Source organism: Chiloscyllium plagiosum, unplaced genomic scaffold (genome assembly GCF_037043375.1).
Source record: "Chiloscyllium plagiosum isolate Xiang-an unplaced genomic scaffold, Cpla_swu_hap1 HiC_scaffold_13, whole genome shotgun sequence".
Lineage (NCBI taxonomy): Eukaryota > Metazoa > Chordata > Chondrichthyes > Orectolobiformes > Hemiscylliidae > Chiloscyllium > Chiloscyllium plagiosum.
In genome coordinates this window covers 1,593,849-1,738,027 of record NW_028270151.1, presented here as the reverse complement: position 1 = coordinate 1,738,027, position 144,179 = coordinate 1,593,849, and the positions used below count along the sequence as shown (strand labels likewise).

The following is a 144,179-nucleotide window of genomic DNA, read 5'->3' as shown; positions in this document are numbered from 1 at the left end:
AAGAGAGATTGAACGGTTTAGGCCTATACTCTCCAGAATTTAAAAGAATGAGGGTAGATCAAATTGACGTGTTCAAGGTGATAAAAGGTGTGGATAAAATAGACATAGAGCAGACGCTTCCTCTTATGAGGTGTTCTAGGATGAGAGATCATAGCCTTACGATAAGGAGTAGTGAATTTAAAAGAGTTGAGGAGAAAGTACTCCCAAAGAGTTGTGAATATGTGGAATTCGCTATACCAAAGTGTGGTGCATGCTGGGACAGTGAGTAAATTTAAGGAGGAGTTAGACAGATTTTTAATCGGTAATGGGTTGAAGGGATATGGGGAGGAGTTAGGAAAATGGAGGAGAGGAGCATATCATGACCGAATGGTGGAGCAGACTCAATGGAAGTATTGTTGCAACTATACAAGGTATTGGTGTGATGGCACCTGGAGTATTGAGCAGAGTGAGAGTTAGGTTCCTTCAGTCAGTTTTGCCCAGAAATAAAAACAATGTACATGTTGAAATATTACATTATAGATGTACAGCACTGTGCATTCCTAGCAGAAATAACTTGCAAAATAGAATACATCAACAAACTAAAATATAAATAAAGCTCTGGGTTCTTGTGGCACAGTGGTAACTTCTGTCAGGAAGCTCAAATTCAAAACCCACCTGCTCCAGGGGTGTGTGATGACAACATTTCTGAGCAGGTTGCTACCCGCTTTACTGATCTGAACACTCCAGAGTTAAGGGGGAGCTGAGTTAGAGGGAGCTGAGTTAAGGGGGAGCTGAGTTAGAGGGAGCTGAGTTAGAGGGAGCTGAGTTAAGGGGGAGCTGAGTTAAGAGGGAGCTGAGTTAAGGTAAGTGTTAGCTGACATGGTTCAGGTGCTTACTGAACTACAGAATATGTTTGATTCATTATTGACATGGGGACATTGTAAAATAAATTGACCATACATTTTGAGATTAAAAATTAAACAATGCAAACAGGACAAAAGCAAGTTTCCTTAAAATCAATGTTTGCCTTCGGCACAGTAACCTGGTCTGCCAGAATATAAAGGTCCCAGACATTATTTGCAGTGGCAATTGATTTTGAAGAGATACGAATATTAACTGCCTCATTCGATCTACAGATCTTAAAAGCACGTATACTTCATATTCCTGAACTTTAAAAAGTGAAATTAACAGATTTAACTTGGCTAACTGCAAGCAAACGTTTTCTAATCAACTCGAAGAGGAATTCTTAAAAGGGATAAACTCATCCCAAACTTTTTCAGGTAAATCTTTAGCATCTCAGTAATTCTGCCTGTCCTCGGATGCTGCCTGAATTGCTGTGCTCTTCCAGCACCACTGATCCAGAATCTGGTTTCCAGCATCTGCAGTCATTGTTTTTACCTCAGTAATTCTGTCGATCATTTTTCATTCCCGTGGGTTTCAGTGTTTTATTACACCAGATAATGAAAGGTGTCACTTTCTGCCAACTTCATGAAGTCTCTGGGATGTTCCCAACCGAGTCTTTTGAGCTATTGTGCTCAAGCTGCAGAGACCCAGGAGCTCTGTAATTATCTTTTGGGGATTAGAAACCAACAGAGCGCCCAGTATTTCAGTGCTGCAGGAGGCCGGCTGGGAGACACGGATCAAACCGAGGGCCCACTTCGGAAAACAATGGGATTATTTTTCTGACAAACACGTTGAAAACGAGTCCGTGAATGGGGCAGTAAAACACTACAGAGCTCACAATGAAATTGTCCCATAGTCACCTGTTTAAAATAATCTGTTAGCCTGTAGCCCGATAAACACTGATGGCATGCTTATATTCATATTTAACACTAATTATTGTTGGTGTGTTGGTTATAGACAAGAATCCTGAGGGGATAGTGTATATGAGAAGATGCTGAGAAACGGGAGGTTCCAGCCCGTGTCTCAGTGAGGATGCTGAGAAACGGGAGGTTCCAGCCCGTGTCTCAGTGAGGATGCTGAGAAACGGGAGGTTCCAGCCCGTGTCTCAGTGAGGATGCTGAGAAACGGGAGGTTCCAGCCCGTGTGTCAGTGAGGATGCTGAGAAATGCTGAGGAAGGAGCTGGGAGCAGTTCCTGTGCCGGGAGAGGGGTGAGGGGAGGTTTTGCAGAGGTTGCTAACTGACGCGGGGCGGCTCAGCAATGATTATTTCCTCATAATACTGACGGATTGTCACAATTGGTTGGGGAGAGACCTCACAGAAACCTCCCAGGAAGGTAAAAGCCATGGGCTGGCACCAGGAAAACCTCATTGGCGTCTGAGCAGCATCTGTTAGAGCACACGGTGGGCGCTGGGTGTCAGTCTGAGCCTGAGGGGAGTGTGTATCTAAGGGAGGGTGTGGTGTGTCTCAGGGAGTGTGAGGGGGTGTGTCAGGGGGAGTGTGTGAGGGTGTGTCAGGGGGAGTGTGAGGGGGTGTGTCAGGGGGAGTGTGTGAGGGGGGGTGTCAGGGGGAGTGTGAGGGGGTGTGTCAGGGGGAGTGTGTGAGGGGGTGTGTCAGGGGAGTGTGTGTGTGAGGGCGTGTCGGGGAGTGTGTGAGGGGAGTGTGTGAGGGGAGTGTGTGTGTGTGGGGGGGGTGAGGGGGTGTGTTTCAGGGAGAGCCTGTGTGTGTATAAAGGAGCTCAGTAAGCCTCTGCTGGATCTAATTCCTTGCTCACCCTCTCTGGGACCATGGGGGACTTACAGCCTGCCATTGTTATCGATAATGGCTCAGGCCTGATCAAGGCGGGTATCTCTGGGGACAAGGAGCCCCATTCCATCTTCACCAATGTGATTGGCAAACCCAGGCAGAAGGCGCTGATCATTGGGGCTGGCCAAAAGGATTTCTACATTGGTGAGGAAGCTCAGGCCAAGAGGGGGGTGCTGAGCATCAAGTACCCAGTAGAGCATGGCATTGTCACCTCCTGGGAGGACATGGATAAGGTCTGGAGGTATATCTATGACAATGACCTGAAGATCAAGGCAAATGAGAGGCCAGCACTGCTGACTGAGGCACCCCTCAACCCACTCGCCAACCGTGAGAAGATGTGCCAGGTGCTGTTTGAGGTCTTTGAGTTGCCCGCTATGTATGTGGCCATTCAGGCAGTACTAGCCCTGTACGCCTCAGGCAGGACCACAGGCTGTGTGATGGACAGTGGTGATGGAGTCAGCCACACGGTGCCCATCTATGAGGGTTATTGCTTGCCCCACGCTGTCCTGAGGCTGGAGCTGGGTGGCAGGGACCTGACTGAGTACCTGGTGAGGATCCTGACCGAGAGTGGGGTCTCGTTTGTCAGCACGGCCGAGAAGGAGATCGTCAGGGACATCAAGGAGAAGCTCTGCTATGTGGCGTTGGATGTACAGGCTGAGATGTGCAAGAAGCCGGCTGACGTGGAGAAAGACTACAAGCTGCCCGATGGCCAGGTCATCAAGATCCAGAACCAGAGGTTCCGCTGTCCCGAGACCCTCTTCATGCCAGCCAACATTGGCATCGAGGCACCTGGCATTGACAAACTCTGCTTCAATACCATCATGAAATGTGACATTGATCTCCGCAGAGACCTATATGCCAACGTGATCCTAGCTGGAGGCTCCAGCCTCTTTCCGGGCATGGACGAGAGAATGCTCAAGGAGATGACCAAGATGGTACCCACGGGCACCCCAGTCAAAGTTTGTGCTCCCGCCGACAGAAAGTACTCGGTGTGGATGGGGGGCTCGATCCTGTCATCTCTGTCTGCCTTCCAGCAGATGTGGGTGCTGGCCTCTGAGTACAAGGAGGTAGGGGCCAACATCGTGCACAGGAAGTGCTTCTGAACCAGTTCCCAGCCCCGTCTCTCTCCAACCCGAGCTTCCCCACATCTGAACAAATCAAATCAAAGTCACTGTATTTTAAAAAGAAAAACAATACTGAAAGAATAAAGGTACAGAATGAAATGTGACAAACTGGCTGCTTTTTATCTTTCATTTCTGTTCTATTGAAAATTACCCTGTTCTTTCCATTTTGGAGCCTGACCCTTTGAATACTGTCGAGAGTGTGGTGCTGGAAATGCACATCAGGTTAGGCAGCATCCAAGGAGCAGGAGAATCGATGTTTCGGGCATAAACCCTTCACCAGGAATGAGGCTGGGAGCCAGAAGGCTGAGAGATAAATGGGAGGAGGGGTGGGGCTGGGGGGAAGACAGTGATTCCATTCCACCCCTGGTCCTCACCTTCCAGAAACCCATTCCTGATGAAGGGCTCCTGCCCAAAATGTCAGTGTTCCTGTTCCTCGGATGCTGCCTGACCTGCTGTGCTTTTCCAGCACCTCTCTAACCTTGACTCTAATCTCCAGCATCTGCAGGTCCTCACTTTCACCTGGGGGAAAGGTAGCTGAGAGTGTGATAGGTGGATGGAGATGGGTAGGAGATGAAAGGTCAGAGGGAAAAGTGGAGCAGATAGGTAGGAAGGAAGATGGACAGGTGGGACAGGTCATGACAACGTTGCTGAGCTGGAAGGTTGGATCTGGGATAAGGTGGGGTGGAGGGGAAATGAGGAAACTGGTGAAGTCCACATTGATGCTCTGCGGTTGAAGTGTTCTGAGGCAGAAGATGAGGCATTCTTCCTCCAGGCATCGGGTGGTGAGGGAGCGGCGGTGGAGGAGGCCCAGGACCTCATATCCTCGGCTGAGTGGGAGGGGGAGTTGAAATGTTGGGCCATAGGGTGGTGGGGTTGATTGGTGCGGGTGTCCCGGAGATGTTCCCTAAAGTGCTCTGCGAGGAGGTGTCCAGTCTCCCCAATGTAGAGGAGACCGCATCGGGAGCAACGGATACAATAAATGATATTGGTGGATGTGCAGGTAAAACTTTGATGGACATGGAAGGCTCCTTTAGGGCCTTGGATGGAGGTGAGGGAGGAGGTGTGGGCGCAGGTTTTACAGTTCCTGCGGTGGCAGGGGAAGGTGCCAGGATGGGAGGGTGGGTTGTTAGGGGGCGTGGGCATGACCAGGTAGTCACGGAGGGAACGGTCTTTGTGGAAAGTGGTTCGGGGTGGGGAGGGAAATATATCCCTGGTTGTGGGGTCTGTTTGTAGGTGGCGGAAATGGCAGAGGATGATGCGATGTATCCAGAGGCCGGTGGGGTGGAAGGTAAGGACCAGAGGCGTTCTGTCCTGGTGGATTGGAGAGCTGGGGTTTGAGGGCAGAAGTGCAGGAAGTGGAGGAGATGAACTGGAGGGCATTATTGATTGGAGGGCAAATCCTCCATCATTTCTGCCACCTACAAACAGACCCCACCACCAGGAATATATTCCCGTCCCCACCCTTATCTGCATTTCAGAGGGACCAATCCCTCTGCGACTCCCTCCTTTGGTGTATGCCCCCTAACAAGTCACCTCCCTCTCCATCCTGGCACCTTCCCCTGCCACCACAGCAATTGCAAAACCTGCGCCCTCACCTCCATCCAAGGCCCTAAAGGATCCTTCCACACCTGACAGAAACTAACCTGCACTTCCACACACATCATCTACTGTGTCCATTGCTCTCGATACGGTCTCCTCTACATCGGAGAGACAGGACACCTACTCATGGTAGGCTTCAGAGAACATCTTCGGGACACCCGCACCAACCAATCCCACCGCCCAGTGGCTGAACAATTCAATTTCCCCTCCCACTTTGCCAAGGACATGCAGGTCCTGGGCCACCTCCATCGCCAAACTCTAGCCACCCGATGCCTGGAGGAAGAATGCCTCATCTTCCACCTTGGGACCCACCAACCACATGGTATCAACATGAGACTTCACCAGTTTCCTCATTGCCCCTCTCCTCACCTCATCCCAGATCCAACCTCCCAACTTGGCACCACCCTCTTGACCTGCCCTACCTGCTCATCTTCCTTACCATCTATTCACTCCACCCTCCTCCTACCTATCACCTTCTCCCCACCTCTGTCTACCTATCACATTCTCAGCGACCTTCCCTCCTCCCATTTATCTCTCCGCCCCATTGGGCCACCCCCTCATTCCTGATGAAGGGCTGATAACTGAAATGTTGATTCTCCTGCTCCTCGGATGCTGCCTGATCTGCTGTGCTTTTCCAGCAACACACTCTTCGACTTTGATCTCCAGCATCTACAGTTCTCACTTTCTCCTTTGAACACAGTGTTCCCCAGGGTCCGGTCTGAGTCTGACCCTCTTTGAACACAGCGTTCCCCAGGGTCCGGTCTGACCCTGACCCTCTGTGAACACAGCGTTCCCCAGGGTCCGGTCTGAGTCTGACCCTCTGTGAACACAGCGTTCCCCAGGGTCCGATCTGACCCTGACCCTGTGTGAACACAGCGTTCCCCAGGGTCCGGTCTGACCCTGACCCTCTGTGAACACAGCGTTCCCCAGGGTCCGGTCTGACCCTGACCCTGTGTGAACACAGCGTTCCCCAGGGTCCGGTCTGACCCTGACCCTGTGTGAACACAGCGTTCCCCAGGGTCCAGTCTGACACTGACCCTCTATGAGCACAGCGTTCCCCAGGGTCCGGTCTGACCCTGACCCTCTGTGAACACAGCATTCCCCAGGGTCCGGTCACAGCCTGACCCTCTGTAAACACAGCATTCCCCAGGGTCCGATCTGACCCTGACCCTCTGTGAACACAGCGTTCCCCAGGGTCCGATCTGACCCTGACCCTCTGTGAACACAGCGTTCCCCAGGGTCCGGTCTGACCCTGACCCTGTGTGAACACAGCGTTCCCCAGGGTCCGGTCTGACCCTGACCCTGTGTGAACACAGCATTCCCCAGGGTCCGGTCTGACCCTGACCCTCTATGAACACAGCGTTCCCAGGGTCCGGTCTGACCCTGACCCTGTGTGTACAGAGCGTTCCTCAGGGTCCGGTCTGACCCTGACCCTGTGTGAACACAGCATTCCCCAGGGTCCGGTCTGACCCTGACCCTCTGTGAACACAGCGTTCCCCAGGGTTTGTTCTGAATCCTCTCCGTCTTTGTCTCTATCTCCAAGCCCTCTCCTTATTCCGGGATTTGCTGCTCTTTTTGAAACTGATGTCAGTCTCCCAAAACCTCAATGCATCTTCCCCTGAATATTCGAAAGCAGTTTCTATGACACCAGTTTACTGTTCAATTGCCGGACACCCAAAGTAGAACATAGAACACAGAACATTACAGCGCAGTACAGGCCCTTCGGCCCTCGATGTTGCGCCGACCTGTCATACCAATCTGAAGCCCATCAAAACTATTCCATGTATGCTTGTCCAATTACGACTTAAATGTACTTAAATTTGGCAAATCTACTACCATTGCAGGCAAAGCATTCCATACCCTTACCCGTGGTTAGCACTGCTGCCTCACAGCACCAGAGACCCGGGTTCAATTCCCACCTCAGGCGACTGACTGTGTGGACTTTGCATATTCTCCCCGTGTCTGCATGGGTTTCCTCCGGGTGCTCCGGTTTCCTCCCACAGTCCAAAAGTGTGCAGGTTAGGTGAATTGGCCATGCTAAATTGCCCCTAGTGTTAGGTGAAGGGGTAAATGTAGGAGGATGGGTCTGGGTGGGTTGCGCTTCGGTGGGTCGGTGTGGACTTGTTGGGCCGAAGGGCCTGTTTCCACACTGTAAGTAATCTAATCTAATCTAATCTACTCTCTGAGTAAAGAAACAACATCTGTCCCATATCTATCACCCCTCAATTTAAAGCTATGCCCCCTCGTGCTCGCCGTCACCATTCTTGGAAAAAGGCTCTCCCTGTCCACCCTATCTAACCCTCTGATTGTCTTATATGTCTCTATTAAGTCACCTCTCAACCTTCTTCTCTCCAATGAAAACAGCCTCAAGTCTCTCAGCCTTTCCTTGTAAGACCTTCCCTCCATACCAGGCAACATCCTAGTAAATCTCCTCTGCACCCTTTCCAAAGCTTCCACATCCTTCTTATAATGTGGTGACCAGAATTGTACACAATACTCCAAGTGCGGCCGCACCACAGGTTTGTACAGCTGTAGCATAACCTCATAGTTCCGTAACTCGATCCCTCTATCAATAAAAGCTAAAGCACTGTATGCCTTCTTAACAACCCTGTCAACCTGGGTGGCAACTTTCAAGGATCTGTGTACATGGACATTGAGATCTCTCTGCTCATCTACACTACCAAGAATCTTACCATTAGCCCAGTACTTTGCATTCTGATTACTCCGACCAAAGTGAATCACCTCACACTTGTCCGCATTAAACTCCATTTGCCATCTTTCAGGCCAGCCCTGCAGCTTATCTATCTCCCTCTGTAACCTACAACATCTTTTGTCACTATCCACAACTCCACTGACCTTAGTGTCGTCCGCAAATTTAAAAACCCACCATTCTACGCCCTCATCCAGGTCATTTATAAAAATGACGAATAGCGGTGGACCCAACACCAACCCTTGCAGTACACCACTGGTAACTGGACTCCAGGATGAACGTTTCCCATCAACCACCACCCTCTGTCTTCTTTCAGCAAGCCAATTACTGACCCAAACTGCTATATCTCCTGCAATCCCATTCCTCCGCATTTTGTACAATAGCCTACTGCGGGGAACCTTATCGATCGCCTTACTGAAATCCATATACACCACATCAACAGGTTTACTCTCATCTATCTGTTTGGTCACCTTCTCAAAGAACTCAATAAGGTTTGTGAGGCAGGATCTACCCTTCACAAAACCGTGCTGACTATCCCTAATCAAATTATTCTTTTCTAGATGATTATAAATCCTATCTCTTATAACCTTTTCCAACACTTTACCAACAACTGAAGTAAGGCTCACTGGTCTATAATTACCAGGGTTGTCTCTACTCCCCTTCATGAACTGGGGAACCACATTTGCTATCCTCCGGTCTTCTGGCACTATTCCTGTAGACAATGATGACTTAAAGATCAATGCCTCCTCCCTGGCTTCCCAGAGGATCCTAGCATAAATCCCGTCTGGCCCAGGGAACTTATTTATTTTCACACTCTGCAGGATTTCTAATACCTCTTCCTTGAGAACCTGAATCCCACCTAGTCTAGTAGCCTGTACCTGTCATTTTCTAGAGTGAATAATGTTGAAAAATCTTCATTAAGTGCTTCCCCTGTCCCTTCTGACTCCACACACAACTTCCCACTACTGTCCTTGATTGGCCCTAATCTTACTCTTGCTGAAAATGTGTTGCTGGAAAAGCGCAGCAGGTCAGGCAGCATCCAGGGAACAGGAGAATCGACGTTTAGGGCATAAGCCCTTCTTCAGGAATGAGGAAAGTGTGTCCAGCAGGCTAAGATAAAAGGTAGGGAGGAGGGACTTGGGGGAGGGGCGTCGGAAATGTGATAGGTGGAAAGAGGTCAAGGTGAGGGTGATAGGTCAGACTGGGGTGGGGGCGGAGAGGTCAGGAAGAAGATTGCAGGTTAGGAAGGCGGTGTTGAATTCGATGGATTTGACTGAGACAAGGTGGGGGGAGAGGAAATGAGGAAACTGGTGAAATCCGAGTTCATCCCTTGTGGTTGGAAGGTTCCTAGGCGGAAAATGAGGCGCTCTTCCTCCAGTCGTCGTGTTGCTATGGTCTGGCGATGGAGGAGTCCAAAGACCTGCATATCCTTGGTGGAGTGGGAGGGGGAGTTGAAGTGTTGAGCCACAGGGTGGTTGGGTTGGTTGGTCCGGGTGTCCCAGAGGTGTTCTCTGAAACGCTCCGCAAGTAGGCGGCCTGTCTCCCCAATATAGAGGAGGCCACATCGGGTGCAGTGGTTGCAATAGATGATGTGTGTGGAGGTGCAGGTGAATCTGTGGCGGATATGGAAGTTTCCTTTGGGGCCTTGGAGGGAGGTGAGGGGGGAGGTGTGGGAGTCGGTCAGTTTGTACATTCCCACAGCTACCTGGACTACACCTCCTCGCACCCTGACCCCTGTAAAAACGCCATCCCATTCTCCCAATTCCTTCGTCTCCACCGTATCTGCTCCCAGGAGGACCAGTTCCAAAAGCGTACAACCCAGATGGCCTCCTTCTTCAAGGACCGCAAATTCCCCCCGACGTGGTCGATGATGCCCTCCACCGCATCTCTTCCACTTCCCGCTCCTCCGCCCTTGAGCCCCGCCCCTCCAACCGCCACCAGAACAGAACCCCACTGGTCCTCACCTACCACCCCACCAATCCCCATGTACAGCGCATCATCCGCCGTCATTTCCTCCACCTCCAAACGGACCCCACCACCAAGGATATATTTCCCTCCCCTCCCCTATCAGCATTCCGTAAAGACCACTCCTCCATGACTCCCTCGTCAGATCCACACCCCCCACCAACCCAACCTCCACTCCCGGCACCTTCCCCTGCAACTGCAGGAGGTGCAAGACTTGCGCCCACACCTCCCCCCTCACCTCCCTCCAAGGCCCCAAAGGAAACTTCCATATCCTCCACAGGTTCATCTGCACCTCCACACACATCACCTATTGCATCCTCTGCACCCGATGTGGCCTCCTCTATATTGGGGAGACAGGCCGCCTACTTGCGGAGCGTTTCAGAGAATACCTCTGGGACACCCGGACCAACCAACCCAACTTCTCTTTAGGTCTTTCCTGGCTACCTTGTAACCCTCAAGTGCCCTAACTGAGCCTTCACATCTCATTCTAACATAAGTCTTCTTCTTCCTCTTGACCAGAGATTTCACATCCTTCATAAACCACGGCTCCCGCACTCTACAGCTTCCTGCCTGACAGGTACATACTTATCTAGCACACTCAGGAACTTTTCCTTGAATAAGCTCCACATTTCTAATGTGCCCATCCCCTGCAGTTTCCTTCCCCATCCTATGCTTCCTAAATCTTGCCTGATCGCATCGTAATTGCCTATCCCCCAGCTGTAACTCTTGCCCAGTGGTATACACCTATCCCTTTCTATCACTAAAGTAAACATAACAGAATTGTGATCGCTATCACCAAAGTGCTCACCTACTTCCAAGTCTGACACTTGGCCGCGCTCATTATCCAGTACCAAATCCAATATGGCTTCGCCCCTTGTTGGCCTGTCTACATACTGTGTCAGGAAGCCCTCCTGCACACACTGGACAAAAACTGGCTCATCTATAGTATTCATACTATAGTGTTCCCAGTCAATATTTGGAAAGTTGAAGTCCCCCATGACAACTACCCTGTCTCTATCACTCCTATCGAGAACCATTTTTGCTATCCTTTCCTCTACATCTCTGGAACTAATCGGAGGCCTATAGAAAACTCCCTACAGGGTGACAACTCCTTTCCTGTTTCTAACTTCAGCCCATACTACCTCAATTGACGAGTCCCCAAACATCCTTTCTACAACTGTAATACTGTCCTTGACCAACAATGCCACACGTCCCCCTCTTTTACCATCTTCTCTGTTCTTACTGAAACATCTAAATCCTGGAACCTGCAACAACCATTCCTGTCCCTGCTCTATCCATGTCTCTGAAATGGCCACAACAACGAAGTCCCAGGTACCAACCCATGCTGCAAGTTCACCCACCTTATTCCGGATGCTCCTGGCATTGAAGTAGACACACTTCAAATCAACTTCTTGCTTGCCGGTGCCATCTTGCGTCCCTGAAACTTGATTTTGGACCTCCCTACTCTCAACCTTTTCTATACTCGAACTACAATTTTGGTTCCCATCCCCCAGCTGGATTAGTTTAAACCCACCCCAATAGCCTTAGCGAATTTCCCCCCCAGGGTATTGGTACCCCTCTGGTTCAGATGAAGACAATCCTGCTTGTAGAGGTCCCACCTACCCCAGAAAGAAGCCCCAATTATCCAAGAATCCAAAACCCTCCCTCCTGTACCATCCCTGTAGCCACGTGTTCAACTCCTCTCTCTCCCTATTCCTTGCCTCACCAGCATGTGGCACGGGCAACAAACCAGAGACAACAACTCTGTTTGTTCTAGCTCCAAGTTTCCATCCTAGCTCCCTGAATTTCTTCCTTAAATCCCCATCTCTCTTCCTACCTATGTCATTTGTGCCTATGTGGACCCCGACTTGGGGCTGCTCCCCCTCCCCCTCCCCCTTAAGGATCCCAAAAATACGATCAGAGACATCATGAACCCTGGCACCTGGGAGGCAACACACCAACTGTGAGTCTCTCTCATCTCCACAGAACCACCTATCTGTCCCCCCAACTATGGAGTCCCCAATGACTACTGCTCTGCTCCTCTTCCCCCTTCCCTTCTGAGCAGCAGGGACTGACTCTGTGCCAAAGCTCTGTGCCCCACTGCTTTCCCCTGGTAAGTCATCCCCCTCAACAGTATCCAAAACGGTATACTTATTGTTGAGGGCTTTTGGCTTTTATGTCCAACGTTGGATTTTGCTGGAAGGTCTTGATGATGTTTAGCTAGCTGAGCTGGGGGGGGGGTCTTGTGTTTCAACGGTAGCCTTAATGATAAATTGGCACCATGTAGCTTGAACTCATCTCTTCTCTGGAGGATCTACAGCAGGAGCAAGCTATTAGCTTGGCTCTGACAGTGGAGGCATCCAGAGCTAGCTGCTTCCAGGGATGGATGGACTGTTTTATGATGATAGGATGAGTAGGTTCGGCCTGTACTCATTGGAATTGAGAAGAATGAGAGATGACCTGATTGAAACCAGAGTTGTCAGGGGACTGACAGGGGAGATGTAGAAGGACTTTCTTTCCCTTGTGGGAGAGTCTAGGATCAGAAGGCATCATCTTCCCAATAATAATCACCCTTTTAAGACAAAGTTGAGGAAGAATTTCTTCTCCCAGAAAGTAGAGAATGTGTCAAATTCTTTACCACAGAGGGCTGTCATTGTTGGGTAAATATACTGCGGCAAGTGACATTTTTATGGGAATCGAGAGTAAGGCGTTCCCCATGGTAGACTGGTGAGCAAGGTTAGATCTCATAGAATACAGGGAGAACTAACCATTTGGATACAGAACTGGCTCAAAGGTAGAAGACAGAGGGTGGTGGTGGAGAGTTGTTTTTCAGACTGGAGGCCTGTGACCAGTGGAGTATCACAAGGATCGGTGGTGGGTTCTCTACTTTTTGTCATTTACGTAAATGATTTGGATGCGAGCATAAGAGGTACAGTTAGTAAGTTTGCAGATGACACCAAAACTGGAGATGTAGTGGACAGCAAAGAGGGTTACCTCAGATTACAACAGGATCTTGACCAGATGGGCCAATAGGCTGAGAAGTGGCAGATGGAGTTTAATTCAGATAAATGCAAGGTGCTACATTTTGGGAAAGCAAATCTTAGCAGGACTTATACACTTAATGGTAAGGTCCTAGGGAGTGTTGCTGAACAAAGAGACCTTGGAGTGCAGGTTCATAGCTCCTTGAAAGTGGAGTCGCAGGTAGATAGGATAGTGAAGAAGGCTTTTGGTATGCTTTCCTTTATTGATCAGAGTATTGAGTACATGAGTTGGGAGGTCATGTTACAGCTGTACAGGACATTGGTTAGGCCACTGTTGGAATATCGTGTGCAATTCTGGGTCTCCTTCCTATCGGAAAGATGTTGTGAAACTTGAAAGGGTTCAGAAAAGATTTATAAGCATGTTGCTCGGGTTTGAGGATTTGAGCTACAGGGAGAGGCTGAACAGGCTGGGGCTGTTTTCCCTGGAGGCTGAAGGGTGACCTTATAGAGGTTTACAAAATCATGAGAAACATGGATAGGATAAATAGACAAAGTCTTTTCCCTGGTGTCGGGGAGTCCAGAACTAGAGGGCATAGGTTTAGGGTGAGAGGGGAAAGATATAAAAGAGACTTTAGGGGCAACGTTTTCACACCAGAGAGTGGTACGTGTATGGAATGAGCTGCCAGAGGAAATGGTGGCGGTTGGTACAATTGCAACATTTAAGAGGCATCTGGATGGGTATATGAATAGGAAGAGTTTGGAGGGATATGGGCCAGGTGCTGGCAGGTGGGACTAGATTGGGATGGGATATCTGGTCGGCATGGACAGGTTGGACCGAAGGGTCTGTTTCCATGCTGTACATCTCTATGACTCTATGACTCTAGTGGGGTCAACATAGGGAATTAGAGTTGAGGATTAATAGATTGGCCATGATCTCAATGAAAGATGATACACCAACTCGATGGAATGAATTACCCAGAATCTTAGAGTCATATAGTACAGAAGAGGCCCTTCAGCCCATTGAGCCTGTACCAGTAAAAATGTCCTGCCACCCACACTAGTCCCGCTTTCCCACTCTAGGCTCATGGCTGACCTCTGCTCCAAAGCCTTATGGTCTTACAGTATGATGGTCAGTGGGACCTGTACTAGCCCTTGGAAAACACTATCTAATTAGATGGACAACCCCAGCCTTTTGCCCCACTACCTTGCATTTCCTTCCCTTTGTAAATATATACCCACTCACTATTTGATCCTTAACAGCTGAGTCTGCTCCCACTAACACTTCAGATTGTACGTTCAGATTTTAACTATTAGCAGAATGTTTCTCTTTTGAATTGTCTCCTCTGAGCTTGTCTTGACAGCTGTTTTAACTCTGAGTGCCCTGGAAACATGGACTCCCTATTCATCCAATCAAAAACCATTTAAATGTATATTTATAGTTCAAAGCACTATGAAGTCACAGATAGAAATTGGGAATCATGGGACAGTATTTCAAAGCACTCTGTAAGTGACCTGGGTCCAGATAATTACCGGATGTTTGGATGGGGTTGGATGGAGATATGGTTTGGAGATTTCTAGTCATAGATTCAAATAGCAGAGAAACAGTTCCTTCAGTCCAACCCTTATCGCCAACCAGACATCTTAATTTGACCTAATCCCATTTGCCAGCATTTGGCCCATATCCCTATTACCCTGTATGTGGAAAAGTTACCCCTCAGGTCCTTATTAACTCTTTCCCCTCTTTTCGTACATCCTCTAGGTTTGGACTTCCCCACACTAGGAAAAAGACCATGGCTATTCACCCTGTCTCTGCCCCTCATAATTATATAAACCTCTGTGATGTCACCCTCAGCCTCCGACACTCCAGGGAAAACAGCCCCAGCCTATTCAACCTCTCCCTATAGCTTAAACCCTCCAGTCCCAGCAACATCCTTGTAAATCTTTCTGCACCCTATTATCTCTTAAAAAAACTTCAGCAAGTCAGTTGGACATAATTTTCCTTGAACACGCTAATGCTGGCTCTTCCGATTTTAAGTCATGTTGTTCCATGTGACTATCAATCCTATCTGGAATAATTGTTTCTGGAATTATCCCCATGGCTGACTTTAAGCTGACTGATTTGGAGAAAGGAACCTGATGTCTGGCTCCTCCCAGATAGCTGTGGATGGAGAGCCTGCGTGTGATCTTGGGGGTATCTGATGTCAGGGTAGCTGACTGCTGGGATGAAGCAATAATCAGAGCTGTGAAGACACCTGCCTTTTTCCCCAGAGATATCCTCAACTCACTGCAATGGAAAAGACCTGAGAAAATCTCTGCCCATTGGTCAACCACAAAGCAGGTTAAATCAGAGCCAGTCAAATGCAGTAACATTTTGAAGATGCCAATCTGCTTCCTGGGAATAAATTGGTGACCTGCCCATTGACCTGCCTCAGCCAAACCCAAATTCGAAATCTTTAATATCAATACCCAGCCCAAACCCCAAACATGTCCAACTCCACTTACTCACACCAATTAAAACGCACCCTACAGAGGCTATGTCTTCACTTACACATCAAAGTTATGGTTTCACCACAGTGGAAAAACCCCAAAGACAGTTCCGTTATTGATAACCTATCAACATTCTTTTTCTCTCATGATTCGGGCTGAACTGGGAGATGTTCACAGAAATATGTCATCTTTTGTTTCTCTTTGTGGAACAGGGATCTGTCATTTTCAACAACAACAAACCTCTGCCTATTTTTAAAAGATCTGTATCTGACTGGTTTTGAAAGGTTACCCCAAAGTAGATAACCCCTGTTTCAAAAGATGGTAGCCAGGGAACATATGAGGATGAATTGTTCGCCTTGTGAGAATCACATTTATATAAACAGCTGTTGGGATGAAGCTCTGCCTGTCCTCAGAAAATATTTTCAGTCCATATTCATAAAGAGGGACCCAAAGAGTTTAAAACATAGAACATGGAACAGTACAGCACAGTACAGGCCCTTTGAGTCTCGATGTTGTGCCAGCCTTTTATCCTTTTATAAAGCCCTGGTTAGGTCACACATGGAATATTGTATTCAGTCCTGGTCACCTACTCTAAGATCAGACAAACTGGCATACCCTTCATTACACTATCTCCTATTTGCCTATCTAAGAGTCGCTTTAATGTCCCTGATGTATCTGACTCTGCTACAGCTGCCAGCAATGTATTCCACACACCCAGCACTCTCTGGGTAAAGAACCGACCTCTGACACCTTCCCTAAACCTTCCTCCAATTACCTTAAAATTATCCCCCCACAGCCCCCCCACACCTCCACAATCCCCACTCCCGTGATAGACATTTCCACTCTGGGAAAATGTCTCTGGTTATCCACCCTATCTCTGTCTCTCAACATCTTGTGCACCTCTATCAAGTCACCTCTCATCCTTCTTCGCTCCAATGAGAAAAGCTCTAGCTTCCTCAACCTTCCTTCATAAGACATACCCTCCAGTCCAGGCAGCATCCTGGGAAATCTCCTCTGTACCATCTCTAAAGTTTCCACATCCTTCCTATAATGAGGTGACCAGGACTGAATACAATATTCCATGTGTGACCTAACCAGGGCTTTATAAAGCTGCAGCATAACCTCGTGGCTCTTAAACTCAATACCCCTGTTAATGAAAGCCATGACACCATACACCTTCTTAACAACCTTATCAACTTGGGTGGCAACTTTGAGGGATCCATGACCCTCGACCCCAAGATCCCTCTGTTCCTTCACACTGCCAAGAATCTTGTCTTTAACCCTATATTCTGCATTCAAATTCGACCTTCCAAAATGAATCATTTCACACTTTTCCAGATTGAACTCCATCTGCCACTTCTCAGCCCAGCTCTGCATCCCATCAATGTCTGGTTGTAACCAAAACAGCTCTCTACACTATCCACCACTCCACCAACCTTCATGTCATCAGCAAACTTACCAACCCACCCTTTCACTTCCTTATCCAAGTCATTTATAAAAATCACAAAGAACAGAGGTGCCAAAACTGATCCCTGCAGAAGACCACTGGTCACCGAGCCCCAGGCTGAATACTTTCTATCTACTACCACACTGTCTTCTATGGGCCAGCCAATTCTGTATCCAGACAGACAGGTTTCCCTGTATCCCATCTGAATGAGCTTACCATGGGGAACCTTAGCAAATACCTTGCTGAAATCCATGTAAACCACATCCAATACTTTGCCTTCATCGATGTATTTTGTCACATCCTCAAAGAATTCATTAAGGTTTGTGAGGAATGACCTGCCTCTCACAAAGCCATGCTGACTATCTCTAATCAAACTATGGTTTTCCAAGTAATTATAAACCTAGTCTCTCAGAATCCTCTCCAATACTTTGCACACCATTGGCATAAGACTGTTTGGTCTGTAATTCCCAGGGTTATCCCTATTCCCTTCCTTGAACAAGGGAATAACATTTTCCAACCCCCAATCATCTGGCACAACTCCAGTGGACAGTGAAGATGCAAAGGTTATTGCCAAAGGCACAGCAATCTCTTCCCTCGCTTCCTGGAGTAACTTTGGGTATATTCCCTCTGGCCCTGGGGATTTATCGATCCTTATGTTTTTCAAAGTTTTCAGCACATCCTCCTTCCTAACATCAACCTGTTCAAGCATATCAGTCTGTTTCACGCTGTCCTCAGAAACGTCAAGGTTCTTCTCAGTAGTGAATATTGAAGCAAAGTATTCATTAAGGACTTCCCCGACTTTCTCTAAATCCAGGTGCAAGTTCCCTCCATTATTCCTGATTGGCCCCACCCTCACTCTGGTCATCCTCTTGTTCCTCACGTAAGTGTAGAATGCCTTAGGGTTTTCCTTAATCCTACTCTCCAAGGCATTTTCATGCTCCCTTCTAACTCTTCTAAGTCCATTCTTCAGTTCATTCCTGGCTACCTTGTAACCCTCTCGAGTCCTGTTTGATCGTTGCCTCCTCAACCTTAAGTGTGCTTCCCGCTTCCTCTTGACTAGATGTTCCACATCCCTTGTCACCCAAGGTTCTTTCACACTGCCAAACCTGTCCAACATTATCAGCAATTGCCCCTGAAAGAATCTCCACATTTCTGTCGTGCTTTTCCATGAGAACGTCTGTTCCCAATTTAGGTGCCCCAGTTCTTGCCTAATAGCTTTGTAATTCCGCCTCCCCCAATTCAATACTTGCCCATACCATCTGCTCCTATCTCTCTCCATGAGTAGAGTAAATGTCAGGGAGTTGTGATCACTGTCACCGAAATGCTCTCCCAATGAGAGATGTGACATCTGGCATAGTTTGCTGCCAAGCACCAAATCCAGTATGGCCTCCCTTCTTATCTACATATTGCGTTTGGAACCCTTCCTGGATACACCTGACAAAAACTGCTCCAAACAAACTATTTGAATAAACAAGGTTCCAATCAATATTAGGGAAGTTAAAGTCACACATGACAACAATCCTGATACTTCTGCACCTTTCCAAAATCCGTCTCCCAGTCTGCTCCTTTGTGTCCCTGGGGGTCTGTAGAAAACTCCCAATAAAGTGATTGCTCCTTTCCTGTTTCTGCCTTCCACTCATACTGACTCTGTAGACAAACCCTCCTTGACGACCTCCCTTTCTGCAGCTGTGATACTATCCCTGATTAGCAAGGCCACTCCTCCACCTCTTTTACCTTCCCCCATTCCTTTTGAAACATCTAAACCTTGGAACATCCAACAACCATTCCTGCTCCTGTGACATCCGAGTCTCTGTAATGGCCACAATATCATAGTTCCAAATACTGATGCATGTTCTGAGTTCATCATTCTTCTTCCTGACACTTTTGCGTTAAAATAGACTCACTTCAACCCATCACATTGACTGCATCTTTGCCCTATCAAGAGCTTCTCCCCCCTTACAGACTCTATGCACACTGTGTCTGACTGTTCGTGGCTGACTCCATCCTCTGATCCATAGCTCCACTTTCCACCCCCCGCCAATCTAGTTTAAACATTCCTGAAGAGCTCAAGCAAACCTCCTGCCCAGGATATCGGTGCCCCTCCGGTTCAGGTGCAACCCATCCTTCTTGTACAGGTCCCACCTTCCCAAAATTGTATCCCATGATCCACATATCTGAAGTCCTCTCTCCGATACCAGTTCTGCAGCCACCTGTTCATCTACACTCACTCTCTGACCCTCATCTTACTAGCCTGTGGCACCTGTAACAATCCTGAGATTACTACTTTGCTCCTCCTGCCTTCTAGCTTCCAATCTAACTCCCTATATTCTCTTTTCAGGTCCTCCTCCCTTTCCATTCCTATATCATTATCAATGTGTACCACAACTTCTAGCTGCTCATCCTCCCCCTTAAGAATCATGTAGACTCGATCCAAGACATCCCTGAACTTGGAACCCGGAAGGCAACATACCATCTGGGAGTATCTCTCGCGACCACAGGATCTCCTGTCTGTTCCTCTCACCATTGAATCTCCTATCACTATCACTCTCCAATCTTCCCCCTTCCCTCCTGAGCCACAGAAACCTGGCCGCTGAGGCTTTCCCCTGTAGGCACCACCCTCCCCCTGCCCCCCCTCAACAGTACTCCAAGTGGTTTACTTATTATTACCGGAACATCCACAGGGGATCACTGCACTGTATGCCTAATCACTTTCCCTCTCCTGATGGTCACTCAGCTACTTCCCTATAACTCCTCTCTATCACCCCCTCCACCTCCTGAATGATCTGAAGTCCGTCCAGCTCCAGCTCCAGTTCCCTAACGCAGTCTGGGAGGTGCTGGAGTTGGGTCCACTTCTTGAAGGTAAAGTCAGCAGAGACACGAGTAGCGACCTTTACCTCCTACATCTTGCAACAGGTTTTAGAGGGATATGAGGCCAAGTACTGGCAAATGGGACAAGTGTGGACTTGTTGGGCTGAAGGGCCTGTTTCCACACTGTAAGTAATCTAATCTAATTAATTTCGGACATCTGGTTAGCATGGATGAGTTGGACTGTAGGGTCTGTTTCTGTGCTGTACACCTCTCTGACTCTATGTCATGGTACATGTGTGGAGGTGCCAGTGTTGGATTGGGGTAGATAAAGTCAAAAATGACACGGCACTGTGTTATACTCCAACAGGTTTATTTGAAAACACAAGCTTTTGGAGCATTGTTCCTTCTTCAGATGTTTGTGCTTTCAAATAAACCTGTTGGACTATAACAGGGTATTGTATGATTTTTGACATGTTACATGTGATACTCTTGTCATTGGTCTGTACAGTAAGATCTCTTCTAATCTCTGACCCACTTATCGATGCACTAGATAAGCACCCAGATCAAAGGAGATGTGAAGTTCGCCAATAGGAGTGACTGGAGACACTAAACCCAAGAGAATATAGGTATTTGAAAACTTGAAAAGTTTGACAATCACATAGCCAAGACCTGATTTAAGACAAAAGCATGGGCATGATTAAATGAAACAGGGTTGGGCTATGAACAAATTATTGTAACAGCACCAACTTCTGTTTTGCATTCTGTGAAAATAATTAAAATTCAAAATTACAAGTAAAGTCATCTGTCTTGATAATTATAGTCTTACAAGTTGTCACATCATTTGGAGAAAACATTTGCCCATTTATGTAAAACACATCTCACAGCCATATACAGAAGCTGTGAATATAACATTTGAATTTTGATTCTAACAATGAGCTACTGGAAAGAAGAAATACTTACATTTAGAGTGCATTTTTCACAACTTCAGACAATCACAAAGCATTAATGAAATACAAGTGGAACAGATTAGGAAAGAAGTACACAGCTTGGTCACAGAAACAGCAATATGCCAATATCTGAATAATTCATTGATTATTAAATATCAGCTAGGATAATTACCCCCTATTCAACATGGTGTGCCGTAATCCTTGCCATCTAAATGAGGTGGAATATGGGACCTTGCCTTAATATCTCAATTTTAAAGCAATGTCTTTCCAAGTACAGCACTCCTTCTTGGTTTGCTCTGAAGTGTCATCTCATCACGTCTCTTGGGAGGAGGTAAATCCCCAACCTGTTCCCATTTATGGAGGTGTTACCCAGTGTAACATAACTTTCAACTGGTAAAGGCAATAGAGAAATCCATGTCCTCGATTGTCCCTGAAAACCCTCACAGCTAACAGCCCATTCTGTTAAACTCTGAATGAAGACAATTCCAAAAAGACATGATAAATATGAGGCTTTTGGCAATTTTTCAGCCAACCATCACACAAAGGAGGAACTGGGAACCAAGCAGAGATAGCTTGGAAGCCAATTAGCAAAGTTGCTGCTGAGAAATAAATAAAACAAATAAAGTTTAAGTTTACTTTAAGAATGGTATTGATGAGACCAGTTATCAAGTTTCAATAAAGGGTCATAAAGCCGATAGATTATCTTTGCTTCCCTTTCCCTGCCAGTACAATCTGACTTTCTGTGTATTTCCATTAGCTGTTTTTATTCCCAAACTACAGTATCGGCGATATTTGGCTTCAGCCTATTCTTTTGTCCAATTCAATGTGACAGACTCAGTGAAGCATATTCATCCTGTTAACTGATACAGGGGTGCATTTCAATTAATGGTTCATTGGATGAAGATGTTGCTGGCAAGTCTATCATTATTGCCCATCCCTAATTGCCCTTCAGAAGGAGATGGTAGGCTCATTTTGTTTGTATTTATATCAGCCACCCCTCAGCCTCTGATGCTCGAGTGAAAACAATCCAAGTTTGTCCAAATAAAAAGCAAAAGAACTGCAAATGCTGTGGATCAGAAACAAAGGGAGATGTTGCTGGAAAAGCTCAGTAGGTCCGGCAGCATCTGTGAAGAGAAATCAAAGTTAACATTTCAGGTCCAGTGACCCTTCCTCAGAATAGTTCCCAACAGGACCCAAAATGTTAACTCTGATTTCTCCTCACAGATGCTGCCAGACGTACTGAGCTTTTCCAGTAACTTCTGTATTTGTTTCAAGTTTGTTCAGTCTAATACACTCAAATCGGATCACATCCTGGTATACCTCTATGCCCCCTCTCCAAAGCTTCCACATCCTTCCTATTAGTGTGGGAACAGAACTGAACACTAATCCAAACATGGCCTAAATAAAGGTTTATACAGCTGCAACATGACTTACCAACTTTTATACTCACTATCCCAAAAGGTGAAGGTAAGCATGCCATACATCTTCTTTACCACCTTATTCACTTGTATTACCACTTCCAGGGTAACTCTGGACTTGCACCCCAAAATCCCTCATTATATCAATGCTCCTAAGGGTCCTGCCATTTACTTTCTCTAGCACTTGACCTCCCAAAATGCATCACTTCAGATTGTCCGGATTGAACTCCATCTGCCATTTCTCTCCCCAACTCTCCAACTGCTCTATGTTCTGCTGTATCTTTTAAGAACCTCCTCACTGTCGACAGCTTCACCAATTTTCATGTTGTTTGCAAGCGTACTAATCAGACCACCTGCATTTTTGTCCAACTCATTCACATATATTACAAGCACCTGAGGTCTCAGCACTTATCCTTGTGAAACATCACTGATTACAGACCTCCAGTCAGAAAATCATCCCTCCACAATTACCCTAAATCTTCTATGACCATGCCAATTTTATATCCAACTTACCAACTCACCACTGATCCCATGTGACTTAATCTTCTGAACCAACCTACCATGAGGGACTTTGTCAAATGCTTTAGTAAAATCCATATAATCAACATCTATTGTCCTACCCTCATCAATCATCTTTGTCCCTTCTTTAAAAAGTCCATCAAATTTGTGTGACAGGATCTCCCGCACACAAAGCCATGTTGACTATCCCTAATAACTCTATTATTTTCCAAAATCTAGAGTGTTTTTGGAGCTGTGCCCATCCAGGCAAGTTGGATACTCCATTGCACTTGTGCCTTGTAGATTAGATTACTTACAGTGTGGAAACAGGCCCTTCAGCCCAACATGTCCATACCCAATACTATGGGCAATTTAGCATGGCCAATTCACTTAACCTGCACATGTTTGGATTGTGGGAGGAAACCCATGCAGACACGGGGAGAATGTGCAAACTCCGCACAGTCACTTGATGCGAGAATTGAACCTGGGTCTACTGGGACTGTGAGGCAGCAGTGCTAACCACTGTGCCACCGTGTTGTCCACATGGTGGATAGGTTTTGGGGAGTCAGGAAGTGAGTTACTCAAAATAGAATGTATAGCTTCTGACCTGCTGTTGTAACCGCAGTATTTATGTCATGAGTTCAGTTTGATTTCTGGTCAATGGTAACCCCTAGGGCATAGTGAGTGATTCAATGATGCAATGCTATTGAGCATCAAGTAACACTAATCAGACTCTCTTTTATTGGAGATTGTCATTGTCTGGCACTAGTGAAAAATATACCTGCCACCTTGTCCGAGTCTTGGTGTATTTGAACATTGACATACAGGGGTAATTTTCCATATTGTTGCATAGATGCTAATATTGCAACTGTGCTGAAACAGCTTGGCCAGGACCACAGCTCAGTCTATAATATACATCTTCATTACTATTGCCAGAATATTATCAGGAGCCAAAGCCTTTGAGCATCCTTCACCTGTCCACTGGTATCAAATGGAGTGAATTCAATTGGCGGAAGACTGCTATCTTTAATGCTGGGATCTCTGAGGAGGCTGAGATGAATCATTCACTCAACATTTCTGGCTGAAAATGGATGCAAATAATTCAGTGTTATCTTTTACATTGACATTGTGCTCTTCCTTCATTGAGGATGGGGATATTTGTGGAGCCTTTTCCACCACTGAGTTGTTTAATTGTCCACCACCATTCGCAGCCCGATAAAGCTGGACTGCAGAGCTTAGGTCTGGGATCGCTTAGCCCAAACAGTTGCTGTGGATGTATGTATTGCTGTATGTATGCTGTGTGGATGTATGCTGTGGAACGATACATGTAATATCGTTTGGTAGCTTCACCATGGTGACATCTCATTTTCAGGTATGGCTGGTGCTGCTCCTGGCATGCCCTCCTGCGCTCTGCATTACACCAGGGTTGATCCCCTGGCTTAATGGTAATGGTTGAGTTGGGGATATGCTGGGCCATGAGGTTACAGATTGTGCTGAAGTACAGCTCTGCTGCTGTTGATGGCCCACAATGCCTCAATTGATGTCTAGTCTTGAGCTGATCGATCTGTTCAAATTAATGTGGCGATACTGATACACAACACGATTGAGAGCAACCTCATTTTGATGGTGGGACTTTGTCTCCACAAGGAATGTGTTGTAGTCACTCTTTCTGATACTGTCATGGACAAGATGAATATGTGACATGTAGATCCATCGTTATTTCCACCTCCTGCAAACCCAGCCTAGCAGCAATGTTCTTTCAGACTCAATCAGCTAAGTCTATCATGGTGTTACAGAGCTACTCTTGGTGATGGACGTTGGTGATGGGCATTGAAATTTCTCACCCAGAATCCATTCTGGCTACCCTCAGCACTTTCTCTCAGTGATGTCAAATGTACAAACAGAGAGAAGGACTGATTCATTAGCTGAAAACAGGGTTGGGCGTAGAAAATGCTAATCAGCAGGAGGTTTCCTCATCCATGCTTCACCTAATGCCATGAGACTTCATGGCGTCCTGAGTCAATGTTGAAGCCTCTTACAAACTCCCTTCTAAATTGAATATATTTCGACTGCTACCAGATAGAATCATAGAGCTGTACAGCATGGAAACAGACCCATTGGTCCAACCAGATATCCTAAATTAATCTCGTTCCATTTGCCAGCATTTGGACAATATCCCCTAAACCCTTCCTATTCATATACTCAACCAAACGTCTTTTAAATGTTGTAATTGTACCAGTTCCTCAATCAGCTCATTCCATACATGTACCACCCTCTGCGTGAAGAAGTTACCCTTTAGGTCCCTTTCAAATCTTTCCCCTCTCACCCTAAACTTATGCCCTCTAGTTTTGGTATCTCCCACCCCTGGTGTTATGAAGATGTGAGTGTACTGTACCGTTAAGAGAGTTTGAGGCTGGTCGAGATACCTGACACAGCACCAAGTGTTCTGAACAAGATATAATGTAACATTTGGTCAAACAACATGATTAGTTGGTTGCCTGGAGATGACAAAACAAATTTGAATTAGGCCAATCAGTAAATTACCAAACTCCAATCCAGTTTGAATTGAGTATTTTGACAATATTAAAAGCCAATGATACAATCCAATGTTCTTGGGTGTAAGACTGGGGAAATTGAACACTTGGGAGGAGAGTTTATCCCATATCATAACACAAGGAAAGGACATTGTCTATTTACCCTATCCATGCCCCTCATGATTTTATATACCTCTGTGAGGTCACCACTCAGCCTTTGACAGTTAGGTAGGACAGGACATATCCAGGGATGGTGATGGCAGTGTCTGGGATATTGTGCATAAGGTATGATTCTGTGTGTATAACTATATCAAGCTGCTGAGTCAAACAGTGTGGTGCTGGAAAAGCACAGCCGGTCAGGCAGCATCCCAGGAGCAGGAGAGTTGAGGTTTTGAGCATAAGCCCCTCATCAGGAATGTGGGGGACCCAAGGGGGCTGATAGATAAACGGGAGTGGGTGGGTGGGACTGGGGGGAAGGTAGCTGGGAGTACAATAGGTAGATGAAGATGGGGGTGAAGATGATAGTTTGGAGAGGAGGGTGGAGCAGAAGGACGTTGGAGAGGGAGCACAGTTCAAGAAGGTGGTGTCAAGTTGATGGGGTTGGATGCTGTTTGAGCTGCTGTTTGACTAGTCTGTGAGACAGCTCTCCTGATTTTGGCACTAGCAGCCAGTTTATTATTTTAATCAGTGAGATTGTTCCATTTGTGTACATTTACACATCTCTAAAATAAAGCAGTTTTAAATAAATAAATATTTCACCAAGGTGCTAATTAGACTGCTTACATGGCAGAGTATGTGCAAAGGACACTCCATCCATTTGTTTATTTAATATAATAAACTGACATCTAAATACTCCTCCAGCATTTAGTTTTGGTTAAAGCCAATGAAACATATTCTTTGATAACCTTACTGCTAGTGTTTCCTACCGTTTGAAAATGAATCTTTCCTGGAGTGCTGTCTCGTCTCGATTTTACAGATCCCGGTTTCTTACAGAGTGGGTATCACAGATTTTCTAACCAAGTTTCTTTTATTCATCATTAATCTGGGTTAATAAATTATTGATTTGCAATCTGTAGGGAAACACATTCAAAGCTAACTAATCAGCATCTCAATTGCTACCAGCCTAGCTTTTCAGAAAACTTGCTGAATAACTTATGATTTTAAAACTTCAGAACTAAAGGTAAATCCTTGTCAAGGAAAATGATTTGAAAGATTCAGGGTGTCCCACACTACTTCATATCTAATGAACCTTTTCTAAGGGTATTCAATCATTCCGTACACATGCGAGCTGTTGTGTCTTTCTCATGGTCATCTGAACAGCAAATGGCCATTGAAAGTTTTACTCATGTTGAACTCTATAGATATCCAAACAATGCCAGTTTGTTGCATTGAATAGACAGATGGGTTTGCAGTTTAACATCTTATCCAACAGGGAGAATTTCCATTTTCTCAACAATGAAGTGTCAGCCCGGATGATGTGCTTAAAAAGTTTCAAGCTGCCATGCCTGCTGTCCTGCCACTGATCTTCAGAATCTTCATCCATCTGCCAATATCATCTTCCTGTTGCCTCTCAGCAATCTCTGTTGTAGTGTAACATTGGACTCAATAACTGTTTAACTTGTGCTTATTTCAGTCCAATAGCAAACACTCCACCCTCAGTCAGGGATCTTCAGGATCCACATGAGGCTGGTTTGCTCACTTACTCAGAAATGTTAACTTCATGGCTGACTTTATTATTGCGATTTCAAATGTATGCCAATTTGAAAAAATAAATTGACTGATCTTACTTAAATATTACATCCATTACAAAAACAGAAATTGCTGGTAAAGCTCAGAAGGGTCACTTGACCTGAAACTTTAATTCTGATTTCTCTCCACAGGTGCTGCCAGACCTGCTGAGCTTTTCCAGCAAGTTCTGATTTACAGTATCTGCAGGGTTTTTTTGTTTTTTATTACATCCATTACATTTGACAATAGATCTATTTACCTTCACTTTCACTGAAGTTGTCAGGTCTGAATTGGCATGTATTGAAATTATAATCCAGGTTTAATTTATTGAATAAATTAGAATATTATATTTTATGTTCTAAACTTTGTGAAAACCTTCATTAACCTTCTTCCTCAACTAGGAAGTTTGAATCTGTCCTTTTGCTCCAGGATCTGTCCTCTTCTTCTGGACTTTGAAAAATGAGCATCTATTGATCCAACTGTCCTTACAATTTCTAACTCTACCTCCATCTCTTCCTTCTCAAAAGGCCTTGAATACATTTTTACCTCCCAAATTCATGCTTATGTTTCAAAAAAATCAATTTTTGAATTCCTTCAATCAAGTCTCACTTACTCTCATCAAACAAATGCAAGCCCTCCTCTTTGGCTGGGACACAGGTAACTTATTCCTCTCATCCTTCTCAACCTCTTTGAAACCTTTGATTCGGTTCTGTACATGACTATTTCTCATTCAACAGATTCCCACGATCATCGAGCCTGGATCTGTAATCCTCAGATTTTATTTTTATCTATTTAGAGCATTTTTAGCCATGGTTCCTCCTCCCACTCGAAGACTAATATCTCTGATGATTCCTAAGGACATCTTCCTGCGCTGTTCTGATCACTCATCTGCTCCTTTACAATGTTATCCCAAAATATATCATCTGTATTTATGATCTCTCATCCAGCTTGACCTGACCACCACCTCCTTAAACATCTCCACAATCTATAATTTGTCAGATTATTTGTCCAGTATCCTTAGGGGTTTTCTACAGACCCCCTAATAGCAGTAGAGAGATTGAAGATCTCATTGGGGGGCAGATTCTGGAAAAATACAGATGTAGCAGGGTTGTTGTTTTGGGTGATTTCAACTTTCCTAATATCGACTGGAACCTCCCAAGTGCAGATGGTTTGGATGGAGTCGTTTTTGTCAGGCGTTTTCAGGAGGGTTTCCTTACTCAGTATGTAGACAGACCGACGAGGGGAGAGGCCATTTTGGATTTGGTGCTCAGCAACGAGCCAGGACAGGTGTCGCAGTGGGAGAACACTTTGGTGACAGTGACCACAACTACCTCACATTTAGCATCGCCTTGGAGAGGGAAAGGAGCAATTACCAAGGGAGGATATTTAAATAGGGAAAAGGAAATTATGACACTATCAGACAGGAGTTGGGAAGTACAGACTGGATCCAATTGTTCCACAGAAAGGGCACAGCAGACATGTGGAGACTGTTTAAGGAGCAGTTGTTGTGAGTGATGCACAAATTTGTTCCTCTGAGACAGGTAAGAAGGGGTAAGATTAAGGAACCTTGGATGACGAGATTAGAGGAGCTTCTCATCAAAAGGAAGAAGGCAGCTTATGTAAGGTGGAGGAAGTAAGGATCTAGCACAGCTTTAGACGATTACAGGCTTGCGAGAAAGGTGCTCAGAAATGGACTGAGGAGAGCCAGGAGGGGGCACAAAAAAGGCTTGGCAGGAAGGATTAGGGAGAATCCAAAGGCATTTTACTCATACGTGAAGAATAAGAGAATGATCAGGGAGAAGATAGGGCTGATCAGGGATAGCAGAGGGAACTTGTGCATGGAGTCTGAGCAGATAGGGGAAGCCCTAAATGAATATTTTGCTTCAGTTTTCACGAAGGAAAGGGACCTCATTGTGAATGAGAACTTTGAGGACCTGGGATACAGGCTTAGCCAGATCAAGATTGATGAAGTTGATGTGCTGGAAATTTTGGAAAACATTAAGATTGATAAGGGCCAGACCAGATTTATTCCAGACTGCTCCGGGAAGCGAGAAAGGAGGTTGCTAAGCCACTGGCTAGGATATTTGCCTCCTCACTCTCCACGAGGGTCATACCAGAGGATTGGAAGGAGGCAAACGTTGTTCCTCTTTTCACGAAGGGTAATAGGGAAATCCCTGGCAATTACGTCTGTGGTCAGCAAAGTTTTGGAAAGAATTCCGAGGGATGGGATTTATGACTATTTGGAAAAGCATAGCGTGATTAAAGGCAGTCAGCTTGACTTTGTGAGGGGCAGGTCATGCCTCACAAATCTTACTGAGTTCTTTGAGGAGGTGACAAGACAGGTCGACGAAGGTCGAGCAGTGGATGTGGTGTATATGGACTTCAGCAAGGCATTTAATAAGGTTCCCCATGGTAGGCTCATTCATAAAGTCAGGAAGTATGGGATACAGGGAGATTTGGCTATCTGAATTCAGAATTGGCTGGCTGACAGAAGGCAGAGAGTGGTTGTAGATGGAAAGTATTCTGCCTGGAGGTCAGTGTTGAGTGGGGTCCCACAGGGCTCTGTTCTTGGGCCTCTGCTCTTTGTAATTTTTATAAATGACTTGGATGAGGAGGTTGAGGGGTGCGTTAGTAAATTTGTAGATGACATAAAGGTTAGAGGTGTCGTTGATAGTATCGAAGGCTACTGCAGGCTGCAGCGCGACATAGACAGGATGCAGAGCTGGGCTGAGAAATGGCAGATGTAGTTCAAACTGGATAAATGCGAAGTGATGCATTTTGGAAGATCGAACTCGAATGCTGAATATAGGATTAAAGACAGGATTCTTGGCAGTGTGGAGGAACAGAGGGATCTGAGTGTGCAAGTACATAGATCCCTCAAAGTTGCTACCCAAGTGGATAGGGTTGTTAAGAAAGCAGATGCTGTTTTGACTTTCATTAAAGGGGGATAGAGTTTAAAAGCCGTGCGGTTTTGCTACAGCTCTACAAGTCCCTGGTGAAACCACACTTGGAATATTGTGTCCAGTTCTGGTCACCCTACTATAGGAAAGATACAGAGGCTTTGGAGAGGGTGCAAAGAAGGTTTACCAGGATGCTGCCTGGACTGGAGGGCTTGCCTTATGAAGAAAGGTTGAATAAGCTCGGACTTTTCTCTCTGGAGAGAAGGAGGAAGAGAGGAGACCTGATCGAGGTATATGAGATAATGAGATTAAAAATCACAACACCAGGTTATAATCCAGCAGGTTTAATTGGAAGCACACTAGCTTTCGGAGCGACACTCCTTCATCAGATGAAGGAGCGTCGCTCCCAAAGCTAATGCACTTCCAAATAAACCTGTTGGACTATAACCTGATGTTGTGTGATTTTTAACTTTGTACACCCCAGTCCAACACCAGCATCACCAAATCATGAGATAATGAGGAAAATAGATAGAGAATTTGTGTTGCAGACGTTTTGTCCCCTGTCTAGGTGACATCCTCAGTTCTTTGGAGCCTCCTGTGAAGCGCTTCTGTGATGTTTCCTCCGGCATTTATAGTGATTTGTATCTGCCGCTTCCGGTTGTCAGTTCCAGCTGTCCGCTGCAGTGGCCGGTATATTGGGTCCAGGTCGATGTGCTTATGGATTGAATCTGTGGATGAGTGCCATGCCTCTAGGAAGCTCCTTGGATGCTACCTGAACCTCTGTGCTCTTCCAGCACCACTAATCCATAATCCAGAATCTAGGAATTCCCTGGAAGTTCTCTGTTTGGCTTGTCCTATAATAGTAGTGTTGGCTCAGTGGAACTCATGTTGCTTGTCATCTGAGTGTGTGGCTACTAAGGATAGCTGGTCATGTCGTTTCGTGGCTAGTTGGTGTTCATGGTTGCGGACCGTTAGCTGTCTTCCTGTTTGTCCTATGTACACTTCACATTCAACAACCAAATATATGAACAAATCAATGGCACACCCATGGACTCACCCATCTCTGGACTCATAGCAGAAGCGGTAATGCAAAGGTTAGAACAAACAGTCTTACCGCAAATTCAACCCAAACTCTGGGTCAGACATGTGGATGACACCTTTGTAATCATTAAAAACACAGAAATAGAGAACACACACCGGATCATCAACGCCACACTCACAGGAATCCGATTCACTAGAGACGAAGAAAAGAACAACCAACTCCCATTCCTAGACGTGATGGTACAGAGAACACCCAACGGAGAATTCACCACAAAGGTATACAGGAAAGTCACTCACACAGACCAAGTCCTGAACTACGATAGCAACCACCCCAACACACACAAAAGAAGTTGCATCAAGACACTGTTCAAAAGGGCCACAACACACTGCAGTACACCAGACCTGCAAAAAGAGGAAGAAGAACACCTATACAATATATTCACCAAAAACGGATACCCCCGCAATTTCATCAACAGATGCCTAAGGGAAAGACAACAGAATGAGGACATGCCACAACCCAAAGGACTAGCCACACTACCATACATCAAAAACATTTCTGAACTGACAGCCAGACTACTGCGACCACTAGGACTCATAACAGCACACAAACCAACAGCCACTCTCAGACAACAACAAGGACCTGATACCCAGCATGAGCAAAACCAATGTAGTGTACAAAATCCCATGCAAGGACTGCACAAAACACTACATAAGACAAACAGGAAGACAGCTAACGATCCGCATCCATGAACACCAACTAGCCACGAAATGACATGACCAGCTATCCTTCGTAGCCACACACGCAGATGACAAGCAACATGAGTTCAACTGGGACAACTCGGCGAACAGAACCACAACAACAAGGACCCGAGCTATAAATCTTCTCCCAAACTTTGAAGAATAGGTAGAGTCAATAGCCAGAGACTGTTCCCCAGGGCAGGATTGACGGGTATGAGGAGTCAGAGCTTTAAGATACTAGGAGAAAGGTATAAAGGAGACGTCAGAGGTAGGTTCTTTACGCAGAGAGTTGTGAATGCGTGGAATGCATTGCCAGAGATGGTGGTGGAAGCAGAGTCTTTGGGGTCATTTAAGCGACTGCTGGACATGCACATGGAGAGCAGTGAGTTGAGGGGCGCATAGGTTAAGTGACTATATTTTATATTAGAATTAAACCTCAGCACAGCATCGTGGGCCAAAGGGCCTGTACAGTACAATGTGCTGTCCTTTTCTATGTTCTATTAATGCATGTGTAGAAACTGCCTCTAATTAAATATTGGAAAGATTGAAACCATCATGTTTCAGTCTGCGATACAAACTTTATTCTTGAGACAGATACACAAATTGTCGGCCTTGGCAACTAATTGAGTTTGAATTATATTGTTCTCAAACATATTTGACTTGAAATGTAGACATTTTCCCACATATCCACTCCATCACTGACACGACTTATTTCGATTTCTGTAATGTGGCTCATCGTTGCTCACCTGTTGCTGCTTAGTTAAAATGCCTGGGAAATTGGGACCAGTTCTGGGGCTGGTGGGACAATTACAAACAGGATAGATTACATTTCAGGGTGTTGTTTGCTAGTGCTGTTGAGGAGGGTTTAAACTAGACTGGCTGGGGATCGGGTACCTGAGCAGGGAGATAGAGGAGGGAGAAACAGGGGAAAACAAACAACAGAAAGGTGTGAAGCAAAAATAAAAGGCAGCAAAAAACAATGCAAAAAAAATTAATGAGACCACAATATAAAAACAACCACCAACTATTCTAATCCCATTCTCCAGTCCTGTCCCAAACCAGTCACACTGGAGGGGGAGACTCCACCAAAGTAATCAGGAAACTACAGGCCAGTTAGCCTTGGTGATGAGGACAATATTAGAAACAATTCGGGGGAACAGAATTAATCTGTATTTGGAAAGGTAAGGATTAATCAAGAACAGTCAGCATACCTTTGTTATGGGGAGGTCATGCCTGACCAAGTTGATTGAAGTTTTCGAAGGTATCAAATTATACGATTAGGGCAGTGCATTCAGCATTGCACTTCAGTCAGATTTTTGATAAGGTCTCGCATGCAAAGACAAGACCCTATAGATTCAGTTGGCTGAGTGGCAGGAAGCAGATAGGGATGGTTAAAAGGTGTTTTTGTGACTGAGGGTCTGTGTCCAGTGGGTCCCACATAGGTCAGTATTGTTACCCTTGATGTCTGTGGTTTACCTAAATGGTTGAGACTTGAATGTAGGAGGGTTGTTCGGTGAGTCCACAGATGAAAATGTTCGGGTTGGTAAATAGGGAGCAGGTTAGTCCTAGGTTACAGGATAGAGACACTTGATTTGGTTTATTGTTGTCACGTACCTAAGTACAGTGAAACGTTTTGTTTTGCGTACAGTACAGGCAGGTCATAGCAATCAAGCTCATACAGATCACTGGGTGCTTAGATAGAGCAAGGCACACCGGTTACACGGCATAGGAGGGGTACAAAAGCATGATCAACATTAGATTTGAAATTAGTGAGGTCCATTCGGCAGTCTAATAACAGTGAGGAAGAAGCTGTTCTTGAACCTGGTGGTATGTGTTTTTAAACATTTATATCTTCTGCCTGAAGGAAGAGGTTGAAAAAGAGTATAGCCAAGGTGGGAGGGGTGTTTAATGACATTGGCTGCCTTTCCACAACAATGAGAAGTGTAAATGGAGTCAGTGGGTGGGAGGTTGGCTTCTGTAATAGACTAGGCTGTGTTCACGGTTTGTCACGGTCCTAGGCAGAGCATTTACCACACCAAGCCATGATGCATCCAGATATAATGCTTTCCATGGTGCATCAGTAAAGGTTGATGAGGATTGTTATGGACATGCTGAATTTCCATAGACTCCTAAGGAAGAAGAGGCATTGATGCGCCTTCTCGATCATCATATGTAAGTGGGAGGACCAGGACAGACTGTTGGTTATCGTCACTCCGAGGAAATTGTCGCTCTTGACCCTCTCCACCCCAGCTCCATTGATATAGAAGTCAATGATCAAGTTCTTTAATTTTGCTGATGTTGAAGGAGAGATTGTTATCTTTGTACCATGACACCAAGCATTCTATCTCCTTCCTGTATTCTAACTCATCATTGTTTGATATCGAGGTAAAAACAATGACTGCAGATGCTGGAAACCAGATTCTGGATCAGTGGTGCTGGAAGAGCACAGCAATTCAGGCAGCAACCGAGGATAGGCAAAATCGATGTTTCGGGCAAAAGCCCTTCATCAGGAATAAAGGCAGAGAGCCTGAAACGTGGAGAGATAAGCTAGAGGAGGGTGGGGGTGGGGAGAGAGTGGCATAGAGTACAATAGGTCAGTGGGGAAGGAGATGAAGGTGATAGGTCAGGGAGGAGAGGGTGGAGTGGATAGGTGGAAAAGGAGCTGGGCAGGTTCGACAAGTCCGGACAGGTCAAGGGGACAGTGCGGAGCTGCAAGTTTGAAACTAGGATGAGGTGGGGGAAGGGAAATGAGGAAACTGTTGAAGTCCACATTGATGCCCTGGGGTTGAAGTGTTCCGAGGCGGAAGATGAGGCGTTCTTCCTCCAGGCGTCTGGTGGTGAGGGAGCGGCGGTGGAGGAGGCCCAGCACCTCCATATCCTCGGCAGAGTGGGAGGGGGAGTTGAAATGTTGAGCCACTGGGCGATTTGGTTGATTGGTGCGGGTGTCTCGGAGATGTTCCCTAAAGTGCTCTGCTAGGAGGCGCCCAGTCTCCCCAATGTAGAGGAGACCGCATCGGGAGCAACGGATACAATAGATGATATTAGTGGATGTGCAGGTAAAACTTTGATGGATGTGGAAAGCTCCTTTGGGGCCTTGGATAGAGGTGAGGGAGGAGGTGTGGGCGCAGGTTTTACAGTTCCTGCGGTGGCAGGGGAAAGTGCCAGGATGGGAGGGTGGGTCGTGGACCTGACCAGGTAGTCACAGAGGGAACGGTCTTTGCGGAAGGCGGAGAGGGGTGGGGAGGGAAATATATCCCTGGTGGTGGGGTCTGTTTGGATGTGGCGGAAATGTCGGCGGATGATTTGGTTTATGCGAAGGTTGGTAGGGTGGAAGATGAGCACCAGGGGCGTTCTGTCCTTGTTGCGGTTGGAGGGGTTGGGTCTGAGGGCGGAGGTGCGGGATGTGGATGAGATGCGTTGGAGGGCATCTTTAACCACGTGGGAAGGGAAATTGCGGTCTCTAAAGAAGGAGGCCATCTGGTGTGTTCTGTGGTGGAACCGCTCCTCCTGGGAGCAGATACGGCGGAGGCGGAGGAATTGGGAATACGGGATGGCATTTTTGCAAGAGGTAGGGTGGGAAGAGGTGTAATCCAGGTAGCTGTGGGAGTCGGTGGGTTTGTAGAAGATGTCAGTGTCAAGTCGGTCGTCACTGATGGAGATGGAGAGGTCCAGGAAGGGGAGGGAGGTGTCAGAGATGGTCCAGGTAAATATAAGGTCAGGGTGGAATGTGTTGGTGAAGTTGATGAATTGCTCAACCTCCTCGCGGGAGCACGAGGTGGCGCCAATGCAGTCATCAATGTAGCGGAGGAAGAGGTGGGGAGTGGTGCCGGTGTAATTACGGAAGATCAACTGCTCTACGTAGCCAACAAAGAGACAGGCATAGCTGGGGCCCATACGTGTGCCCATGGCTACCCCTTTGGTCTGGAGGAAGTGGGAGGATTCAAAGGAGAAATTGTTAAGGGTGAGGACCAGTTCGGCCAAACGAATGAGAGTGTCGGTGGAGGGGTACTGTTGGGAACGTCTGGAGAGGAAAAAACGGAGGGCTTGGAGGCCCTAGTCATGGCGGATGGAGGTGTAGAGGGATTGGATATCCATGGTGAAGATGAGGCGTTGGGGGCCAGGGAAACGGAAGTCTTGGAGGAGGTGGAGGGCGTGGGTGGTGTCTCGAACGTATGTGGGGAGTTCCTGGACTAGGGGGGATAGGACAGTGTCGAGGTAGTTAGAGATGAGTTCAGTGGGGCAGGAGCATGCTGAGACAATGGGTCGGCCAGGGTGGTCAGGCTTGTGGATCTTGGGAAGGAGGTAGAACCGGGCAGTGCGGGGTTCCCGGACTATGAGGTTGGAAGCTGTGGGTGGGAGATCTCCTGAGGTGATGAGGTTGTGTATGGTCTGGGAGATGATGGTTTGGTGATGGGGGGTGGGGTCATGGTCAAGGGGGCGGTAGGAAGAGGTGTCCTCGAGTTGGCGTTTGGCTTCAGCGATGTAGAGGTCAGTGCGCCAGACTACCACTGCGCCCCCTTTGTCCGCTGGCTTGATGATGAGGTCAGGATTGGAGCAGAGGGATTGGAGGGCTGTGCGTTGTGAGGGTGAGAGGTTGGAGTGGGGGAGGGGGGTCGACAGGTTGAGGCGGTTAATGTCCCGGCGGCAGTTGGAAATGAAGAGGTCGAGGGCAGGTAATAGGCCAGCGCGGGGTGTCCAGGTGGATGGAGTGTGTTGGAGGTGGGTGAAGGGGTCCTCGGAAGGTGGGCGGGAGTCCTGATTGTGAAAGTAAGCTCGGAGGCGGAGGCGACGGAAGAAGTGTTCGATGTCACGGTGTGTATTAAATTCATTGATGCGTGGACGGAGGGGGACGAAGGTGAGTCCTTTGCTGAGGACTGATCGTTCGTCCTCAGTGAGGGGGAGGTCTGGAGGGATGGTGAAAACTCGGCAGGGCTGGGAGCTGGGACCTGGTGTGGGTGTAGAGCTGGGAGTGGGGTCAGAGCCAGTACCTGGAGTGGGTGTGATGGTGGGGGGAATGGGGGTAGAGTCATGAGCAGGGGTAGTGTTCCCCTCGGGGTTCTGGGGGGTGGGAATAGTGACAGTGGGGTCTGTGGGGGGCGTGTCAGCAGAATGCAGGTGAGTGGCGCTGGTGGGGCGGAAGTGGTGGTGACCACGGCAGTAGGGGTGGTGGAAGTCACTGAGCATGTGGCATCGGCGATGATGTGAGGGCCGGAAGTGGCTGTGGGAGTGGCCATGATGGGGGCAGAAGTGACATCATCAATCAGCGTGGGGGTGGTAGCTGCATCAGCCGCATGGCTAATGGTGTTTCCGAGGCCAGGGGAATCTTCTGGAATGTTCAAGGAGCGCTGGTTATGGAGGTGGGTAGATAAAAGTTTGTTGTACTTACAGTTTTTGATGTTTGAGATGGAGTTGAAATACTGTTTGTTGAGAGTATGGATTCTCCTGAGGATGTGGTACAGAGTGGGTCCTTTACAATTCTGAGAGAGTGTGGCCCTCAGCTGAGGCAGGGCAGACTGTAGAGAGGTTAGGTACCGGCGCATTGCTGCAAGCGTGGAGCGGAGGATCTTGAAGGAGAACCGTTGCTGGTGTTTTTGAATCTATAGTCTGTACTGTTTGTCCTGTTCGGGTCCGAACTCTGCTGGTTTAAAGGTGGTCCGGAGTCCGTGTGGGATGAGTTGGTTATGGAGGCAGGCACTGAGGAAGCAAATGTGGCTGTGTAGCGAGTTTGTTTCACGACATGGTTGAAGAGCTTCAGGGCTGAGGAAATGACCTGGGAGTTGCAGTGAGAGAGAGACTCCCTGAGATTCTTCTAGAGAGAGGAGGAAAACTTCTTCAAGGCAGGCATCCTTGCAAGAGGATTCGCAGTAGGGTTAAAATCAACGAGGTAAAAACAATGACTGCAGATGCTGGAAACCAGATTCTGGATTAGTGGTGCTAGAAGAACACAGCAGTTCAGGCAGCATCCGAGGACAGGCAAAATCGATGTTTCGGGCAAAAGCCCTTCATCAGGAATAAAGGCAGAGAGCCTGAAGCGTGGAGAGATAAGCTAGAGGAGGGTGGGGGTGGGGAGAGAGTGGCATAGAGTGCGATAGGTGAGTGGGGGAGGAGATGAAGGTGATAGGTCAGGGAGGAGAGGGTGGAGTGGATAGGTGGAAAAGGAGCTGGGCAGGTCGGACAAGTCCGGACAGGTCAAGGGGACAGTGCGGAGCTGCAAGTTTGAAACTAGGATGAGGTGGGGGAAGGGGAAATGAGGAAACTGTTGAAATCCACATTGATGCCCTGGGGTTGAAGTGTTCCGAGGCGGAAGATGAGGCGTTCTTCCTCCAGGCGTCTGGTGGTGAGGGAGCGGCGGTGGAGGAGGCCCTGCACCTCCATATCCTCGGCAGAGTGGGAGGGGGAGTTGAAATGTTGAGCCACTGGGCGATTTGGTTGATTGATGCGGGTGTCTCGGAGATGTTCCCTAAAGCGCTCTGCTAGGAGACGCCCAGTCTCCCCAATGTAGAGGAGACCGCATCGGGAGCAACGGATACAATAGATGATATTAGTGGATGTGCAGGTAAAACTGTTTGATATCAGTCTTATAATGGTGGTGTCATCAGCTAATTTGTAGATGGAGTTTGGACAGAATTTGGTCACACAGTCATGAGTGTACAGGGAGTACAGTAGGTGGCTGAGTACACATCCTTGCAGGGCACCGGTGTTGAGGATTATCACGGAGGAGGGGCGATTGTCTGTCTTCACTGATTGCGGTCTGTGCGTCAGAAAGCTGGGAATCCATTTGCAGAGGGTGGAGCCAAGATCTAGGTCTCAGAGTTTGGAGATTAGTTTGTCAGCTTGGAGATGGACTGGTCAGATAGACAGATCAGTGTGAAATAGACTTCAATCCAGATAAATTTGAGGAAATGCACTTGGGAGAACAAACAAGGGAGTACACGATGAATGTAGGGACCAGGGGAAGCATTGAGGATCAAAGTATTGTGGGCGGCACGGTGGCACAGTGGTTAGCACTGCTGCCTCACAGCGCCAGAGATCCGGGTTCAATTCCCGCCTCTGGCGACTGACTGTGTGGAGTTTGCACGTTCTCCCCGTGTCTGCGTTGGTTTCCTCCGGGTGCTCCGGTTTCCTCCCACAATCCAAAGATGTGCAGGTAAGGTGAATTGGCCATGCTAAATTGCCCGTAGTGTTAGGTAAGGGGTAAATGTAGGGGTATGGGTGGGTTGCGCTTCGGCGGGTCGGTGTGGACTTGTTGGGCCAAAGGGCCTGTTTCCACACTGTAAGTAATCTAAAAAAAAATCTAATCTAAAAAGGGACTTTGGTGTGCATATACCCTGGTCTCTTAAAGTTCTGGGACAGGAACATTAAGTGATTAAGAATGCATAGGGATATTTATCTTTATTAATCAAGGCATATAGTTTACAAACCTGGAGGTGATGCTGGAACTGTGTAAACTGTTGCTTAGGCAACAACTAGAGAACTGTGTGCAGTTCTGGCATCAACATTATAGAGCTGTGAAACAACTAGAGAGGGTGCGGAGGAGATTTGCCAGGATGTTGTCTGGACTGGAAAGTTCCATGAAGAAAGTTCAGACTGACTGGGGTTGTTTTCCCTGGAGCAGAGGAGATTGAGAGGGGACAGGATTGAGAAGCATAAAATGATGAGGAACATTGACAGGGCAGACAGGAAGAAACTTTTCCCATTGATGGAAGGATCAATGATCAGGGGTGTATATCTAAGGTAAGGGGCAGGAAGTTTAAAAGGGATGTATGGGAAACCTTTTTCACCCAGAGAGTGGTGGAAATCTGGGACTCACTACCTGTAAGGGTGGGAGAGGCAGAAACCCTCATCACATTGAAGAAGTATTTAGATATACACTTGTGATGTCAAGATCAGAGTGGTGCTGGAAAAGCACAGCAGGTTAGGCAGCATCCGAGGAGCAGGAAAATCAATGTTTCAGGCAAAAGCCCTTCATCATCCCGAAACGTCGATTTTCCCGCTCCTCGGATGCTGTCTGACCTCCTGTGCTTTTCCAGCACCACTCTAATCTTGACTCTAATCTCCAGCATCTGCAGTACCCACATCCGCACTTGTGATGGCAAGGCATACAGGGTATGAGCCATGTGCTGGGAAATGGGATTCGAATAGTTAGGTGCTAGTTTCTGACCAGTGCAGACGTGATGGGATGAAAGATTTTTCTTTGTGACGTAGATATCGGTGATTCTCTGACTATGCAATGGATGCAGAATATTAAATAATTTTAAACCAGAGCTAGAGAGAATTCTAACCACCAAGGGGATGAAAGGTTCTGAGGAATATGCAGGAATGTGGAGTTCAGGCAAAAATCAGATTAGTCATGATTTTTCAAATGGGGTAGGAGGCTTGATGGACCAAAGGACAACGTTGTTTGTTGTCATGTGCTCATGTTTGCTCCTCATTCATCACTTTTCAGGAGAAAAGAACACCAGACTTTTCAGTTTCTCTTTCATACCTTTTAATAATCTTTTTATTGGAATCATCTGAGCAAACCTCTTTTACATCTTCATCTGCCTCTTTTCTTTTATGACATGGAGACCAGAAGTTGTTGATTCCTTCACTCTATTTTTAATTAATTAGCTTTAATAATTGCTGCACAGCTTTGTAATAACTGATGCATACAAGTCAATAAACTCCAATTTCAAAGTCAGCAATTAATTAGCTGATCTCCGCCAGAGCAACAGGACTGGATCAGTATTCCTGGTGGAAAAATAAGAATCAGCAAATATTCCCAATAGATTCATATCTTGTGACATCTGACAATGCTGACATAGAATGAGGGCAGTACTAAGTGTGGTTAATTCCCACTCACTCTCACGGCTTAATTCCACACGTGATGAAGGGCCTTTGGTCAGGTAAAGAATCTGAGGAGGGTTGGAAAGTCATCCAAAATACAAACAAGAGAAACAATGGCATAAGACATCAGAACAGTATTTTTTAAGACTGAGCATTCGAGAGATAATGATTGAAAACTATCATCAAGGTCACCAAGAGACACTTTACATAAAATGTACACCTGCCTCTCTGTGTTAACAGCTAATCCCCAGAGCATGGACCTTTTTGGTCACTTTATACACATTGATGTCATTTTCTTCATTTCTGTCAACAATTTGGCAATTAAAATGTTCAGGTAGAATGTCTTCGTAGAATTTGTTAATCTGAAAGTCCTGCCACATTTTTGAAGAAAGATAAATGATGGTTCTTTCACTACTGAGATGTTGTAAAGTCTTTATTAGTAAGGGATAGGTCTTTGGAAAATAGACAATTTCTCCACCAAAGATGAAATCGTAGTCACGAGGAAACTGAATGTGATCATGACCCCAGGATAGGGCACGGATATTTACCCGATCTCTACAGGACGGTGAGATGCTGGCAACAACATTATGTTCAATTTGCTTCAAAACATTTGGTTGGTCTGTAATTGTCACATTTCCTCCTGAAAAATAATTGTATGTCTCAGTTCAGAATTTGATTCACACCACAATCAGATGCAAAATCATGGTCATGGAAAGGAGAGGAAATTAATCTTCTTAAAGATATTTTGAATATATGGGCAAATGCCATTTCAAATATATACTGATCCATGAACTTTACAATAAAAATCATTGAGCATCTTGCATTTAGTTACAAACCCATATATCTAGGTTTTAACCTATACATCTTGTCAGAGACAGATATTGATCTAGTGCTGGCTGGCATGCAGATGTATTGCAGGGGAATGCATTAGCAGAATATCCACTGAATAAAGACTTGCCTATGGGAATGCTGGGGGGAAGGTATGTTTCCAAAACAAATATTTAGTTTGGAAGGAAGCCGCAGGTTAAGCTTTAGTCTGTAATTGTACTTATTTAATCATTTTTCCATATCATCCAATAAGTTATTTTTAAAATTCATTCATGAGTTGCAAGTGTCATTGGCCAAGCCCTGTTCCTAGTTTCTGTGTAAGAGATGGACCAACTGAAAAGAGCAAGGGTGAGCCTAGGAAGAAAGTTTGAAATAAAAATAGTTGTGAGGAAGGATCTTATCTTCAAAAATCAATAAGTACAATCAATTTCAGCAGAGCTGAGAAACAATATGGAGGAAAACCATTGGTGGAAGCTTCTTGTAAGCCCCAAAATATTGTTGAAACAGAGAGTAATTAAGTCAGGAAAGTAAAGGCACATGTAACAAGTAATACTTTTCATATGAACTGGACAAACCAAATTTATAGAATTAGTGTGAAGAACAAGTTTGTGGAATGTGTGCAGGATGCTTCTCTAGATCAGTTAAACAACAACTACAGACAATGTGGAGAAGTAACTATCTTGCATTGAAAGTATTCATCCCTACCTCTAGCCTTTCCTTAAAGCAACTATGTGACAAATGAGTTGTAATATTAAGGTAATATTAAAGTAAACTAGAAGAATTTTAACAGAATGGAAACATACCGATGAAGTGACTCACACTGTTTAGGTATATCCTTTAACCATGAAAAGATCCAAATACACATTGTTCTTCATGCTCATCATTGCTTACATTTCATTTACATTTGCAAAGTTATGCTTCTTGTGGCTTTTGGTTTCCTGTGAACTTTATAACTTACCTAGCAGAACTGCTAAGATTCCTAATATTCCAGTTCCTGCACCCAGTTCGATCACCTTCATGCCATTAAAGATTATCCTCTGTTTTTCAATATACTCACACAGAGCAAGACCCTGAAAAATAAGTCCATGTTTAATTAGAATTGGGTTGAATTCCAAAGCTGAGGTGAAATGTTGTGGAATCAATGTTCAATAGAAGGGAAACATATGAGACTTGTTTCACACCTCAGTACATACAGACAGAATTAGCTGAAATTTTAGCTATTTGGAGTCTACCAAGCCTCTCTTTAGCCAGTTCAAATGGGCAAATACATAGTCTGCCCATTAACACAATCTCAAGTGGTCTATCTTTCATGGAGAATAGATAAATGAACAGATCCCAGTTGACTCTGACCTCTCCAGTACTGCACTTCAGAATCTGCCCCTGCACTATCCACCTCCCAACTAAGGAATTACATTATGTGTTAATGTTGGAGTCTGGAAAAATGTGTTTCTTTTACATTTCCTATCCACCTGGAGCCAGAGAGGCAGGCTGAGAATCCTGACTATGGACAGAATGCAGGGACTTTAACAAATCCAACAGAATCTGATCTAAAAAGTAAATGGACAGTCAGTCACTGGAGGCATTAGTTCTTGATTGGGAAAGAACACTTATTGTTACACTCTATGTTCACAGCATATATGAACATACATAATTATATAGATGTGCTATATATACTGTACATATATTTCCATTGACAAACTCACATTCTTGTTTCCCCAGCCACCATTGGCAATCTCACTTGGTACTTGATGTTGAACATTCAATGCTTGGAGAATAACAGAGAGGTTGGTGTTGGTGTGTTCTACGGTGCACCTTCTTTCTCAATGGGGAACAATTTGTGCTTTTCAGACAGGAATCTGGCTACAGGATTTCCTTCAGTATTGAGGACAAATCTCACCAGAGTATTTATTCAATCCATGATCTTGAACCTTGGTGATCAAGGTCCAAAAGGCAGGAGTTACTTTAGACTCAATGAATGAAAGTCTAATAAAAGCTGAGACATCCTTTCAAAACATGCCATGGCAAAATGCTTCGTGAAAGTGCTGATAATTTTAAGTAGCAGATTTTACAAGCACAAAAAACACTGACTTAAGATCAGCAAGCTGCTGAGCTGGACAGTTTTTAATCCTATCCATATTGTTCAGCTGACACAGAATAATTCAACCAGCTTGGAAAATTCTTGGAAACTGCCTGTTGGCTGCTCCATGTCCAATGCCGAACATCTACTTCCTTTCTTAATTTTCCTTCAATTTTCCAAGCCCTTAAAGACAAGCCCCTCTCGAGTATTCCCATGATTCGAGGTAGTAAATGTAGGCTAGTTATTTAGTGAATGAAGCATCACATTATAAACTGATTCTGACCTTGAAGTCACATGCACTGCAGATTATGTAATGAAATGTAATCAAAGTGTTTACAATTTAGACAGACTGGGATAAGATTGATTTAAACAAACTGTCTTCAGTAGTTCAGAGCTTCAGAATGAGTGACTGATGTCAAACAGAAGGTGGGAGAGACTTCTTCACACAGTGAGGCAGTGGAATTCACTTACAGGATTATAATTAAGACAGAACTTATCAGCATTCAAGCTAATTGCATATGTACATGAAAGAAAAGCAGCTGAAGAGATATACAAACAGAGTAGTCAATGAATCAGAATCAAACTTGTCAAAAGTTAAATGCCAACACGGACTGATTCAATCGGATGACCTGCTCTGTGCTGCCATTCTCTATAATTCCACTTACTGAGCACCACGGTTTAGTAACTAATCAGAAACCCTCACCTGATTTCCCTTTTATTTGTCAGAGGTGTCAATAGCAATCATTTTATCCCAATTAACATTCCAAATGAGATCAATTTACTTCGCATAAAATGGATGTTAAACCTGAATTGAAGAGAAAATGAAGATCTCTGCAATATATTTCATGGTGATGGTTGAAATTTGGTACATGTATAAAATTAGACAACAACCCACACTGCCCTAACTTAGCAAAGCCAACTTACAAAGTCGTTCCATATCAGGACTAGCAGCATTCTGTGAGATAATTCCCTTTCTAACCCAAAATACTAATCTCCTTCTCAGACAGAAAACTTGTTCTACCAGGTAGCCTTAATTGTATGTACCAAAGTTCCGACGAAATACAGCTGCCCTGCTGCTAGTGTGTGGGATACCTGAAAGTTTCTGAAAACACCACAACTCTCTGTGCAATATAACCAAAGGTTACATCAGTCAATATACTTCACTCAACTTTATTCTGAAAGAAGGAAATAAAAGAAGATTGAAATAAAAAGAACTGTCACTAATTTTGTATCACTGTTTAAGGTGCAATGTTCTTTGCAAAATCCTGTAAATATGGATCGCTGTTGTAGAAAGAGTTTCTTGAAGCATACACTGAAGTTGATTGCTGGTTTTGTTTATACACAAACAGCAGGTCACTATACTTACAGCTTCCCATATGAAACCAGATGTCCCAATCTGGGCATTTGAGCTCTGACTGATCCATAAATGTTGTCCACAAAACTCATAGCTTCTCTCCAAAATGTACTCAATCTCAGAATTAGCGTAATTGTTTTGTAGCTTGGTTTCCATTTTCCTAATTGATATCCAACAATGTTTCCTTGATCTCCAGTGGCTTCCTCCTGATCTCTGAACAGATTCCAAATTCTTGGTGTGAGATCTGGATCTTAATAATTTCAGATTCGCGTGGTTAAAGCTTTTCCTTTGTTAAAACAGATGTGTTTTTTGGAAAATCTGCAATATATGTTAGCATGGACATTCAATACAAAGCACAATTATCTAACTTCCAAACAAATGAAATAGGCCAAAGAATTATACAATAATTTAAAATTAGCTTAAATAATTGATCTGATCATAAGGAATAAAGGATTATGGAGATAAGGCAGGAACAGGATACTGATTAAGAACGATCAGCCATGATCATATTGAATGGTGGTGTAGGCTCAAAGGGCAGAATGAGGTAAGCTTTTGCCTGAAACGTCGATGTTGCCTGTCCTCGGATGCTGCCTGAACTGCTGTGCTCTTCCAGCTCCACTAATCCAGAATCAAAGGGCAGAATGGCCTACTCCTGCACCTATTGTCTATTGTCTATTGAACATCAGCAGTGTGTAAAATCTGGCAGCACCATTTTGGTAAGAATGCCTCTTATACGACCTCCCAGAGAAAAGTATGCACCATGTCAAGAAAATTCGACAGAAATATAATCATCTTTCCTGTTAACATTCATACTTCATCCTTTTCAAATACTCTTCAAATCCACTTTTAAATAATAATGCAACTTCACTTGGGACCAACTTTCCTGTCCCCTCTCTCTGCCTTGGCATTGCACAGGAGAAGTACATCCTATCCACACATTTTTGCAAAATAAATACAGAACACACAGGATACATACAAGGTGTGGAATGGGAAAGCTTGAAATATACTCTCCATTTTATTTCTTCCCAAGTTCACATAATGGTCCGTCGTGCTCCATTCCACTCAATTACTTGCTGTAATAAATGCTTATTGTTTCATAGAGTCATAGAGATGTACAGTATGGAAACAGAAGTTTACAGACATTATTCAGTTATCCTAACATTGTTACAAAATGAAATATAATAATTCATAACTTACAGTCAAAGGAGTCACTGTTCCCAACAGTGAATTCTCAAACCCCAGGCATACAAACCTATGAGGAGGCAATCAGTCCAACATGCCTCTCAGCCTCTTTACAACATCAATGTCAGGACATTCCCCTATTTAAAGCATTTGTGTAGCCTTGAGAAAAAGACAATGCTACAAATTATTTTCAATAACTCAAGCTGCAAAATGGAAAATAAATTATTTCCTTACTTTAGCTCAGAACAACAGGACAATTCAGCATTTCTTCCAACTCCCTGATTAAAGCAAAATCCTGTAAATGCACTAAATCTAAAAGAAATCAGAAAAGTTCTGGAGAACCTCAACAGGTCTGGTAGCCTCTGTCAAGAGAGAAATTATTTAACTCAAATATGATCCTTTGTCAGAACCCCCAAAATTAGCTTTATTTTATTCTTTTAGGGCAGCACAATGGCTCAGTGGTTAGTGCTGCTACCTCACAGCACCAGGGAACGAGGTTCAGATTAGATTAGATTCCCTACAGTATGGAAACAGGCCCTTCGGCCCAACAAATCCACACTGACATTCCGAAGAGTAACCCACCCAGACCCATTCTCCTATCCTATATTTACCCCTGAATAATGAACCTAACATTATGGGCAATTTAGCTTGGCCAATTCATCTGACCTGCATATCATTTGGATTAGAACATAGAACATAGAACATAGAACAGTACAGCACAGAACAGGCCCTTCAGCCCACGATGTTGTGCCGACCACTGATCCTCATGTATGCACCCTCAAATTTCTGTGACCATATGCATGTCCAGCAGTCTCCTAAATGTACCCAATGACCTTGCTTCCACAACTGCTGCTGGCAATGCATTCCATGCTCTCACAACTCTCTGTGTAAAGAACCCGCCTCTGACATCCCCTCTATACTTTCCACCAAACAGCTTAAAACTATGACCCCTCGTGTTAACAATTTCTGCCCTGGGAAAAAGTCTCTGGCTATCAACTCTATCTATGCCTCTCATTATCTTGTATACCTCAATTAGGTCCCCTCTCCTCCTCCTTCTTTCCAATGAAAAAGGTCCGAGTTCAGTCAACTTCTCTTCATAAGATAAGCCCTCCAGCCCAGGCAGCATCCTAGTAAACCTCCTCTGAACCTTCTCCAAAGCATCCACATCTTTCCTATAATAGGGCGACCAGAACTGGACACAATATTCCAAGTGCGGTCTAACCAACGTTTTATAGAGCTGCAACAAGATCTCATGGCTCTTAACCTCAATCCCCCTGTTAATGAAAGCCAAAACACCATATGCTTTCTTAACAACCCTGTCCACTTGGGTGGCAATTTTAAGGGAGCTATGTACCTGCACACCAAGATCCCCCTGTTCCTCCACACTGCCAAGAATCCTGTCCTTAATCCTGTACTCAACTTTCAAGTTCGAGCTTCCAAAATGCATCACTTCACATTTATCCAGGTTGAACTCCATCTGCCACCTCTCAGCCCATCTCTGCATCCTGTCAATGTCCCGCTGCAGCCTACAACAGTCCTCTATACTGTCAATGACACCTACAACCTTTGTATCGTCTGCAAACTTGCTAACCCACCCTTCAATCTCCTCATCCAAGTCATTAATAAAAATTACAAACAGTAGAGGCCCATGAACAGAGCCCTGTGGAACACCACTCACCACAGACTTCCAGGCAGAATATTTTCCTTCCACTACCACTCGCTGTCTTCTGTCGACCAGTCAATTCTGTATCCAAACAGCTAAATTTCCCTGCATCCCATTCCTCCTGAACGAGCCTACCATGGGGAACCTTATCAAATGCCTTACTGAAGTCAACTTTGCAACTCACACAGACATGGGGAGAATGTGCAAACTCCACCCATCAGTCACCCGATGCTGGAATCGAACCTGGGTTCCTGATGCTGTGAGGCAGCAATGCTAACCACTGAGCCACTGTGCCACCCACTGATTCAATTCCACCCTTGGGCGACTGTCTTTGTGGAGTTTTCATGTCCTCCCTGTGACTGCATGGATTTCCTCCAGGTGCTCTGGTTTCCTCCCATGGTCCAAAGATGTGCAAGTTAGGTGGATTGGCTATGGGAAATGCAGGGTTATAGGTAGGGTCTGACTGAGATACTTTTAGGGAGTTTGCATGGAGTTGTTGGGCCAAATAGCCTGTTACCACACTGTAGGGATTCTATTCTATTCTTTGATTTTTTTCAGAGGTTTTGACTGACTTCTGTTTTACAGGTCATTACATTGTAAGTTTCAGATCTTAATGTCCTTGCAACATCTGATTCAATAACAGTTGCCCCATAACATGTTGTGCAAGGCATTTAAATCCCTGGAGCAACCTGATGATGATGTCAGAGAGCTAATCCTCACTGGGCATAAATAGCACACTATGGGAGGAGTTGGATAGAATGATAGAAATTGGATAGTCAGATAGTCAGTGAAGCATGTTAGACATAGATTGAAGCATATGCTAACATGCATGGGGAATATAATGACAAGTCTTAGGCAGTATAATTAAAGTAACAGATTGTTTGTGGGCGGCACAGTGGCTCAGTGGTTAGAGACACGGCACAGAGACCCGGGTTCAATTCCCGCCTCAGGTGACTGACTGTGTGGAGTTTGCACATTCTCCCCGTGTCTGCGTGGGTTTCCTCCGGGTGCTCTGGTTTCCTCCCACAGTCCAAAGATGTGCAGGTCAGGTGAATTGGCCATGCTAATTTGCCCGTCGTGTTAGGTAAGGGGTAAATGTAGGGGTATGGGTGGGTTGCGTTTTGGCGGGTCGGTGTGGACTTGTTGGGCCAAAGGGCCTGTTTCCACACTGTAAGTAATCTAATCTAATCAAACTTAGAGCTTAGTATATCACTGATTACCACATAATAACTTTTAGTATTATTTTCCTTTTCGTTCATGGAATGTGGGCATTGCTGGCTGTTCTCATATTTATTGCCCATTTGCAGTTGTTCAGAGGTCAGTTAAAAGTCAGCCATATTGTTGTAGGTTTGGAGTCACTTATAGGACTGACCAGATAAGGACATCAGATTTTCTTCCCTGACAGAGCATTCGTGAACTCAGTGGGTTTCTACCACAGTTGACAGTGGTCTCCATCAGGTTAGCTTTTCAATTTCAGGTTTCATTTTGTAGAACTGAACTCAAGTTCACAATCTGCCGGAATGGAATTTGAACTGAAGCCCCCAGAACATTAGGCTGAGGATTGCTGGCACCACTAGCTCAGTAACATTGCCACTATGCTACCACTTCCCCTGGGTGTGACAACAAACAGTGTTGTGAACAATCCAAGCCTGAAGCTAGTTCCTGACATAGTGTCCTCATCAGTCAGTCTGTCAGGAACCTAAACTCATAGATATACATAGAACATAGAACATTACAGCGCAGAACAGGCCCTTTGGCCCTCGATGTTGTGCCAACCTGTCATACCAATCTGAAGCCCATCTAACCTACATTATTCCATGTATGTCCATATGCTTGTCCAATGAAGATTAAAATGTGGACTTAAATTCATACAGATTAAAAAAACAACAATGTTTTTCAAGCAGAAATGCAAAGCATTTTTCTCAGGCAGCTCTTTGTTGGCTGGCACAGAACAGCCAACTGAAAAGATAGGATTGATCAAATCTAGATTCTCAGCTCATTTCCAACTACTTTAGAATCACAGAATAGCATTTCCACCTAAACTAATTTCATGTTGAAGGACGTTCAATATTTATTTAGGTTATAGTGCAAAATGAAGAAATTCTACTCGAGTGCACATTTTAAACTGAGCATAATTTACTGAAGATTGGTACAACTGCTGTAAGACCATACAATAAGACATAGGAGCAGAAATTAGGCCATTCATCTAACTGAGTCTGCTCCATCATTCAATCATGGCTGATAAATTTCTCACCCCCATTATCCCACTTTCTCCCCGTAACCCTTAATCCCCTTGATACTCGAGAACCTATCGATCTCTGTCTTAAACATACTCAATAACCTGACCTCTACAGCCTTCTGTGGCAATGAATTCCATTGATTCATGACTCACTGGCTGACGAAGTTTCTACCTATCTCCATTCTAAAAGGTCTTCCCTTTACTCTAAGGCTGTTCCCTTGGGTCCGAGTCTCACCTACTAATGGAAACATCTTCCCAACATCCTCTCTGTCCAGGTCATTCAGTATTCTGAAGTTTCAATTAGATACCTCCCTCATTCTTCTAAACTCCATTCAGTATAGACCCAAAGTCCTCAAACATTCCTCATATGTTAAGTTTTTCATTCCTGGGACCTTTCTCATGAACCTCCTCTGAACACGCTCCAGGGCCAGTACATCCTTACTGAGATATGGGTTACAAAACTGGGCACAATATTCCAAATGTGGTCTGACCAAACCCTTCTGGAGCCTCAGAATCACATCCCTGCTTTTATATTCAAGTCCTCTCAAAATAAAGACCATCACTGCATTTGCCTTCCTAACTACTGACTCAACCTGCAAGTTTACCTTGAGAGAATCCTGGACTAGAATTTACAAGTCTCTTTGCACTTCAGACTGCTGAATTTTCTCCACATTTAGAAAATAGTCCATGCCTCTATTCTTCCTACCAAAGTGCATGACCTCACACTTTCCCACATTGTACTCCATCTGCCACTTCTTGGCTCATTCTCCTAACCTGTCCAAATCCTTCTGCAGCCTCCTCGCCCTCTCAATGCTACCTATCCCTTTACCTATCTCTGTATCATCTGCAAACTTAGCCAGAATGCCCCCAGTTCCTTCATCCAGATCATTAATGTATAAGTGAAAAGTTGTGGTCACCATTTGTCACTAGCTGCCATTCTGAGAAGGACCCCTTTATCCCCACTGTTTGCTTTCTGATAGACAGCCAAGTTTCTATCCATACTAGTACCTTGCCTCTGACACCATGAGCCCTTATCTTACTCAACAGCCTCCTGTGCAGCTCCTTGTCAAAGCCCTTCTTTTAGTCCAGGTAGATGACACCCATTGGCTCTCCTTGGACCAAATAGAAATTCATGAGATTTTTAGTTTAAATTCCATTCAGTGAAACTCCAGTTTATGTAAGAGAATTGGGCTCTGCCCATGAACTGGACATGACCTCAAGGATGAATTGGTCACACTTGGAGTTTGTATTAACTGCCATGGCTGACAAGGGAAGTCAGGGTCAGCATCAAATCAAAAGTAAAAACATGCAATTTGGTGAAGATTGCTGGGACGTCTTTAAAAATCCGAAGAGGATAACTAAAAAAGCAATAACAGGACAGAAGATGAAATAAAAGGGGAAGCTAGCTAGTAACTTAGAAGAAGGTTGCAAGAGTTTTTTTTCCAATATCCACAATGTAAGTGGACATTGAATTACTGGTAAATGAGGCTGGACAAATAGTAATGGGGAACAAAGGAATAGCAGAAGAACTGAATAGGTACTTTGTATCAGTTTTCACAGAGAAAATCAGCAGCAAAGCAGATCTTGAAGAGTATCTGGGGCAGAGGTGACCAGTGGCCATCACTAAGGAAAAGGTGCTGGGGAAGCTGAAAGGTCTGAAGGTGGATAAATCACCCGGACCAGATGGACGAATTCTGAAGTAGATAGCTCAGGAGATTGTAGAGTCACTGGTGGTGATCTTTCAGGAATCACTAGAGGTAGGGAGAGTCCCAGAGGACTGGAAAATGGCTCATGTAACACATCTGTTTAAGAAAGGAGGGAGACAGAGAAAGGAAACTATAGGCCAGGATGAGATTGCAGAGTTCTTGGAGGTGCTTGGTAAAATAGGGCAGAGTTAGCATGGCTTCATCAAGGGGAGGTCAAGACTGACAAATCTGTTTGAATTGTTTCAGGAACTAATGGACAAATTATAGCCAGTGGGTGTGATCTATTTGGATTTCCAGAAGGCCATTGACAAGGTGCAACACAGGAGGCTGCTAAATAAGAGCCCCTGGTGTTAGGGGCAAGGTATTGGCATGGGTAGAGGATTGGCTGACTGGCAGTAGGTAGAGAGTGGGGATAAAGAGGTCTTTTCCAGGATGGCAGCTGGTGACTAGTGGAATTCAGCAGGGGTCAGCGTTGGGGCCATAACAATTCTCATTATACACTAACGATCTGGACGAAGGAACTGAGGGCATTGTTGCTGAGTTTGCAGATGGCACAAAAGATTGTTGGAGGGTAGGTAGTGTTGAGGAAGTAGGGAAGCTGCAGAAAGATGTGGACAGGCTAGGAGAATGGGCAAAGAGGTTTTCAGATGAAATAGAGTGTGGGAAAGTATGAGGTTATGCATTTTGGTAGGAAGAATAGAGGCGTAGACTATTTTCTAAATGGGGAAAGTTTTAGACATCTGAAGCAAAAAGAGACTTGAACATCTTAGCTCAGGATTATCTTCAGGTTAACATATAGGTTTATTTGGTAGTTTGGAAGGCCAATATAATATTAGCATTCATTTCAAGACAGCTAGGATACAAGAGAACGATGTACTGCTGAGACTGCCTTAGGCTCTGTTCTGACTGCATCTGGAATATTGTGGGTAATTTTGGGTTCTGTACTGAAGGAAGAATATACTGGCATTGGAGGGGGTCCAGAGGAGGTTTACAAGAATGATCCTGGGGATGAAGGGCTATGTCATATGAGGAATGGTTGGGGATTCTTCATCTGTACTCAATGGAGTTTAGAAGGATGAGGGAGGGTCTAATCCAAATTGAGAGGCCTGGATAGAATGGGTGTGAAGAAGCTGTTTTCACTAGTAGGACAGACTTGGATCCAAGGACACGGCCTCAAAGTGAAGCGACAACCCGTTAGAACTGAGATAAGGAGGAATTTTGTCAGTCAAAGGGTGGGGAATCTGTGGAACTCATCAACGCAGAAGACTGTAGAGGCTAAGTCATTGAGTATATTTAAGATAGAGTTTGATAGGTTCTTGATTAATAAGGGGATAAAGTGCTACAGAGAGAAGGCAAGAGAATGGAGTTGAGAAACATATCAGCTATGAATGAATGGTGGAACAGACTTGATGGATTGAATGGCCTAAGTCTGCTCATATATCTCATGGTCTTTTTTTCAAAGAAGCACATTATTATATTATAGCACATTTTCAAAGTAGTTAATTGATTGTAAAGCACAATGAAATAAAAACAGAACATGATGAAGAAACCCAAAAGGTCTGGTACCATCTGTAGAGAGACAAACAAAATTTACGTTTTGAGTCCATGGTCAGACTGGAGGCCTGTGACCAGTGGAGTGCCACGAGATCGGTGCTGGGCCCACTACTTTTTGTCATTTACATAAATGATTTGGATGCGAGCATAAGAGGTACAGTTAGTAAGTTTGCAGATGACGCTAAAATTGGAGATGTAGTGGACAGCAAAGAAGGTTACCTCAGATTACAGCAGGATCTTGACCAGATGGGCCAATGGGCTGAGAAGTGGCAGATGGAGTCTAATTCAGATAAATGCGAGGTGCTGCATATTGGGAAAGCAAATCTTAGTGGAATTATACACTTAATGGTGAGGTCCTAGGGAATGTTGCTGAACAACTTGGAGTGCAGTTCATAGCTCCTTGAAAGTGGAGTTGCAGGTAGATGGGATAGTGAAGAAAACGTTTGGTATGCTTTCCTTTATTGGTCAGAGTATTGAGTACAGGAGTTGGGAGGTTATGTTGCGGCTGTACAGGACATTGGTTAGGCCACTGTTGGAATATTGCATGCAATTCTGGTCTCCTTCCTTTTGGAAAGATGTTGTGAAACTTGAAAAGGTTCAGAAAAGATTTACAAAAGAGACCCAAGAGGCAACTCTTTCACACAGAGGGTGGTACGTGTATGGAATAAAGAAGTGGAGGTAGCTGGTACAATTGCAACATTTAAAAGGCATTTGGATGGGTATATGAATAGGAACGGTTTGGAGGGATACGAGCCGCATGCTGGTAGATGGGACTAGATTGGGTTGGGATATCTGGTCGGCATGGACGTGTTGGACCGTGCCGTATATCTCTATGACGCTATGACCATGCTGTATATCTCTGACTGACTCGATCTATCCTGTCTATACCTGACATATGCCTCCTTCCTTTTCTTAACCAAACCCTCAATTTCTTTAGTCAGCCAGCATTCCATATACCTCCCAGCCTTTCCTTTCGCCCTGACAGGAATATACTTTCTCTGGACTCTCATTATCTCATTTCTGAAGGCTTCCCACTTTCCAGCCATCCCTTTACCTGCGAACTTCTGCACCCAATCAGCTTTTGCAAGTTATAGAGTCTTAGAGTCATAGAGATGTACAGCATGGTAACAGACCCTTCGGTCCAACTAGTCCATGCCGACCAAAAATCCCAACCCAATCTAGTCCATTTGCCAGCACCTGGCCCCTTGTACCAGCCTCCACCACTTCCTCTGGCAGCTCATTCCATACACATACCACCCTCTGCATGAAAAAGTTGCCCCTTAGGTCTCTTTTATATCTTTCCCCTCTCACCCTAAACCTAACCCCTCTAGTTCTGGACACCCCACCCCAGGGAAAAGACTTTGTCTATTTATCCTATCCATGCCCCTCATAATTTTGTAAATCTCTATAAGGTCACCCCTCAGCCTCCGATGCTCCAGGGAAGACAGCCCCAGCCTGTTCAGCCTCTCCCTATAGCTCAAATCCTCCAACCCTGGCAACATCCTTGTAAATCTTTGCTGAACCCTTTCAAGTTTCACAACATCTTTCCGATAGGAAGGAGACCAGAATTGCACGCAATATTCCAACAGTGGCCTAACCAATGTCCTGTACAGCCGCAACATGACACCCTCACTCCTGTACTCAATACTCTGACCAATAAAGGAAAGCATACCAAATGCCTTCTTCACTATCCTATCTACCTGAGACTCCACTTTCAAGGAGCTATGAACCTGCCCTATGGGAGTTCTTGCCTAATACCATCAAAATTGGCCTTCCTCCAATTTAAAACTTCAAGTTTTAGATCTGGTCTATCCTTTTCCATCACTATTTTAAACCTAACAGAATTATGGTCACTGGCCCCAAAGTGCTTCCCCACTGACACCTCAGTCACCTGTCTTGCCTTATTTCCCAAGAGCAGGTCAAGGTTTGCACCTTCTCTGGTAGGTACATCGACATACTGAATCAGAAAATTTTCTTGTACTCACTTAACAAATTCCCCTCCATCTAAATCCTTAACACTATGGCAGTCCCAGTCTATGTTTGCAAAGTTAAAATCCCCTACCATAACCACCCTATTATTCTTACAGATTATGAAAACCTCCTTACAAATTTGTTTCTCAATTTCCTTCTGACTATTAGCGGGTCTATAATACAATCCCAATAAGGTGATCATCCTTTTCTTATTTCTCAGTTCCACCCAAATAACATCCCTAATGTATTTCCGGGAATATCCTTCCTAAGTACAGCTGTAATGCTATCCCTTATCAAAAATGTCACTCCCCCTCCTCTTTTGCCTCCCTTTCTATCCTTCCTGTAGCATTTGTATCCTGGAACATTAAGCTTCCAGTCCTGTCCATCCCTGAACCATGTTTCTGTAATTGCTATGATATCCCAGTCCCATGTTCCTAACCATGTCCTGAGTTCATCTGCCTTCCCTGTTAGGTCTCTTGCATCAAAATAAATGCAGTTTAAGGTTAGAGGGGAAAGAATAAAAGGGAACTTGAGGGGCAACGTTTTTACACAGAGGGTGGTACGCATATGGAATGAGCTGCCAGTAGAAGTGGCTGAGACGGATACATTAACAACATTTGAAAGGCATTTGGACAAATACAAAGGAAAGCTTTAGAAGGATATGGGCCAAGTGCAGGGAAATGGGGTTAGCGTGGATGGATGGCACGGACCAGTTTGGGGCAAAGGGCCAGTCTCCGTGCTGTAGGGCTCTATGACTCTGTGACACTAAATGTTAATTATTGCTTGTCAGGGCCCAAGCCTGGATATTGTCCAGATCTGCTTCAGTATCCGAGGAGTCGCGAATGGTGTGAAACACTGTGCAATCATCTGCAAACATTCCCACTTCTGACCTTATGATGGAGGAAATGTCACTGATAAAGCAGCTAAAGATGGTTGGGCCTTGAAAATTACCCTGACAAACGTTTGCAGAGATGTCCTGGAACTGAGATAACTGACCTCCAACAACCACAACCATCTTCCTATGTGCTAAATATGATTCTAACCATCAGACAGTTTGCCCCTGACACCCATTTGATTGAGATTTTAAAATTATGAAAGGAACAAGGAAATGACAGAGAAGAGTAAACCAAAGTGAGTGAATTACAGTTGTCAGGTGTAGAAAGGGAAATATCAGATAGAAGGATTGATTGGATTGATAGGAGATGAAGAGAATAAAATGAAAAGTAAGAAAATAATTAACGTTTTAAATTTTAACTGTAAATTTATCACGTCGGAATAAGACTCCATAGTTTAAACAATTCCTTTTACAAGCTTTGGAAGTTGACTGTCATTACAGAACCACAAGTCTCTGAATTAGAAATGAGTCCATGCTATTAAGTAGCTGATGCAAGTTCGTAACAAGTTAAATGGGGTGGGGTGGGGTGGGGTGCATAATTAATGCATAATTTCAGCAATTCACGAACCTCACAGGGAGATTGAGAGCAAACTACTGTGTCTGAGAACTGACAGCAGAGGGGAAAAATTGTCCAGAACCCTGTGATGATCTACCATTCATGGGGTATCACTTGGGTGTTACAGGTTATCAGATAATTTGCATGTTAATAACTGTAAAAACAATTAAACTCATTGTCAATTTAACAAATAAATCAGAGCTGATGACAAAGAATTATGACAGCTTAGCTTCTCCAGTTTCCAAGTAATTACAATTTAAAGATTAAACAATGTGATATTGCAATTACTTACAATTCTACTGCTGTCGTTTACAGAAAGTTAGTTTTCTCATGGTGCTGTTCAAGTACTATTGCAGGTCAGTGATGCAGTCAGAATTGCTCATACATTCTGATTTCAGTGTGCTTTATCAAGAACCTAATGCAATATCAGGTTAATAGATTCCATTTGAGAATGCAGTGTGGCATTATACACTGAATGCAGAAAGTTTTTCTAACAGGATGCAGCACCTTACCCTGGCTAGCTCCACACATACAGCATGGCTATCGAAATGTCAATGGAGAATTTTGTGACCAAGTTCAGAGTGGAGGTTATCTGTTCAGTCATAGTGTTTTACAGACTGGAACAGTGGAGTCAATCAGGGTGCAACATGGAGGTCCTGGTGGCTTAGGTAGGCAGAAAGGATCCTATTGCTATCAGTCATCCCTTCAGCCAGTACCATCAGAGTCACATTATCAGGTGATTCATCTCACTTTTTCACTTGTTGGATTTTACTATGACACATTGCCATCATGTTTGTCCACAATTCAAAAATAATTCATTGGATGCATAGCACTTTGGGATATCAAGAGAATGTAAAGTGTATTATGTACGTTCTTTCTTAAAACATGAGCTTTGCCCATTAGTACTATTTTTCAGATACCACCATTCCAGTGAGAGTCTTTTCTGTCAGAAGCGGATGGAAATCTGACTGTGTGCTGGTCACATTTGACTGGATGGTAAGAGTGTGGTTTAGAGTGGGTTCAATCCCTGTTGCATAGCTCTGAGAGACCTGCCTCCTCGCCTTTCCCCATACAGATGGAATTGTGACCTGTAAGCTATGTAACCTCGTCTGTCTCTTTTGAAGACAGATGTCCAAGGTTCTTGGTGCCCTAAGGCTAATTACCAGGTTTATTTAAATCGACCATGGGAAATCATGTGCTGTGTTAGCAGAATTCTACGGCAACGAGTCTCCTTGCCAGAAACAGTGTTGGAAAATAACCTTGATAAAAACAGATGACCTCAGATGCAGTTCATACAAAGTATTTGTACAATCTCTGAGGTTTAAACCCTTCGATGAACTTTTACGATACAGTGTAATTTATTCACCTTTTCCTGACATTTCTGAACAAAGGAATATTAGGGTTTGCAGAAAACACTTTGTGTAATAATACTTTTTGACAAGTAAAGTCAAGGTTGGTACAGTTTGTACTTTGAAATCTTGTTACAATGCCATTGGTAAAGTTGAATGTTAAGTTAGCTTTCTCCATGGAAGACCCATGTCAAGACTAGGCATACTTGGAACTTTGGAGAATGAATAAAATGTTAAACTTAATTTAAATAAAATAGGGCATGGAAATTCATCTACGCCCAAGAATGGCCTGAAATTAGCATTGGGCCCCCCTACATTGACATGGGACTGCTGCCAGTCACGTTTCCTTATGGGTATCACTGACAAGGCGAGTACTTATTGGTTATCACCGGTTACACTGGAGATGGTGGTAGCCACTGAAGTCCACTTCGTAAAAGTAAGTCACAATGTTGTTAATTTGAGACTTTAGGGATTTTAACCAGTGACAATAAAGGAATGATGCTGAGTGTCCAATGCATGATGGTGCAGAAGGCAACTTGGGGGTGATGGTGTTCCCATCACAACGACATAAAACCCGAAAATGTAGGAGGAGCAGGAATGCTGGAGGAACAAGTCTGCTCCAGCATTCAATGAGGTCATGACTGATGTGATATTCCTTTTAGACGTGTTTTCCCTTGAGAGGGAATGAAAACTCGGAAGGTAGGCAGAACTCAGGCAAGTGGGACTTTATTCATGCAGAAACCAGTTAAAGCAGGGAGAGGGCTAAAAGATATTCTCTGAATCTGGCCTCAACGTACAAACTTAATTATTCACTTAATCTTTGGCTCAGATCAGAAGATAGATCAATGACACACTCTAACTTGTAAAAAGCAGAATTTTTATACATGTCTATATTATAATGACCACATACAACACGTTTACAGCCCTTCCCTCCTAATCCATACACCCAATCCAGTAAAATACCTAATCAATGATGAGCATTCCCATGTCCAACCTCATGATCTCAGGACGTTTAACTGACATTATAATCTCTCGGCCTTGGGATCTTTTTATACATCCTATCTATTCACATTTCAAGGTCAATTGCTATATTCCTTTGGGCCTTTCTGGCTGGCTTTATCTGTAGTTTGAATTCGATTATTTATTGTATCTCATGTGCTGTCTTATCAAATTCAGTCATTACTCTTATATTGCCCACTGTCCTAATTATACATGCAAAAATACAAAAGATAGTTAATTTTAACTAGTTGCTATAAGATTTGTAATGTTGATTTTTGTTAGGAAATTAGTTATAAAGTGTGAGGTTAAATATAGCTTTTCTTACTCTTAGTAATTTGTGATTAATGGACTGTAAACAACCATTAAACAAAGATGGGGTACTGGGCTAATGGACGGATACTTGGTAGTGTGGATGAGCAGAGGGACCTTGGTGTCCATGTACACAGATCTTTGAAAGTTGCCACCCAGGTAAATAGTGCGGTGAAGAAGGCATATGGCGTACTGGCTTTTATTGGTAGAGGAATTGAGTTCCGGAGTACTGAGGTCATGTTGCAGTTGTATAAGACTCTGGTGCGGCCGCATCTGGAGTATTGTGTGCAGTTTTGGTCGCCATACTATAGGAAGGATGTGGAGGCACTGGAATGGGTGCAGAGGAGGTTTACCAGGATGTTGCCTGATATGGTAGGAAGATCGTATGAGGAAAGGCTGAGGCACTTGGGGCTGTTTTCATTGGAGAAAAGAAGGTTTAGGGGTGACTTGATAGAGGTGTACAAGATGATTAGGGGTTTAGATAGGGTCGACAGTGAGAATCTTTTTCCATGTATGGAGTCAGCTATTACAAGGGGGCATAGCTTTAAATTAAGGGGGATAGGTATAGGACAGATGTTAGGGGTAGGTTCTTTACTCAGCGAGTCGTGAGTTCATGGAATGCCCTGCCAGTAGCAGTGGTGGACTCTCCCTCATTATGGGCATTTAAGCGGGCAATGGACAGGCATATGGAGGATAGTGGGCTAGTGTAGGTTAGGTGGGCTTGGATCGGCGCAACATCGAGGGCCGAAGGGCCTGTATTGCGCTGTATTCTTCTATGTTCTATGTTCTAACCTATTTTGTTCAGGACAGATGATGGTATTCCTGAAGCTTATTAACTTTCACACCGAGGTGTAAATGCTTTTTCTTTAATATTTTATTAAGCTTTAGTTATATGTATTTTTTTTATGTTAAAAACTACCTCTATGATTCCCAAGAATTTCTAACTAGAACCTATTGCAGAGTAATTCATTTTCAAAGAAACAGCTACAAAATAACTTTAACTGGTGTTCTGGTAATGACTTAAGGAGGTGACTGGGCTTATCCCATGCCTGGTGTTCATTCACTCACTGGGGCAATTACTTTTCCATTAATGAGGGCTAGGATTAGTTCCTGGTCTATTTTCGAGACATGCCCTTATTAGTATTGTCTGGAATGGGGTACTCATGGCCTTAGTGTGACTTTGTTCAAAGACGTTGTCATTTTATTTAATTAAAGGCTGGAACAGACTGTTGATCTTATTTACCTTCTGTCAGCCATCTTGCGTTTTAATTCTAAAGCAGGTTGCTTCTTTCTGTTTGTTGGCCATTTTGTGTGAGCAGATATGGGTCATTTTGTTATAAGCATGTGTACAGTGCACCCCTACAATCCTCTACTCCACTTTCCTACCTATCCCTATAACCTTTGACTCCCTTACTGATTAAAAATCTTGTCTATCTCAACTTTGAACATACACAATCACACAGCCTCGACAGCACTCTGAGGTAAAGAATTCCACAGATTCACAATGCAACATAGTCACAGCCCAGATCTTTTACTGACTCAATTGCACCCAGCTATATTTTGATATTACACACCTGAAAATGGATAGAGCAATGAACATAGAAAACAGAATTGTACAGCACAGGAATGAGCCCACAATGTTGTGCCAAACATGACTCCAAATTAAACTAATCCCTTCTGCCTGCCCTTGGACCATTTACATTCATTCCTTGCATATCCATGTGCTTATCTAAAAGTCCCTTAAACACCCTGATTGTATCTGCCTCCACTACCACCAGCCCTGGCAGGGTGTTCCAGACTCCTACCACTCTCTGTGTAAAAACTTGCCTCTCACATCTCCTTTGAATTTTTCCCCTCTCATCTTAAATGCATGGCCCATAGTATTAGACATTTCAACTCTGCGAACAGTTACACAGACTTCTACCAAGTCTCCCCTCAGCCTCCATTTAGTGATGGAAAAGGATAGGTAAATAATGTAGAGCAAGTGTTATTGCTAGGGGAAAGGCAATTATGATGCAATTAGGCAAGATTTAGGATGCGTAGGATTGGGAAGGAAACTAAAGGGGATAGACACAATTCAAATGTGGAGTTTACTCAAGGACCAGCGACTGTGGGTCCTTGATAAGTGTGCACCTGACAGGCAAGGAAGAAGTGTTTGAGCAAGGGAGCCATGGTTTACTAAAGAAGTTGAATCTCTTGTCAAGAGGAAGAAGAAGGCTTATTGTTGCTGTTCTGTTCGCTGAGCTGGGAATTTGTGTTGCAGACGTTTCGTCCCCTGTCTAGGTGACATCCTCAGTGCTTGGGAGCCTCCTGTGAAGCGCTTCTGTGATCTTTCCTCTGGCATTTGTAGTGGTTTGAATCTGCCGCTTCCAGTGTCAGTTCCAGCTGTCCGCTGCAGTGGCCGGTATATTGGGTCCAGGTCGATGTGTTTGTTAACAGAAGAAGGCTTACGTTAAGATGAGCACTGTTTAAGAAGGGTGGTAAGGACAAGCCAGGGAACTATAGACCAGTGAGCCTGACGAGAGTGGTGGGCACGTTGTTGGAGGGAATCCTGAGGGACAGGATGTACATGTATTTGGAAAGACAAGGACTGATTAGGAAGAGTCAACATGGCTTTTTGCATAGGAAATCATGTCTCACAAACTTGAGTGGGTTTTTTGAGGAAGTAACAAAGAGGATTGATGAGGGCAGAGCAGTAGATGTGATCTATATGGACATCAGTAAGGCGTTCGACGAGGTTCCTCATGGGAGACTGATTAGCAAGGTTAGATCTCACGGAATACAGGGAGAACTAACCATTTGAATATAGAGCTGGCTCAAAGATAGAAGACAGAGGGTGGTGATGATGGGTTGTTTTTCAGACGGGAGGCCTGTGACCAGTGGAGTGCTAGGTCCTCTACTTTTTGTCATTTACATAAATTGGATGCAAGCATCTGCCATTTCTCAGCCCAGCTCTGCATCCTGTCTGTGTCGCGCTGCAACCTGCAATAGCCCTCGATACTATCGACGACACCTCCAACCTTTGTGTCATCTGCAAATTTACTAACCCACCCCTCAACCTGCTCATCCAAGTCATTTATAAAAACTACAAAGAGCAGTGGCCCAAGAACAGAGCCCTGTGGGACCTCACTCAACACTGACCTCCAGGCAGAATGCTATCCATCTACAACCACTCTCTGCCTTCTGTCAGCCAGCCAATTCTGAATCCAGATAGCCAAATCTCCCTGCATCCCATACTTCCTGACTTTATGAACGAACCTACCATGGGGAACCCTATCAAATGCCTTACTGAAATCCATTTACACCACATCCACTGCTCTACCGTCGTCAACCTGTCTTGGACACCTCCTCAAAGAACTCAGTAAGATTTGTGAGGCATGACCTGCCCCTCACAAAGCCATGCTGACTGCCTTTAAGAAGGCTTCTCGTATGTGAAAAAGGCATTTGGTATGCTTTCCTTTATTGGTCAGAATATTGAGTACAGGAATTGGGAGGTCATGTTGTGCCTGTACAGGATATTAGTTAGGCCACTGTTGGAATATTGTGTGCACTTCTGGTCTCCTTCCTATTGGAAATATGTTGTGAGGTTTACAAAATTATTTGGGGCATGGATTGGGTAAATAGGCAAAGTCTTTTCCCTGGGGTGGGGGAGTTCAGAACTAGAGGGCATAAGTTTAGGGTGAGAGGGGAAAGACATAAAAGTGACCTATGGGGCAACTTTTTCACGGCAGAGCTGCCAGAGGAAGTGGTGGAGGCTGGTACAATTGCAACATTTAAGAGGCATTTGGATGGGTGTATGAATAGGAAGGGTTTGGAGGGATATAAAAAACATAGAACATAGAACAATACAGCACAGAAGAGGCCCTTTGGCCCTCGATGTTGCGCCGACCTGTGAACTATTCTCAGCTCGTCCCCCTACACTATCCCATCATCATCCAAGTGCTTATTCAAGGATTGTTTAAATCTCCCTAATGTGGCTGAGTTAACTACATTGGCAGGTAGGGCATTCCACACCCTTACCACCGTCTGAGTAAAGAATCTGCCTCTGACATCTGTCTTAAACCTATCACCCCTCAATTTGTAGTTATGCCCCATCCTAGGAAAAAGACTTTCACTGTCTACCCTATCTAATCCTCTGATCATCTTGTCTGTCTCTATCAAATCTCCTCTTAGCCTTCTTCTTTCCAATGAGAACAGACTCAAGTTTCTCAGCCTTTCCTCATAAGACCTTCCCTCCTAACCAGGAAACATCCTGGTATATCTTCTCTACACCTTTTCCAATGCTTCCACATCCTTCCCGAAATATGGCGACCAACACTGTACACAGTATTCCAAGTGTGGCCGAACCAGGGTGTTGTATAGTTGCAGCTTGATATTGTGGTTCCAGAGTTCAATTTATTTATCAATGAAACGTAACACACCGGATGCCTTTTTAACAGCACTATCCACCTGGGTGGCAACTTTCAGGGATCTATGCACATGGACTCCAAGATCCCTCTGCACATCCACACTACCAAGAATCTTTCCGTTCACCTCGTACTCTGTCTTCCTGTTATTCTTCACAAAGTGAATAACCTCACATTTAGCTGCATTGAACTCCATTTGTCACTTCTCAGCCCAATTCTGCAGTTTATCCAAGTCTCACTGCAACCTGTAACATTCTTCCAAACTGTCCACTATTCCACCGACTTTAGTGTTGTCTGCAAATTTACTAATCTATCCACCTATGTCTGCATCTAAGTCATTTATAAAAATGACAAATAGCAGTGGTCCCAAAACAGATCCTTGTGGCACACCACTAGTAATTGGACTCCAGGCTGAATATTTTCCATCAACCACCACTCGGTGCCTTCTTTCAGAAAGCCAGTTTCTAATCCAAACTGCTAAATCACCCTCAATTCCATGCCTCTGCATTTTCTCCAAGAGCCTACCATGTGGAACCTTATCAAAGGCTTTACTGAAGTCCATGTATACCACGTCAACTGCCCTACCCTCATATACATGCTTGGTCACCTCCTCAAAAAACTCAATGAGATTTATGAGACACGACCTGCCCTTGACGAAACCATGTTGACTGTCTGAAATTAAATTGTTGCTTGCTCGATAATTATAAATCTTATCTCTTAAAATCCTTTCCAAAACCTTTCCTACAACAGAGGTTAGACTCACTGGTCTATAATTACCTGGGTCATCTCTACTGCCATTCTTGAACAAGGGCACAACATTTCCTATCTTCCTGTCCTCTGGTACTAAACCTGTAGACAATGACAACTCAAATACCAAAGCCAAAGGCTCCGCTATCTCCACCCTAGCTTCCCAGAGAATCCTCGGATAAATCCCATCCGGCCCAGGGGACTTGTCTACTTTCACTCCTTCTAGAATTGATAACACCTGTTCATAACTAACCGCAATCCTTTCTAGTCTAATATCTTGTACCTCATTCTTCTCCTCAACAATATTCTCCTTTTCCGGAGTGAAAATAAATGAGAAATGTTCATTCAGCACCTCTCCGATCTCCACAGGGTCCACATTCAACCTCCCACTTCTGTCTTTGACTGGCCCTATTCCTACCCTAATCATCCTTTTATTCCTCACATACCTATAGAAAGCTTTAGGGTTCTCCTTTATTCTATTTGCTAAAGACTGCTCGTGTCCTCTCTTTGCTCTTCTTAACTCTCTCGTTAAATCCTTCCTGGCTGATCTGTAACTCTCCATCGCCTCATCTGTACCATCTTGTCTCATCAACACATAAGCCTCATCTTCTTCTTAATAAGAGATTCAATGTCTGTAGTAAACCACAGTTCCCTTACCTTATCATTTCCTCCCTGCCTGACAGAGACATACCTATCAAGGACACGCAATATCTGTTCCTTAAATCAGCTCTACATTTCGATTGTCTGCATCCCCCGCATTTTGTTACCCCATTCTATCCATCCTAATTCTTGCCTGATCGCATTATAATTGTCCTTGCCCCATTGATAACTCTTGGCCTGTGGCATGTACCTATCACTTTCCATCGCTAAGCTAAATGTAACTGAATTATGGTCACTCTCTCCAAAGTGCTCATCTACAACTAAATCAAACACCTGGCCTGGTTCATTACCAAGCACCAGATCCAGTGTGGCCTCCCCTCTTGTCGGCCTTCGACTTACTGTGTCAGGAAACCCTCCTGTACACATTGGACAAAAACTGATCCATCCAACGTACTACAGTTATAGCATTTCCAGTCAATGTTGGGAAAGTTAAAGTCCCCCATAATGAGCATCCTGTTCCTTTCACTCCTACCCAGAATAATTTTGCCAATCCTCTCATCCACCTCCCTGGAACTCTGTGGAGGCCTATAAAAAACTCCAAGTAATTGACCTCTCCTCTCCTGTTTCTAACCTCAGCCCACACACCTCAGTAGATGAATCCTCATCAAAAGTTCTCTCAGCCACCGTTATATTATCCTTGACTAACAAGGCCACGCATCCTCCTCTTTTACCGCCTTGTCTGTTCTTAATAAAAGATCTAAACCCTGGAAACAGCAACATCCATTCCTGACCCTGCTCTATCCATGTCTCCGAAATGGCCACAACATCAAAGTCCCAGGTACCCATCCATGCTGCAAGCTCACCTACCTTATTTTGGATACTTCTGGTGTTGAAGGAGACACACTTCAAATCAGCTTGCTGTCTGCCAGCACACTCCTGTGACTGTGAAATTCTGTCCCTGTCCTTCCTACTCTCATCCTCCTGTGCACTGGAACTACACCTCAGGTTCCCATTCCCCTGCTCAGCTAGTTTAAACCCACCCGAATAACACCACCAAATGTCCCACTCAGGATATTAGTACCCCTCTGGTTCAAGTGAAGACCGTCCTGTTTGTACAAGTCCCACCTTCCCCAGAATGAGCCTCAATTATCCAAGAACCTGAAACCCTCCCTCCTGCACCATCCTTACAGCCACGTGTTCAGCTGCTATCTCTCCCTATTCCTTGCCTCGCTATCACAGATCAGGTGAATTGGCCGTGCTAAATTGCCCATTAGTGTTAGTGTTAGGAGGGAAATGGTTCTGAGTGGGTTACTCTTTGGAGGGTCTGTGTGGAGTGGTTGGGCCGAAGGGCCTGTTTCCACTCTGTAGGGAATCTAATCTAATCTAATCACGTGGCACGGGTAACAATCCAGAGATAGCAACTCTGTTTGTTCTAGCTCTCAGCTTCCACCCTAGCTCCCTGAAATCCTGCCTTATATCCCTATCCCTCTTTCTACCTATGTCGCTGGTACTTACATGGACAACAACTTGAGGCTGGTCATCTCTCCCTTCAGGACCCCAAAGATACGATCCGAGACATCACGGACCCTGGCACCTGGGAGGCAACCGCGAGTCTTATTTGTTCCCAACAAACCTTCCATGTGAGCCGGGTGCTGGCAGGACTAGATTGGGTTGGGATATCTGGTCGGCATGGACGGGTTGGACCGAAGGGTCTGTTTCCATGCTGTACATCTCTAGGACTCCATGACTCTATGACTATGTGAAGGCTTAGTTAGGGCACTTGAGACTTATAAGTTAGCCAGGAAAGACCTAAAGAGAGAGCTCAGAAAAGTCAGGAGGGGACATGAGAAGTCATTGGCAGATAGGATCAAGGAAAACCCTAAAGCTTTCTACAGGTATATCAGGAATAAAAGAATGACTAGAGAAAGATTAGGGCCAATCAAGGATAGTCGTGGGAAATTGTACGTGGAGTCTGAGAATGTAGGAGAAGCGTTAAATGAATATTTTTTTGTCAGTATTCACACTGGAAAAAGACAATGTTGTCAAGGAGAATACTGAGATATAGACAACTAGACTAGATGGGATTGAGGTTCACAAGGAGGATGTGTTAGCAATTCTATAAAGTGTGAAAATAGTTAAGTCTCCTGGGCCAGATGGGATTTATCATAGGATTCTCTGGGAAGGGAGGGAGGAGATTGCAGAGCCTTTGGCTTTGATCTTTATGTCATCACTGTCTACAGGAATAGTGCCAGAAGACTGGTCAATAGCAAATGTTGTTCCTTGTTCAAGAAGGGGAGTAGGGACAATCCTGGGAATTATAGACCAGTGAGCCTTACTTCGGTTGTGGATAAAGTGTTGGAAAAGGTTACAAGAGATTAGCATTTAAATGGGCATTGGATAGGCATATGAATGAAAATGCAATAGACTGGATAGATGGGCTTCAGATTGGTTCCACAGGTCAGCACAACATCGAGGGCTAAAGGGCTGTAATGTTCTATGTTCTATAATCAGAGGGGTTAGATAGGGTGGACAGTGAGAGCCTTTTTCCTCGAATGGTGATGCACAGTGTAAGGAGACATAGCTTTAAATGGAGGGGTGATAGATATAGGACAGATGTCAGAGGTAATTTCTTTACTCAGAGAGCAGTAGGCGCGTGGAATGCCCTGCCTGCAACAGTAGTAGACTCACCGACTTTAAGTGAATTTAAGTGGTCAGTGGATAAACATATGGATGAAATTGGAATAGTGTAGGTTAGATGGGCTTCAGATTGGTTCCAGTTTGGCACAACATCGTGGGCCGAAGGGCCTGTACATGCTGTAATGGTCTACGTTCTATGTGCTAGAACCAAATCCATTGATTTTAGGAGAACTTTGGCTTGTTGGCTTCAGCTTTTTAAAACATAATTGTTCATTGCATGTGGACATCACTGGCTTGGCTCATATTTATTGTTTGTTCCTAATTGGCCTTCAGAATGTAGGTGCTGGGGTGCCTTCTCATGCAGCTGCAGTCTTGAGATGGAGGAACACCCATAGTGGAGTTCGGTAAGGAGTGCCAGGATTTTGTCCCATGCACACATTCCTGTGTTACAGCTTTTCACATGGATTGCAACTCATTTGAAGAGGAGGTGCCAGTGTTGGACTGGGGTGGACAAAGTTAAAAAACACCCAACACCAGGTTATAGTCCAACAGGCTTATTTGAAATCACAAACTTTTGCAGCGATGCTCCTTTGACAGGTGACTTCACTCCAAAAGCTTGTGATTTCAAATTAACCTGTTTGACTATAACCTGGTGACTTCTGATCTTGTCCACCCCAGTCCAACACTGGCACCTTCACATCACTGTTAGTAATGGACATCGAGATCACGTACCAGAGTTCACTCTCTGATAATTTTATGAGCAGTCATTGAGAGATTTTGAAAATTCAACAAACCTCTGAAAACTGAGAAAAGATCATGATGTTTTAGAAGGGGCATTTGTGCATCTGAGTTGCTGAGACTGATACATGCAAAGAAAGTGATGAGCTGCTGCATGAAGTGCACCTTGTAATGACTAACTTTCTATAAATAGCAAGATAACTCAGTTAAAGGATTTCTGAAGATTCCTCATTGTAGGCCTGATTCAAGCTGGCTTCCTTGATGCTTGGCTTTGACTGATATCTCTTCTAAATGTATTTCCTTCCTGCAAGGAACAATAATGTTTAATCAGAAATAACATATTTTAATCACTTATGATTATACTCGTAGGAAATACATTGTTTGAGCAATTATTTTTAACAGAGCCAATGATGTCCTCCACTTAGTCAAGGGTCTCTTTGACACAGTTTGAGACCAAAACCAGTTCCTTTGTATGGTACACACTTGTGAAAGGTCAGTACTGTAACTGCAGAAGATCATGCAAAGGGAAGTGTAATGTCAAAACACAGACTATTGGAATGTTTATTAAGTAGAATGCAGTGAAGAATTGATTGTCAGAGAAAGCTATGATTTGACATTTATCTCTCATTTATGTTACCAATCTGAATGTAGAATTCAGTACTTACTTTTCAGGATTTTTGGAAAAAAACATCAAATTTCAAATTTTATTCCATGACTGGACAGCATTTATTGAACAGTCCCAAATAGTGAAGAAATACGTTAACAACCAATATAACACAATCAGGTAGACATTATTGTTAAGGCCAATGTATTCTGCTCACACTGAATTGACTTTGAGAAGGTACAGTTATAGAGTCAAAGAGAAGTACAGCACAGAAACAGACCCTTTGGTCCAACTCGTGGCTACCAGGGTACATGAACACCAGCTAGCCACAAAAAGACACGGCCCCCCTCTCCCTCATAGCCCTACACACGGATGAAAAAAAACCCCACCATTTCCACTGGGACAACACATCTATCCTGGGACAGGCTAAGCAAAGACATGCCAGAGAATTCCTAGAGGTCTGGCACTCCAACCACAATGCCATAAACAAGCACATAGATCTAGATGCCATCTATCAACCCCTCAGAAAACGAACAGGAAATAACATCACCACAAACCCCAGGAACCCCATCCAGGAGAAAGATATAAATAGAAAGCAGGAGACAACAGCTTCGCTTCACTTGGAGGTCGCCACTGATGATGTTACCTAGCCAGGTAATGAAACGTCTGGATACGAAACCTACAGCTCAGCGAGCAAACCTACACCCTAAAAGGTAATTCTGTCTCCAGAGCAATTAGAGATGAGCCATAAGTTGTTGAATTATACAGCACAAAAACAGACCTTCAGCCCAACTCGTCCATGCTGATCAGATTTCCTAAACTGAACTAGTGCCATTTACCTGCATTTGGCTCAATTCCCTCTAAACCTTTTCTATCTATGTACTTGTCCAAATGTCTTTAAATGTTGTAGCTTACCCACCTCTACCACTTCTCCTGGCAATTCATTTCATGTATGTTCCATCCTCCATGTGACTAAGTTGCCCTTCAGGTCCCTTTTAAATCTTTTTCCTCACAGCTTAAACCTAAGCACTGTCCTGGACTCTTTGGACTCCCCTGCCCTGGGAAAAAGACCTTCACTATTCATCCTATTCATGCCCCTCATGATTTATAAAAGGTCACCCCTCAGCCACCTGCGTTCTAGGGAGAAGTTACAGTCCATCGGCCTCTCCTTATAACTCAAAACCTCCAGTCTCTGCAACATCCTTGTACATTTTCCCCATACCCTTTGTAGTTTAACAACATCCTTCCTATAGCAGAATAATCAGAATTGTACACAATATTCTAAAATTAGCCTAACCAAAGTCCTGTACTGCTGCAACATGACCTCCCAATTCCTATACTCATTGCTCTGACCAATAAAGGCAAGCGTACCAAACTCCTCCTTCACCACCCCGTCTACCTGTGACATCACCTTGATTGCACAATGTTCCACACCATTTGCAATTCCTCAGACAGTTGAGGACAATTGTTCCTATGTTCCAAGTATGACTCCAAACAGTGGAGAGCTTTTCCTGATTCCCATTGATTCCAGTTATGCCTACACTGTGTGATGCCACACTTAGTCAAATGCAGCTTCGATGTCATTTTCAAATCCACCATTGTGTTCAACTTTATTTTTTCCCGTGTTTGAAAAAAGGCTGTAATGAGGTCAGGAGCTGAGTGGCCCTGAGCAGATTATTGCTGAGCAAGTGCTGCTTGATGGCACTGCCAACAGTCATTCCACAACCTGATGAAAGCTGGGCCAGGTAAGGGCAGCAGGTTTCCTCCCCTATAGAACTATAATGAATCATATTAGCTTTTACAACAGTTGACACGATTGGCAATTGATTGATTTGATTTATTGTCACGTGTACCTAAGCACAGTGAAAAGCTTTGTTTGCGAGCAACACAGGCAGATCATAGTAAGCAAGGGCACACAGATCATAGGGTGAAAAAAGAACTTCGACAGAGTGAGGCATACAGGTTAGACCGCACAGGATGTACTTGAAGCAAGATCAACATTAACAAGTCAGCATCATTTGAAGTTAGAGAATCCATTCATCAGTCTAATAACTGCAGGGAAGAAGGTGTCTTGAACCTGTCAGTGTGTGTTCAAGCTCCTGTATCTTCTTTATAGACAAAGACACTGCAGATGGAATCCAAATAGACAACTAGGAGGCTGGAAGAAAACAGCAAGCCAGACAGCATCAGGAAGTGGAGAAGTCAACTTTTTGGGTATTAACTCTTCTTCAGGACTCAATGTGGGGATAGTGAGAGCTACAGATCAAAAGTGGGGGGTGTTGGGTGGGGAGAGTAATGGAATGGAGAGGTAGTGATAGGTGGACACAAGTAATATACTATACTTGTAACTATACAGTGAACGGAAGGGCCTTGGGAAGGGCCTTGAGCAGAGATATCGGGGAGTTCAGGTCCATTGTACCCTGAAGGTTGCTGCACAGGTGGATAGAGTGGTCAAGAAGGCATATGGTATGCTTGCCTTCATTGGACGGGGTATTGAGTATAAGAGCTGGCAGGTCATGTTAAAATTGTACAAGACATTGGTTCGGCCGCAATTAGAATACTGTGTACAGTTCTGGTCGCCACATTCCAAAAGGATGTGGACGCTTTGGAGAGGGTGCAGAGAAGGTTTACGAGAATGTTGCCTGGTATGGAAGGTGCTGGCTATGAAGAGAGGTTGAGTAGGTTAGGATTGTTTTCATTAGAGAAAAGGAGATTGAGGGGGGACCTGATTGAGGTCTAAAAAATCATGAAGAGTATAGGCAGGGTGGATAGAGACAAGCTTTTTCCCAGGGTGAGGGGTTCAAAATGAGAGGTCACGTATTCAAGGTGAGAGGTGAAACGTTTAAGGGGGATACACGTGGAAAGTACTTTATACAAAGGGCAAAAGGTGCATGGAATGCATTGCCAGCAGAGGTAGTAGAGGCAGGCATGGTAGATTCATTTAAGGTGTGTCTGGACAAATGCATGAGGAGGTGGGGAGCAGAGGTATACAGATGCTTAGGAATTGGACGATAGATTTAGACAGTGGATTGGATCGGCACAAGCTTGGAGGGCCGAAGGGCCTGTTCTTGGTCTGTAAATTTTCTTTGTTCTTTGTAATGGGTACGACCTGGTTGGTTGATGGGAGAGATGAATCTAGTTGGTAGCTGGAAGGAAGGGTTGGTAGTGGAATGGAAGTCAGGACGTGGGACTGGAAAAGGAGCCAGCAATGGGTGTGAAGGTTATTTGAAATTAGAGAACTCAATGTTAAGTCCTCTGAACCATCGGCTGCCCAGGTGGAAGGTGTTGTTTTTTCCAATTCACAGTCTGATTCACTGCAGCAATGGAGGAGACTTAAGATGGTCATGCCAGAGGGGGAGTGGGAGGGGGAATTGAAATGGGCAGTGACCGGGAGGTTAGATTGGCCATTTCGGGCCAGGCAAAGGTGTTCAGCGAAATGGGCATCTAGTCTATGTTTGGTCTCACCGATGTAGAGATATCCACATTGGGAGAACCGGATGCAGTAGATTAGGTTGGAGGAGATGCAGGTGAATGTCTTGCACCTGAAGGACTATTTGGGGCCCTGGATGGAGATGATGAAGGCAGTGCATAGGGGAAAGATTTTGCATCTTTTTCTGTTATAGGGAAGTTTTCTGGTTGGGGGGAGGGGGGTGTTCTTGGTGAGGAATGTCGTGCGAACCAAGGAGTGGTGAAGGGAATGGTCCTTGAGGAAGGTAGAGTAGGGTGGGGAGGGCAAGAAGTTCTGGGTGGCAGGATCAAATTTGAGTTGGCAGAAGTGTTTAAGGATGATACTATGAATTCAGAGGCTGGTGGAGTGGAAAGTGAGGACGGGGGGGGGGGGGTGGCACAGTGGCTCATAAGTTAGCACTACTGCCTCACAGCACCAGGGACCCAGGTTCAATTCCAGCCTCGGGCGACTGTCTGTGTGGTGTTTGCACAATCTCCCTGTGTCTGCGTGGGTTTCCTCCAGGTGCTCCGGTTTCCTCCCACAGTGCAGTTTAGGTGAACTGGCCATTCTAAATTGCCAATAGTGTTAGGTACATTGGTCAGACGGAAATGGGTCTGGGTGGGTTGCTCTTCAGAGGGTCAGTGTGGACTTGTTGGGCCGAAGGGTCTGTTTCCACACTGTAGGGAATCCAAAAGAAATCTTTATTATGCTTAGAGCAGTGGAGTGTGGAAAGGAGAAAGTGTGGTGAAGATTTTTCTGAATGACAGAGAGGGGAAAAACTATTGTTTCAAGTAGGAAATCATAGAACATAGAACATAGAACATTACAGCGCAGTACAGGCCCTTCGGCCCTCGATGTTGCACCGACCTGTCATACCAATCTGAAGCCCATTTAACCTACACTATTCCATGTACGTCCATATGCTTGTCCAATGACGACTTAAATGTACTTAAAGTTGGCGAATCTACTACCGTTGCAGGCAAAGCATTCCATACCCTTACTACTCTCTGAGTAAAGAAACTACCTCTGACATCTGTCCTATATCTATCATCCCTCAATTTAAAGTTATGCCCCCTCATGCTCACCGTCACCATTCTTGGAAAAAGGATCTCCCTGACCACCCTATCTAACCCTCTGATTATCTTATATGTCTCTATTAAGTCACCTCTCAACCTTCTTCTCTCTAATGAAAACAGCCTCAAGTCCCTCAGCCTTTCCTTGTAAGACCTTCCCTCCATACCAGGCAACATCCTAGTAAATCTCCTCTGCACCCTTTCCAAAGTTACCACATCCTTCTTATAATGCGGTGACCAGAACTGTACACAATACTCCAAGTGCGTTCGCACTAGAGTTTTGTACAGCTGTAGCATGACCTCATGGTTCCGGAACTCGATCCCTCTATTAATAAAAGCTAAAACACTGTATGCCTTCTTAACAACCCTGTCAACCTGGGTGGCAACTTTCAAGGATCTGTGTACCTGGACACCGAGATCTCTCTGCTCATCTACACTACCAAGAATCTTACCATCAGCTGAAACTGACAACTGGAAGCGGCAGGGACAGGCCACTATAAATGCCGGAGGAAACACCACAGAGGATCAAATATGAAGGTAGGCTAGCCAGTAATATTAGAAATAATAGTAAAAGTTTCTTTCAGTACATAAGAAACAAACAACAGGCAAAAGTAGACATTGGGCCACTTCAAACTGATGCAGGAAGCCTAGTGATGGGAGATAAGGAAATAGCAGGAGAACTTAACAAGTACTTTGCGTCAGTTTTCACAGTGGAAGACATGAGTAATATATCAAAAATTAAAGGGTGTCACGGGGCTGAGTTGAGTATGGTTGCCATTACGAAAGAGATAGTGCTAGAAAAGTTAAAAAGTCTTAAAATTGATAAATCTCCTGGCCCCGATGGGATACACCCTAGAGTTCTGAGAGAGGTGGCTGAGGAAATAGCAGAGGTATTGGTTGAGATCTTTCAAGAGTCACTGGAGTCAGGAAAGGTCCCGGATGATTGGAAGATGGCTGTTGTAACCCCCTTGTTCAAGAAAGGATCAAGGCAAAAGATGGAAAATTATAGACCAATCAGCTTAACCTCGGTTGTTGGTAAAATTCTAGAATCCATCATTAAGGATGAGGTTTCTAAATTCTTGGAAGAGCAGAGTCTGATTAGAACAAGTCAACATGGATTTAGTAAAGGGAGGTCATGCCTGACAAACCTGTTGGAATTTTTTGAAGAGGTAACAAGTAGGTTAGACCAGGGAAACCCAGTGGATGTGGTCTATCTAGACTTTCAAAAGGCCTTTGATAAGGTGCCACACGGGAGGCTGCTGAGCAAGGTGAGGGCCCATGGTGTTCGAGGTGAGCTGCTGGGATGGATTGAGGATTGGCTGTCTAACAGAAGGCAGAGAGTTGGGATAAAAGGTTCTTTTTCAGAATGGCAGCCGGTGACGAGCGGTGTCCCGCAGGGTTCGGTGCTGGGGCCACAGCTGTTCACATTATATATTAATGATTTGGATGAGGGAACCGGGGGCATTCTAGCGAAGTTTGCCGATGATACGAAGTTAGGTGGACAGGCAGGTAGTACTGAGGAAGTGGGGAGACTACAGAAGGATCTAGACAGGTTGGGAGAGTGGTCCAGGAAATGGCTGATGGAATTTAACGTGAGCAAGTGCGAGGTCTTGCACTTTGGCAAAAAGAATAAAAGCATAGACTACTTTCTAAATGGTGAGAAAATTAATAAAGCCAAAGCACAAAGGGATCTGGGAGTGCTGGTCGAGGATTCTCTAAAGGTAAACATGCAGGTTGAGTCCGTGATTAAGAAAGCGAATGCAATGTTGTCTCTTATCTCAAGAGGGTTGGAATATAAAAGCAGAGATGTACTACTAAGACTTTATAAAGCTCTGGTTAGGCCCCATTTGGAGTACTGTGTCCAGTTTTGGTCCCCACACCTCAGGAAGGACATACTGGCACTGGAACGTGTCCAGCGGAGATTCACACGGATGATCCCTGGAATGACAGGTCTAACATATGAGGAACGGCTGAGGATACTGGGATTGTATTCGTTGGAGTTTAGAAGATTGAGGGGAGACTTAATAGAGACGTACAAAATAATACATGGCTTGGAAAAGGTGGATGCTAGGAAATTGTTTCCGTTAGACGAGGAGACTAGGACCCGTGGACACAGCCTTAGAATTAGAGGGGGTCATTTCAGAACAGAAATGCGGAGACATTTCTTCAGCCAGAGAGTGGTGGGCCTGTGGAATTCATTGCCACGGAGTGCAGTGCAAGCCGGGACGCTAAATGTCTTCAAGGCCGAGATTGATAGATTCTTGTTGTCTAGAGGAATTAAGGGCTACGGGGAGAACGCTGGTAAGTGGAGCTGAAATGCGCATCAGCCATGATTGAATGGCGGAGTGGACTCGATGGGCCGAATGGCCTTACTTCCACTCCTATGTCTTATGGTCTTATGGTCTTATAGAAGCGCTTTACAGGAGGCTCCCAAGCACTGAGGATGTCACCTAGACAGGGGACGAAACGTTTGCAACAAAAAATTCCAGTTCGGCGAACAGAACCACAGCAATCTTACCATCAGCCCAGTACTTTGCATTCCGGTTACTCCGACCAAAGTGAATCACCTCACACTTATCTGCATTAAACTCCATTTGCCACCTCTCAGCCCAGCTCTGCAGCTTATCTTTGAGCTGTAGGGAGAGGTTGAACAGGCTGGGGCTGTTTTCCCTGGAGCGTCGGAGGCTGAGGGGTGACCTTATAAACCTAGAGATTTGTAAAATCATGAGGGGCATAGATAGGATAAATAGACAAGGTCTTTTCCCTATGATGGGGAGTCCAGAACTAGAAGGCATAGGTTTAGGGTGAGAGGGAATAGATATAAAAGGGACCTAAGGGGCAACAATTTCACACAGACGGTGGTGCATGTATGGAATGAGCTGCCAGAGGAAGTGGTGGAGGCTGGTAGAATTGCGATAGGCAACGTTTAAAAGGCATGGGAGTTTTGGATGTAGGTTTGCTCGCTGAGTTGGAAGGTTCATTTCCAGACATTTCATCACCCTATTAGATAACATTTTCAGTGGGCCTCATCTTCACTGCTGATAATTCCTGCTTTCTATTTATATGTTTGGGTTTCTTTGGGTTGGTGATCTCTTTTCCTGTGGTGATATTACTTCCTGTGGTGAAGTCACTTTCTGTTCCTTTTCTCAGGGGGTGGTAGATGGGGTCTAACTCGATGTGGTTGTTGATGGAGTTCCGGTTGGAATGCTATGCTTCTAGGAATTCTCATGTGTGTCTTTGTTTGGCTTGCCCTAGGTTGGATGTGTTCTCCCAGTCGAAGTGGTGTCCTCCCTTATCCGCAAGTAAGGATACTAGTGAGAGAGGGTCATGACTTTTTGTGGCTAGTTGGTGTTCATGTATCCTGGTGTCTAGTTTTCTGCCTGTTTGTCCAATGTAGTATTTGTTACAGTCCTTGCATGGTATTTTGTAAATGACATTGGTTTTGCTTGTTGTCTGTATGGGGTCTTTCAAGTTCATTAGCTGCTGTTTTAGTGTGTTGGTGGGTTTGTGGGCCACCATTTTGCCAAGGGGTCTGAGTGGAGGGAGTGGTTTGTGTCCTGAGTGTAGGTGGGAAGTACCTGGACCAAGGCGGACAGAATGGGGCAGTGGTAGTCAGGAGGATGGACCTCTGTGTTGCAGAGGCTGAAAACCAGGCAATCACCTTTTTCACGCAGAGGGTAGTACATGCATGGAATGAGCTGCCAGAGGAAGTGAGTCAAGATTAGAATGGTGATGGAAAAGCACAGCAGGTCAGGCAGCACCCGAGCAGGAAAAATTGCAAAAACTGAGAGCCCACAAGCTGTCATTGTGGGATATGTGCCAGGAAGTGGTGGAGGCTGGTACACTTGCAACAATTAAAAGGCATCTGGCTGAGTACATGAATAGGAAGGGTATCAAGGGATATGGGCCAGGTGCTGGCAGGTGGGACTAGAGTGGGTTGGGATAGCTGGTCGGCATGGACAAGTCGGACTGAAGGGTCTGTTTCCGTGCTGCATATCTCTATGACCAGCTCTCTAACACCACATCCTATCTCCCCCTTGACCACAACCTCACCATGGACTATCAGGCTACCATCTCCCACACTGGGTCGTAACTTCATCACGCCCAACCTCATGGTCCCCCAGCCCTGCACTGCCTGGTTTCACCTGCTCCCCAAGATCCACAAGCCCAACTACCCCTAGCGGAACCATCTTCTGCGCATGCTCCTGCCCCACCACAGTCATTGCTTCCAACCTGGAACCCCTTCCCCTCACCTTTGTCCCAGGCACCGGCCAGCTCCATCCGGGATACCAGCCGCGCCTCACCGCCCCCCCCATAGGCCAATGGGAGATGGTGGGCGGTGCCATGCTGACGTAACTGGAGTATATAAGGAGCGGTGCGGGCGTGCTATAGTCTCAGTGTGCCGCGGGAAGGGGCGGCCGGGCTGTCCAGGCTAACCCTATCGCAGGTGAGAGCACGGGCCTCCCTCACACACTCCACAAACCCGCGCTGTTTTACTCACTAACTTTCAGCGGCACCGTGAGGGCGGCGACGATCAAATTTCCCCCTTCCAAAAAAAAACCAAACCAAAAAATGTTAGTGCGGATGTGCGGCCCGCGGCCCGGCCTCCCTCCCTCCCCCGCGGCCTGGGGGTCCTGAGGGCGGTGCTGTGTGTGTGTGAGACCCCCTTCCCCCTCCCCTTCCCCCGGGGTTTACCTCACTCCGGGCCCGGCCTGTGTAGGCCGCGGTCAGCACGGCCGCTCGCGTAGCCAGTGGCTGCCGCGAAGAGTTGGTCTCTGTCAGCCCGGCTGGCTCCGGGGGGTGAGGCTCCAAGCCCCGGGGGGCCGAGGGGCAGCAGCCGCCCGCAGGCAGATCAAACCGTGACCGGCCGCTTCACTTCGCTCGTTCACGGCGGGGAAGGTGCGGGGAAAGGCTGTATCTCCCTGAACCCGTGGGACTTACAGCACCGGCCCCGGTCAGACACTACCACCCGGGGGGTACATACCAGCCCGGGGGGGGGGAAAGTACACAGTGGTTAGCACTGCTGCCTCACAGCGCCAGGGACCTGGGTTCAATTCCCGCCTCAGGCGACTGACTGTGTGGAGTTTGCACATTCTCCCCGTGTCTGATTGGGTTTCCTCCGGGTGCTCCGGTTTCCTCCCACAGTCCAAAGATGTGCGGGTCAGGTGAATTGGCCGTGCTAAATTGCCCATAGTGTTAGGTAAGGGGTACATGTAGGGGTGTGGGTGGGTTTCGCTTCGGCAGGGCGGTGTGGACCTGTTGGGCCGAAGGGCCTGTTTCCACACTGTAATCTAATCTAAATCTAATACCAGCCTGGGGGGGGGGGTACATACCAGCCTTGGGGGGGGGGGGGTACATACCAGCCTGGGGGGGGGGGGGGGTACATACCAGCCTGGGGGGGGGGTGGGGGTACATACCAGCCTGGGGGGGGGGGGGTACATACCAGCCCGGGGGGGGGTACATACCAGCCCGGGGCGGGAGAGGAGGCCACATCGGGTGCAGAGGATGCAATAGATGATGTGTGTGGAGGTGCAGGTGAATCTGTGGCGGACATGGAAGTCCTCTATATTGGGGAGACAGGCCAGCTACTTGCGGAGCGTTTCAGAGAACACCTCTGGGACACCCGGACCAACCAACCCAACCACCCTGTAGCTCAACATTTCAATTCCCCCTCCCACTCCACCAAGGATTTGCAGGTCTTTGGACTCCTCCATCGTCAGACCACAACAAAACGACGGTTGGAGGAAGAACGCCACATCTTCCGGCTAGGAATCCTCCAACCACAAGGGATGAACTCGGCTTTCTCCAGTTTCCTCATTTCCCCTCCCCCCAGCCTGTCTCAGTCAAATCCATCAAATTCAGCACCGCCTTCCTAACCTGAGATCTTCTTCCCGACCTCTCCGCCCCCACCCCAGTCTGACCTATCACCCTCACCTTGACCTCTTTCCGCCTATCACATTTCCGACGCCCCTCTCCCAAGTCCCTCCTCCCTACCTTTTATCTTAGCCTGCTGGACAAACTTTCCCCATTCCTGAAGAAGGGCTTATGCCCGAAACGTCGATTCTCCTGTTCCCTGGATGCTGCCTGACCTGCTGCGCTTTTCCAGCAACACATTTCCAGCTCTGATCTCCAGCATCTGCAGACCTCACTTTCTCCTCTTAACTCCTATACTCAATGCTTTGACCAATAAAGGAAAGCATATCAAATGCCACCTTCATTATCCTATCTACATGTGCCTCCACTGTCAAGGAACTATAAATGTGCACTCCAAGGTCTGTGTTGAGCAGCACTCCCCAAGACATTGCTATGAAGTGTAAAGTCCTGTACTGATTTATCTTTCCAAAATGCAGCACCTCTCATTTATCTAAATTAAAATCCAACTGCCACTCCTCAACCCATTGGCCCATCTGATCAAGATCCCGTTGTACTCTGAGGTAATCGTTGCTATCCACAACACCTCCAGTTTTGGTGTCATCAGCAAACGTACTAGCTATACCTTATGTTCATATCCAAATCATTTATATAAAATAACAAAAAGCAGTAGACCCAGTACTGATCCTTGTGGCACGCCTCTGGTTACAGTCCTTCAGTCTGAAAGGCACCCCTTCAACACCACCCTCTGTCTTCCACTTTTGAGCTAGTTCTCCCTGTAAACCTTGCTAACCAGTCTCGTATGAGGAACTTTGCCAACCACCTTTGTTACTTCAAAAAATTCAAGCAATTTCATCGTAATAGTGGCAGGAGTAGGCCATTTGGCCCATTGAACCTGCTCCACCATTCATTAAGATCATGGCTGATCTAGCCATCGTCTCAACTCCACCAACCTGCATTTTCCCCATAACCTTTAATTCCCCAACCATGAAAAAACACATCCAACTGTCTTGAATATATTTAATGAAACTGCCTCTACGGCTTCCTTGGGCAGAGAATTCCATGGATTCACTACTCTCTGAGAAAAGCAGTTCCTCCTCATCTGTACTAATCTATTCACCCTAATCTTGAGGCCATATCCCCTAGTCCTAGTCTCACCCACCAGCAGAAACAACTTTCCTGCCTCTCTTATTTATCCCTTTTCATAATTTTATGTTTCTGTAAGATCCCCTCTCATTCTTCTAAATTCTAGTGAGTACAGTCCCAGGCAGTACAACCTCTCCTCGTAGGGTAACTGCCATTTCCCCCACACAAAGCCATGCTGACAATCCCTAATCAGTCCTTGCCTTTCCAAATACATGTAAATCCTGTCCCTCGGGACCACTGATGCCAGGCTCACTGGTCTATAGTTGCCTGGCTTTTCCTTGTCACCTTTCGTAAATAGTGGCACCATATTAACCAAACTCCAGTCTTCTGGCACCTCATCTGTGACTATCCGTTGCGCCCAATGCAGTCTCCTTTACACTGGGGAGACTGGACACCTCACAGGGCGCTTTAGAGAACATCTCTGGGACACCAGTGCCAATCAACCCCACTGCCCCGTGGCCAAACATTTAATCTCCCTCTCACTCTGCTGAGGGCATGCAGGTCCTGGGCCTCGTCCACTGCCGCTCCCTCACCACCCGACGCCTGGAGGAAGAACGCCTCATCTTCCGCCTCGGAGCACTTCAACCCCAGGGCATCAATGTGGACTTCACGAGTTCCCTCCTTTTCCTCCAAATTCAAATAAATCAAAACAGTTACTTGGATATTTTCTGAACCAATATTTTGACAAACCAAAATATTTAAGTATCAACCACTTTCAATGTGGTATATTGAAACTTCCTTTTTCGATGCAAGTATTAGTACAACCTTAACTTCAACATTTCTCGTTTTCTTTCACATCCTCACGATGAGATTACACTGATTAAAAAGAGCAAACCCTTGCAGCGGACCACATGGCATCACGGTTCAAGCCACCCCCACCCCAGAACAAAGACTTGCTGAATCGAGTCCACATCCCAGAAACTGAGGCTTGTACAACAAAAACCCAGATAAAGCTTCCCTGGTGGTTAATATGCTTTACTGTCGGGATGCGGGGGTGGGGGAGGAGAAGAACTGGCTCCACTTTCTCCCCCTTTTCCCAGTGATGCCATGTTGTCCAAAAAGGATTTCTAAAGGGAGGTGTTAGGGGTAAAGGTGATAACTTTAAGACATAGGTAGGAGGAGCGCTGAGGATGTTAGGCAGGCTTTCAAGGAGCTAGGTTGGAAGCTCAAAGTTAGAACGAACAGAGTTGTTGTCTCTGGTTTGTTACCCGTGCCACGTGATAGAGAGTCGAGGAATAGGGAGAGAGAACAGTTAAATGCGTGGCTACAGGGATGGTGCAGGAGGGAGGGATTCCGGTATTTGGATAACTGGGGTTCTTTCTGGGGAAGGTGGGACCTCTATAAACAGGATGGTCTGCACCTGAACCTGAGGGGCACCAGTATCCTTGGTGGGAGGTTTGCTAGTGCTCTTGGGGGGGGTTTAAACTAACTCTGCAGGGGCATGGGAACCCAGACTGTAGCTTTAGGGTGCAGGATCTGGAGTGTAGGGAGGTTAGGAACATGACATCAATTTCAAAGGAGGGTGCCTGTAAACAGGAAAGTGGCTTGAAGTGTGTATACTTCAATGCAAGAAGTATACGAAATAAGGTAGGTGAACTTGCAGCGTGGGTTGGTACCTGGGACATCGATGTTGTGGCTATTACGGAGACATGGCTAGAAGAGGGACAGGATTGGCTGTTGCAGGTCCCAGGGTTTAAATGTTTTAGTAGGGTCAGAGGTGGGGGTAAAAGAGGGGGAGGTGTGGCATTGCTTGTCAAAGATAATATTACATCTGTGGAAAGGACGATGGATGAGGACTCGCCATCTGAGGTAGTTTGGGCTGAGGTTAGGAATAGGAAAGGTGAGCTCACCCTGTTAGGAGTTTTCTACAGGCCTCCTAATAGTCCTAGAAATGTAGAAGAAAGGATTGCGAGGATGATTCAAGAGAAGAGTGAAAGTAATAGGGTGGTTGTTATGGGGGACTTTAACTTTCCTGATATTGATTGGGAAAGCTACAGCTCAAGTTCGTTAGATGGGTCAGTGTTTGTCCAATGTGTGCAGGAGGGTTTCCTGACACAATATGTAGATAGGCCAACAAGAGGTGAGGCCATACTGGATTTGGTTCTGGGGAATGAACCAGGCCAGGTGTTAGAATTAGAGGTAGATGAGCACTTTGGGGACAGTGACCACAATTCGGTGACTTTTATTCTAGTGATGGAGAGGGATAAGTGTGCACTGCAGGGCAAGAGTTATAGCTGGGGGCAGGGAAATTATGATGCGGTGAGGCATGACTTAGGATGCGTGGCTTGGAAAAGTAGGCTTCAAGGCAAGGGCGCAATTGATATGTGGAGCTTGTTCAAGGAGCAACTATTGAGTGTCCTTGATAAGTATGTACCTGTCAGGCATGGAGGAAAGGGTCGTGTGAGGGAGCCGTGGTTTAATAAGGAATTGGGATCCCTTGTTAAATGGAAGAAGGCGCCCTATGTAAAGATGAGGCGTGAAGGTTCAATTGAGGCGATTGAGAGTTATAAGGTAGCCAGGAAGGATCTGAAGAGAGAGCTAAGAGCAGCAAGGAGGGGACATGAAAGGTCCTTAGTTGGTAGGATTAGGGAAAACCCTAAGACTTTCTATAGGTATGTCAGGACTAAAAGAATGACTAGGGTAGGAATAGGTCCAGTCAAGGATGGTAGTGGGAAGTTGCGTGTGGAGGCTGAAGAAATTGGTGAGACACTGAATGAATATTTTTCGTCAGTATTCAATCAGGAACAGGACATTGTTGTCAATGTGAATACTGAGTCAGAATTAAGTAGAATGGATGGCTTTGAGGTATGTAGAGAAGAGGTGTTGGAAATTCTGGAAAGGGTGAAAATAGGTAAGTCCCCTGGGCCTGATGGCATTTATCCTAGGATTCTCTGGGAAGCAAGGGAGGAGATTGCAGAGCCATTGGCCTTGATTTTTATGTCCTCGTTGTCTACAGGAGTAGTGCCAGAAGATTGGAGGCTAGCAAATGTGGTTCCCTTGTTCAAGAAGGGGAGTAGGGATAACCCTAGTAACTATAGGCCGGTGAGTCTCACTTCTGTTGTGGGCAAAATCTTAGAGAGAATTGTAAGGGATAGGATTTATGAACATCTGGATAGGAATAATGTGATCAAGGATAGTCAGCATGGTTTTGTGAAGGGCAGGTCGTGCCTCACAAACCTTCTTGAATTCTTTGAGAAGGTGACTAAGGAGGTGGACGAGGGGAAAGCGGTAGATGTGGTGTATATGGATTTTAGTAAGGCGTTTGATAAGGTTCCCCATGGTAGACTACTGCAAAAAATATGGAGGTATGGCATTGAGGGTGAGTTGGAGGTTTGGATTAGGAGTTGGCTGGCTGGAAGAAGACAGAGGGTAGTAGTTGATGGTAAAGGTTCATCTTGGAGTGCCGTCACTAGCGGTGTTCCGCAAGGATCTGTTTTGGGACCATTGCTGTTTGTCATTTTTATAAATGACCTGGAGGAGGGGTTAGAAGGTTGGGTGAGCAAGTTTGCGGATGATACGAAAGTCGGAGGAGCTGTAGACAGTGAGGAAGGATTAGATTAGATTACTTTACAGTGTGGAAACAGGCCCTTCGGCCCAACAAGTCCACACCGACCCGCCGAAGCGTAACCCGCCGAAGCGTAAGGATGTGGCAGGTTACAGCAGGATATAGATAAGCTGCAGAACTAGGCAGAAAGGTGGCAAATGGAATTCAATGTAGCTAAGTGTGAGGTGATTCACTTTGGTAAGAGTAACAAAAAGATGGGGTACTGGGCTAATGGACGGATACTTGGTAGTGTGGATGAGCAGAGGGATCTTGGTGTCCATGTACACAGATCTTTGAAAGTTGCCATCCGGGTAAATAGTGCGGTGAGGAAGGCATATGGCGTACTGGCTTTTATTGGTACAGGAATTGAGTTCCGGAGTACTGAGGTCATGTTGCAGTTGTATAAGACTCTGGTGCGGCCGCATCTGGAGTATTGTGTGTAGTTTTGGTCGCCATACTATAGGAAGGATGTGGAGGCACTGGAACGGGTGCAGAGGAGGTTTACCAGGATGTTGCCTGGTATGGTAGAAAGATCGTATGAGTAAAGGCTGAGGCACTTGGGGTTGTTTTCATTGGAGAAAAGAAGGTTTAGGGGTGACCTGATAGAGGTGTACAAGATGGTTAGGGGTTTAGATAGGGTCGACAGTGAGAATCTTTTTCCACGTATGGAGTCAGCTATTACAAGGGGGCATAGCTTTAAATTAAGGGGGGTAGGTATAGGACAGATGTTAGGGGTAGGTTCTTTACTCAGCGAGTCGTGAGTTCATGGAATGCCCTGCCAGTAGCAGTGGTGGACTCTCCCTCATTATGGGCATTTAAGCGGGCATTGGATAGGCATATAGAGGATAGTGGGCTAGTGTAGGTTAGGTGGGCTTGGATCGGCGCAACATCGAGGGCCGAAGGGCCTGTACTGCGCTGTATTCTTCTATGTTCTAAGTATCAACTTTTGTTGAGATGTTTTTCTTTGAAGGTCCTGATTTCTAACTTTTTTCCAGAACCTCAAACCTAGTGTCTGTCGACCCACACCCACTTTAGGGTCCTCACCTTTGCATGGAGGATTGCTCTTGTTAACAACTGGTCTAAGGCAGGGTGATAGAGACAGACAAAGCAGGTTTTTTTTTCAATACTGTGCTCCAGAGCCTCAAACCTCACCACAGGAGGCCTCCAACCCCCTATTACCTCAGGGACTTTAACCTCTGAATTCCCAGTGACTTGTATTTCTGAAAGTGAACTCATCAGTGTGCAAGTGCGTAAGTTACCTCGGAGATTCTGTCATCACAGAGTCCGAGGGGATGAGGGGCTGACTGAATGGTAAGTTAAGAGAAATGAAGGTAAATCATACCTCGTGGGCCCATTCATCTCACACAACTGGCACTCAGGCAATCACTTTCTCAGTCCACCCGGAAGCTGTGTATGTTGGAATCCCACCGCTGCCACCAAATGTTTGGTTCTTTCTCCTAAGGTTCTTACGCACTGGATGCAATTGCAACACACCAACTTCTATGAGCAACAACCAAATTTTATTAAGCACAATACGGTACAAACTTTCTGGAAGAATCTTTAACACCTCACAGGGCTTACGGTGTCATGGCAAAAGCTCTCCCCAAACAAAGAAAACAGTCCTTCCTTTATACAAAATGTTGCCATCATAGTTATGTACCTCAAGACAACTCCTCTCCCCCCCCCCCCCCCAAACCAGCCATTCCCTCACAGTCACATGTCACTCGAGACATACTGCAGTGACCACTTCATCCTCAAACAATGTAATGCAAATCATCCCTTAATAGTCAAATCTGTTGCAAATAGTTATTTTTGTAACTATAGGGGAGTAGTCAAATTCCAACTGTAATGTTCTTATTGATTTCCGAATAGGGGATGATAATGTCAAAGGCTTTTGAATAACTACGAAATGGCCAATGGCTTTGAATGCCAAGAGATGGGAATGTGATTTCCTTACAATCTATCTGCAAATCAGAGGCATCCAACCTAGTCTCAGGACATCCAAATTCCTGCAGGTCAGCAGAGCAAGTTAACATTTTAATATCTCACACCGACCATCCTTGCCTTTCACTCTAACAGGAACATTCTCTTGACTCGTTAACTCATATTTGAAGGCTTTCCATTTTCCAGCCATCCCTTTACCTGCAAAATTCGCCCCCAATCAACTTTTGAAAGTTCTTGTCTAATACTGTTAAGAATGAAGAATTGCTTTTCCTGTTATTCCATTTCTGAACCCAGAACTGAGCAGCAGGATGCTTGACTCACATTGGGAGATTGAGAGGGGAGGGTGTAAAGTTCAAAATTCTCTGACCACTCATAGGTTGCAAAATAGCACTCTTTATTGATTTCTCTCTGGCTTACTTACAATAGACAAAAATCTAGGGTATCTATCAGCGATGAACCTGAATATGCTAATAACTGATCGCTGAAACTTAGTGATTGGACAGCATCATTTATACTCTTCGTGTGCACTACGATCTTATTTTTCTCTATTTCTCACCATATAATGTTTCTTATCAATTAGGTTCTCAGATAATTAATAAATTTAGTATTGTTAAAGATGCTGTTGGAACCTGAAGGTCAGATTTAAACTACTGGAATTACTAAATAAAAATTAAAACGATCAAGGCCAAACAGGAAATAAATATTTTCATTACTGAGAAAACAAACATACTAATTTATAACCTGAGAGATAATAGATTGATAATGTCAATTTTTAAAATAAAAAAGGACAAAATAAAAAAAATTTTAAGTCATTAACCTCATAAAGCTGAAAATAAACTCAACAAGTGATTACAGATTATGATTAGAATTGTCAACTCAGTCTTTCCATTCCAGAAATTGAATTCTGTAAATATACTAATAAAAACAAAATGGCTAATTCATTGGTGATCATAATTGTCATAATTACATAATTTGAGTAAATGAAAAATTTGCACGTTAAACAACTGAAAGGGTCCAAATCGTTTTTTCAAAAAATCCATATTCATGAATATTAGATGAAAACCTACATCTTAATACCACAGCAGAAGACTCCCTTTGATTCCCAGAGAAGGGAGAGGTTTATTTCAGAAATAGTCTAAAGAGATTTTTATTATGATAGCATAACTGAATATAGATATATAACAGCACACACAAGGACAGGTGTCTCCACATCTCCCTTAAAATCCGAATATCATTAAACGTCACCCCACATCAACATCAGTTTTCTCAGAAATTTGCAAGTTTTAACAATCTAGCTCAAAAGGGATTACAGAGGAACCTCAATTATCTGAATTTTGGATTATCTGGCAAGATCACATGGTCCCAATGTTTGGCTAAACTGTGTTGTCCAGCATTTGATTATCCGAACATTCAATTATCCGAACAGAATACTTCCTGCGTGTGTCGTTCGGATAATTGAGATTACTCTCTACGTTCCCGGAAATAAAAGATTAGCTTGATCTCATTGGAAATTCACTCTGGCCAAAAAATGAAGTTCCAAACATACTAAATTAAAATTCCAAGCAATAAATTTAACCAATCCTTAAAACCCAGTTTTGTTTTTTAAATGAACCTTTCCTGGCAGTTATAGATGTAAATTATAAAAAGGATAAAACAGTAACCATGCACGATCTAATAAAAGGCACAGATAACACTTTAAAATCACCCTGGATTTCCAAACTTCAGACTTAATGTAGGTTTGCTTGCTGAGCTGCAAGATTCATTTTCAGACATTTCGTCACCATACTAGGTAATATCTTCAGTGAGTATCCAGATGAAACACTGGTGGTGTAGCCCATTTTCTATTTATGTGTTTGTTCCGACATACCCAAACAAGCAGACAAAACAAATCCAGAAATCCTCGCCACTCTCCCCTATATCAAAGACATCTCGGAAATGACTGCCAGACTACTCAGACCCCTTGGCATCATGGTAGCCCACAAAACCCACCAACACACTAAAACAGCAGCTAATGAACTTGAAAGACCCTACACAGACAACGAACAAAACTAATGTAATTTACAAAATACCGTGCAAGCACTGTAACAAACACTACATTGGACAAGCAGGCAGAAAACTAGCCACATTGACTTGGATCCCATTTATCACCCCCTGAGAAAAAGAACAGCAAATTAAATTACCATTGGAATGATACCACTACAGGAAATTACATGACCAACCCAAGGAATCCCAAATGCATAAATAGAAAGTGGGTTACACCACCAGTGCTTCATTTCAGCGAGTAAACCTACATCCAGAACCTCAACCTGAGCTACAAATCTGCTGATAACCCGCCATTGCAGACTTAAAACCATCCTGGATCTAGAGTTCCAGGGGACAAACAAAACAAAGATTACGTAAGGCCACATGTAACCACCAATGAACAAAAGAACATTCATACAGACCACAAAGAGTTAACACTTAGGTCAGTGAAAGCAGAACAAAAAGCCTGTATAAGTCTCTCTTTCCCTATCTCTTTTGGTTTCCTTTTCCTATTCAAAGTTTTCACAATTTCTGCCAATTGTTTTAAGCGATCGTAACTAAATATGCCATTAGATGGAAATGGGTTCTCAGTAACCTGTGTCCATTTAACCCATTTGTTGACTAAGTCATAGTTTTGGAACCAGTTCCCCATTCAATTGTAAGATGTCTCTTTCTCTCACACACATGCACACTATCACAATCGTTCAATTAATCAAACTGGATGTCCTTTAATTTGTATACATAGAACATAGAAAAGTACAGCACAGAACAGGCCCTTAGGCCCACGATGTTGTGCCGAGACTTGATCCTAATGTAAAATATAGTAACTTAACCTATGCACCCCTCAACTAACTTATCCATGTGCATGTCCAGCAGTCGCTTAAATAACTCTGCTTCCACCACCGCCGCTGGCAACGCATTCCATGCATTCACAACTCTGTGTAAAGAACCTACCTCTGACATCTCCTTTATACTTCCTCCTAATATCTTAAAACTATGACTTCTTGTACTAGTCAATTCTGCCCTGGGGAAAAGTCTCTGTCTATTGATTCTATCTATTTCACCCATTATCTTGTACACCACGATCAGGGCTCCTCTCTTCCTCCTTCTCTCCAGAGAGAAAAGTCTGCGCTTATTCAATCTTTCTTCATAAGGCAAGCTCTCCAGTCCAGGCAGCATACTGTTAAATCTCTTTTGCACCCTCTCCAAAGCCTCTGTATATTTCCTATAGTGGGGCGACCAGAACTGGAGACAATATTCCAAGTGTGGTTTCACCAGGGACTTGTAGAGCTGCAGCAAAACCTCGCGGCTCTTAAACTCGATCCCCCTGTTAATGAAAGCCAAAACACCATATGCTTTCTTAGTAGCGCTATCTACTTGGGAACTTTGAGAGATCTATGTACTTTCACACTCAGATCCCTCTGTTCCTCCACACTGCCAAGAATCCTGTCTTTCATCCTATATTCAGCATTCGAGTTCGACCTTCCAAAATGCATCACTTCACATTTATCCAGGTTGAACTCCATCTGCCATTTCTCAGCCCAACTCTGCATCCTGTCTATGTCGCGCTGCAGCCTGCAATAGCCCTCAATACTATCAACAACACCTCCAACTTTTGTGTCATCTGGAAATTTACTAACCCATCCCTCAACCTACTCATCCAAGTCATTTATAAAAACTACAAAGAGCAGAGGCCCAAGAGCAGAGCCCTGCGGGACCCCACTCAACACTGTCTTCCGGGGAGTTTACAATTTACCAAGTTGCCCAATTCCGAGAACATAGAACAATACAGTGCAAAAATTGCCCTTCGGCCCTTGATGTTGCGCCGACTTGTGAATTATTCTCAGCTCGTCCCCCTACACTATCCCAGAATCATCCATGTGCTTATCTAAGGATTGTTTAAATCTCCCTAATGTGGTTGAGTTAACTACATTGGCAGGTAGGGCATTCCACACCCTTACCACTCTGAGTAAAGAATCTGCCTCTGACATCTGTCTTAAATCTATCACCCCTCAATTTGTAGTTATGCCTCCTCGTACAAGCTGACATCATCATCCTAGGAAGAGGACTTTCACCGTCTACCCTATCTAATCCTCTGATCATCTTGTATGTCTCTATCAAATCACCTCTTAGTCTCCTTCTTTCCAATGAGAACAGACCCAAATCTCTCAGCGTTTCCTCATAAGACCTTCCCTCCAGACCAGGCAACATCCTGGTAAATCACCTCTGCACATTTTCCAATGCTTTCACATCCTTCCCGAATTACAGCAACCAGAATTGTGTACAATATTCCAAGTGTGGCCGCACCAGAGTTTTGTATAGTTGCAGAATAATATTGTGGCTCCGGAACTCAATCCCTCTACCAATGAAATCTAATACACTGTATACCTTCTTAACAGCACTATCAATCTGGGTGGCAACTTTCATGGACTCTAAGATCCCTCTGCACATCCACACTACCAAGAATCTTTCTGTTGACCCAATACTCTGCCTTCGTGTTATTCTTCCCAAAGTGCACCACCTCACAATTAGCTGCATTGAACTCCATTTGCCACCCCTCACCCCTCAGTTTATCCAAGTCCCCCTGCAACCTGCAACATTCTTCCACACTGTCCACTACTCCTCCAACTTTAGTGTCATCTGAAATTTACTAACCCATCCGCCTATGCCTGTGTCAAAGTCATTTATAAAAATGACAAACAGCAGTGGTCCCAAAACAGATCCTTGTGGCACTCCACTAGTAAACGGACTCCAGGCTGAATATTTTCCATCAACCATCACTCGCTGCCTTCTTTCAGAAAGCCAGTTTCTAATCCACCCTCAATCCCATGTCTCTGCATTTTCTCCAACAGCCTACCCTGTGGAACCTTATCAAAGGTTTTATTGAAGTCCATGTATACCACGTCAACTGTCCTACCCTCATCTACATGCTTGGTCACCTCAAAAACTCAATCAGGTTTGTGAGACATGACCTGCCCATGACCAAACCATGTTGATTGTCACAAAGAATTTACCAAATGTCCAATTTCTGAGGGGCATCTAAACCCTATAAATAATTTTTCTGATCAGAAAGTTTCTCACACATACTCTGAAGAAGAGTACCTCTCCCTGCCATATCTAAAGACTGACCCATAACTGTCAAACTGAAATTGCCACTGGCTAAATCAAAAAGAAACAAACTAAAATAATTACCAGCCAAATCAAAACAAAACCTAAAATTGACACTGGCCAAATCAAAAAAACACATTGACCCAAGGTAAACCTGAAAATAAGTCCAAACACCACGGCAAAAAAATTCCTACCTTATGCTTTCAGTCTATTCCTTCAAGGTGCTAGTCCCACTAGGCGAAGGGTAGATCATCTGTTTGGATCCAAGGAGCAGTCAGAAAGTTAAAAACAACCTAAAGGGATCCTTATCACAGCGTTGAGTCTGAATCAAATAATCTACTATTGACTCAGCCGAGAGAAACACTCCCTATATTGGAATAGCGAGTCATGGCACCAGATGTAAACTTAGAAATTCTCGGACCCTGTATATGCTAATAACTGATCTCTAAAACGTAGTAAAGAGACAGCATCATTTATACCCTTGGTGTGCACTATTACCTTATTTTCTCTATTTCTCACCATATAATGTTTCTTTATTAATTAGGTTCTTATTAGATAATTAATTTAGTATTGTTAAACAAAGCCGCTGATGTTTTCCGTTATTTGTGTAAATGTATGGGAATGAGATAAGGAATAGTGCTGCTACTTCTCCTAGGATTCTTTCACACATGTTAAACAAACTATTTAGGATTATGTACGTCAGTAGCAAGGGAATCTATTTTGGCCTGCTCATTGTGTCATGGTTTCATAGCACCTGTTATGGCAACTGTTTGAGAAACAGGACAGCTGTTAATCTGTGCCAGGATTCATTCATTCTCATGGTCACCTAACTTAGCCTTTTTTAAAGGTCAATTTATTAATACAAAATGGAGTCTTGTAAATATGGAGGTTCTTTTTAGCTATTACTTCTTTCATATTTTATCAGAGGGAGGCGTGAGGAAAAGGTTTTGGCTGGCCCTGACAAGGTGCATGTGGAGCATAAAAAGCAAAATGATTCATGAGACACAAATCACTGATCCCTTTGCTCCATACCAAGTTATATGAGACTTGCATCATTCCCCACCTAAGATTGCAACTGGTGTGGAGAGCACATGAAAGGACAGTGAAGAGTAGTGAATGTCGGTAACTCCAGTTAGAGAGGTAGAGCAATCAACAGACTGATAGGCCTTCTAATTCATTAACCCTCTGCTGCGATAGGGTTCATTGTTTTCTGATATTAACATATTGTTCCATGTTGTGTTTCATCATGATCTGATAATATGAACAGGATATTACAAAGTGTACATTTATGACAAAGTTACTGCAGAGTGTGGGCTCGGTGTTGGAAATTAGGGGGCATCACCTCAAAATAAGAGGGAGCAGATTTAAGACTGAGTTGAGGAGGAACTTCTCCCAAAGTGTTGTGAATCTTTTAAATTCCTTGCCCAGTGAAGCAGTTGAGGCTACCTTGTTAAATGTTTTTAAAGTAAAGATAGATTTTTGAACCAAACGAAAAAACCAACCATGATTTCATTGAATGGCGGAGCAGGCTTGATGAGCCAGGTGACCTCCTCCTCCTGTTTCCTATGTTCTTATGTACCCTTGGATAGTAGGAATTATTGCTTTGTTCCCTAATACTTACCAAGAGTCTGACTTTAAATTATGCAATAATATGTCATGATTTGGAGATGCCGGTGTTGGACTGGGGTGTACAAAGTTAAAAATCACACAACACCAGGTTATAGTTCAACAGGTTTATTTGGAAGCACTAGCTTTCATCAGGTGGTTGATGAAGGACCGACGCTCAGAAAGCTAGTGTGCTTCCAATTAAACCTGTTAGACTATAACCTGGTGTTGTGATTTTTAACTTAGCAATAACATATGGGTAATTCTCTACTCAGTTTGCAGCCTGTCACACTTCGAAAGCATATTCTACCTTCACTATGCAACCACCCCCCCCCCCCCCCCCCCCCAACCCCACTCCAAACACATTCCCTGTCTACCTTTCCACATAAATTCCATGTTCCCATTCTGAACTGTTAACCTAGAAACTCAACTAATGTTCTGGGGACTCTAGTCTGAATCCTGCCACAGTAGATGGTAGAACTTGAAATCAATAAAAAAAACCTGTAATTAAAATTGACCATGAAACTATTGTCAGGACAACCTATCTGGCTCATTAATGTCCTTGAAGGATGGAAATCTACTACTCTCACTGGTCTGGCCTACATGTAATTCTAGACCCACAGCAATGTGGTTAACTCCTCATTGCACTTTGAAATGACCGAGCAAACCACTCGATTGTTTCAGTTGCTTCAAAGAATGAAACTGGATGAACAATCTGGCATCAACCTAGGCAGCAGAAATACAGGAACAGCCCTGTCCACCCTGCAAAGTACTCCTGACTAATATCTAGGGGCTAGTGCCAAACTTGGGAGAGGTATCTTACAGATTAGGCAGCATCCAGGGAGAAGGAGTATCAACATTTCAAGCATAAGCCCTTCATCAGGAATATGGTGAGGGACCAAGACAGCTGAGAAATAAATGGGAGATGGATGGGGCTTGGGGGGGGGGGGGGGGGGGGGGGAGGTAGCAGGGAATGTCATAGGTCAATGAAGGTGATAGATTGGTGAGGAGGGTGGAGCAGATAGATGGGAAGGAAGATGGACAGATAGAACAGTTCAGGAAGGTGGTGCTGAGTTGGAAGGTTGGATCTGAGATAAGGTGGGGGGAGGGGAAATGAGGAAACTGGTGAAATCCACATTGTTCCCATGTGGTTGGAAGGTCCCAAGATAGAAGCCTCCAGACGTCAGGTGGCTTATCCCAGATCCAACCTTACAACGCAGCACCACCCTCCTGAACTGTCCTAGCTGTCCATTTTCCTTCCCACCTATTCACTCCCCCTTCCTCGCCAACCTATCACCTTCACCTACCTATCACATTCCCAGCTGTTTTCCCCCTAACCCCACCCTCCTCCCATTTATCTCTCAGTCCCCTTGAGCCACCCTTTCATTAGTATTTTGCCAGAATGGCAAGGAGAGAAGGAGTGGTGAAGCGAGGGCTGTCGGGAAGGGTGCGTTTTCCCCCATTAAAAGGGACTTACCTCAGGAGTCGGGCCTCTATTAGCTGAGAGGTGCGAGGGAGGAGCAAAGGACTTCTGGGAAGACATATATTTGTGTGGTTGCATTACCCGAAACACTACTCGGGTAGTGTTTCCCACCCATCCTCCTCCTCTAACCCAAAAAAAAGATTCTGTGCACCAGAGTGGTAAGGTAATGAGTTTATTTTTTATTCCTTATTTTTCAACAGTCTCTTTGGAAATTTAGAATAGTGGGAATGAGGTTAGGGCAGTTGAACGTTCCTCCTGCAGAATGTGGGAGGTAAGGGTCACCACTCGCGTCCCTGCTGACTACATCTACAGGAAATGCACCCATCTCCAGCTCCTCGAAAACCGCGTTAGGGAACTGGAGGTGGAGCTGGATGAACTTCAGATCATTTGGGAGGCAGAGGGGGTTATTGAGAGGTGTTACAGGGAGATGGTCACTCCTAAGGTACAATAAAAGGCAGATGAGTTACCGTCAGAGGACGGAAAGGGAACCGGCAGGCAGTGCAGGGATACCCTGTGGTCATTCCCCTCAACAATAAGTATACCGTTTTGGATACTGTTGGGGGGGATGACTTATCAGGGGAAAGCAGTGGGGCGCAGGTCTCTGGCACAGTGTCTGTCCCTGCTGCTCAAAAGGGAAGGGGGAAGAGGAGCAGAGCAGTAGTCATTGGGGACTCCATAGTTAGGGGGACAGATAGGTTCTGTGGAGATGAGAGAGACTCACGGTTGGTGTGTTGCCTCCCAGGTGCCAGGGTTTCTGATGTCTCTAATCATGTTTTTGGGATCCTTAAGGGGGAGCAGCCCCAAGTCGTGGTCCTCATAGGTACCAACGAGAGAGATGGGGATTTAAGGCAGATATTCAGGGAGCTAGGATGGAAGCTTAGAGCTACGACATACAGAGTTGTTTCTGGTTTGTTGCCCGTGCCACATGCTAGTGAGATGAGGAATAGGGAGAGCGAGGAGTTGAACTTGTGGCTACAGGGATGCTGCAGGAGAGAGGGTATTGGATAATTGGAGCACTTTCTGGGGTAGGTGGGACCTCTACAAGCAGGCTGGTCTTCATCTGAACCAGAGGGGTACCAATATCCTGTGGGGGAAATTCGCTAAGACTATGGGGTGGGTTTAAACTAATCCAGCAGGGGGATGGGAACCAAAATTATAGTTTGAGTATGGAAAAGGTTGAGAGTGGGGAGGTCTGAAATCAAGTTTCAGGGACGCAAGATGCCACCGGCAAGCAAGAGGTTGGTTTGAAGTGTGTCTACTTCATCGCCAAGAGCATCCAGAATAAGGTGGGTGAACTTGCAGCATGGGTTGGTACCTGGGACTTCGATGTGGCCATTTCGGAGACATGGTTAGAGCAGGGACAGGAATGGTTGTTGCAGGTTCCAGGGTTTAGATGTTTCACTAAGAACAGAGTAAATGGTAAAAGAGGGGGAGGTGTGGCATTGTTGGTCAAGGACAGTATTACAGTTGCAGAAAGGAAGTTTGGGGACTCGTCAACTGAGGTAGTATGGGCTGAAGTTAGAAACAGGAAAGGAGAGGTCACCCTGTTGGGAGTTTTCTATAGGCCTCCGAATAGTTCCAGAGATGTAGAGGAAAGGATAGCAAAGATGATTCTCGATAGGAGTGAGAGACACAGGGTAGTTGTCATGGGGGACTTCAACTTTCCAAATATTGACTGGGAACACTGTAGTACGAGTACAGTAGTTTTTGTCCAGTGTGTGCATGAGGGCTTTCTGACACAATATGTAGACAGGCCAACAAGGGGCAAAGCCACATTAGATTTGGTACTGGGTAATGAGCCCAGCCAGATGTTAGACTTGGAAGTAGATGAGCACGGTTTTGTGAAGGGTAGATCGTGCTTCACAAATCTTATTGTGAAGATTGGGTTAGTAAATTTGCAGATGGCACGAAGGTCGGTGGAGTTGTGGATAGTGATGAAGGATGTTGTAGATTACAGAGAGACATAGATAAGCTGCAGAGCTGGGCTGAGAGATGGCAAATGGAGTTTAACGTAGACAAATGTGAGGTGATTCACTTTGGTCAGAGTAACCGGAAAGCAAAGTACTGGGCTAATGGTAAGATTTTTGGTAGTGTAGATGAGCAGAGATATCTCAGTGTCCATGTACACAGATCCTTGAAAGTTGCCACCCAGATTGACAGGGTTGTTAAGAAGGCATACAGGCTTTTAGTTTTTATTAATAGAGGGATCGAGTTCCAGAACCATGAGGTTATGCTATAGCTGTACAAACCTCTGGTGCGGCTGCACTTGGAGTATTGTGTGCAGTTCTGGTCACCACATTATAAGAAGGATGTGGAAGCTTTGGAAAGGGTGCAGAGGAGATTTACTATGATGTTGCCTGGTATGGAGGGAAGGTCTTACGAGGAAAGGCTGAGGGCCTTGAGGCTGTTTTCGTTGGAGAGAAGAAGGTTGAGAGGTGACTTAATAGAGACATATAAGATAATCAGAGGATTCGATAGGGTGGACAGGGAGAGTCTTTTTCCGAGAATGGTGACGGCGAGCACGAGGGGGCATAGCTTTAAATTGAGGGGTGATAGGTATAAGACAGATGTCAGAGGTAGTTTCTTTACTCAGAGAGTAGTAAGGGTATGGAATGCTTTGCCTGCAATGGTAGTAGATTTGCCAACTTTTAGTACATTTAAGTCGTCATTGGACAAGCATATGGACGTACATGGAATAGTGTTGGTTAGATGGGCTTCAGATTGGTATGACAGGTCGGCGCAACATCGAGGGCCGAAGGGCCTGTACTGCGCTGTCATGTTCTATGTTCCTGATGAAGGGCTAATGCTCAATGTGAATTCTCCTCTTTGGATGCTGCCTGACCTGTGCTTTTCTCGCACCACACTCTTGGACTCTGATCTCCAGCATCTGCAGTCCTCACTTTTTCCTGTCTTACAGATTAGTCAAGCAGCAGTTTGGTATTGTCTGTCAGCCATTATCCTGAGAGTATGACTATGTCTCAGATACTACCATCACCAACTCTGGATGTGTCCTGTGCAGACCCAGCGCAGGTGTGGCGGTGGTAAATAGTCAGGGGGACATTGCTCCGAGATTCTTCAGCATTGACTCTGGATGCCATGAAAAACCTCATGGTTTTAGATTAAATGTGGGCAAGGCAATGTCCTGCTGATTACCATGTACCATATTCCCTTGACCAATGAATCAGTAGCCTTTTATGTTGAACAGTACTTGAGGGAAGCACTGAGGGTGGCATGGGTGCAAAATGTACCTTAGGTGGAGGGTTTCACTGTCCACCAAGTGTGGCTTGGCAGCAGTACTACTGATTGAGCTGATCAGGTCCTAAAGGACACATCTGCTAGACTGGGTCTACAGCTGGTGGTGAGGGAAAAATAATCTGCTACAGATGTTTCTGTCCATGACAGTATTGTTAAGTCTAACCACCGCACAATCCTTATGGAGACAAAAGCACTTCACATTGAGAATGACCTCCATTGTATTGTGTGGCACCATCACCAAATGTGACAGACTTTGAACAGATCTAGCAACTCAAGACCAGGCATCCATGAGGTCCTGTGGACCATCAACACGAGCAAAATTGTACTTCAGCACAATCTGCAACCCAATGGCCTGGCATATCTGGTCAGACCACATTTGGAATATTGTGCGCAGTTTTGGCCCCATATCTCAGCAAGGATATACTGGCCCTGGAGCATGATCAGAGAAGGTTCATGAGAATGGTCCCAGGAATGAAAAGCTTAACATATGACGAATGTTTGAGGACTCTGGATGACGGGGGATCTAATTGAAACATAAGTGGCCTGGATGGGGTAGATGTTGAGAAGATGTTTCCATTTGTATGGGAGACTAGGACCCGAGGGCACAGCTTTTGAACTAAGGGAAGACCTTTTAGAATGGCAATAAGTAGAAATTTCTTCAGCTAGAGAGTAGTGAATCTATGGAATTCATTGCCACAGAAGGCTGTGGAGGCCACATCATTGAGTATATTTAAGACTGAGATAGGTTCTTGGGATTAAGGGTATGGGAGAGAGCAGGAGACTGGGCTTGAGAAACTTATCAGCCATGATTGAATAGTGGAGTGGATACGATGGGCTGCATGGCCTAATTTCTACTCCTGTGTCTTATGGTCTTATATCCTTCACTCAACCATTACCATCAAGTCAGGAAATTAACCCTTGATCAATGGAGAGTGGAGAAGGGAATGCCAGAAGTAGTACCAGGTGTACCTGAGGATGAGGTGTCAACCTGGTGAAGCTACCGAATGGGGCCACTTGTATTCCAAACAGCATAAGCAGCAAGTGATAGGCAGAGCTATGTGATTCTGTAACCAAAGGATCGGATCTAAGCTCTGCAGTCCTGCCACATCCAGTCATGAATGGGGGTGGAAAATTAAAACAACTCACTGGAGAAGGAGGCTGTACAAATATCCCCATCCTCAATGCAATAGCCCAACACATCAGTGCAAACGATAAAGCTAGAGTATTCACAGCAATCTTCAGCCAGAGAAATGCTGATTGATTGATCCATCTCAGTCTCCTCCAGTGGTCCCCAGCATCACAAATACCAGACTTCAGTCAATTCGATTCACTCCATGCGATAACAAAAAATACTTGGAGGCTCTCGATACTGCAAAGTCTATGCATCCTGACAATATTCCAGCAATAGTACTGAAGACTTGTGCTCCAGAACTTGCTTCTTCCCTAGCCAAGTTGCTCCAGTACGGTTACAATACTGGCATCTCCTCAACAATAAGAAAAATTGCCCAGATATATCCTGTTCTCAAAAAGCAGGACAAATCCAACCCGGCTAATTATGTCTCTCCCCCCCCCCCCCCCCCGCCCCTGCCGACATCGATCTACTCTCAATCAATAAAGTGCTGGAGTGTGTCATCAACAGTGCTACCAAACAGTTTCTGATCAGCAATAACCTGCTCAGTGACACCCTGTTTGGATACCACCAAGGCAACTCAACTCCTGACCTCATGACAGACTGGGTTCAAATATGGACAAAAGAGCTGAACTCCAGAGTTGTGATGACATCAAGACTGCATGTCTGAGTGTGGCATCAAGGAGTCCTACCAAAATTGGAATCAGGCGTGGGGTGGGGGTCAAACCTTGCTGCTTAGAGGTTACACCTGGCACATTGTAAGATGTGGTTATAGGAGGTCAGTCGTCTCAATTCCAGGACCTCTCTAAGAGTTCCTTAGGTAGTGTCCTCAGCCCAATGATCTTCAGCTGCTTCATCAGTGACTTTCCCTCCATTTCAAGATTGAATTGGGTGTGTAACTGCTGGCAAACATAATGTTCAGTGCAACTCACGATGCCTCAGAAACTGAAGTAGCACATGTTCAAATGCATCTAGATCTGATTAATATCCAGACTTGGACTATCAACTGGCAAGTAGTATTCATGCCAAATAAATGCCAAGCAATGATCATTTCCAATAAGAGGCAATCTAATCACAGTCCTTTGACATTCATAGAGTCATATTGCATAGAAACAGATCCATGCCTACCAGGTTTCCCTGCATTTATCCTGTGTATCTCAATGCCTTTCCTATTCATGTACCTGTCCAAATGCCTTTTAAATGTTATTGTTCTTTATACAGAGAGTTGTGAATGCATGGGTTCCGTTGCCAGCTGTGGTGGTGGAAGCAGAGTCATTGGGGACATTTAAGTGACTGCTGGACATGCACATGGACAGCAATGAATTGAGGGCTGCGTAGGTTAGGTTATTTTATTTTACATTAGGATTAACCCTCGGCACAACATCATGAGCCAAAGGGCCTATTCTATGCTGTACTTGTCAATGTCTCTACTTGACTCTACCACTTCTTCTGGAAGTTCATTCCATTTATGCACCACCCTCTCTGGAAAAAATAGGCCCTCAGGTCACTTAAATCTTTCCCCTCTCACCTTAAACCTATGCCTTCCAGTTTTGGACTCTCCCACCCTTTGCTATTTACCTTATCTATGCACATCTTGATTTTATAAGCCTCTACAAGGTCACCCCTCACCCTTCTATGCTTCAGGGGACAAAACACAGAGTCTATCCAGCCTTTACCTATAGCCCAAACCCTCCAGTCTTGGCAGCATCCTTGTCAATTGTTTCTGAACCATTTCTAGTTTAATAATATCCTTCCTCCAGCAGGATGACCAGAATTGTATACAGTATTCCAAAAGTGACCTCACTAATTCAACTATTATGATTCTCCTACTATTAACACAAAAGACTTGAGTGGATTCACCATATAAACACTGGCTACAAGAGCAGGTTAGAGGGTGTAACTCACTTCCTGACTCTCCAAAGTCTGGCCATCATCCATAAGGCACAAGCCAGGAGTGATGGATTACTCTGCACCTGCCTGGATGGGTGCAGCTCCAATGATACTCAAGAAGCTTGACACCATCCAGAATAAAGCAGCCTGTTTGATTGGCATCACATCCACAAGCATCCCGGCCCTCCACCACTGACACTCAGTTGCACCCAAGATGCATTGCAGAAATTCACCTGATATCATCAGACAGTACCTTCCAAACCCATTGTTATAACACAACTTCCATTGTTATAACACAACAGTAACCCCTTCTGACAATTAAACCAAACACACAGAAAAGCTCACCTCGCCTCGTAATCTGTAAAGTATGAGTGACAAAGAACTACCCAAATTCCATTATTTACCAAATATTTATTTTGTTCTTTAATGCTAAAAATGAACATTAAACAAATATTTACAACTCTAAGCCTCCGTTCTCTGAAAGATTTGTTATCCAGTCCCACTCTGTAACAATAAACTGGATACAATAAAGTCCCTATTAAGTTTACAACAACTTGGTAGGGTAGCAGAAAACTTAGAGGACTGTCAAAGAATACAGGAGAATATAGATAGACTGGAGAGTTGGGCGGAGAAGTAGCAGTTCAATCCAGGCAAATGTGAGGTGATGCATTTTGAGAAGTTTAATTATAGAGTGAACTATACAGTAAATGGAAGAACCTTGGAAAAAGTTGATGAGCATAGAGATCTGGGAGTTCAGGTCCATTGTACCCTGAAGGTTGCTACACAGGTGGATAGAGTGGTCAAGAAGGTATATGGTATGCTTGCCTTCATCGGATGGGGTATTGAGTATAAGAGCTGGCAGGTCATGTTAAAATCGTGCAAGGCTTTGGTTTGGCCGCATTTAAAATACTGTCTACAGTTCTGGTTACATATCAAATCGATGTGGACGCTTTTGAAAGGATGCAGAGAAGGTTTATGAGGATGTTGCCTGTTATAGAAGGTGCTAGCTATGAAGAGAGGTTGAGTAGGTTAGGATTGTTTTCATTAAAAGGAGATTGAGGGGGGACCTGATTGAGATCTATAAAATCATGAAGGGTATAGACAGGGTAAATAGAGATAAGCTTTTGCCCAGGGTGAAGGATTCAATAACGAGAGGTCACATTCAAGGTGAGTGGTGAAATGTTTAAGGGGATACACGCGGCAAGTACTTCACACAGAGAATGGTAGGTGCCTGGAACGTGTTGCCAGCAGAGATGGCAGACACGGTAGATTCATTTCAGATGCGTCTGAACAGATGCATGAGTAGGTGGGGAACAGAGGGATACAGATGCTTAGGAATTGGGCGACAGATTTAGACAGTGGATTTGGATTGGCACAGGCTTGGAGGGCCGAAGGGTGTGTTCCTGGGCTGTAAATTTTCTTTGTTATTAAACTTAATTTTTGAAACCAGAGAACAGCTGTTGTCTCTGATGTGGATCTTCCTCTGGGTCATCTTTGGCCTTCTGCTGCAAAGATGTTTCATGTGAAAAAGATACCTTTGACAGAGAGTGTGGTGAATAGCAGTCTTTCGAGGGCAGTTGGTGCTCTTTCGGGCTAACTGTCCAAAATGCCTGCTTTTTTAATTACCAAACATTGGATCAATGCATTGGTTCAATGTTGTCAAAACAGTAAAACTCAAATTCAGTTGGGTTTTAGTATCTTGGGGCAAAATTAAAACTGATTGGTTAAATTCAAGCTGCTGTAAAATAACAACTGAGGTATCTAGGTTGCAGCCAAATGTTACATCTTTCCATTTTCCAGCACACTGTGACTGGATGTATGCCAACTTTCAGCATTCACTTTCTCTTAAAGGTACAGTACACACCTTCGACTTCATAACCATGATAATACAAAGTTGGCTTTTTCTTTTCTAGTTCTTAACCCTATTACCATGAAATACATAGGACATTAATCTACATTCATACTAACATATATATATAAAACATTGGTATCTGTTCAATCTTATCTATACTTTATCTGTTAAATCTGCGATAGCGCATCTGCTGTAACATTCTTATGATCCACAACATGTATGATTTGTAAATTATAAGTCTGTAACACAAGACTCCAACAAAATTGTCTCATATTCTTGTCTTTAAATTGTTTCAAAAATGTAAGAGGATTGTGATCCGTGTACACACCTGTCTCTGACACGTTGTACATGACATAAACATTAAAATATTATGAGGCTAGTACCAAGCTGAATAATTCCTGTTAGGTGGTAGAGTATTTTCTCTGGTGGGTGATGAGTGTCTTTGAAAAGTAACCAACTGGCCATTCAATTCCATCATCATCATCTTGCACCCGCTTCAATTCCCATATCGCTAGCATCGATTGAAACTTTAAAATATTTCAAAATGTTTGGTGTAGCTAAAACTGGTGTGGTAGTTAATATTGCTTTTAAATTGTCAAATGCCTCCTGGCATTGTTCTGTCCACCAACATTTTATATTCTTCTTCAGTTAATCTGTTGGTGGTGCCACTACACTGCTGAGGTTTGGAGCAAACTTCTGGTAGAATCCGCTTAGTCCCAAGAAGCGAAGCATCTCTTTCTTCAAGGTTGGTCATGGAAATTCCTCAATGGCCTTCATCTTTGCATTCCTTTGGGGGCAACATTCCGTGACCGATGTTATGACCCAAGAATGTCATCTCTTCCTTGTAAAATCTGTTTACTTTAAGTTTATTACCAGTTTTATTTCTCTTAATCGTTCAAAGAGCTCTGCCAACTGTATCATGTGATCTATCCATGACTCACTAAAGATCATTACATCATTCAGATAAACTGCACTATTTGTTAATCCAGCCACAACTCTATTCAAGAGTCTTTGGAATGTGGTGGGTGCATTCTTTATTCCAAAGGGCATCACTTTGAATTGATATAGCCCATTTGTGGATACAAATGCAGAAATTTCCTTTGCTTTCTCTGATAAAGGTACCTGCCAATAACCATGCATTAAGTCCAACATTGTGATGTAAGTGGCTTGTCTAACTTTCTCTATACGGTCCTCCAATCTTGGTATTGGGTATGAGCCCGATTTTGTTCTGACCTTGACATTCCAAGAGTCCACACAAAATTGTTGAGTCCCATCATTTTTGGGAACTAACACGATCGGTGAACTCAACTCGTCTGACTCGGTTCGATGATATCTTCATTGAGCATTGCACCCACTTCCATCTGGCCCTGTGTGGCTTTGAAAGGATTAAGTCTGTAAGGATTTTTTTTATTGGAACAGCATTCCCTACATCTACCTCATGCACAATAGCATTAGTCCTCCTCATCTTATTCCTGTATATGTCCGTATACTGCTGCAACAAACCTTTCAGCTTTGTTCTTTGCTCCTGAGACAGATAGTTTACTAACCTATCCCACTCTTCAAGGACTTCCTCATTCTTTAATATATTTTGTGGCACATCAAACTCCACAACAATGACTAATGCCTGTTTTTACAGTTCCTTGTCTCTATTATAATAAAGTTTCAACATATTCACAGGACATACCTGATACAGTTTTTTTCCTATCCAGCATCTTTACCAGATAGTTTACCTGACTCAACTTTTTCACAATTTGATAGGGATCACTAAACCTGGCTTTGAAAGGATTTCCTACCACTGGTAACAATACTAATACATCACAGGAAAATGTCTGAATTTCAGAGTTTTTAAGCTGCCACCTGCTTCATTCTATGCTGTGATAGCCGTGCAGTGGAGGATGTGTTGTCAATCATGTCAAAAGCTGCAGACCACTCAAGAAAAATGCAGAAAGAAAACTTTGTTTTCACTATTACGTGGTGATAACTGTACTTGCAAGGTACATTTTTTTCCAATGAAATATAAGGCACATTGGTGCACAACATTGAGGATCTTTGTTGTGGATAATATGTATTAAGAAATAGATATAATTTTCAGCTGGTAATTAGGCAGATTGTCACCAGAGAAAAAAAAAGACATTCAGTCCTCACTTGATCTTCAAACTATTCACCTCAGTGCAATATTGCATCTACAAATTATGCTAGATTTCAAATTACATAATGTTATGACATAGTTGTGAACCCTTTTGTTAATTAACGCAAACACTCAGAAAAGTTCACCTCACCTGCTAATCTGTTAAAATATGAGTGACAGAGAACTCCCAAATTCTACTATTTAAAGGAAATAATATCAATGTGTTCTTTAACTTGAAAAGTGAACTCTTAAACAACAGCTACTCACAACTCCTTTCTGTTAACTGCTTATTACCTGCTTCCAACTCTACAACAATATGCTGTTCCAATAAAACCCTTATTAAAATTACATCAATTTAATTTTAAAACCACACAGCGGACATTGTCTTCGGTGACTGACTTCTTCCGGCTGAAGATCTCCCTGGGTCATTGTCTTTCTTTTTACTGCAAGTATGATTCATATGAGAAGGTATCTTTGATAAGAGTGTTTCCTAATTTCTTGGATCTGTCTTGATGGCAGTTGCTCTGTCTCCAATTTTCAGTATGCCTGCATTTTTATATCCTCAACCTCAGATCATCTCATTGGTTCAATGTTAGCAAAACAATAAATTCAAACTCAATTTGTTTTTCATATCCTGGGGCATAATTTAAAATAGTTAAATTTGAATTGTTATCAAAACAGCAACTGACTCAGGTATCCATTTCACAGCCAAATGTAACATATTTTAAATTTTCCAGTACACTCTGAGACTGCCATCTAGTGATAGCATAGGTGTTTGTCAGCTCTTAGTTCAAAACAGTTCACTCTCTCTTAAAGATACAATCCATGCCTTCAACTTCATAACACCTCACCCTTAAGAAAAAAAAATGAACCATCATAATGAAAAGATGTGTTTTTCTCTAATTATTAATCTCATTACAAAGAAATACATAAGTCATTAATCTAAGTTCATATTAAAGTCTGCACACATTTTTTTATAAAACATTGGAATCTGTCCAATCTTATCTGTACTTTTTCCCTTAAATCCATGATAACTCATCTGCTATCACATTTTTATGACCCACATGTACAATTTCTAAATTAAAAGTCTGTAACATAAGACTCCGGCAATATAGTCTCATATTTTTTGTCTTTAAATCATTTGTAAGAGGATTGTGGTCCATGTACGTAACTGTCTCTGACACATTATTCATCATATAAACTTTAAAATATTGTAAGGCTAGAACCAATTCAATAATTCTTTTTCAATGGTAGAGTATGTTCTCTGGTGGGTGTTGAGTTTCTTTGAAAAGTAGCCAATTGGCTGTTCAATTCCATCACCATCTTCCCATAGCAGTACAGCTCCAACTCTTATGTTACTAGCATCAATTGCAACTTTGAAAGGTTTCAGAAAGTTTGGTGGGGTGGTTAATACTGCTTCTAAATTGTCAGATGCCTCCAAGCATTCTGTCCTCCTGGCACTGTTCTGTCCACCAAGATTTCATATTCTTCTTCAGTAAATCTGTTAGTGGTGCCACCACGCGGTAGAATACGCTTAGTCCCAAAAATCGAAGCACCTCTTTCTTTGATGATGGTCATGGAAATTCCTTGATGGCCTTCGTCGTGGCATTCGTTGGGGGCAACTTTCCATGAATGATGTTATGTCCCAAGAATGTCAGCTCTGACTTCACAAATTCTGTTTTCTTTAAGTTTATTACCAGTTTTGCTCCTTTTAATCGTTCAATGAGCTCTGCCAACTGTACCATGTGATATTTCCATGACTCGCTAAAGATCACCACATCATCCAGATAGACTGCACAATTTGTTAATCTGGCCACAACTCTATTCATGAGCCTTTGGAATGTGGCAAGTGCATTCTTTATTCCAAAGGGCATCACTTTGAATTGATATCGCCCATTGGGGCTACAAACACAAAATTATTTCGCTTCCTCTGATAAAAGTATCTGCCAGTAACCGCACAGTTAAGTCCAACATTGTGAAGTAAGTGGCTTGTCCAACTTTCTCTCTATTGTCCTCCAATCTTGGAATTGGGAAAAATCTGATTTTCTTATGGCATTGACCTTCCAAAATTCCACATAAAATCATTGAGTCCCTTCAAGTTTGGGAACTAACACGATTTGCAAACTCCACTCACTCTGACCCAGTTCATTGATATTTTCACTGAGCATCACATCCACTTCCATGTGGACCTGTATGTCTTTGAAAGGGTTAAGTATGTAGGGGTGTTCTTTTATTGGAACAGCATTCCCCACTTTCACCTCATGCACAATAGTATTATTCCTTCCCATCATATTCCTGTGTATGTCTTTAGTACAGCTGCTTCTTGTCAAAGTATGATGAAATGTTTTTACCTTTATGGAGCAACAATAAGCTATTTCAAAATGTTGATGAAAAGCAAGGGCGAATTAAACAGGATGCAATTTGTATTTTGAGTTTAATCTGAAAGTGAACCAGGAGATTACTTGTTTAATATATAAAATCAAGTGTGTAAAATAATAATTACTCATTATAATGGATTTAACAATTAGCTGAGCCTTAAAGCAAACTCATTTTTCACAAAAAAAAACATTCTATGAACGGGCATTTCTCATCAATTATTTCAAAACAAAGTACAAAAATGTTTTCTCCTGTATGTATGCTGCAGGGAGGATGTAATTGGTGAAAAAGGTACCTGCTACTTTTCATTTTTCAAAGGGCATGATAGTCATCCATAATGAAGAGTTAAAATATAAGCAAATGACATTTTTGTGCCCGTCATCTCCACAAACCACTTTACTGGAAGACTTCTAATCCTGTTGTTGGGACTCCCAGCTAATGTATTCAGTTTTGAGTATGCTCACATTTCCTGTCAGTTATTGCCTCCATTTGCCAGGTAGTATTGAGTGGTTGAATTTCATTTTTATATGAAACCTCTCAACCTGGTAAGGTTTAATACTCCTTGTGAGATCTTTTCAGTTATATGTGTAAAGTCACACAATCCAGATTAAAACTTGACAAAACAGGTAAAAGACTTTCAATTTAGGAGAGGGGGTATGGTCCCAGTCAGGAATCTGTTTACATTTTATATACAAGTCTTTCTTCTGTGCAGTGGCATTCCTGAACACAGAGGATGTCACAAGTGTTTTACAGATGTACTTCAGAAGTGTCGTCCGAATGTGCTGGAAGCATAGTATCTAATTTGCATGCACAAGCCACTGAAATCTATTTGTGATCTTCATTAAGGGATAAATGGAGTGAGGAGTGTTCTCAGGATACACAACTCCCGTGACCCATTTCAAATTAGTGCCGTTGGGTTTTTTTAATCTCCTGAGAGAAAATTGGGCCTCAGTTCAATATCAGAAAGATTTTGTATCCAACTGCAACACCCCCTTATTACTGCACTGGACGATAAACTTGACAATCTTGGGTCTCAAGTCTTTGGAGTGAGTTTTCAACCTACAGCCTCTGAGTCTGAAGCTACCCTCTACCAATTGGTGACTGGTACACACTGTCTTGACTTTGAACAATATCATTTTTCTTCTTTATTGCTGGAACTCCATCCCATTAGTGCTGTTGATGAGTGGATATCCTCAGGCTTGTTGTGGTTCAAGAAGGCAGCTCACCAGCACCACCTGCAGGCAGTTAGCAATTAATAAAAATCATTGAGTCACAGCTGATATTCAAGTTCTCTCAACTCCATTGTAACTTAGGTGCTTTCTTTCAAAAATGTAAACAACACATTATTGTTATTTTGGAGTTAAATAATGAAAACACCAAGTACATATGGCAATGAGTAATGTTTTCAAAACATTCTGTGATTTTTGAGGTGTTAGCAAGGTAAAGCCCTTTATAACTGGAGACATAGAGGAGAAGCTGACATTAAAGCTTAACCAAACCAAGTTATACATACAGAGCATGTATTGTAACCTCAGATTTTGATGGAGCATGACATTTCATTGAGTGTTGAATTTTGAATTGGGAACAGTACACTGATGTTGATGGATCATCTGCAGTTTGAAAGATGAGTAAATTGTTAAGCTGCTGTGGAACTAATATCATTAGTATTTGTGTGAAAGCAGAGGTTTTTCAATTTTGATGGCATCATTGGTATTAGGGATTGTATGCTTTTCTATGCACTGTGTTCAGCCTTGAGTCTTCAGTCAATTAGAAATAGCTGTGAATCTGTAAAGTCCTCCTTCCTAATATATGGGAGCTAGAACAGCACCCAACATACCTGAAATGCAGTGTCAACCTGGTGAAGCCACCAAACAGGACTACTTGCATGCCAAACAGCATAAGGAGCAAGTGATAGAGCTAAGCAATCCCACAAGCAATGGGTCAAATCTAAGCCCTGCAAGTCCTGTCACATCCAGTCATGAATACTAGTGCACAATTAAACAACTCAGTGGTGGAGGAGGAGGAGGAGGCTCCACAAATATCTCCATCCTCAATGATGCAAGAGCTCAACTCTTAAGTGCAAAACTTAAGGCTAAAGCATTCTCAACAATCTTCAGCCAGAAGTGCTGAATAGATTATCCATCTTGGCCACATCCAGTGGTCCCCAGCATTAGAGATGCCAGTCTTCAGCCAACTCAATTCACTCTATGTGATATCAAGAAATGGTTGGAGGCACTGGATATTGTAAAAGTTATGGGCTCTGACAACATTCAGGCAATAGTAGTGAAGACTTGTGCTTCAGAACTTGCCGCTCCCCTAGCCAAGCTGTTCCAGTACAATTACAACACTGGCATTGACCCAACAATGTGGAAAATAGCCCAAGTGTGTTCTGTACGCTCAATGCAGGACAAATTCAACCCAGCCATTTATCACCCCATCAATCTGCTCTCAGTCATCAGCTGGATGGTGTCATCAATAGTGCTATCAAGCAGTATCTGCTCAGTAATAACCTGTTCAGTGATGCCCAGTTTGGTTTCTGCCAGGGCCACTCAGCTGCTGAACTCATTATAGCCTTGGTTCAAACATGTACTAAAGAGCTGAATTCCAGAGGGGAGGGGAGAGTGACGGCCCTTGTCAGCTGAGTGTAGCATCAAGGAATCTGATAAAATTGGAATAAATGGGATCAGGAGACAAACTGTCCAGTGTTAAAGTCATACCTGGAACATACGAAAATGGCTGAGGTTGTTAGATGTTGGTCATCTCAGCTCTAGGACATCTCTGCAGGAGTTCCTCAAGCACAAACACTTTCAAGCTGCTTCATTAATGACCTTCCCTCTGTCATAAGGTCAGAGGTGGGGATGTTCACCAATGATTGCACAACTATCAGCACCATTTGCAACTCCTCAGATACTGAAACAAGGTGCTTTGTCTTGTTTCACAGTCCAAAGGTGTGCAGGTCAGGTGAATTGACTATGCTAAATTGCCCATAGTGTCCAAGGATGTGCAGGCTAGGTGGATTAGCCATTGAAAATGCAGGGTTACAGGGATAGGGTTACAGGGATAGAGTAGGGGGTGGGTCTGGGTGGGACGCTGTTCAAAGAGGCAGTGTGGGCTGATTGGCCTGCTTCGACACTGTACGCATTCTTTGATTATCTCCCGATGCACAGTAGAAATTCACCAAAGATCCTCAGACAGCAGCTCCCAAACCCACAACCACTTCCATCTAGAAGGACAAGGGTAGCAGATACATGGGAACACATTCCTCTCCAAGCCACTCACCATCCTGACTTGGAAATAGATCACCATTCCTTCATTGTCGCTGGGTCAAATTCCTAAGGGCATTGTGGGTCTACTTACAGCATATAGACTGCAGCAGGTCAAGAAGGCAGCTCATAAACATTTTCTCAAGGGCAACTGGGGATGGGCGATAAATGTTGGCCAGCCAGTGACACCCACATCTCCCAGGTGAACAAAAAGAATCTGAATTGATGAGAATTTCCCGTATTATACCTAAGGCTTGGTGTAAAAGCCCTTTGGATAAGTGCAAAGTGGGATGCTATATTCACAGTCACTGCTGAACAGTCTTGCTGACCCCGGGAATATAATTTTATATTTATCCAGCCGAGAAACCTCTACATTACAAAATTGTCTGTCTCTATTGAAATGTTCATGTTTTAATATTTGGTATTTTGGCTTCCACCTTAATGCGATTTGTTGATTTCAATCACTTACTTAACTCAAATTTTAATTGAAGTGAAAAACAGTGCATTTTTATTTCCTGGTTTGCCCTTTGTGAGAATGCTTCATGGTGACTGGCTGCTGATAAAATCACTGTTGCTGGATGCCTGCAGATTTGATGGAAGACTTTCACCTGGCATTGGGGAAATCCATGTCTGGGATCATTAGAAATCTGGCAACTATGTGGTCAATGGTGAGTGTTGTAACCTGTGCCTTGATTATAATCTGATAATCCTAAAAGGAGTTTTCATAATGGTTGATATAAAACAAGGACTTCTGACTGGTATGGAATTTTACTTCTCTTCTTACTCAAACATCCCACCTGATATGTCATAATAGACAGATTGGGAAGTTTCTTACAGATGGTAATGTTGAATTGCAAATCAAACCTTGAAGTGAGAAGTCTACCATAACTATCTTTTTTTCAGATCTGCAGGCCAGAAATAGACTGCATTTTGCATTTGACACTTGAAACAAGATCATCTGTATTTTGCTATATTCAGAAGCTGAGGGAAATTGCAAAATTTCCTTGATTCTACAACCATTCTCCTGATTCTACAAACTTAGCTGGAAATCTGAGCAAGTGAAACATTTTGGATGCACCTGATGGTGATGACCTACAATAGGAATCTGAAGCTCTCACCTGAAATTACTCTCTTATTACTCTCTCACATCACACGTCATGTGGTCAGAGCAGCTTGCTCATTTCCATTGAATAATGAAATCTCGTGAAGTGTCCCATAATTGATGGATAACTAAATACCAATTACAGAAGAATAAAACAAACTCTTGACATAATGAGTTTTAAGCTAGTAAAGACAAATAAAGGTCTGGATATCTAGAAAATGTTGATGTTAAGAACTGTTGAATAGATTTGAATCGGAGGATTGAAGACAATAATCCTGATTCGATTAAATAGCTGGTGTGTTGGAAGCATTGTAGGGTGCTTCTGTTCTCCCTCTTGCTGATACGTAAAAACATTGGTGAGCAAGTGCCTCAAAGGGAAGAGAACGTGGGTGATGAACTGATAGAGATGAAAGATGCAGATAATCAAAGTAAGTAAAGGAGATTGAGAGTCTTATATAAAAATGATTCTCATTTTATCTAAAACTTCTTTTGTTCATTCAGTAAAAGCCCAAATTCTGCATAAAGGTAGCCGTTAGAATGTGAACACGATATCATTCACACTCTCATTAGTCACTGGACTGAAAATGTTAACTTTGTTTTCTCTTTACAAATGTTGCCAGACCTGCTGAGTTTCTGATATCAAAGTGGAATTCGATCAAGCTTAGAGAATTGTACATTAATTTAACCTTCTAACTTGACTCTTCATTACTTGTCTGTTTTCCTATCTTACGAAATGTCTTTTTTACATGCAATACTTATGGTATTAATTTCTGTACTGAATGTAGTATGCACTATTTAGTTGCTGCAAAGGGTCACTAAGCTTACTTTGACCTTGCACCTTGAGTCCTGCTATTTCTTAAGGTTCAACGAAATAGAGTCATAGGGACAATGTCTCCATAGGTTTTCCACCAGAGCCATCAACTATTCTGACTTAGATTGGTATTTCTGTCCTTTTCTTGTTGCTGTAAAAAGATTCTTGTATATTATTGTGGAAGCATCAATACCACAAGAACTAAAGTGTTTCAGAAAGAAATCCAGTGTCAGATCCTCAGAAGAACAGGATAAACCGCAAATGTAATTGTAGCAGCATTATCCACATCCTCTAAAGTCTGATTATCAAATGTATAAGTTTCAGAAGAAATTGTTTTCTTTTCGATAGACCCCTTGGATGTTGAATTCAATCTTTGTTATTTGACTTTATATTTCAGATCATCTTCAGGAAAATATGCAATTCTAACTAAGTGTATGCTGTTTATGTGGAATGATTTAGGCGTAACGAGCTAAAAAGTTACTTTTCTCACTTCTTAATAATCCTGTGTCTGAGCCTCCCATGATGTGAAAGGTGTGTGAACGGTGTCTTCATACAAGCTGAGAATGTTGAGATGGCACTTCTGAGTAGGTCAGCATCATTTCCAGCAGTCAAATGGGATAATTATTCCCTTGTGAGCGACACTGAAAACATCAGAAAAGTAACATTAATTAACCAAAGGCAAATCCCAATGGAATCAGGTCAGCATCTATTTTCCAATTGACTCCAGGTTACTTCCTTTGGGCATGAGTGCTTTTAGAGGTGGCAATGGCAGATTGATAGTGTCACTGGATTAGTAATCCATACACCCAGATTTGAATCCCACAGCACTGTATTCACTGGAACTCATGATGTAATGATGGCCATGAAGCATTGCTGATTGTCTTAAACCCCATCTGGCTCACTAATGTCCTTCCCTAGTTCACATGGGATTCCAGATGCACAGCAATTTGACTCTTAACTGCCTTTGGACAAGCAAACCATTCAGTTGTATCAACTGCTTAAAAAAATCTCAAAGAAGAGAATCAAACTTGATGGACCATCTGGAATTGGCTAAGATAATGGAAGCAGCAACCCTGTCAACCTTGCAAAGTCCTCCTTACGAATATCCAAAGGCTACTTCCAAAATTGAGAGAGTTGTCTCACAGACTAGTCAAGCAACAGTCTGACATACTATATACTCGGATCATACCTTACACACAATGTTCCAGATATCACCATTCCAATCTATGCCCTAACAGACAGGACAAACAACAGAGGAATGGTGGCAAACAGTCAAGACAGAATTGTTCTGGAAGTGCTTGGCATTGACTCTGTGCACTGCGCCCCCAATGAACTTTAAGTCATAAGGTCAAATATGGATAAGGAAATCTGCTGACTGTCATGAATAGTACTAGGTACTATGTAACAAGTTGTTGCAACGACCTGTCATACCAATCTGAAGTCCACCTAACCTACACTATTCCATGTATGTCCATATGCCTGTCTAATGATGACTTAAATGTACTTAAAGTTGGCGAATCTACTACCGTCGCAGGCAAAGCATTTCATACCCTTACTACTCTCTGAGTAAAGAAACTACCTCTGACATCTGTCTTATACCTATCTCCCCTCAATTTAAAGCTATGCCCCCTCGTGCTCGCCGTCACCATTCTTGGAAAAAGGCTCTCCCTGTCCACCCTATCGAACCCTCTGATTATCTTATATGTCTCTATTAAGTCACTTCTCAAACTTCTTCTCTCTAATGAAAACAGCCTCAAGGCCCTCAGCCTTTCCTCATAAGACCTTCCCTCCATACTAGGCAATGTCCTAGTAAATCTCCTCTGCACCCTTTCCAAAGCTTCCACATCCTTCTTATAATGCAGTGACCAGAACTGTACACAATACTCCAAGTGTGGCCGCACCAGAGTTTTGTATAGCTGCAGCATAACCTCATGGTTCCGGAACTCGATCCCTCTATTAATAAAAGCTAAAACACTGTATGCCTTCTTAACAACCCTGTCAACCTGGGTGGCAACTTTCAAGGATCTGTGTACCTGGACACCGAGATCTCTCTGCTCATCTACACTACCAAGAATCTTACCATTAGCCCAGTACTTTGCATTACGGTTACTCCGACCAAAGTGAATCACCTCACACTTGTCTGCATTAAACTCCATTTGCCACCTCTCAGCCCAGCTCTGCAGCTTATCTATGTTTCTCTGTAACCTACAACATCCTTCGTCACTATCCACAGCTCCACCGACCTTAGTGTCGTCTGCAAATTTACTAACCCACTCTTCTACGCCCTCATCCAGGTCATTTATAAAAATGATGAACAGCAGTGGACCCAACACCGACCCTTGTGGTACACCACTGGTAACTGGACTCCAGGATGAACATTTCCCATCGACCACCACCCTCTGTCTTCTTTCAGCAAGCCAATTACTGATCCAAACTGCTATATCTCCCGCAATCCCATTCCTCCGCAATTTGTACAGTAGCCTACTGTGGGGAACGTAATCGAACGCCTTGCTGAAATCTATATACACCACATCAACCGGTTTACTCTCATCTATCTGTTTGATCCCCTTCTCAAAGAACTCAATAAGGTTTGTGAGGCACGACCTACCCTTCACAAAACCATGCTGACTATCCCTAATCAATTATTATTTTCTAGATGATTATAAATCCTATCTCTTATAACCTTTTCCAACACTTTACCAACAACTGAAGTAAGGCTTACTGGTCTATAATTACTAGAGTTGTCTCTACTCCCCTTCTTGAACAGGGAAACCACATTTGCTATCCTCCAGTCTTCTGGCACTATTCCTGTAGACAATGACGATTTAAAGATCAATGCCAAAGGCTCGGCAATCTCCTCCCTGGCTTCCCAGAGAATCCTAGGATATATCCCATCTGGCCCAGGGGACTTATCTATTTTCACACGCTGCAGGGTTTCTAATACCTCTTCCTTGTGAACCTCAATCCCACCTAGTCTAGTAGCCTTTATCTCAGTATTCTCCTAGACAATATTGTCATTTTCTAGAGTGAATACTGTTGAAAAATATTCATTAGGTGGTTCCCCTATCTCCTCTGATTCCACACACAACTTCCCACTACTATCCTTGATTGGCTCTAATCTTACTCTCGTCATTCTTTTATTCCTTAAATACCTATAGAAAGCCTTAGGGTTTACCCTGATCCTATCCGCCAACAACTTCTCATGTCTCCTCCTGGCTCTTCTGAGCTCTCTCTTTAGGTCTTTCCTGGCTACCCTATAACCCTCAAGTGCCCTAACTGAGGCTTCACATCTCAGCCTAACAGAAGCCTTCTTCTTCCTTTTGACCAGAGATTCCACTTCCTTCGTATACTACAGTTCCCACACTCTACAGCTTCCTCCCTGCCTGACAGGTACATACTTATCCAGGACACTTAGGAGTTTTTCCTTGAATAAGCTCCACATTTCTAATGTGCCTATCCCCTGCAGTTTTCTTCCCCATCCTATGCTTCCTAAATTTTGCCTAATCGCACCGTAATTGCCTTTCCCCTAGCTGTAACTCTTGCCCAGTGGTATACACATATCCTTTTCTATCACTAAAGTAAACATAATAGAATTGTGATCGCTATCACGAAAGTGCTCATCTACTTCCAAGTCTAACATCTGGCTGGGCTCATTACCCAGTACCAAATCTAATGTGGCTTCGCCCCTTGTTGGCCTGTCTACATACTGTGTCAGGAAGCCCTCATGCACACACTGGACAAAAACTGACCCATCGATAGTACTCATACTATAGTGTTCCCAGTCAATATATGAAAAGTTGAAGTCCCCCATGACCAACTACCCTGTGTCTCTCACTCCTATCAAGAATCATCTTTGCTATCCTTTCCTCTACATCTCTGGAACTGTTCAGAGGCCTATAGAAAATTCCCAACAGGTGACCCCTCCTTTCTTGTTTCTAACCTCAGCCTATACTACCTCAGTTGACAAGTCCCCAAACATCCTTTCTGCAACTGTAATACTGTCCTTGACCAATAATGCCGCACCTCCCCCTCTTTTGCCATCTTCTATGTTCTTACTGAAACATCTAAATCCTGGAACCTGCAACAACCAATCCTGTCCCTGCTCTAACCATGTCTCCGAAATGGCCACATCGAAGTCCCAGGTACCAACCCATGCTGCAAGTTCACCCACCTTATTCAGGATTCTCCTGGCATTGAAGTAGACACACTTCAAACCAACTTCTTGCTTGCCGGTGCCATCTTGTTTTCGGACCTCCCTATTCTCAACTTTTTCTATACTCGAACTACAATTGTCCAGTGTGTGCATGAGGGCTTCCTGACACAGTATGTAGACAGGCCAACAAGGGGCGAAGCCACATTAGATTTGGTACTGGGTAATGAGCCCAGCCAGATGTTAGACTTGGAAGTAGATGAGCACTTTCGTGATAGCGATCACAATTCTATTATGTTTACTTTAGTGATAGAAAAGGATATGTGTATACCACTGGGCAAGAGTTACAGCTAGGGGAAAGGCAATTACGGTGCGATTAGGCAAAATTTAGGAAGCATAGGATGGGGAAGAAAACTGCAGGGGATAGGCACATTAGTTCCCATCCCCCTGCTGGATTAGTCATGCCTCGGAACTTGAAGATCCTGAACATCTCCACATCAGCACCATTGATGGAGATAGGATTGGGCCCTCCTCGCTTCCTGAATTCAATGACCAACTCTTTTATCATGCTGACATTGACAGAGATGATGGAGGTCGGAGCCCCCAGGCAGTAGTCATTGAGGCAGGATGCATCATTTTTCTTTGGCACCAGGATGATGGTGGTCTTCTTTAAAACAGGTGAGGATTTCAGATCATAGTAAGTAGCGGTTAAGGATGTTAGCGAATACTCCCACCAGCTGGTCCATACAGGATCTGAGTGCATGGCCAAGGAACTCCATCTGGCCAGTAGCTTTCCATGGATAGACTCTCATGAAGACTGATCTGACATCTGCAGCGGTGGCTGAGGGAACAAGTGCATCTGAAGCTGTCGGGGCAGGTGATACCATTTCACTGACCCTCTGTTTGAAATAAGCTCAAAATGCATGGAGGGCATCAGGAGAAGTGTATTTTTGTCTACTATTCTGTTCCGCTTCACTTTGCAGCCCATTGTGTTGTGTGGGCTTGTCACAAATGACGGATGTCCGTCTGCTCAGGTTAGACATCTAGCTTCGTCTGGTATGGCCTCTTGGCATCTCCAGTGACCATGTGGAGGTTGTATCTGGATGTCCTGTAAAGATCTGGATTGTCTGACTTGAACACCACACACCTGGACTTCAATAGGCAATAGATCTTCCAGTTCATTCAGGGTTTCTCGTTGGGGAACATTCAGATTAACCTTTTTTGGCGCGCAGTCTTCTACACACTTGGTAATGAAGTCTGTAATGGTGGGGCATGTTCATTTAAATTATCCACTGAGTTCTTCATTATGTCCCAGCCCACTGATTCCAATAGAAGCTCTTCCACTGCCCCAGACCAAAACTGCACCACCTTCTGGACTGGATCTTCATGCTTCGATCTCTACTGTAAACCAGGAGGAAGAACACTGCGTTGTGATCTGATTTTCCAAAATTGCCGATGAGGGATGAAGTGGTAGGCATCTTTAATGGTTGTGAAGGAATGGTCAATGATGTTCGGATCCCTGGTGGGACGGGAGATGTGTTGATGACATTTTGGTAGCACACTCTTGAGTTTGGCCTGGTTGAAGCCACAAACTGAAATGAATTAGGCCTCAGGGTGCACTCTTCACTTCCACATGGGGTGGGATGTAGACATGCAGGTAGTATGGACAGCAATTTACTGTAAGATCTTCTCAGTCAGGGAGCAGTAACTCACCAGGGTCCCCACAACTGAGCACCAGGAGGCGTTGATTAGGATGTGCACCCCATGTCCCTCACATTGCCGGAGGATGCTAGGCAGTTCACTCAGTAAATTGAGATGGTAGCAGGAGTGAGCCACAGCTCTGTAAAACAGAGCACACAGCAGGCTCTCAGTTCAATCCGGAAGGTGAGTCTAGCTTTAGGTTCGTCCATTTTGTACTGAATGACTTGTACATTTGCTAGGAGTATGTGTGTGTGTGTGTGTGGTTAACTTGAAACTATGTTGTTTCAGTCTCACTTGCAGCCCAGCGCATCTCCCATGTTTCCTTACGAGGCATCTACTTCTGCTTGATCCTGGGCATTGATGATGAAAATCTGCCACTTCAGAAAGTGCGTGTGTGCTCCCAATGGGGTCCTCAGGACGGGTCAGAGCCACAGGCACTCCAGACGTTCTTGTGGTTGGTTCCATCGAGCCTCCACATTCTCCAGTTCCCTTAAGAGCAAAGAACAAAGAAAATTACAGCAAAGGAACAGGCCCTTCGGCCGTCCAAGCCTGCTCCGATCCAGATCCTCTATCTAAACCTGTCGCCTATTTTCTAAGGATCTGTATCCCTCTGCTCCCTGCCCACTTATCTTAAATGATGCTATTATACCCAACCTTACCACCTCTGCTGGTAATGCATTCCAGGCACCCATCACCCTCTGCGTAAAGATCTTTCAATGCATATCTCTCAAACTTTTCCATCTCACTTTGAAGTTGTGAACCCTAGTAATTGAGTCCCCCACTCTGGGAAAAAGCTTCTTGCTATCCACCCTGCCCATACCTCTCATAATTTTGAAGACCTCAATCAGGTCCCCCTCAACCTCCATCTTTCTAATGAAAATAATTCAAATCTCAATTTTTGTTCATAGATAGCACCCTCCACACCAGGCAATATCCTGGTGAACCTCCTCTGCACCCTCGCCAAAGCATCCACATTGTTCTGGTAATGTGGCGATCAGAACTGTACACAATATTCCAAATGTGTCTAAAATAAGGTTGGTTGTTGTTCCTGGATTGGTCAAGCCTTTCCGGAGGCTGGTCACTATAGAACATAGAAGAATACAGCGCAGTACAGGCCCTTTGGCCCTCGACGTTGCGCCGGTCCAAGCCCACCTAACCTACACTAGCCCACTATCCTCCATATGCCTATCCAATGCCCGCTTAAATGCCCATAAAGAGGGAGTGTCCACCACTGCTACTGGCAGGGCATTCCATGAACTCACGACTCGCTGAGTAAAGAACCTACCCCTAACATCTGTCCTATACCTACCATCCCTTAACTTAAAGCTATGCCCCCTCGTAATAGCTGACTCCATACGTGGAAAAAGGTTCTCATGGTCAACCCTATCTAAACCCCTAATCATCTTGTACACCTCTATCAGGTCACCCCTAAACCTTCTTTTCTCCAATGAAAACAACCCCAAGTGCCTCAGCCTTTACTCATACGATCTTTCTACCATACCAAGCAACATCCTGGTAAACATCCTCTGCACCCGTTCCAGTGCCTCCACATCCTTCCTGTAGTATGGCGACCAAAACTGCACACAATACTCCAGATGCGGCCGCACCAGAATCTTATACAACTGCAACATGATCTCAGGACTCCGGAACTCAATTCCTCTACCAATAAAAGCCAGTACGCCATATGCCTTCTTCACCGCACTATTTACCTGGGTGGCAACTTTCAAAGATCTGTGTACATGGACACCAAGATCCCTCTGCTCATCCACACTACCAAGTATCTGACCATTAGCCCAGTACCCCATCTTTTTGTTACTCTTACCAAAGTGAATCACCTCACACTTAACTACATTGAACTCCATTTGCCACCTTTCTGCCCAGTTCTGCAGCTTATCTATATCCTGCTATAACCTGCCACATCCTTCCTCACTGTCAACAACTCCTCCGACTTTCGTATCATCCGCAAACTTGCTCACCCAACCTTCTAGCTCCTCCTCCAGGTCATTTATAAAAATGACAAACAGCAATGGTCCCAAAACAGATCCTTGCGGAACACCGCTAGTAACGGCACTCCAAGATGAACCTTTACCATCAACTACTACCCTCTGTCTTCTTCCAGCCAGCCAATTCCTAATCCAAACCTCCAACTCACCCTCAATGCCATACCTCCGTATTTTTTGAAGTAGCCTACCATGGGGAACCTTATCAAACGCCTTACTAAAATCCATATACACCACATCTACCGCTTTCCCCTCGTCCACCTCCTTAGTCACCTTCTCAAAGAATTCAAGAAGGTTTGTGAGGCACGACCTGCCCTTCACAAAACCATGCTGACTATCCTTGATCACATTATTCCTATCCAGATGTTCATAAATCCTAACCCTTACAATTCTCTCTAAGACTTTGCCCACAACAGAAGTGAGACTCACCGGCCTATAGTTACTAGGGTTATCCCTACTCCCCTTCTTGAACAAGGGAACCACATTTGCTAGCCTCCAGTCTTCTGGCACTACTCCTGTAGACAACGAGGACATAAAAATCAAGGCCAATGGCTCTGCAATCTCCTCCCTTGCTTCCCAGAGAATCCTAGGATAAATGCCATCAGGCCCAGGGGACTTATCTATTTTCACCCTTTCCAGAATTTCCAACACCTCTTCTCTACATACCTCAAAGCCATTCATTCTACTTAATTGTGACTCAGTATTCACATCGGCAACAATGTCCTGTTCAGTGAATACTGACGAAAAGTTTTCATTCAGTGTCTCCCCAATCTCTTCAGCCTCCACACGCAACTTCCCACTACTATCCTTGACTGGACCTATTCCTACCCTAGTCATTCTTTTATTCCTGACATACCTATAGAAAGCCTTAGGGTTTTCCCTAATCCTACCAACTAAGGACCTTTCATGTCCCCTCCTTGCTGCTCTTAGCTCTCTCTTCAGGTCCTTCCTGGCTACCTTATAACTCTCAAATGCCCCAATTGAACCTTCACGCCTCATCTTTACATAGGCCGCCCTCTTCCATTTAACAAGGGATTCCAATTCCTTATTAAACCACGGCTCCCTCACACGACCCTTTCCTCCCTGCCTGACAGGTACATACTTATCAAGGACACTCAATAGTTGCTCCTTGAACAAGCTCCACATATCAATTACGCCCTTGCCTTGAAGCCTACTTTTCCAAGCCACGCATCCTAAGTCATGCCTCACTGCATCATAATTTCCCTGCCCCCAGCTATAACTCTTGCCCTGCAGTGCACACTTATCCCTCTCCATCACTAGAATAAAAGTCACCGAATTGTGGTCACTGTCCCCAAAGTGCTCACCTACCTCTAATTCTAACACCTGGCCTGGTTCGTTACCCAGAACCAAATCCAGTATGGCCTCACCTCTTGTTGGCCTATCTACATGTTGTGTCAGGAAACCCTCCTGCACACATTGGGCAAACACCGACCCATCTAACGAACTAGAGCTATAGCTTTCCCAATCAATATCAGGAAAGTTAAAGTCCCCCATAACAACCACCCTATTACTTTCACTCTTCTCCTAAATCATCCTCGCAATCCTTTCATCTACGTTTCTAGGACCATTAGGAGGCCTGTAAAAAACTTCTAACAGGGTGACCTCACCTTTCCTATTCCTAACCTCAGCCCAAACTACCTCAGATGGCGAGTCTTCATCCATTGTCCTTTCCACCGCTGTAATAATATCTTTGACAAGCAATGCCACACCTCCCCCTCTTTTACCCCCACCTCTGACCCTACTAAAACATTTAAACCCTGGAACATGCAACAACCAATCTTGTCCTTGTTCTACCCATGTCTCCGTAATAGCCACAACATCGAAGTCCCAGGTACCAACCCACGCTGCAAGTTCACCTACCTTATTTCGTATACTTCTTGCATTGAAGTATACACACTTCAAGCCACTTTCCTGTTTACAGGCACCCTCGTTTGAGATTGATGCCATGTTCCTAACCTCCCTACACTCCAGGTCCTGCACCCTAAAGCTACAGTCTAGGTTCCCATGTCCCTGCAGAGTTAGTTTAACCCCCCCCCCCCCCCCCCCCCAGGTTCTTTTGCTTTTCAGATCTTCAATATCTTCAGTAATTTGCTTTTATAGAGTCTTAGAGGTTGACAGCACAGAAATGACCCTTCAGCCCATTGACACTGCATCAATCAAAAACAAGCAACTAATATTCTGAGGAGAAAGTGAGGACTGCACATGCTGGAGTACCAGAATTGAAAAATGTCGTGCTGGAAAAACACAGCAGGCCAGGCAGCATCCGAGGAGCAGGGGAATTGACGTTTCGGGCACAAGCCCTTCTTCAGGAATGAGGCTGGTATGCCATTGCCAGACCCTGGACACACGACGCCCGGAGGAAGAGCGCCTCATCTTCCGCTTAGGAACCCTCCAACCACACGGGATGAATGTAGATTTCTCCAGCTTCCTCATTTCCCCTCCCCCCATCTTATCTCAGTCCCAACCCCCAGATTCAGCACCACCCTCTTGACCTGCAATCTTCTACCCAACCTCTACGCCCCCACCCCCTCTCCGGCCTATCACCCTCACCCTCACCTCCTTCCACCTATCGTATTCCCAGTGCCCCTCCCCCAAATTCCCTCCCTCTACCTTTTATCTCAGCCCGCTTGGCACACCAGCCTCATTCCTGAAGAAGGGCTTATGCCCGAAACATCGATTCTCCTGCTCCTCGGATGCTGCCTGGCCTGCTGTGTTTTTCCAGCACGACATTTTTCAACTCATATTCTGACCCCATTTCCCAGCACTTGGCCTGTCACCTTGTTTGCCTTGACATCACAAGTGCACATGTAAATACTTTTGAGCGTTTCTGCCTCTCCCATCACTCTCTGGGCGAAAAGGTTTTTCCTCACTTTCCCTCTAAACCTCTACCCCTTTACCTTATGTCTGTGGCTGTTAATTGATCTTTGTGTCTATCCTATATATGCCCCCCACAATTTTATACATCTCAATCACACTCAGCCTCAATCTCCTCTGCTCTGAGGAGACAGGCCCAGTCCATCCAGTCTCTCTTTACAACTGAAACTCTCACTCCCAGGCAACATACTGGTAAATCTCCTCTGCACCCTTTCAATCACATCCCCCCTTCAATGTGGTTTCCAGAACTGCAGACAAAATTCTGACTGTGGACCAACCAACATTTTATATAGTTCCAGCATCACCTCCCTGTTCTTAAACTCTATTCCTTGATTAAAAAAACAGAGTATCCCCATGTTTTCTAAACTACTTTTATTATCCATTGATGGGTCACTTATCCATGCCTTAGAGCAGCTGATATTGGGTGAATTTAATTCATTCACACGAGTTTATGATTGTTGTTTCTCCTAGGGCAGAATAAGGGAAATTTTTAACTCGGGATCAGAGGGTTGTTTCCCACAATCTGAATCGTGAGCAGTGATTTTAACTTGAGCTGCAAAAACATACAGGCAGAATTCATATGTTGTTCTTCCCAGAAGGCTATGTCACCTTGTGACATCAGTGAGCTGTAATGCTGACCGAGTCAAAGTGGTGATTATAATGAGGTCAGCTAGGTGGACCTCATAAATATGAGCTTCCTGATTGGGGCCGTTAATCCAATCCAATCAGGGAGTCCTGGCTGACAGATCTAAACAAGAGTGTCCAGGTCCAGGCAGCGGGCCATGGAGGGGGTCGTTATGGCCGATTGCCTGCCCCTCTTCCGTGGTTACGTCCGTGCCCAGGTGTCCCTGGAGAAGGAGCATGTAGTGTCTACCGACACCCTCGAGGTTTTCAGGGAGAGGTGAGCACCGCAGGGAGTGATTTAATACCTGCCCTCCCCTTCACTGTTTGATCACACAGCATTGCCCTTTGATGAGAAGGGTACTGCTTGTCACTGGCCACTCGGGTGTTTCCTTTCTTGGAAAATGAAGAAAGATTTGTACACCTTGTGTCTTTCACTGTGTCTCACACCTGCACACACACATCACGGATGCTGGGGAAAATATAAGCACGACCGTTGTTAGGCAGTAGTGTGGGGAAAATAGAAAAAACGAGTGTCAGAGATTCTGACATGCTGAGAGCTGACTCTGAAAAGACAAATACAGGGTCAAGAATGTTTCATGTGGAAATAAAGGGTTACTTAGTAATGGGATACCAGCCACTGTGGAGTTATTTCAGTGTCAACGAGAGTAAAGGACATTCCTGAAGAAACTTGCTCACAACAGTCGTCTTTGAGTTCAGGTAAGTATTTCTGGCATCATACCTTTGTTTGGGAAACAACTTGTTCAATCCTGCTGGTGCAGATTGGGCCCAGTGTGTTGAAAGAATGCATTACTTTTCTGGGCAAATGACATTGGAGCAGATCAAAAGCAACAAGTAATTCTCCTGACAGCCTGTAGAGCCATCGCTTTTTCTGTTATTAGGACCTTAACTTTCCCTGAGGCCCCAGATACAAAAGCCTTTCAACAATTGATGGACATGATTAAGGAACATTCAGACCCCAAGCCTCCTTTACTTCTGAGATGCTGTTGTTTTTAGTTGGTAATTTGAGAATCAGTGGAATCCATATTGTGATTTTGACTAGGTTAAGATGGCTGGCAGAAGCATGTGACTTTGGTTTAATCCTTAATGTGATGCTTAAAAACTGTTTGATTTGTGGGATTAATTGTGTAACCATGCAAAAGCACCTACTAGCTGAAACCCAACTTGATTTCAAATAGGCACGACACTGACTTTATCATTGGAAAATGTGGCAAATGAAACATATACATACAGATTTTTCCAATGTATATGGGCACCATCACCAGTCTGACTGAGCTTGGAGAACACCACTTGAGTGCAGGCAATTGTATAGCGTCACTAAGGACATATCCTGAATAGAGGGACTCTTGGTCAGCCCACAGCAAAACCCCAAAACAAAGCCAGGCCTTGGGCAAATGTTTAAAATTTTCTTCAGGATCCAGGCCAGCAAGCCATTGCAGTTGCTGCTGGTATGCAGACTTGAGACAGCAAAAGAGTCCAACTGTACCCAAATTAAGTAAAAGAATTCACAGGCCGGTACCCAGGAGAGTGTATGCCATGGAAAGCCTATCTATATCCAAATCAGAACCAATCAAAACAAACATCTGGGTAAATGATTATCTGGTTCTAATGGAGACCAATATCAACGCAGCCATTTTAGTGATTGCAGAACCAGTTTTTAACAAAATTTACTCTGGTGTCCAACCGTTAAGTTTATGCAAGACCTCAGCTCGACTGAGAACCTGTACTGGGGAACTTTTACAGATTAAGGGTAAACTTCAGTTGTAGCCTTTTATGGAATGCAGCTGTTTCAGTTCCCACTAATTCTAGTAAAAGACTCCGGCCCAAGTTTAATAGGGTGACATTGGTTGCCAGAGATTCACTGAAGATTGGCTCAACATTTTTCATTTAGAAAATGGCTGCCTGAGTGAAGTTATAATTAAGTTCCCAGAGGTTTTTCAGGAAGGTCTAGGGACTATCAGAGGAGACAAGGCCAACCTGCATATTGACGAGGAAGCAATTCCATGACTGTGCAAGACCCACTCAGTGCCATTTGCCTTATGGGCAAGTGTAGAGGCAGCAGTCAGAAAACTGGAAAGTGAAGCAGTCATCAGAACAGTTTGCAGAATGGGGAGCACTGCTCCTACCAATGTTTGAGGCCCAACAGGTCGGTTCACCTTTTAAACATGTGGTAAGCAGCTTTTCACAGCTGGATAGTTACCCAATCAATTGCAAAGAGGAAAACTGGTTGGAGGGTTCTATCCTTCATGAAGCTGGACATGAGGCATGCATTCTTGCAAATGCGATTAGATGAGAATTCCCAGAAGTATGCTACAATTAATACACATAAAGGTTTATATCAAAATATAAGACGCCATTTGGGGTATTGTCAGCATGTTCAATTTTTTAGCAGGCCAGGAAGAACATTTTTCAAGGTTTACCTGAGGTCGCTATTTATGCAGATGATATTCTAATAATAGGGAAAACAAATTAGAAGCAATTTGAGGACATTTCTCCCAGGTGGGCTTATGCCTTAGAAGGGAAAAAGACAGACGTCACATTACACCAGGTTATAGTCTAACAGGTGTTTTTGAAATCACAAGATTTCAGAACACTGCTCCTTCATCAGGTGAAGAGGCAGGAAATACGCAGGCACAGAATTTATATTAGATTCCCTACAATGTGGGAACAGGCCCTTCAGCCCAACAAGTCCACGCAGACCCTCTGAAGAGTTACCCACCCAAATCCATTTCCCTCTGACTAACGCAACTACATGACAGGCAATTTTATCATGGCCAATTCACCCTAACCTGCACATCTTTGGACTGTGGGAGGAACCCAGAGCACCCAGAGGAAATTCATGCTGACATGGGGAGAATGTGCAAACTCCATACAGACAGACAGTGGGTCGCTGGCGCTATGAGGCAGCATTGCTAACCACTGAGCCACCGTGCCACTCCCTAAGAGGTAATTAAGAGGGTCAAATGATAAATAAAAATGGTGTGAGTGGAGTTTCGACAGCTGAATAGCAAGTGAAGGGATGACCTGTGATCTGATTAATTAAGGCAGAGAGATAATTACAAAAGATTAAAAATAAGATAGTGCTAGAGATAAACCAAATGGCTGGAGGAGTGCTATGACCTCCAAGGGGCCATCCAAAATAATAGGTAATTCAAAACTGTGCAAACTGATTAAACATAACAAGTTACCGAGGTGCTGGTGTCAAAACAGGGCAGTAAGGAAGATTTTACAGACACAGAACAATGTGGTGAGGTCACATGTGGCGGGACATGAACCCAAGATCATGGTTGAGGCTGTCTTCATGAGTACAGAACTTGGCTATCAGGTTTTGTTTGGTGATTCTGTGTTGTTATGTATCTTTGAGGCCGCTTTGGAGGACCCTTACCAAAAGATCAGGGGCTGTTTGTCCTTGACCGCATGTAGTGTTCCCCGACTGGGAGAAAACATTCCTGTCTGGCGATTGTTGTGTGGGTGTCCGTTCATCTGTTGTCATAGAGTCTGCATGGTCTCACCAATGTGCCATGTCCTGGGGCATCCTTGCCTGTAGTGTATGAGGTACATAACATTGGCGGAGTCACGTGAGTATTTGTCTTGTATGTGGTGTGTGGTGTTCCCACTGATGATGGCAGTATCAATGAGCTGACATGTCTTGTAGCGGTTGCCATGGCAGGGTTGTGTGGTGTCGTGGTCAAGGTTGTCCTGAAGGTTGGGTAGTGTGCCGTGAACAATGGTCTGTTTGAAGTTTGGCAGTTGTTTGAAGATGAGAAGTGAGGGTGTAGGGGTAATCTTGGCGAGATAATTGTCATCATTGATGAAATGTTGAAGGCTACAGAGAACATGGCGTAGTTTCTCTGCTCTGGGGAAGTACTGGACAATGAAGGGTACTCTGCCAGTCGTGTCCTGTGTCTGTCTTCTGAGGATTTCTCGCTGTGGCACATCCGAACTGGTGATCATTGAGTTGTGCATCGTATCCTGTTCGTACGAGGGCATCTTTCAACATCTTTAGGTGTTCATTGCATTCCTCCTTGTCTGAGCAGATCCTGTATACACAGGGCCTGCCCATTGGAGATGGTTTCTTTAACATGTATAGGGTGGAAGTTAGAAGGAGCAGCGCACCAAAAGATTATGATTTCAACTAAACTCGTTGGACTACAACCCAGTAGCATATGACTACTGACTTTGTCCATTCCAGTCCAATACCAGCACTCCACATCTTTGAAGGAAAAATGTATGTTCCAGGCACTCTACAGGACCTACTTGGGCTACAGAATTGACAAAGCAGGGTCACACCTGTTGGAAGGTAATGTGAGGACAATCAAAGGTACCCTGGCTCCAACATCTGGAGCTTAGGTCTTTCCTTGAGCTGGTGAATTATTACGGAAAGTTCGTACATGCCTGGCCTCCATCCTGGCACCTTTGCATCAACTCCTAGAAAAGGGTCAGACTTGGAAATGGTGGCATTGACAAGACCTAGATATTAGGGAAGTGAAGAAACACCTATCGTCCTCTAAGGTGTTGGCACCTATTATCTGGTACTGACATGCAATGCCTCCCTGCATGGCATCGAGGTGATGTTAGCTTTTTGGTGTCCCATCCATGGTTTTGGCCATTGTAGAGTGTAAAGACGCTGAGATAGAGAAAGAAGGATTGGTGGTCATATTTGGAGTGAGGAAGTTCCACCAATGCCTTTACGGATAAAAATTTAATAATAATGGACCACAACCCCCTACTTGGTCTGCTTAAAGAGGAGAAGGCAGTGGCTGTCCATAGCAAGGACCATATTCAGCAGTGGGCTCTAATACTAAGTGCATATGATTACCGTCCGTGAGGCCAAGTAGTGAATGCAGATGCATTGAGATACCTCCCATTAGCAAATGCACTACTGATGGTATTCCCAATGGAAGAGTCCATAATGGCATCAAATCTTATGGATGTGTCACAGCTGACAATATCAGACTTTGGACAGTCCGGGGGGGACTCCAGTCCTGTCAAAATGGTGGTGACAGGGGAAACCAAAGAGCCATCACAGCCAGAACTCAAACCTTTTTGGACCTGGAGAGACCAGATCACTGTAGAGGATGGCATATTATTATGGGGAGCAATACTGTTTTTCCTGAGCAAAGATTGCCACCAGATAGTGGCTGAACTCCACCAGGGCCATTCGGGGGTTTCCAAAATGAATATGTTGGCGAGAAATTATGTCATAAGGCTAGGCCTTTACGTATTAATAGCTGTGTTGGTGGTACAGTGCCCAGAGTGCTAACAAGGAAAATAATCACCAGCACCAGTTCCTCAACATCATGGGAATGGACTCAATTGCATGTTGATTATGCAGGTCCTTTCATGGGCCATCATTTATCAGCAGGAAATTAGAGTATTTCCTAAAGTCCATACCATCCATCATCCAATGACCTGGCAGAAAGAGCAGACCAAACTTTGAAGGCAGGCATAAAGAAACAGCCTACAGCTTCACTCGGTACCAAAATGTTCCAGTTATTATTTGATTGTACGGCCACCCCTCATGCAACTAGAGGGATAGCTCCAGCAGGAGTTGCTAATGGGGAGAAGACTCCACACCAGATGAAATCTGATCTTCCCTGACCTGAGGGGGGAGAGTGAAACAGCACCTGCGGACAATGTTTGGTGGAGTAACCAATGGCCCTGTGTGGGTAAGAGGCATTGTCAACACGAGGTCAAGTCCAGTGACGTATCAAGTTTGGGTACATGCAAAGGTACCGAACAAGCATGTGGACCATATGAAAGGCATGAATTCACAAATGGTGTGAGAGCAAAATATGCCCTGCCCATTGGAACCGTCAGAAAGGCTGCCGGAACCCATGGGTCCACCCTTTCCATCGCACATTGATGGGTCCTCAGAATCAGAGATGGATATGACATATGTAGCCATCTTGATGTTATTGCCACCAGAAGGAGGGAGTAAAATTCCAACAAGGCGCTTCTGAAGCAAGGGGCAGTCTCCTGTGTATTATACACCACCCATATTGGGCATTGAGTCGGAGGAACCTGACCCTGTGCTAAAGTGCCCCAGGAAGCTCTCCAGGAAAACGGACCAGCCTATCTTCTCGGACTCAGAGAGGGAGGGATGAAGTGATTGTAATGAGGTCACCCAGCTGGACCTCATAGAATATGAGTTCTCTGATTGGGGCTATTAATCTGGTCCAATCAGACAGCCCAGGGTGACAGATAAAAGGAGAACAATGCACACACACACCATGGGCGCTGGGGAAAAAATAAGCACTACCACAGTTAGGCGGTAGTGTGGGGGTTAGCAGTAACAAAACAGAAAAAAAAAGAAAAAATAAACAGGAGTATCAGAGGTTCTGTTCACTCTGAGAGCTGGCTCAGTGTGCGAAAAAAAAGAACACAGAACATAGAAAAATACAGCACAGAACAGGCCCTTTGGCCCACAATGTTGTGCCGAGGTTTAATCCTAATGTAAAATATAGTAACTTAACCTATGCACCCCTCAACTCACTGCTATCCATGTGCATGTCCAGCAATCACTGAAGTATCCCCAGTAACTCTGCTTCCACCACTACAGCTGGCAACGCACTCCATGCATTCACAACTCTCTGCGTAAAGAACCTACCTCTGACGTCTCCTTTATACTTTCCTCCTAATATCTTCAAATTATGACTCCTCGTACCAGTCAATACTGAACTGGGGAAAGATCTCTGGCTATTGACTCTATCTATGCCTCTCATTACCTTGTATATCTCGATCGGGTCACCTCTCTTCCTCCTTCTCTCCAGAGAGAAAAGTCCAAGCTTATTCAACCTTTCTTCATAAGGCAAGCATCCTGGTAAACCTTCTTTGCACCCTCTCCAAAGCCTCTGTATCTTTCCTATAGTGGGGCAACCAGAACTGGACACAATACTCCAAGTGTGGTCTCACCAGGGACTTGTAGAGCTGCAGCAAAACTTTGCGGCTCTTAAACTCGATCTCCCTGTTAATGAAAGCCAAAACACGTTATGCTTTCTTAACAACCCTACCCATTTGGGTGGCAACTTTGAGGGACCTATGTATTTGACCACCCAGATTCCTCTGTTCCTCCTCACTGCCAAGAATCCTGTCTTTAATCCTATATTCAGCATTCAAGTTCGACCTTCCAAAATGCATTTATCCAGGTTGAACTCCATCTGCCATTTCTCAGCCCAACTCTGCATCCTGTCTATGTCGCGCTGCAGCCTGCATTAATCCTCGATACTATCGGCAACACCTCCAACCTTTGTATCATCTGCAAATTTACTAACCCACCCCTCAACCTCCTCATCCAAGTCATTTATAAAAACTATAACAAGCAGAGCAAGAACAGAGCCCTGCGGGACATCACTCACCACTGACCTCCAGGCAGAATACTTTCCATCTACAACCACTTCAGTCAGCCAACCAATTCTGAATCCAGACAGCCAAATCTCCCTGTATCCCAAACATCCTGACTTACTGTAGGGAATCTTATCAAATGCCTTGCTGAAGTCCATATACACCACATCCACAGCTCGACCTCCATCGACCTGTCTTGTCACCTCCTTGAAGAACTCAATAAGATTAGTTAGACATGACCTGCCCCTCACAAAACCATGCTGACTGCCTTTAATCATGCTATGCTTTCCCAAATAGTCATAAATCCTATCCCTTAGAATTCTTTCCAAACTTTGCTGACCACAGATGTAAGACTGACTGGTCTGTAATTGCCAAGGATTTCCCTATTACCTTTCTTGAAAAGAGGAACAACATTTGCTTCCCTCCGGTACGACTCCCATGGAGAGTGAGGAAGCAAAGATCTTCACCAGCTGCTTAGCAACCTCCTTTCTCACTTCCCGGAGCAGTCTGGGATAAATCTGGTCTGGCCCTGGGGACTTATCAATCTTAATGTTTGCCAAAATTTCCAACACATCAACTTCATCAATCTTGATCTGTTCAAGTCCATTTCTCAGCTCCTCAAAGTTCTCACTCACAAAGAGGAAGAAGTGTCAGAGATTCTGGCAGTCTCAGAGCTGACTCTGAACAGGCAGTACTAGAGTCAAGGACTTTTGACATGTAAATAAAGGGTGACATGGTGACAAGATACCAGCCTCCGTGGAGTTCAGGGAGGACTCTCCACATCAGCTCAGTGGTGGTTTGGTGACTAATGGGTGACAGATACAGATTGGAAGCAAGGATAAGTTGCATAATACTTTTTTTCTATATCATATTCCAGACATGTTTTTTCAATAATTACACTTACAGTGTTGCTACGACAACTGTATACATTAGCCATTCTGAACAACGCAATAACACCAGTAAGTGCTGGCAAGACTTTGGCTAAAGCCCACAAGCATTTATCTGGTAGTTTCGACATCATAAAACATTCCAAGGTGCTTCAAAGGAATAACATGGAGCAAAACCTGACCCTGAGGCAAACAGCATTTCAGGCCAATGAATAAAAAGAAGTAGGTTTTCATCAGGAAGGTAAGCAAAGAGCTGGAGAGATTTTTGTCGGAACTTTTTGGGAGGGATGAGGCCATAGAATGAATTGAAAATAAGGGAAACCTCAAAGTCGTGGTATTGTTTAATCAAGAACCACATAGATCAGCAAACATTTGGTCATGTGATGGGTGAACAAAACATTCTGTAAAGTAGGCCGTGTGTGGGAGAGATTTGGGTGACCTCAAGTTAATAGAGGGTAGAGCATGGGAGGCTAGTCTGAAATGTATTAGAAAAGTCTACATGGTATAAAGACACATTTTGTAGCAGGTAGGTAGATGAATGGGAAAGGTTTAGCTGGATATGGGCCAAACTCAGGCAAGTAGGAAGAGTTTAGTTTGAGAAACTCTATGAGTTGAGGTGGGGGTGGAGGGAGATCAGCAATGTTATGGAAATGTGAATATGGTTGGAAGATCATGTCTGAGATTGTCATCAGTCTGGCTGGGCATCAGGCAGCTGCACAAGAAAGGGATTGAGGTGGTCATCAGGAAACAATGTTGAAGAGTAGATGACAGCTTCATGGGAGGTGCTGTCTGAGTGGTAATGTCACTGGGAGAAAGTGAGGACTGCAGATGTTGGAGATCAGAGTCGTGAGTGTGGTGCTGGAAAAGCAGAGCAGGTCAGGCAGCATCTGAGGAGCAGGGGTCTGTTTGTAGGTGGAAGAAATGGTGGAGGATGATGCGATGTATCTGGAGGTTGGTGGAGTCAAAGGTGAGGACCGGGGCGTTCTGTTCTTATTGCATTGGAAGAGGTGGGGTTCAAGGGCTGAGGTGCGGGAAGTGGAGGAGATGCACTGGAGGGAATCGTTGACCACATGAGAGTCCAAACCAAAGGGGTGTCCATGGGCACCCACGTGAGCCCCAGCTATACCTGCCTCTTTGTAGGGTATGTAGAACAGTCCATCTTCCACACCTACACCGGTACCACACCCCACCTTTTCCTCCGCTACATTGATGACTGTATCAGCACCACCTCGTGCTCCCATGAGGAGGTTGAACAATTCATCAACTTTGCCAACTGCAAATACACCTGCACCATCTCTGACACCTCCCTCCCCTTCCTGGACCTCTCCATCTCCATCTCCAGTGATCGATTAACCACGGACATCTACTACAAGCCCACTGACTCCCACAGCTCCCTAGACTACACCTCCTTCCACCCCACCTCCTGTAAAAACACCTTCACCGCATCTGTTCCCAGGATGACCAATTCTATCATTGAGCATCCCAGATGGCCTCCTTCTTAAAAGATCACAATTTCCCCTCCCATGTGGTCAAAGATGCCCTCCAGCACATCACTTCCACTTCCCGCTCCTCTGCCCTTGAACCCCACCCTTCTCAACACAATAAAGTCAGAACCCCCTGGTCCTCACCTTCTACCCCACCAACCTCCGTATACATTGCATCATCCTCCGCCATTTCTGCCATCTACAAACAGACCCTACCACCAGGAATATATTTCCCTCCCCACCCCTAGCAGCATTCCTGAGAGACCATTTACTCCACAACTCCCTTATCAGATCCATGCCCAGCACCAGCACACACCCTACTTTCAGCACTTTCCCCACCATTGCAGGAAGTGCAAAACCTGCACCCACGCCTCCCCCCTCACCTCCTTTCAAGGCCCTAAAGGATCCTTCCACATCTGACAGAAATTTACCTGTACCACCACCAATGTCACCTGCTGCATCCGTTGTACCCAATGTAGTCTCTTCTATATTGGGGAGACAGGATGCCAACTTATGGAACGTTTCAGTGAACATCTCTGGGACACCCACACTCACCAACCCTTCCACCCCATGGCTGAATACTTCAACTCCCCCTCCCACTCTGTCAAGGGGATTCAAGTCCTGGGCCTCCTCCATCGCCAAACCCTTACCACCTGACGCCTGGAGGAAGAACGCCTCATAATCCACCTTGGGACCCTGCAACCACACGGGATTAATGTGGATTTCAACAGTTTCCTCATTTCTCCTCCCTCCACCTTATCCCAGTCCCAAACTAACTTGGCACCACTCTCTTGACCCGCCCATCGCCTTTCCCATTTATCCACTCCACCCTCCTCTTTGACCTATCACCTTCTCCCTCACCTTCGTCTGCTTATCACATTCTCAGCTACCTTACCCACAGCCTCACACCCCCACCCCTCCACCCATTTATCTCTCAGCCCCCGACCCACAAGTCTCATTCCTGATGAAGGGCTTATGCCTGAAACGTCGATTCTTCTGCTCCTCGGATGCTGCCTGACCAGCTGTGTCTTTCCAGCAGTATTCTCTCGACTCTGGTAATATTACTAGACTATTAATCCAGAGCTCCAGGCTAATGTTCTTGTTACAGAGCTGTTTAAACTGCTTCACATTTTTTTAATAAGATGGGAAGACTGCTCCACTCTTCCAAGTAAATAGTTTTAAGAAAGTTCCGGTTCATTCAATAATGATTGTTGCATGAATAGTCAGAGAATTTCCTGACATCTCAGTGTAGTCAGTGATGAGGGTGATGAGGGACAGTATGCCAATGGGAAACAGGAAGGATTCTGTAACAAATCCTTGAAAGGCTAGAAGTAAGAAAATGGAAGTGGGGACAGAAACCATGACAAGTTAATGCCTCGTTAGGTTTGAATAGATAAATTGGAATGTTGGACGGTCGTAGTCTGACCCACTGAATGAGAGTGGAAGGCTTTGAAGGTAGCTGGTGTGGTCAATTTTGTCAAAGGCAGACTGATCTAGTTTACTTTTGTCACAGTCAAATATGATGTCACTTGACCACAACACCATAAGAAATAGGAACAGGAGGAGGCCATTCAGCCCCTTCCACCTGCTCCGCCATTCAGTAGGATCATGGCTGATCCAATGTTCCTCATATCCAAATTCCTGCCCTTTCCCTGTAATTCTTGATTCCCCAATTGATCAAGAATCTGTCTCACCCTTAAATATACACAAGGACTCTGCCCCCACAGATCTCTGTGGCAAAGAGTTCCAAAAACTCACAACTCTCTGAGAGAAGAAATTCTTCCTCATTTCAGTGTTAAATTGACACAGTTTAAACAGTTCTGTCACTGTGCCCTCTGGTCCTGGACTCTCCCATGAGGGGAAACATTCTCTCAGCATTGACCCTGTCAAGCCCCTTGAGAATACGATAAATTTCAATGTGATCAGCTCTCATTGCTCTAAAGTCTCGTGAGTACAGTCCCAATCTGAACCAAGCAGAGGCTATGGCAATGGATGAATGGGCACCGCACAACAATCAACAGACAGGAGTGTTCCCTCCCAGTCAGAGAACACTTCAGTGCTCCAGGACATTCAAACTCTGACCTTCAGGTGACCATCCTTCAAGGTGGACTTCATGACAGGCAACAGCGAAAAGTGGCCGAGCAGAGGCTGATAGCCAAGTTCCATACCCATAGAGAGGGCCTCAACCAGGACCTTGGGTTCATGTCATACTATAAGTGACCACCATTGCACTATACACACGATTACACAGATACTCATATGCACACACACACACGCACACGCGCACAAACACACGCGCGCGCACACACACACATGCACTCCTACACACACGCGCGCACATACACATACAAGTTTGTCGGGGGAATTTGTACTTGCACAGTTACATTGTACTTTGCTCAAAAACTGCATGAATCCTTGTAAGATTCTGTTAATTCATTTTTTAGATTAGAATCAGTCTAAATATTATGGCACAGACAGCAGCACACAGGGGGCTAATACCCAATTTCCTGAACAAGGGCTTATGCCCGAAACGTCGATTCTCCTGTTCCCTGGATGCTGCCTGACCTGCTGCGCTTTTCCAGCAACACATTTTCAGCTCTGATGTCCAGCATCTGCAGACCTCACTTTCTCCGCTAATACCCAATTCATTGTCTGGGCTGACACCAATTGTTAAAATTAACCTGAGAATGTAACCTTTGAAGACAGGTTTTGTGATTTACATATGAAAGAAGTGAAACTATCATGGTCATTCTAACAGATGAGAGACTTAACAAACAATTAAGGTATTTTTCATTGTATAATTTCAGTTACATCACACTGTAAACTTTTGCTATAAATTCTGTGTTTTATGATCTTATACTCCACAACCACCTGATGAAGGAGCAGCGCTCCAGAATCTAGTGCTTCCAAATAAACCTATTGGACTACCCCAGTCCAACACCGGCATCTCCATATCAATCCCAATCTAGCTTTTGCTCACAAGACAATCCCTTCATACAGGACATCATCCTCGTGAACCTTCTCTGAACTGCCTCCAATGAAATAATGGGACCAAAACTGCTCACAGTTATCAGATATGATCTCACTAGCACCTTGTTCAGTTACAGTAAAACTTCCTTACTCTTATACTCCAACCCTGTTTATAATTTACAGCCTCGCAGGTTGTGTCTTTATGATACATGAAAAGGATGGTTACCTAGTTTTAGTCATTTAAATACAAACCAAACAAGCAGTTCCTGTTTTCAGTTGGATAGCTATTTATTGAAGGATTTTTGCAAAGCATGCGGCCATCCTTTTTCCACGTATGGGGTCAGCTATTACGAGGGGGCATAGCTTTAAATTAAGGGGTGGTAGGTATAGGACAGATGTTAGAGGTAGATTCTTTACTCAGCGAGTCGTGAGTTCATGGAATGCCCTGCCAGTAGCAATGTTGGACTCTCCCTCTTTATGGGCATTTAAACGGGCATTGGATAGGCATATGGAGGATAGTGGGCTAGTGTAGGTTAGGTGGGCTTGGATCGGCGCAACATCGAGGGCCAAAGGGACTGTACTGCGCTGTATTTTTCTATGTTCTATGTTCTATCGAGAATTATACTGCTCACCGCTCTGTGTGTGTCTCAATATCCCAAGTCTCTCTATTTCTATTCCAGCAATTTGATCAGCAAAGTACTTCAAAGGAAGGGCCTCAAATAGAACATAGAACATAGAAAAGTACAGCACGATGTTGTGCCGAGGTTTAATCCTAATGTAAAATATAGTAACTTAACCTACGCACCCCTCAACTCATTGCTGTCATGTGCATATCCAACAGTCGCTTAAATGTCCCCAATGACTCTGCTTCCACCACCACCGCTGGCAACGCATTCCATACATTCACAACTCTCTGCATAAAGAACCTACCTCTGACGTCTCCTTTATACCTGCCTCCTAATATCTTCAGACTATGACCCCTCATACCAGTCAATCCTGCCCTGGGGAAAAGTCTCTGGCTATTGACTCTATCTATTCCTCTCATTAATTTGTACACCTGGATCAGGTCTCCTATCTTCCTTCTTCTCTCCAGAGAGAAAAGTCCAAGCTTATTCAATCTTTCTTCATAAGGCAAGCCTTCCAGTCCAAGCAGCGTCCTGGTAAACCTTCTTTGCACCCTCTTCAACGCCTCTGTATGTTTCCTATAGTAGGGCAACCAGAACTGGACACAATATTCCAAGTGTGGTCTCACCAGCGACTTGTAGAGCTGCAGCAAAACCTCGCGGCTCTTAAACTCTATGCCCCTGTTAATGAAAGCCAAAACATCTTATGATTTCTTAACAACCCTATCCACTTGAGAGGCAACTTTGAGGGATCTATGTACTTGCAGACCCAGATCCTTCTGTTCCTCCACGCTGCCAAGAATCCTGTCTTTAATCCTATATTCAGCATTCACATTCGACCTTCCAAAATGCATCACTTCGCATTTATCCAGGTTGAACTCCATCTGCCATTTCTCAGCCCAGCTCTGCATTCTGTCTATGTCACACTGCAGCCTGCAGTAGCCCTCTATACTATCAATGACACTTCCAACCTTTGTGTCATCTGCAAATTTATGAACCCACCCCTCAACCTCTTCGTCCAAGTCATTTATAAAAACTACAAAGAGCAGAGGCCCAAGAACAGAGCCCTGCAGACCCCACTCAATACAGACCTCCAGGCAGAATACTTTCCATCTACAACCACTCTCTGCCTTCTATCAGCCAGCCAATTCTGAATCCAGATCGCCAAATCTCCCTGTATCCCATACTTCCTGACTTTATGAATGAAAATGTGGTGGAAAATGTGAGCACACACACAAGTCACTCAAGAACAGCAGAGTTACCCCAGAGTACAACAGGATCTTGATCAGATGGGCACACGGGTTAAGGAGTGGCAGATGGAGTTTGATTCAGATAAGTGTGACAGGCTGCATTGTGGAAAGGTAAATCAGGGCAGAACACATATACTTGATGGTAAGGTCTGAGGGAGTGTTGCTGAACAAATATACCATGGAGTGTGGGTCCATAGCTCCTTGAAAGTGGAGTTGCAGGTTGACAAGATAGTGAAGAAGGCATTTGGCATTCTTTCCTTTATTGGTCAGTGTAGTGCAGGAGTTGGAGTGTCATGTTGTGGCTATACAGACATTGGTTAGGCCACTTTTGGAATATTGTGTGCAGTTCTGGTCTCCTTGCTATAGGAAGGGTGTTGTGAAACTTGAAAGGGTTCAGAAAAGATTTACAAGGATGTTGCCAGGTTTGGAGGGTTTGAGCTATAGGGAGAGGCTGAATAACAAATAGAACAGAATGTCTGGTAAGGGCTAACAATCAGACTTTAAGTATACTGGAATGACAACGAGAAGAGGGATGGTTAATATAAGCTCGAAGGTGTTCTACCTGAATCCACGCAGTATAAGGAATAGGGTAAATGAGCTTATGGCGCAGATCAAAATTGGCAGGTATGACATGGTGGTCATCAAAAAGACAAGGGAATCAGGATTGGGAACTGAATACTTAAAGATATACATCCTATTGAAAACATAGGCAGATGGACAGAGGCAGGGGGGTTGCCTTATTAGTAAGAAATGAAATTAAATCAATACTAAGGAACAAAGGGTCAGATAATGTTGAATCTGTGTGAGTAGAATTGAGGAACTGCAAAGGTTAAAAAAAACTATAGTTTGGCTTCCAAACAGTAGTCAGCTGCACCAGGAGATAGAAAAGATTTGGGGTGGCACGGTGGCTCAGTGGTTAGCACTGCTGCCTCACAGCGCCAGGGACCCGAGTTTGATTCCAGCCTCAACCGACTGTGTGGGGTTTGCACATTCTTCTTGTGTCTTCGTGGGTTTCCTCCCACAGTCCAAAGATGTGCAGGTTAGATGAATTGGCCGTGCTAAATTGCCCATCGTGTTCAGGGATGTGTAATTTAGGTGAATTAGTCAGGGATAATGTAGAGTAATGGAGAACGCGTTTCGGTGGGAAACCCTTCAGAGGGTTGGTGTGGAATTGTTGGGCCTGTTTTCACACTGTAAGGATTCTAATTCTAATTCATGTGTCTGAAAGGTAAAATTACCATGATTATGGGGGATTTCAATATGCAGGTGAACTGGGAAAATCAGGTTGGTAGTGGTTTGCAAGAAAGGAATTTGTGGAATGTCTATGACATGGCTTTTTCAAGCATCTTGTGGTGGAGCCCAATAGGGAACTAAATACCGGATTTAGTGTTGTGCAAGAAGGCAGATTTGATAAAGGAGCTTAAGGTGAAGGAACCCTTAGGAAACAGTGATCATAAAATGATTCAATAAACTCTGCAATTTGAGAGGGAGAAGATGGAATCACTGGTAACAGTATTACAGCTGAATAAAGGCAACTGCAGAGGCATGAGGGAGGAGCTGGGTAGAATTGACTGGGGGAGGAGCCCAGCAGGAAAGACAGTGGACCAGCAATGGCAGGACTTTCTGGGAATAATTCAGGAGACACAGCAGAGATTCATCCCGAGGAAAAGGAAGCATGGTACAGGGAGGATGAGGCAACCGTGGCTAACCAGGGAAGGCAGAGATAGGATAAAAGCAAAAGAGAAAGAGTATAATGTGGCAAAGGGCAGTGGAAACCAGAGGACTGGGAAGCTCACAAAGGCCAACAGAGGGCAACAAGAAAAGAAATAAGGAGGGAGATGATTAAATATGAGGGTGACTAGCCAGTAAGGTAAAGGACGACTGTAAGAGTTTCTTTAGTTAAAGGGCAAAAGAGAGGCAAAAGTGGACATTGGGCTGCTGGAAAATAACACTGGAGAGATAGTTGTGAGGAACAAAGAAATGGCTGAGGAACTGAATAATTGCTTTGCATCAGTTTTTGCAGTGGAAGACACGAGTAATTTCCCAAATATTCAAGAGAGTGATGGGACAGAGCTGAATATGGTGGCCATCACCAAGGAGTAGGTGCTAGAAAAACTGAATGGCCTGAAGGTAGATAAATCACCTGGACCAGATGGACTACACCTCAGAGTTCTAAGGGAGATAGCTGAAGAGATCGTGGAGATGTTAGTGGTAATCTTTCAGGAATCACTAGAATTAGGCAGGGTCCCAGAGGACTGGAAAATCACTAACATAACACATAGAACATCCAGCGCAGTACAGGCCCTTCAACTCTTGCTGTTGCATCGACCTGTGAAGCTAATCTGAAGCTTATGCTATCCACATAGCAGTCTAATGACCATTTAAATGCCCTTAAAGTTGGTGAGTCTAATACTGTTGCAGGCAGTGTGTTCCACACCCCTACTACTCTCTGAGTAAAGAACCTACCTCTGACATCTGTCCATGAGCTCTGTCCCCTTGTGCTAGCCATCACCATCTGAGAGAAAAGGCTCTCACTGTCCACCCTATCTAACCATCTGATTATCTTATGTGCCTATTAAGTCACCTCTCAACATTCTTGTCTCTAGTGAAAACAGCCTCAAATCCCTCAGTCTTTCCTCATAAGACCTTCCATCCATACCAGGCAACATCTCGGTAAATCTCCTCTGAACCCTTTCAAATGCTTCCACATCCTTCCTATAATGTGCTGTCCAGAACTGGATGCAATACTCCAAGTATGGTGCACCAGAGTTTTGTACAGCTGCAGCATGACCTCATGGCTCCAAAACTCGATCCCTCTATCAATAAAAGCTAACACACTGTATGCCTTCTTAACAAACCAATCAACCTGGGTGGCAACGTTCAGGGATCTATGTACATGGACACCGAAATCTCTCTGCTCATCTACATAGCCAAGAATCTTATGATTAGTCCAGTACTCTTTATTCCTGTTGCTCCTTCCAAAGTGAATCACCTCACACTTTTCCGCATTAAACTCCATTTGCCACCTCTCAGCCCAGTTCTGCAGCTTATCTATGTCCCTCTGTAACCTGCAACATCCTTTTGCATTGTCCACAACTTCATCGACTTTAGTGTCATCCTCAAATTTATATGTTAACCCATCCTTCTATTCCCTCATTCAGGTCATTTAGAAAAATGACAAACAGCAGTGGCCCCAAAATAGATCCTTGTGGTATACCACTCGTAACTGAACTCTAGGATGAGCATTTCCCATCAACCCTCTGTCTTCTTTCAGCTAGCCAATTTCTGATCCAAACTGCTAAATCGCCCTCAATCCCATGCCTCTGTATTTTCTGCAATTGCCTACTGTGGGAAATTGCACCCCTGTTTAAAAAGGGAGTAAGGCAGAAGATGGAAAATTACAGGCTGATTAGCCTAACCTTGGTCATGGGTAAGATCCTGAAATCCATTGTGACAGATGGGATTTCTGAATATTTGGAAGTGCATGGTAAAATAGGGCAAAGTCAGCATGGTTTCTTCAAGGGGAGGGTCATGCCTGACAAATCTGCTAGAATTCTTTGAGGAAGTAATGAGCAGATTTGACCAAGGAGAACCAATGGATGTTATCTACCTGGACATCAAGAAGGCCTTTGATAAGGTGCTACACAGGATGCTATTGTGTAAGCTAAGGGCCAATAGTTCACAGGCAAGGATAGAAGCTTGGTTGTCTGGCAGAAAGCAGAGAGTGGGGATAAAAGGATGGCAGCCATTGACAAGTGGTGTTCCGCAAGGCTCAGTGTTGGGACGACAATTTTTCACCTTGTACATTAATGATCTAGATGAAGGAACTGAGGGTATTCTGGCTATGCTTGCAGATAATACAAAGACAGGTAGAGGGACAGATAGCATTGAGGAGGTAGGGAGGCTGCAGAAGGATTTGGACAGCTTAGGAGAGTCAGCAAAGAAGTGGCAGATGGAGAACAATGTGGGGAAGTGTGAGGTCACGCACTTTGTTAGGATGAATAGAGGCATGGACTATTTTCTAAATGGAGAGGAAATTCAGAAATCTGAAGTGCAAAGAGACTTGGGAGTTCTAGTCCAGGATTCCCCTCAAGGTAAACTTGCACGTTAAGTCAGTAGTTAGGAAGGCAAATCCAATGATTGCATTCATTTCGAGAGGACTTGAATATAAAAGCAGGGATGTACTTCTGCGGTTCTATAAGGCCCTGGTCAGACCTCATTTGGAGTATTGTGTGCAGTTTTGGGCCCCATATCTCAGGAAGGAAGTTGTGGCCGTGGGGTGTGTTTAGAGGACATTCACAAAAGTGGTCCCAGGAATGAACAGCTTATCATATGAGGAACATTTGAAGACTCTGGGTCTATACTCAATTGAGTTTAGAAGGATGAGGGGGGGATCTAATTGAAACATACAGAATACTGAATGGCCTCGACAGAGTGGATGCTGGGAACATATTTCCATTGTTAGGACAGAATAGGACCCAAGGGCACAGCCTTAGAGTAAAGGGAAGACCTTTTAGAACAAAGATAAGGAGAAACATCGTCAGCCAGAGAGTGGGGAATCAATGGAATTCATTGTCACAGAAGGCTGTGGAGGCCGGGTCATTGAGTATATTTAAGACTGAGACAGAGAGATTCTTGATTGTCAAGGGGATCAAGGGTTACGGGAATAAGCGGGAGAATGGGGTTGAGAAACTATCAGCCATGATAGAATGGTGGAGCAGACCCGATGGGCTGAATGGCCTAATTTCTGCTCCTATATCTAATGGTCTCATGGCTGTTTTCCCTGGAGCATTGGAGGCTGAGGGGTGACCTCATAGAGGTTTATCTATAAATCATGAGGAGTATGGATAGGGTGAATAGGCAATGTCTTTTCCACAGGGTGGGGGAGTCCAAAACTAGAGGACAAAGGTTTAAGGTGACAGGGGAAAGACTTAATAGGGAACGAAGGTGCAGCCTTTTCACACAGAGAGTAGTTTGTATATGGAATGAGCTACCAGAGGAAGTGGTGTAGGTTGGTACAATTACAACTTTTAAAAAGGCATCTGGATGGGTATATGAATAAGAAGGGTTTAGAGGGATATGGACCGAGTGCTGGTAAATGGGACTAGATTAGTTTGGGATATTTCATCAGCATGGACAAGTTTGTCTCTATGAGGGCAGAGCAGTGGACTTCATCTATATGGCCTTCAATGCTCTCTTTGAGCAGTATTTCAGCGGAGAGGTAACACCTATTATGACAAGCCCTGACGAACCTATCCCAACAGTCACTGCATCAGAATCAGATCAGTTTTCCTTTGTGTGAATCCAAGGAAAGTGATGGGACCAGACGGAGTACCAGGCCGTGCACTCAGAGCAAGCGCAGATCAACTGGCAGAGGTCTTCTCGGACATCTTCAACCTCTCCCTGCAGCAGGCCACTGTCCCGGCCTGTTTCAAGAGGCCAACATCATCCCTGTGCCTAAGAAGGCTCATGCAGCATCTCTCAATCACTACCGCCCAGTGGCCCTAACTTCGGTTTCATGAAATGCTTTGAAAGTCTGGTCATGGCATTAATCAACTCCAGTCTCCCCACTACTTTTGACCAACACCAATTTGCCTATCGGACCAACAGATCCACGTCAGATGCCATATCCCTTGCCCTTCACTCCTTCCCAGAACATCTTGACACCAAGAACAACTACTCATTGACCATAGTTCAGCCTTCAACACTATTATCTCCACGAGACTGATTACTAAACTTAGTGATCTTGCACTACGCTCCACTCTCTGGAACTGGATCCTCAGTTTCCAGACCCACAGGCCACAATCAGTGAAGATTGGGGACAATATTTCATTGTCACTAGCACTCAACATTGAATGAGAACACTGAGGAGCTGGGAAACAGGCTTGTGCAGATGTTGATGAGCTTGAAATTTTGGTAAACATTAAGATTGATAAGTCCCCAGGACCAGACCAGATTTATCCCAGGCTGCTCCGGGAAGTGAGAAAGGAGGTTGCTAAGCTGCTGGTGAAGGTCTTTGCTCCCTCACTCTCTACGGGAGTCGTACCGGAGGATTGGAAGGAGGCGAATGTTGTTCTTCTTTTCAAGAAGGGAAATAGGGAAATCCCTGGCAATTACAGACCAGTCAGTCTTACGTCTGTGGTCAACAAAGTTTTGGAAAGAATTCTGAGGGATACGACTTATGACTATTTGGAAAAGCGTAGCGTAATTAAAGGCAGTCAGCATGGCTTTGTGAGGGGCAGGTCATGCCTCACAAATCTTATTGAGTTCTTTCAGGAGGTAACAAGACAGGTTGACAAACGTCGAGCAGTGGATGTGGTGTATATGAATTT

At 44.5% G+C, this 144,179-nt stretch overlaps 2 protein-coding genes and 1 long non-coding RNA gene across 6 annotated transcripts; 2 read left to right on the top strand and 1 right to left on the bottom strand.

Annotated features, from left to right (window-relative positions):
- The first annotated feature begins 2,655 nt into the window (after positions 1-2,655).
- LOC122556247 (actin, cytoskeletal 1A-like) lies at positions 2,656-3,789 on the top strand. 2 transcript variants are annotated; one of them, XM_087993205.1, is made up of 2 exons: positions 2,656-3,271; positions 3,455-3,789. In XM_087993205.1, exons 1-2 carry the CDS (start codon positions 2,668-2,670, stop codon positions 3,787-3,789), a joined length of 939 nt encoding a protein of 312 aa, XP_087849331.1. In that variant the 5' UTR covers positions 2,656-2,667. The 2 variants fall into 2 exon arrangements, with proteins under 2 accessions (XP_087849331.1, XP_043558802.1); XM_043702867.2 differs by having other exon boundaries at positions 2,656-3,789.
- Positions 3,790-40,103: 36,314 nt separating this feature from the next.
- LOC122556248 (EEF1A lysine methyltransferase 3-like) lies at positions 40,104-91,275 on the bottom strand. Of its 3 annotated transcripts, XM_043702870.2 has the most exons (5): positions 91,202-91,275; positions 68,304-68,551; positions 44,709-45,014; positions 42,224-42,335; positions 40,104-41,077 (listed from the first exon to the last, which is right to left on the bottom strand). In XM_043702870.2, exons 3-5 carry the CDS (start codon positions 44,850-44,852, stop codon positions 40,671-40,673), a joined length of 663 nt encoding a protein of 220 aa, XP_043558805.1. In that variant the 5' UTR covers positions 44,853-45,014; positions 68,304-68,551; positions 91,202-91,275; the 3' UTR covers positions 40,104-40,670. The 3 variants fall into 3 exon arrangements, with proteins under 3 accessions (XP_043558805.1, XP_043558806.1, XP_087849401.1); XM_043702871.2 differs by lacking the exon at positions 68,304-68,551 and having other exon boundaries at positions 91,202-91,269; XM_087993275.1 differs by lacking the exons at positions 68,304-68,551; positions 91,202-91,275 and adding an exon at positions 66,388-67,943.
- Positions 77,802-112,266, top strand: LOC148148224 (uncharacterized). Its single transcript, XR_015759083.1, has 3 exons — positions 77,802-77,819; positions 110,523-110,656; positions 110,892-112,266. It is a non-coding gene; the product is annotated as an uncharacterized LOC148148224 (long non-coding RNA).
- Positions 112,267-144,179: the final 31,913 nt, after the last annotated feature.

Excerpts from the sequence above, each read along its gene's own strand:
- LOC122556247 (XM_043702867.2), top strand. The coding sequence starts at position 2,668 with ATGGGGGACTTACAGCCTGCCATTGTTATCGATAATGGCTCAGGCCTG.
- LOC122556248 (XM_043702870.2), bottom strand. The coding sequence starts at position 44,852 with ATGGAAACCAAGCTACAAAACAATTACGCTAATTCTGAGATTGAGTAC. Across the intron at positions 42,336-44,708 it reads CTGGTTTCATATGGGAAGCT|GGTCTTGCTCTGTGTGAGTA; the intron begins GTAAGTATAGTG and ends CTTATTTTTCAG. Across the intron at positions 41,078-42,223 it reads AATCTTAGCAGTTCTGCTAG|GAGGAAATGTGACAATTACA; the intron begins GTAAGTTATAAA and ends ATTATTTTTCAG.